This window comes from Oncorhynchus keta, chromosome 25, assembly GCF_023373465.1.
Source record: "Oncorhynchus keta strain PuntledgeMale-10-30-2019 chromosome 25, Oket_V2, whole genome shotgun sequence".
NCBI lineage: Eukaryota > Metazoa > Chordata > Actinopteri > Salmoniformes > Salmonidae > Oncorhynchus > Oncorhynchus keta.
Genome location: NC_068445.1, coordinates 24,073,341 through 24,215,996, shown reverse-complemented (window position 1 = coordinate 24,215,996; position 142,656 = coordinate 24,073,341). Strand labels below are relative to the sequence as shown.

The following is a 142,656-nucleotide window of genomic DNA, read 5'->3' as shown; positions in this document are numbered from 1 at the left end:
AATTGCATCAAACCATGTGTATGATCTATTTGATGTCATTCCTCTGATTCCGCTCCAGCCACAACCACGAGCTCGTCTTCCCCAATTAAGGTGCCACCAACCTCCTGTGATACACCCCTGCCCTACAAACACATCCCCTGCCCTACAAACACATCCCCTGCCCTACAAACACATCCCCTGCCCTACAAACACATCCACTGCCCTACAAACACATCCCCTGCCCTACAAACACATCCCCTGCCTTACAAACACATCCCCTGCCTTACAAACACATCCCCTGCCTTACAAACACATCCCCTGCCCTACAAACACATCCCCTGCCCTACAAACACATCCCCTGCCTTACAAACACATCCCCCTGCCTTACAAACACATCCCCTGCCTTACAAACACATCCCCTGCCTTACAAACACATCCCCTGCCTTACAAACACATCCCCCTGCCTTACAAACACATCCCCTGCCTTACAACACATCCCCTGCCTTACAAACACATCCCCTGCCCTACAAACACAGCCCCTGCCCTACAAACACATCCCCTGCCTTACAAACACATCCCCCCTACAAACACACAAACACATCCCCTGCCCTACAAACACATCCCCTGCCCTACAAACACATCCAAAAACACATCCCCTGCCCTACAAACACATCCCCTGCCCTACAAACACATCCCCTGCCTTACAAACACATCCCCTGCCCTACAAACACATCCCCTGCCCTAAAAAACACATCCCCTGCCCTACAAACACATCCCCTGCCTTACAAACACATCCCCTGCCTTACAAACACATCCCCTGCCTTACAAACACATCCCCTGCCTTACAAACACATCCCCTGCCTTACAAACACATCCCCTGCCTTACAAACACATCCCCTGCCTTACAAACACATCCCCCTGCCTTACAAACACATCCCCATGCCTTACAAACACATCCCCTGCCTTACAAACACATCCCCTGCCTTACAAACACATCCCTTGCCTTACAAACACATCCCCTGCCTTACAAACACATCCCCTGCCTTACAAACACATCCCCTGCCTTACAAACACATCCCCTGCCCTACAAACACATCCCCTGCCTTACAAACACATCCCCTGCCTTACAAACACATCCCCTGCCCTACAAACACATCCCCTGCCTTACAAACACATCCCCTGCCTTACAAACACATCCCCTGCCCTACAAACACATCCCCTGCCCTACAAACACATCCCCTGCCTTACAAACACATCCCCTGCCCTACAAACACATCCTCCCCTGCCCTACAAACACATCCCCTGCCCTACAAACACATCCCCTGCCCTACAAACACATCCCCTGCCTTACAAACACATCCCCTGCCCTACAAACACATCCCCTGCCCTACAAACACATCCCCTGTCCTACAAACACATACAAACACCCCTGCCTTACAAACACATCCCCTTACAAACACATACAAACACCCCTGCCTTACAAACACATCCCCTGCCCTACAAACACATACAAACACCCTGCCCTACAAACACATCCCCTGCCTTACAAACACATACAAACACATCCCCTGCCCTACAAACACATACAAACACATCCCCTGCCCTACAAACACATCCCCTGCCCTACAAACACATCCCCTGCCCTACAAACACATCCCCTGCCCTACAAACACATCCCCTACACTACAAACACATCCCCTGCCCTACAAACACATCCCCTGCCTTACAAACACATCCCCTGCCCTACAAACACATCCCCTGCCCTACAAACACATCCCCTGCCCTACAAACACATCCCCTGCCCTACAAACACATCCCCTGCCCTACAAACACATCCCCTGCCCTACAAACACATCCCCTGCCCTACAAACACATCCCCTGCCCTACAAATCTTCTGCCATATAAAGTCTTGCTTTGCAGAACAAAATGGATTGAGCTGAATGAGACCTCTTTATATCTCATTGTGACATTGTTGTCATGTCTCTCTCAGTCCAACAAGCCAGTGGGAAAGGTGCAGGTGCACATAGCCGACCTGTCAGAAATCCCACGATGCAACTGTAAACCCACAGACCAACACCCCTGCAGCCTGGACTCCCAATGTCTCAACCGCATGCTGCAGTATGAGTGTCACTCACAGGTGTGTGTGTGTGTGTGTGTGTGTGTGTGTGTGTGTGTGTGTGTGTGTGTGTGTGTGTGTGTGTGTGTGTGTGTGTGTGTGTGTGTGTGTGTTGGTGTTGGTGTGTGTGTGTTTGCGTGTGCAGCCCTATTCAACCCTGTTTTCCTGTCCTAGGTGTGTCCAGCAGGTGATAGCTGTGAGAACCAATGCTTCTCGAAGCGTCTGTACTCTGAGACAGAGGTCATTAAGACAGAGGGTTGCGGCTGGGGCCTCAAGACCAACCAGGCCCTCAGGAAGGTGAGTGAGGGCCACTGGGGTGGACGTAGTGTGGGACCTGGTTCTGTTTCTATCCCTAGACCCTAACCGTTTATGTGTCCTTTGAAATTGATTGGCATTAGCATCATTGTGAGGGTTCCACCTAGCCTGTCATATTTGATGTTTGAACCGATCCAAACCTTTCAGATCTGTGAACAGGCTGAGGGCTTAGGGACCGGGGCTAAAGACCAACATGGAACCGAGCCTGTGTATGTGTAGATCAGAGATGATTATTAATAACACCACAGGTGTGCTTTGTTGTAGGTATTGATGTGTATTGTGTTTTGTATGTGCTCTGTGCCTCTTCCGTAGGGAGATTTTGTGACAGAGTACGTGGGAGAGGTGATAGATTCAGAGGAGTGCCAGCAGCGAATCAAACGCGCTCATGAGAACCACGTGACCGACTTCTACATGCTCACTCTCACCAAGGTAATGACATTTTAGACTTTGTCCCAGTAGTCTGAAATGGGCTCCTTTAATTGACACCTTCACCTCATCACTGGTAATACATAGAATGTGTATGAATCTGTCTCTCTCGCTGTTCAGTAGTGTGCGTCTCTTGGCTGTGTGTGGGGGGGGTCTAACTGTGTGTGTGTGTGTGTGTGTGTGTGTGTGTGTGTGTGTGTGTGTGTGTGTGTGTGTGTGTGTGTGTGTGTGTGTGTGTGTGTGTGTGTGTGTGTGTGTGTGTGTGTGTGTGTGTGTGTGTGTGTGTGTGTGTGTGTGTGTGTGTGTGTGTGTGTGTGTGTGTGTGCTTCAGGACCGGGTGATAGATGCCGGGCCCAAAGGGAACTCCTCTCGCTTCATTAACCACAGCTGCAGCCCCAACTGTGAGACACAGAAATGGACTGTCAACGGAGACATACGCATAGGCCTCTTCACCCTGAGTGACATGGAGGCTGGTGAGGAGAGCAGCACACACACGTTCTGTATCTTTGTTGTTTGATCTCTCTGATCGATCTCCTGTCTCCTGCAGGCATTGAGCTGACGTTTAACTATAATCGTCTGTGTGTGTTCTGTAGGCACTGAGCTGACGTTTAACTATAATCGTCTGTGTGTGTTCTATAGGCACTGAGCTGACGTTTAACTATAATCGTCTGTGTGTGTTCTATAGGTATTGAGCTGACGTTTAACTATAATCGTCTGTGTGTGTTCTGTAGGCACTGAGCTGACGTTTAACTATAATCGTCTGTGTGTGTTCTGTAGGCACTGAGCTGACGTTTAACTATAATCGTCTGTGTGTGTTCTATAGGTATTGAGCTGACGTTTAACTATAATCGTCTGTGTGTGTTCTGTAGGCACTGAGCTGACGTTTAACTATAATCGTCTGTGTGTGTTCTATAGGTATTGAGCTGACGTTTAACTATAATCGTCTGTGTGTGTTCTGTAGGCACTGAGCTGACGTTTAACTATAATCGTCTGTGTGTGTTCTATAGGCATTGAGCTGACGTTTAACTATAATCGTCTGTGTGTGTTCTGTAGGCACTGAGCTGACGTTTAACTATAATCGTCTGTGTGTGTTCTGTAGGCACTGAGCTGACGTTTAACTATAATCGTCTGTGTGTGTTCTGTAGGCACTGAGCTGACGTTTAACTATAATCGTCTGTGTGTGTTCTATAGGCATTGAGCTGACGTTTAACTATAATCGTCTGTGTGTGTTCTATAGGTATTGAGCTGACGTTTAACTATAATCGTCTGTGTGTGTTCTGTAGGCACTGAGCTGACGTTTAACTATAATCGTCTGTGTGTGTTCTATAGGTATTGAGCTGACGTTTAACTATAATCGTCTGTGTGTGTTCTGTAGGCACTGAGCTGACGTTTAACTATAATCGTCTGTGTGTTCTGTAGGCATTGAGCTGACGTTTAACTATAATCGTCTGTGTGTTCTGTAGGCACTGAGCTGACGTTTAACTATAATCTGGACCTTATGGGTAACAGAAGGTCGTCGTGCCACTGTGGTGCTGAGAACTGCTCTGGCTTCCTGGGGGTGCGGCCTACGGTACGAGACGCACCCACATTCTCATTATGACTGCATCATGTAGGAATCAAGTAACATGTTACTGATGTCTCACCTCAGCAGATCCCTTCTGTCCATGGTTTGTCTGCCATGTTGTCGAAATCAAATAAAATCTTATTGGTCACATACACATGGTTAGCAGATGTTAATGCGAGTGTAGTGAAATGCTTGTGCTTCTAGTTCCGACAGTTCAGTAATATTTAACAAGTAATCTAACAAATTCACAACGACTACGTTATACACACAAATGTAAAGGGATGAATAAGAATGTACATATAAATAAATGGATGAGCGATGGCTGTGCGGCATAGGCAAGATGCAGTAGAGGGTATAGAGTACAGTATATACAGTGGGGCAAAAAAGTATTTAGTCAGCCACCAATTGTGCAAGTTCTCCCACTTAAAAAGATGAGCGAGGCCTGTAATTTTCATTATAGGTACACTTCAACTATGACAGACAAAATGAGAAAAAAAAATCCAGAAAATCACATTGTGGGATTTTTAATTAATTTATTTGCAAATTATGGTGGAAAATAAGTATTTGGTCACCTACAAACAAGCAAGATTTCTGGCTCTCACAGACCTAACTTCTTCTTTAAGAGGCTCCTCTGTCCTCCACTCATTACCTGTATTAATGGCACCTGTTTGAACTTGTTATCAGTATAAAAGACACCTGTCCACAATCTCAAACAGTCACACTCCAAACTCCACTATGGCCAAGACCAAAGAGCTGTCAAAGGACACCAGAAACAAAATTGTAGACCTGCACCAGGCTGGGAAGACTGAATCTGCAATAGGTAAGCAGCTTGGTTTGAAGAAATCAACTGTGGGAGCAATTATTAGGAAATGGAAGACATACAAGACCACTGATAATCTCCCTCGATCTGGGGCTCCATGCAAAATCTCACCCCGTGGGGTCAAAATGATCACAAGAACGGTGAGCAAAAATCCCAGAACCACACCGGGGGACCTAGTGAATGACCTGCAGAGAGCCAGGACCAAAGTAACAAAGCCTACCATCAGTAACACACTACGCCGCCAGGGACTCAAATCCTGCAGTGCCAGACGTGTCCCCCTGCTTAAGCCAGTACATGTCCAGGACCATCTAAATTTTGCTAGAGAGCATTTGGATGACCCAGAAGAAGATTGGGAGAATGTCATATTATTATTATTATTATATGGTCAGATGAAACCAAAATGTAACTTTTTGGTAAAAACTCAACTCGTTTTGTTTGGAGGACAAAGAATGCTGAGTTGCATCCAAAGAACACCATACCTACTGTGAAGCTTGGGGGTGGAAACATCATGCTTTGGGGCTGTTTTTCTGCAAAGGAACCAGGATGACTGATCCGTGTAATGGAAAGAATGAATGGGGCCATGTATCGTGAGATTTTGAGTGGAAACCTCCTTCCATCCGCAAGGGCATTGAAGATGAAACGTGGCTGGGTCTTTCAGCATGACAATGATCCCAAACACACCGCCCGGGCAACGAAGGAGTGGCTTTGTAAGAAGCATTTCAAGGTCCTGGAGTGGCCTAGCTAGTCTCCAGATCTCAACCCCATAGAAAATCTTTGGAGGGAGTTGAAAGTCCATGTTGCCCAGCAACAGCCCCAAAACATCAATGCTCTAGAGGAGATCTGCATGGAGGAATGGGCCAAAATACCAGCAACAGTGTGTGAAAACCTTGTGAAGACTTACAGAAAATGTTTGACCTCTGTCATTGCCAATAAAGGGTATATAACAAAGTAAATCAAATCAAATCACAAAGTATTGAGAAACTTTTGTTATTGACCAAATACTTATTTTCCACCATAATTTGCAAATAAATTCATTAAAAATCCTACAATGTGATTTTCTGGATTTTTTTCCCTCATTTTGTCTGTCATAGTTGAAGTGTACCTATGATGACAATTACAGGCCTCTCATCTTTTTAAGTGGGAGAACTTGCACAATTGGTGGCTGACTAAATACTTTTTTGCCCCACTGTACATATGAAGTGAGTAATGTAGGATGTAAACATTATTAAAGTGGCTATATTTAAAGTGACTAGTGATATATTTATTAAATCCGTTTTTTTAAAGTGGCCAGAGATTTGAGTCTGTCTGTATGTTGGCAGGAGCCTCTCAATGTTAGTGATGGCTGTTTAACAGTCTGATGGCCTTGAGATCGAAGCTGTGTTTCAGTCTCTTGGTCCCTGCTTTGATGCACCTGTACTGACCTCGCCTTCTGGATGATAGCTGGGTGAACAGGCAGTGGCTCGGGTGGTTGTTGTCCTTGATGATCCTTTTGGCCTTCCTGTGACATCGGGTGCTGTAGATAGTTTGCCCCCAGTGATGCATTGTGCAGACCGCACTACCCTCTGGAGAGCCTTGCTGTTGAGGGCGGTGCAGTTGCCATACCAGGCGGTGATACAGCCAGACAGGATGTTCTCGATTGTGCATCTGTAAAAGTTTGTCAGTGTTTTGGGTGACAAGCAACATTTTTTTAGCCTTCTGAGGTTGAAGAGGCGCTGTTGCGCCTTCTTCACCACACTGTCTGTGTGGGTGCACCATTTCAGATTGTCTGTGATGTGTGCGCCCAGGAACTTAAAACTTTCCACCTTCTCCACTACTGTGCCATCAATGTGGATAGGGTGGTACTCCCTCTGCTGTTTCCTGAAGTCCACGAACAAAACAAAGGAGATGATGACGTTGAGTGAGAAGTTATTTTCCTGACACCACACTCTGAGGGCCCTCACCTCCTCCCTGTAGGCCGTCTCGTCGTTGTTGGTAATCAAGCCTACCACTGTAGTGTCGTCTGCAAACTTGATGATTGAGTTGGAGGCGTGCATAGCCATGCAGTAGTGGGTGAACAGGGAGTACAGGAGAGGGCTCAGAACGTACCCTTGTGCGGCACCAGTGTTGAGGATCAGCGGGGTGGAGATGTTGTTTCCTACTTTCACCACCTGGGGGGCGGCCCGTCAGAAAGTCCAGGACCCAGTTGCATAGGGCGGGGTCGAGACCAGGGTCTCGAGCTTAATGATGAGTTTGGAGGGTACTATGGTGTTAAATGCTGAGCTGTAGTCCAGCATTTTTACATAGGTATTCCCCTTGTCTAGAAGGGATTGTGCCGTGTGGTGGCGATTGTGTCGTCTGTTGACCTATTGGGGCGGTAAGCAATTTGGAGTGGGTCTAGGGTATCAGGTAAAGTAGAGGTGATGTGGTCCTTGACTAGTCTCTCAAAGCTATTTATGATGACATAAGTGAGTGCTACGGGCGATAGTAATTTAGTTCAGTTACCTTAGCTTTCTTGGGAACAAGAACAATGGTAGTCATCTTGAGGACAGCAGACTGGGATAGGGAGCGATTGAATATGTCCATAAACACACCAGCCAGATGGTCTGCGCATGCTCTGAGAACGTGGCTAGGGATGCCGTCTGGGCCAACAGCCTTGCAAGGGACAACACGCTTAATTGTTTTACTCACGTTGGCCATGGAGAAGGAGAGCCCACGGGCTTTGGTAGCGGGCCGTGTCAGTGGCACTGTATTGTCTTCAAAGCGAGTAAAGAAGTTGTTTCATTTGTCTGGGAGCAAGACGTCGATGTCCGCGACGGGGCTGGTTTTCTTTTTGTAATTCGTGATTGACTGTCGACCCTGCCACATATGTCTCGTGTTTGAGCCGTCGCAATTCAACGGCTCAGACACAAGATGTATGTGGCAGGGTCTACATTCAATCACGGAGAACATCTAAAGTGTTATTCTGGTGATATAAAAGCTGGCCTAACAGGGCTGATAACTCCTCTCTCTCTCTCTCCGCTTTAACTAGGTACATTTTCAGAATGTCCCCGCTGAGCAGATTGTTAAACATCGTTGTTTTTCTGTCTGTCCATCAGAGTGCAGTGGTGGAGGAGAAGGCGAGGAACGCTAAACTGAAGCCCAAGAAGCGTAAGCTGCGACCGGAGGGAAAACACACACATGAGTACATCTGTTTCTGCTGTGGAGAGGGAGGAGAGCTGGTCATGTGTGACAAGAAGGACTGTCCTAAAGCTTACCACCTGCTGTGTCTCAACCTCACCAAACCTCCATATGGTACGCACTGTCTGTCTGTCTGTGTCTGTCTGTGTCTGTCTGTCTGTGTCTGTCTGTGTCTGTCTCTCTGTCTGTAAATCAGTAGTAACCTTTTCTCTGTGTATGTTTAGGCCGTTGGGAGTGCCCGTGGCATGACTGCAGTGTGTGTGGTGTCCCAGCCTCATCCCTCTGTGACTTCTGCCCTCGCTCCTTCTGCCGGGATCATGAGGGGGGGGCTCTCAGCCCCTCTACCCTAGAGGGCCGCCCCTGCTGCTCCAACCACAACCCTCTCAGTCCCCTGGGCCCCAACACCAACCCTGCACACACTCACACACACCCCCCTGGCACGGTCAGCGTCAAAGAGGAGCCACAGGACCCTGAGGAGGAGCACAGCCAGTAGGACTGAGAGTGAAGCTATCTCAAATAGCACCCTAATTCCTATATAGTGCACTAGAAATGTAGCACTATACCTTTATGGAATAGGGTGTGATTAGAGATGTGCCCTCAGGTGAGAGAGACCAGAATTGCAGCCACCAGTTACACTTGAGATTCTCATGGGCTGGTGTGAGCGGTGAGAGTTGTTCTATACCAGAGATCGGAGCAGAGCTCCTCTGTGTCTAAGGATAGTGGGAGTGGAGGAGAGGGCAAGGGGAGATGGAGAGGTGTGCCCATAGCCCTGCCTTTCTCTCCGGCCACTGACATCACCCCAAACACCCAGTGTTTCAGTTTCAACACTTCATGATTCTGTAATTTCTAGAGGCGTGGAAACTCTGTTAGTGTTCTTATGTTCTTGGTTAATCAGCACTTTGAATAACTCAGTGAGGGGGAAGAAGAGGGGGTGTAAACCTCCCTCCATCATGCTGCTTTTCTCTTTGTTTACTTCCTGTGAGCTGGGGTTGCTTGGCGCCCGTTGCCAGAGGCCAGGTGCCGTTTCACGCCCATAGAAGGCTTTGCTGTGTGTTGATGAGACAGCAGAGCCAGGCCCAACACTCCTCTGCAACCCTCAACACTCCAAACATGATCTATTATCTCTATCTAGCTCTCCTTTCACAACGAAAAGAAAAACAGATTTGTGCAATTTTCAGGACTACACACTACATTCCGACATTCCTTATACCGGTTTTTGATATACTTATGAGTATAGATGAATATAAATATATATATATATATATATGTATGTTTGTTAATGTTTACAGACAGATTATCTCACTTCATCTCTGTGAGTGGTGTATTATTGTTTGTTAGGTGTTTAGCAATGCGCAGATCTCCTTGTTAATATAGTCCTTCTAATAAGGTGAATTATAATGGCTTATAGTGTAATGGTATGACATCACATCATCATTACATGTAAGTTCCATTCGCAAGTTCCCCAGTCTCACTCTCTATTGTGTACATAATTGGCTCCTATTGTAAACCCCAGAATAAGAGGGGAGACATCAGTGTTATCCACAGACCCCTTCACTGTATATCTATGGAAACAGAAATAGAAAGGCCGTTTTGGAGAGGAAGTTGCATTTCATTAAAATTGAGAGGTTGAGCAGCTTACGTTTGGTAATGATTTCCTCCAAAGTGAGTATTGTACAGATATGGTCCCAGTCTGTTTGTACACAGTACTGCAGCCCACCTAGAGGGACTCTTATTTCCCATACACTGACCTGACAGATAGGTAGCTGTTCATTGGCCCTGTGTGCAGTAATGTAAGTGATGGTGTGTGTACTGTACTGTGCACTCAAATGTTTTGTTTTAAATTGTTCTGCTAAACCTTTTTAAAGCACTTTCACCATTTATTGCTACATACTTTAGGTACGTCATAACATACATGTATATAGTAGAACATATGACATTGTACATGCTTGAAATGGATACCTCTTTTCTGTAGTAATGTTGGAATTTTAAACTGTATTGTAATTTCTGCTAAAAGGTCCAACGACATGATCCAAATATCTTTGAGAGACTGAAAACGTTCTCTGACACAAGTTACTGCCGACAACACTTTCTATTCTTTGCCCTAGTAGAACGACTAACGCCCTCATCTTAATTCAAGGTGTTCAAGTACATTCAGTGGGTATTTATTTTCACTTTTTGTATGACTGTGTGCATCACCACAAATTGGTTTTGTATAAACATTAAGTTAAACTTCAGTACAATGAAAAGATCATATTCTACAAACATATACATGTATTATGTAAAGTGTTTTTAATCTCTCATCCTCCTATGACAGATTTTTATAATTATATCACACCCTTTTTATACTAGTTGATTTATGTATCAAAAACACCTATTGGAAAATCGCTCCCTCCCAAAGTATTAAGTAACATATACTATGAAGCAATAGGGAGCTTTACAATTGATGATTCTGTGTGTAGTTGTCTAATACATTTAACATGTTTTCTATTAGTGTAATGATTCCACAATGTTTAACAGCTGCTCATATGCCAGGCTGGCTGTGTTGTGACTCACTTTACTGATGTTGAAGCAGTTAAAAGCAAGTGAAAATTGTGATGTGAAGTAACCAAGCACTTCATTCAGCCTAAACTCGCATTATCATGATAAAATTACAAGATTAGTCTGCTAATCTTGTCTGAGCCTGTGCTTTTCTCTTCTCTGGTATGTTACCGACTGATTATGATTATGCCTGTAAAACGATAGCTCACCCATAAAGTTTGTCAAACATTTCTATACCTCTGTTGAGTGTCAAGCTGTCCACATTCAACGTCTGTCTTAACAAAATATAAATTAGATTGTGCCAATATCTTCTATTCATTTCGAATTGAAGCATGCTGTTTACTCCTAATGCATAAACCAGGTTAAACTCAACAGAATGGAATATGGACTCAGTTAGATTTAAGTAGAAGTATGGAAACGTCTATCAAATTAGATTTTAGGGTAAACTAACACTTTAATAGACATACTGCTCTCAAACCTGCCAAATTATCGTTTTTTTTCAGATAGGTACTGGTCCACACAGCTCAGTATGGGGTGCATCAATGCACTTTTCCATATTTTTTAACAAACTTTTAAAACTTGAAATATATTTCTTTCTTTACATTCTTTATTTTTGTATTTGTTCATGTTTTGTACTACAGTGCAATGTGTTCAAGAACTTCATGAGTGTTTTACTGATAACTGATTTGACATGGTAGATGATAGATATTCGGCCTTTTCATTCTGAGACTAATTTCAGATCCTGTACAGGAGTCACTAGTCTAACCTTCTCTAACCGTCACTAAGTGAACATGTCAACCAGACCATTGTACACTCACCCCAACACACACCAGCAATTTATGTAGAACTGTATCATTCATTTTCACCCAAGACTATTGAAGCACCCCTTCCATTCTGAAAGAAGTGCAAATCTGTTCGGAATCTGTTCTTTGATCTGTTGAGGATATCTTTTGTATGCATCTTTGAAGCTACTTCATGTTAAAAACAACCACATGTTAATGCTCTTTTATGTCATTGCATTGTCTTTTTATCCTCTTGGTATCGCACAGAGATTATCAAGGCCAAACCAAATAACCCTTATTTTTTGCACCTCCTTTTGAACTTACTCACTTTATGCCAGTTGAACTTGAACACCTGTACAATGCAGTATAGTCTGAGTGTGTGTTGCAGGTTGTCATTCTGTTTATCACCGACATTATCGATTTGACCCATGTTTATACATGATCATATAGTGGCCATACTTTAGGAAAGACAGTTGGTTCTCACTGAAAGGGATGTCAGACAGTAGGGTTACGAAGATTAAGATTATCAAAGTATTATCTTCCTACACAGACTTTGAAAGTGGCCCTCTCTGAGTCATATGTTTCTGTTCTACACCTTTCAGTTATTGTTTATTTTGTGCAATACTAGTTGTTATTTCTGTCATTACATGTGATTGACATGCTCTCCCAGATATTAGGAGGAACAGTGATTTCAGAGGAACTCATTTCACCACAGTCATGTAGTGAAAGTACTCTGGTGAATCTGCTGGGGTTGTACCCAAAGCCATATATTTTAGAGAGTTGGTCCAACTTTTAAAATATTTATTATTGTTCTAATTCTAGACATTCAGTTACATAGCATTGTTTATGGCTGCCATAGAATATTGTTGTGTCATGTAAAATGCATCATAATTCAGAAACCTCAGTGTCCCAACTCCTAAATATATGGCTCTGGTCGTACCCATCTCTCGATGTTGCTTCAATGACAAATTGGATGAACAAAAAGTGACCATATTATTTTACTGTTCAGCAGCCTGTGTTATATTGCATAATGTTAAGACTTGTACATAGATTGCATTGAACTTGCATAGGATCATGTTACTGTGGCGTGCTATTGCCTGTAAAATGTTGCTTCTAAATGTGTGTGACTGTGAGGATGACACTCTTTTTGTACATGACTGTCTTTTTATTTCAAACTATTGATTCTGTCTTTTCATTCTAAATGAGGTTGTGAGGTTGAGTTGGAGCTGAGGAGTTCAGACATGCCTGAAGTTTGACTTAAATAAAGCTGTACTGTGTCTCAGTGGAACTCATTTGTCTTCATGGGAAATAAAATATCATACTTTCAATTGCCAGATGAAAATCATTTGTAGTAATTGGATGTATGTATTTTTTGCTGTGATTTTCGGCCCTAGTAATCAAATGTGTTATTCTACCATTTGTCCACTAGAGGTTAACGTGACCGACAAGAAGCTTTCTCCCCCGGGCATCATCGCTAGGTCTTTGTAGGTCTCCAGTGACGAGGATGATGATGACAGGAAGGGAACGGTAGCTATCAGTGCGAACATTCATATGCAGAGAAAGACGTAAACACCGAGTTTAAAGGTTGATCCTGCTAATTTCGCTGGCAAAATTATAGATGTGAGATTTTCACCGGGTAATGCTCCCACACTTTTTCAGAAGTTCCAAAATTCAATCTAGAAACGGCTTCCTATTTTGCAAAACAAAGCCTCCTTCACCCATGCTGCCAAACATACCCTCGTAAAACTGACTATCCTACTGATCCTTGACTTCAACGATGTCATTTACAAAATAGCCTCCAACACTCTACTCAGAAAACTGGATGTAGTCTACCACAGTGCCATCTGTTTTGTTAGCAAAACCACATATACTATCCACCACTGTGACCTGTATGCTCTCGTTGGCTGGCCCTCACTACATATCCGTTGCGAAACCCACTGGCTCTAGGTCATCTATAAGTCTTTGCTAGGTAAAGCCCCGCCTTATCTCAGCTCACTGGTCACCATAGCAACACCCACCCGTAGCACGCGCTCCAGCAGGTATATTGCACTGGTCATCCATCCCCAAAGCCAACACTTCCTGTGGCCGCTTTTCCTTCCAGTTCTCTGCTGCCAATGACTGGAATGAATTGCAAAAATCGCTGAAGCTGGAGTCTTATATCTCCCTCTCTAACTTTAAGCATCAGCTGTCAGAGCAGCTTACCGATCACTGTCCCTGTACACAGCCAATGTGTAAATAGCACACATATTGTTATTTATCTTGTTGCTCTTTTGCACCCCAGTATCTCTACTTGCACATCATCATCTGCACATCTATCACTCCAGTGTTAATGCTAAATTGTAATTATTTCACTTCTATGACCTATTTATTGCCTACCTCCCTACATTTACACACACAGTACATACATTTTTCTATTTTTCCTTTCTACTGTTTCTCTACTGACTGTACATGTATTTATGTGTAACTGTGTTGTTGTTTTTGTCGCACTGCTTTGCTTTATCTTGGCCAGGTCGCAGTTGTTTTTTTTTTTTAAGTTATCAGTTCCCAGATGTGTAGAGACGTGAAATGTTGCTGGGCTTCTAGCAATAGAATAGAGGTGTAGCCAGCAATATCGGGGAAGGGCACTAAGTGTAAGACTACGAAATTGTGAATAAATTGGATGTTCAAGATATGCATTAGTTAACGTTAGCTAATTAAGTTGGTAATTTTAAACATCACCACGAGGATGCGTTATTCCATATGGAACAAGAAAGACTACTGTGACAACAGCTTCCGACCTTTATTTGTGAGATCCAGGCAGAGGAGATGTGGCTGTATAAGTTTCACAGAGTGGAGAACGACCAGGTCCCCCACCTCTCTCATGTTTGTTGAGTACTGGTGTATGCCGGGGGAGGCACCGAATTCAATGAAATCATGGAAAAAGAACGGAACAAGAAAGACTAGTGACTTGTCTCCTATTGCTCTCCTGTTGCTAAATGTAGCTGTTCTTGCGCCAATCAGCCCCTTTCATTTGGTCCACACTCAGCCATGTGTCACCAGTCAGACTAAATGCGTTATGAATTGTGTTATACATTTTTTATAACATTTTTGTTCTAAATTAATAATTTTGAAACCATTTTCTTTATTTTTCCCTTCCAATTTAGGAGGATGCCTTTGAATTTACCAAGTTATCTGTCTGGAAACTAACCTGAGAAACAAGATGAAGAGGGGTCTATTCAACTGCTGCTTCTGGTTGTCTTCCTATGAGTGTTGTATGGTTTCTAATATCATGTAATAACATTTATTAACATTGTTACATCTAAACATGTAATAACATTGACAAATGGGATCCAAATTGACTTGTTTGGTGCTATTTAAATGATTGAAATTATCTTGTGTGTGTGTGAGAGAGAGAGATCTCCCTCTGTGTGACAACAGCTTCCGACCTTTATTTGTGAGATCCAGGCAAAGGAGATGTGGCTGTATAAGTTTCACCGAGTGGAGAACGACCAGGTCCCCACCTCCCTCATGTTTGTGAGTACTGGTGTATGCCGGGGGAGGCACCGAATTCAATGAAATCATGGAACATTAAATGGAAATATTTGTTTGGTAACATTTTAATTGAATGGGATATTCATGAAGCAACATCTGTATGAAACTAGTCATGACATTTTCATGATTGTATACTCCCGTGTTACCATTTGTCCTGCCTTATTATATTCCTATGGTACTGATCATGTCCCTCGTATGAGTGTGTGGAATATTTTACACAATTTCTGGTGATCCTGCTGCTTATCTTCCTGATGAGAGCAGAGAGGGAGGCCTTGCTAGGTAAGGCCTGACTGTCAACTACACATGCTGTTTGGCATCAGAACAGATGCTGGGAGAGAAAGAGAGAGATACTGATCCAATTGTTTGCCTCTACTCCTCAGCGGTGACTCTGGCTCAGGTATTGAACAGAATTTTCACCAATGTCATCTAGCTGGCCGTGTGCCGGTGAGTACTAGTCTGGAGTGTTTCTACAGTGTATTGGGAAAGTATTCGGACCCCTTGACTTTTTCAACATTTTGTTACGTTACAGCCTTATTCTAAAATGGATTAAATCGTTGTTTAAAATTTTTTAAAAAAGTCTAGATTTAACTTTAGCCTGCAGCTTTGATATGTGCTGAGAGAGGGACAGTGTAACCATACTCCCAAGTGCTTGTAAACCCTCAGAGGTAGTAATCACACCTGTGGGGAGTGGGGAATTCTTCTTACCAAACCACATGAACTTTGTTTTAGAGGTGTTCAGAACAAGGTTAAGGGCATAGAAAGATGTTGGACACTAAGAAAGCTTTGTTGTAGAGCATTTAACACAAAATCCGGGGAGGGGTTAGCTGAGTATAAGACTATCACCTGCATATTAATGGATGAGAGAGCTTCCTACTGCCGGAGCTATGTTGTTGATGTAAATTCAGAAGAGTGAGGGGCCTAGGATCGAGCGTAGGGGTATTCCCCTGGTGACAGGCATTGGCTGAGACAGCAGATGTTCTGACTTTTTATACACAGCACTCTTTGAGAAAGGTACTTAGCAAACCAGGCCAAAGACCCCTCAGACACCAATACTCCATGGCCGGCCCACAAAAATGGAATGGTCTACCGTATCAAAAGCTTTGGCCAAGTCAATAAACATAGCAGCACAACATTGTTTAGAATCAAGGGCAATGGTGACATCATTGAGGACCTTTAAGGTTGCAGTGACACATCCATAACCTGAGCAGAAACCAGATTGCAAACCAGAGAGAATATTATAGACATCAAGAAAACCAGTCAGTTGATCATTGCTAAGTTTTTCCAACACTGTTGATAAACAGGGCAACATTGAAATAGGCCTATAACAGTTAGGATCAGCTTGATCTCCTCCTCTAAATAAAGGACACACTGTGGCTGCCTTCCAAGCAATGGGAACCTTTCCAGAGAGGAGAGACATTTTAAAAAGGTCAGAGATAGGCTTGGCGATGAAAGGGGCAGCAACCTTAAAGAATAAAGGGTCTAAACCATATGACCCAGATGTTTTTTTGGGGTCAAGTTTAAGGAGCTCCTTTAGCACCTCGGACTCAGTGACCGCCTTCAGGGAGATACCTTGTAGCAGGGCAGGGGAAAAGAGTGAGGAGCGTCAGGGCTAGTCTCCTTAGAAGTGGTGGGAGATGAGGAAACGTTGGACGGGCAAGGAGGCATGGCTGAGTCAAATAGGAATCCTGACTTAATGAAGTGGTGATTGAAGAGCTCAGCCATGTGCTCCTTGTCAGGAACAACCACATCAATATTAATCAACATGGGCAGCTGTGAGGAGGGTTTATTCTCCAGGTCTTTAACCGTTTTCCAGAACTTCTTGGGGTTAGACCCACAGAGAGAGAACTGCTCCTTAAAGTAACTAACTTTGGCCTTCCGGATAGCCTGAGTGCACTTATTTCTCATTTGCCTGAACAAGAGCCAATCAGCCTGAGTATGCACGTGCCAAGCCTTTCGCCAAATGCAATTATTTAAGTGGAGTAACTCTGCAAGACCACAGTCAAACCAGGGGCTGAACCTGTTTATAATAGTCATTTTCTATACGGGGCGTGTTTGTTAACAATACAATTGAAAATATAAAAAAGAAGGTCAGAGCGTCTTCCACAGAGGGGATCAAGCTGATTCTATACCATTTTACAGAGGCCAGTTCATGAAGGAAGGCTGACTTAAAGTTTTTTTTTAGCAAGCATCTGTGACAAATCAGAACAGGTCATTTCCCTGAGCAGCCATTATGAACACAAGCTGTTAAACAGTGATCACTAAGGTCATTACAGAAAACCCCAGACTAGATTATTTGTGAGGATAACGTCAAAGAAAGTAGCCTTTTCTGCGTGTTTGGAGTCATACCGTGTGGGATTTGTAATAATCTGAGAAAGATTTAGGAGTCCCGTTGCTTTTGGAATTGATCAGGTGGTTTAAGCATGTCCCAGTTTAGGTCACCTAGCAGGACAAATTCAGACTTAGTGTAAAGGGCCAGGAGAGAGCTTAGGGCATTTAGGGTACAGGCCGGTGCTGATGGAGGACGATAGCACCCAGCAGCAGTCAACAAAGAGCTATTTGAAAGTTTCATGCTTAAAACCTGTAAATCAAATTGTTTGGGGACAGACTTGGTGGAGACAACCAAGCACTGAAAGTGATCCATGGTAAAGATAGCCACTCCCCCACCTTTGGAAGATCTGTCTTGACGAAAAAGGTTATAACCAGGAAGGTTAACATCAGTATTCAAAATACTCTTCATTAACCACATCTCAGTAATGACAAACACATCTAGTTTGGAGCTGTGAACCCACACTTTCAATTGATCCATTTAAGCTAATAAGCTTCTAGTGTTAACGTGCAGAAAATCCAGGCTTTTACGAGAGCAGAAATCAGTGAAGCACATATCAGAACACAAATCAGAATTGGGGCTAGCAACAGTAGATGGGCCAGGGTGTACATGCACATTTCCAAATATCATCAGCAGTAATTCAATCAAGGCACGGCAGAGGACAGTGTTGATTTATGACATTTGAATGTGCATATAATGGCAACAAGATCATATTGAACAACAATTTCATCAGATAATCAAATACCATAACCCCACCACCACAGGGCACTCTGTTCACAACATCATTAGCAAACCGCTCACCCACACACTGCCTGCCCGGTACAGTTGAACCCGGGATTCATCTGTGAAGAGCGCACTTCTTCAACATTGTCTAACAAACCTGTTACCAGAGAATTGAATGTTCATCAATCTACCATAAGCCGTCTCCAAAGTTATTTCAGAGAATATGGCAGTACGTCCATATTCAAAGGTGAGCATTTGCCCACTGAAGTCAGTTACGATGTCAAACAGCAGTCAGGTCAAGACCCTGGGATGGGGCCACAGTGTCTCCTAACCCCTCCTGTCTCAGCCTCCAGTATTTATGCTGCAGTAGTTTGTGTCGGGGGGCTAGGGTCAGTTTGTTATATCTGGAGTACTTCCCCTGTCCTATTCGGTGTCCTGTGTGAATCTAAGTGTGCGTTCTCTAATTCTCTCCTTCTTTCTTTCTCTCTCTCGGAGGACCTGAGCCCTAGGACCATGCCCCAGGACTACCTGACATGATGACTCCTTGCTGTCCCCAGTCCACCTGGCCATGCTGCTGCTCCAGTTTCAACTGTTCTGCCTTACTATTATTCGACCATGCTGGTCATTTATGAACATTTGAACATCTTGGCCATGTTCTGTTATAATCTCCACCCGGCACAGCCAGAAGAGGACTGGCCACCCCACATAGCCTGGTTCCTCTCTAGGTTTCTTCCTAGGTTTTGGCCTTTCTAGGGAGTTTTTCCTAGCCGCCGTGCTTCTACACCTGCATTGCTTGCTGTTTGGGGTTTTAGGCTGGGTTTCTGTACAGCACTTTGAGATATCAGCTGATGTACGAAGGGCTATATAGATAAAATTTGATTTGATTTGAGTATGACGAGCATTCAGTTGAGCTTTCCTGAAACAGTTTCTGACAGTTTGGGCAGAAATTCTTCGATTGCGCAACCCCACAGTTTCATCAGCGGTCCTGTTAGAGCCGATTTGGACATATTTGTATAAAAGACCGAACATATGGAGCTCCATGTATATTTGTGTAAATATATTAAATATTAATGTAAATGATGAAATATTAGGTACGTACCTTTATGATTTATATTTACCCGATTGAGATATATTAATTTGTTGTTAGTGTAACTCGGCCATTTGGCCCCCCCTCTTGCCTGTTCATTGTATTGTGGTAAGTGTGTTAGGCTAAAGGCAGGAAGTTGGGCCTTCGGGAGAGAGAGTCCTTGCAAGATGCGGGAGCGGTATAGTTTTTGGACCATACAGACCATAATATGTATTTTCCATATCAAGTATTTTGTGCTTTAAGTTGATTGGAGACTCATTTATTTGTTAAATATAAGAAGAATAAACATTTTTGTTGCACCATATCCCTGGATGTCATGGAATGTTTGGCCGTTTGGAAACCTTGAGTGTGGACTGTATGCGTACCAAACAACCCCGCTTCAGGCTTGGGCAGTGGCTATATGGTAAAGCCACTACAATCAAGTCAAAAAACTCCGTGAAGGATTACTATCGGAAGGAAATCTCCGGTTCGGACACACGCTGGATATTGTTCTATTGGTAATTGCATTCGGATCGTAAGGACAGCTCGCTTGGAAGGATTTGAACTCCTAGAATTCGCCAGCCGTGAGTAACTACTGCGAATGAATGAGCTGCCCTGTTCAATGCGATCGTTTGATCATGCATATTATGGAAGCGCAAATGTGCTTTTAATTGGAATGTTTGATAAACTTGGGAATGGAATTCAAAACACAGCGTTTTTAACAATTAAGAAGTTTAAGTTTGGGAAACACTGAGATCCTACGCACAATGTAGCCTAATCTTATGTCTAATATTTGGCCTAACGTGGAAATGCAATGCATCAACGCAACGAATGCAATCTACGGATCTAAAGATACTGCGTGTTTAAACTTCATTAAAGGGACAACTTATAATGGGATGAAATGTTTAAAACGCATCTAAAATGCCGAACTTGCACATGTTCAATTAAAAATGGGTCAATATGCTGAAATTGAGGACTGTGTTTTAAAGCATTAAAGGAGGTCTAAAGGGGCATTACGTTTAACAATCAAAAACCAACAACTGTGTCATTGTAAATTGAGTGAACTAAAAGTGAATGATGGAGGATGAAATCCCAAATAAGACTCCACTGGAGAGGGCAGAGGAGCATCTAAATTCACTCTATGCAGCCCGGAGAGGCAAACTTGGAGTGTGTACACGCAAAATGAATGAAATAAAAGCCCTTCTTGTTGATGGAGGAAACATTGAAATTGTGGATGAGGGTTTTGAAGCATTTCATGCTGTTCTCAATGACTTTAAGAACGCTCATAATTCTGTGCTAGAGCTGGTCACTGAGGAGGAACACGAACAGGAGAGCATTAACTATTATCAACCAAGAATGAGAACTTATGAACATTTCCTGAAAGAGGTGGAAATATGGAAAAAAGCTGAAATTGAGCCACAAACGCTCATTGAACCACACGACAGCATTTCCAATGTGTCAAAAACATCAAGTAAAACGAAGTCTTCTAAAACTGCTTCCTCAGTGTCCTCTGCACGCCTAAAAGCTGAGGCAGAACGAGCAGCTCTACTAGCTCGCCAAGCATCATTACGGGACAAGCATGTATTGGAACTGGAGAAAGCTCAACTGGAACAACAGAAAGCTCAACTGAATGTTAGGATGGAAAAAATGGCACTGGAAACGGACATAGCAGCATATAATGCCAAACTGAAGGTTCTGGAGAGTGTTGAGTCAACTTCTCAATCCCATTCTGTGGCAGCCCATTTTCTAAGCCAAGAAGATGGAATGAACTCTTATTTTGAGAATCAGGAACCCGAGGTCTATAAGGAACCTGAACCATCACCTGTTGCATTTGCTGCATTAGGTGCAGTTCCAAAGACCCCACTACAAAGAGTTTTACAACAACCGACCACAAAGCCATCAAAACCTATTCAGAAAAGTCATAAACCACACCCTTCAGCAGCCAACATCAAGGTCTAGCAATCAACACAGAATCAACACTGCGGGTATCAGCCATAATACCAGCCATGATAACCTCACTACTGTCATGCAAAGGCAGAATGAAATTGCTGACCTCCTTGTACTACAGCACAAACAGGCCACACTCCCTGTTAGGGAGATACCTATGTTTGACGGTGATCCTCTAAACTTTAGGCCATTTATGCGTGCATTTGAGCATGGAATAGAAGATAAGACAAGCAGTCACCAGGATAGGCTCTATTACCTGGAACAGTACACCTCTGGTCAGCCCAATGATCTGGTCCGTAGTTGTCTGCATATGGAAGCCAGAAGAGGCTATGCAGAGGCTAAGATGTTGTTAAAGGAACACTTTGGCAATGAAATCAAAGTCACCACTGCTTACATGGAAAAAGCTTGGAACTGGATAAACATCAAACCGGATGATGGAAAGGGACTGGGTGGCTATGCACTATCTTAGAGGATGCTGTAACGCTATGCAAGACCTACAGAACATGGAAGAGCTTAATCTTCCCTCCAACATAAAGTTGATCATTTCAAAAATTCCCTACAAACTAAGGGGAAAATGGAGGTCTACGGCATGTGATATTTTAGAGAGAAGCCACCTGAGGGCCCAGTTCAGTGACCTTGTGACATTCATGGAAAAACAGGCCAAAATACTGCTGACCAACAAAAGGTTTTTTAAAACCAAAACAGAAGCTGACTTTAAACAGCAGTTCAAGTCCAAGAGTAGGGGAAGCAGCTTTGCCACTGCTGTAGATGTACTGGCAGATTGTGACTCGGAAAAACCCCTAAAAGAACAAACATTCAAAGTCAAGAAACCAGGTGCCTACCCTTCTGATGCACCCAGTATCTCATGTGTATTTTGCGCTGGTGAGCATTTCCTGGTCGACTGCCAACAGGTGAAGGCACAGCCACACGAAGCCAAGGTTGAGTTTCTGAGATCAAAAGGCCTTTGTTTTGGCTGTTTGATGAGAGGACACTTAAGCAAAGAATGTAAAAGAAGGATGACCTGTCAGAAATGTCAAAGAAAGCACCCCACTATCCTGCACATTGAAGGAAGAGAGAGATTTAGATCTCTGAAGGCAGATACGAGGGGTGTAGCAGTAAAGTGGGAGGAGACTGTCAGCAGTGCTCTTGTTTCACTGGAAGCTGGTGAAGATAACGGGGCCGGTACAGATTGTGCACTTGCGATTGTGCCAGTTCAAGTAAAGATGGCAAATGGAAGCAAGTCTATGTTAACCTATGCATTTCTCGATTCTGGTAGCTCAGCAACATTTTGTACGGAGAGACTCATGAGGCAGTTGCAAGCTAAAGGCAGTGAGACTGAAATTCTGCTACGCACAATGGGGCAGGAGAGTCCTACCAAGAGCTTTGAGATATCTGGATTAGAGATTGGCAATGTGGAAGGTGACACATTTCTTGCATTACCAAAGGTCTACACCCAAAATAAGATCCCAGTGACAAGAGAACATTCCCACTCAGAAAGATCTCAAAAGGTGGCCATACCTGAAAGAAGTTCAGTTGAAGGAAATTGACGCCGACGTCGAACTCCTGATTGGCTTAAATGCTCCAAAGGCAATGGAACCCTGGAAAATCATAAATAGTCAAGGCAACGGACCGTATGCAGTGAAAACCCTCTTTGGATGGGTGATGAACGGTCCTCTTAACAATTGTACCATGGCAGAAGAATCTGGGCATCCTACGGTGATGGCCAATCGTATCTCAATTGCCGACCTGGGGGTTCTTCTTGTAAATCAGTACAACCATGACTTCCCTGAGAGAAGGTATGAAGAGAAAAGTGAGATGTCAGCTGAGGATCGTAGGTTTATGGAGATTGTATCAAGCTCCATAACCCTGAAAGACCATCACTACTACTTACCGTTGCCCTTTCGCAAAACAGATGTAGTCCTGCCAAACAATCGTGACATGGCAAAGCAGCGGGCTCTAAATATTATCAGGAAATTCAAGAAGGACAAAGGTTACGCTGCAGAGTACAAAGGCTTCATGGAAGAGATGATAACAAAAGGTTACGCCGAGAAGGTACCACAAGAACAGCTCCTCAGAGAGAAAGGCAAGGTATGGTACATACCACACCATGGCGTTCACCATAAGCGCAAAGGAAGGATACGAGTAGTGTTTGACTGTTCATCATCCTATAAAGGTACATCTCTTAACAGTGAACTCCTTCAAGGCCCTGACCTGGCAAACACGCTTATAGGAGTCTTGCTAAGATTTCGGCAAGAGGACATTGCCATGATGGCAGACATCGAAGGAATGTTCCATCAAGTACGTGTCCATGAAGATTACTTAGACTTCCTGCGATTCCTATGGTGGCCGGATGGTGATACAAACAAAAGATTGGAGGAGTACAGAATGACAGTACATCTTTTCGGTGCTATATCCTCTCCAAGTTGTGCAAACTTTGCACTGCGAAAGACGGCAGAAGATAACTGTGAGAGGTACGATGAAGTGGTAATTCAAACAGTCAAGTCCAACTATGTTGATGACTGCCTCAAGTCAGTGGCCACAGAAGAACAAGCCATAGCTCTCATGAAAAACCTCAGGGATGTGTGCTCTCAGGGTGGGTTCAAATTGACCAAGTGGGTCAGCAACAGCCGCACTGTGCTGGCTTCTATCCCTGATGAACACTCTATTTCATGGCAGAGATGGCTCTCAGAGCTGGACCAGCTCTCCAGATTCCAGATAGACAGGTGTATGATGCCTGAGAACTTTGGTCAAGTCAAGACGGCACAGCTGCATCACTTCGGTGATGCAAGTGAACAAGGTTATGGCACGGCAAGTTACCTTAGGTTCACAAACGGTATGGAAAAGGTTCACATTGCATTCATACTAGGGAAATCAAGGGTGACTCCACTCAAGCAGATGACAATCCCCAGACTGGAACTTGCTGCAGCAACATTGGCAGTGCGAGTGGACAGGATGTTAAAGTTGGAGCTCCAGATTGAACTTGAGGAGTCAACTTTTTGGACGGACAGCCAGTCTGTGCTAAAATACATCCGCAATGATACCAAGAGATTCCATACCTTTGTGGCTAATAGGGTTGCTATGATCCGTGACCTATCGAAAGCAAAACAGTGGAGGTATTTGAACTCAAAACAAAACCCAGCCGATGATGCCTCAAGAGGATTACATGTTGAAATGTTCCTGAACTCAAAGAGATGGCGCAAAGGACCAGAATTCCTGGAGAAACCAGAAACTCAATGGCCGAAAGTCCCCGAGGAGCTTGGCTCCATCCCTCCGGATGATCCAGAGGTGAGAAAAGACGTAATCATAAACCATACAAGTGTGGAAGAAAAGAGTCCAACCAGCAAACTGATTGAGTACTATTCAACATGGAACAGCTTGAAGAAAGCAGTTGCCTGGATGCTGAAACTGAAGAAACGTCTTCTACAGTTAAGCCAGAAAAGGAAAATTCTCTCTCAAACTGATCCAAGATCAGATCAGAGTCTGACAAACTCACTGAAGGAACAAATTGACAAGTTCAAGATGCGGGAGCGGTATAGTTTTTGGACCATACAGACATACAGGTCATAATATGTATTTTCCATATCAAGTATTTTGTGCTTTAAGTTGATTGGAGACTCATTTATTTGTTAAATATAAGAAGAATAAACATTTTTGTTGCACCATATCCCTGGATGTCATGGAATGTTTGGCCGTTTGGAAACCTTGAGTGTGGACTGTATGCGTACCAAACAACCCCGCTTCAGGCTTGGGCAGTGGCTATGGTAAAGACGAAAGGAAGCCACTACAGGTCCGTTTGGCTGGTCTCAGACGATCCCGCAGGTGAAGAAGCCAGATGTGGAGGTTCATGGTTACATGTCGTATCCAGTTGTAAGGCCGGTTGGACGTACTGCCATATTCTCTGAAAAAACTTGAGACGGCTTATGGTAGATAGATGAACATTCAATTCTCTGGCAACAGGTTTGTTAGACAATCCTGCAGTCAGCATGCCAATTGCACGCTCCCTCAACTTGAACTCAATCTGTTATTGTTCCCAGCACAAGGTGCACCTGTGTAATGATCATGCTGTTTAATCAGCTTCTTGATATGCCACACCCGTCAGGTGGATGGATTATCTTGGAAAAATAAGAAATGTTCACTAACAGGGACTTCAATTTGTGCACAACATTTGAGAGAAATAATATTTTTGTGCTTATGAAACATTTCTGGGATCTTTTATTTCAGCTCATGAAACATGGGACAAACACCTTTTGTATTTTTGTTCAGTATAGATGATAAAGTAGGTAGCTGAAAATATTGGTTGGAAACATATTTTCAGGCTCCCGAGTGACATAATGGTCTAAGGCACTGCATCACATTGCTAGAGGCGTCACTACACATCCTGGTTCGATTCCAGGGTGTATCACAACCGGCCGTGATTGGGAGTCCCATAGGACGGAGCAACAATTGGCCCAGCGTCGTCCAGTTTAGGGTTTGGCAGTCATTGTAAATAAGAATTTGTTCTGAACCGACTTGACTAGTTAAAGATTAAATAAATCAAATAGGATATCCTGAGCATGTGATAGTTGGCTTACCGTCTCTAGCTTGGACAGTGCAAGAGTTATAGTTAGTGGGTATTATGAAAATAGTTGTAATTTAAAGTTTAGAAAATGTTCATGTTGTTTTAAGGTTTGTAGCTGAAATAGTTAAAAAGCAGAAGCTATTTAAAATGTCTACCACTGTGTTCTTATGTTTGGCATTGAATCCATGTAGTTGTATGCCAATTTACGTAAATATGAGTTTATAAAAAGGTGTTAGAGCAGGGGTCTTAAACCGTTTCCTGCCCAGGAACCCACACCCAGTCGACCCAGGGACCCACACCCAGTCGACCCAGGGACCCACACCCAGTCGACCCAGGGACCCACACCCAGTCGACCCAGGAACCCACACCCAGTCGACCCAGGAACCCACACCCAGTCGACCCAGGAACCCACACCCAGTCGACCCAGGAACCCACACCCAGTCGACTCAGGAACCCACACCCAGTCGACCCAGGAACCCACACCCAGTCGACCCAGGAACCCACACCCAGTCGACCCAGGAACCCACACCCAGTCGACCCAGGAACCCACACCCAGTCGACTCAGGGACCCTAATCAGATGTTAGAAATAGTTTCCCAGGTGAATAACAAGGAGAAGTAATCAACATTTTAAAATTAATACATTCGGTAGATCGTTTGTCACCTCCCCGCATTACAATTACAAGAGGAAGTGTAAACTACAACAGCCTATTAGATTGAAATGCCCTTTTGGACACATTTTGCTAATAGCAGCTGTTTGAACAAAGGTTAGCCAGGTGTTGGCAAAAATGTTTTAAAAAGATGCACTATGCAGAAATCGCTCTGCCATTTCCTGGATGCTAAAATTGTAATAGTTTGCGACTAAACAAGCAAGTATAGTGTAGAGAATCATTGTACCATCTAAACCACTATGCGATGTATTTTCCATAACCAAAAATATTGTATTTTTAGTTGTTTGAAGCTTGTGTACAAAACAGAAAGCAAAATACGCAAAAATTAAACTTAAGGTAAGTTTAGAAATAGAGCACATAGAACAGATATACAGCTTCCTGACCTACTTTAATTAGTGAGATCTATAAAACAACATGATCCACGTCCCTACCTTTTTTGTAAGGTATCTGTGACCACATGAATTTGGTCAGGTCACCCAAAATGTTACATATTGCAGCATAAAGTCAAGGAAGCTTAACAGCAGTCAGCAGCACGACATATTGGGGAAGTGTACAAAAACAAAACGTGGCATCCATCCATCAGTGGCCTCCATCAATCTTAAATGGAAGAAGTTTGGAACCACTAAAACTCTTCCTAGAGCTGGCCACCCAGTCTAACTGAGCAATCGAGGGAGAAGGGCCTTGGTCAGAGAGGTGACCAGGAATCCGATGGTCACTCTGACAGAGCTCCTCTGTGGAGATGGGAGAACCTTCCAGAATGACAGCCATCTCTGCAGCACTCTACCAATCAGGTCTTTATGGTAGAGTAGCCAGACAGAAGCCACTCCTCAGTAAAAGGCATATGACAGCCTGCTTGGAGTTTGCCAAAAGGCACCTAAAGGACTCAGACCATGAGAGAAGATTCTCTGGTCTGGTGACACCAAGATTGAACTCTTTGCCCTGAATGCCAAGCATCACGCCTGGAGGAAACATGGCAACATCCCTACGGTGAAGCATGGTGGTGGCAGCATCATGCTGTGGGGATGATTTTCAGCGGCAGGGACTGGGAGACTAGTCAGGATCGAGGGAAAGATGAAAGGAGCAAAGTACAGAGATCTGTAAATCTGCTCCAGAGCACTCAGGACTTCAGACTGAGGCAAAAGTTCACCTTCCAACAGGACAATGACCCTAAGCACACAGCAAAGACAACACAGGAGTGGCTTCGGGACAAGTCTCTGAATGTCCTTGTATGGCTTAGCCAGAGCCTGAACTTGAACTCAATCCAACATCTCTGGAGAGACCTGAAAATAGCTGTTCAGCAACACTCCCCATCCAACCTGACAGAGCTTGAGAGGATCTGCAGAGAAGAATGAGAGAACCCCACCCGCCCAAATACAGGTGTGCCAAGCTTGTAGCATCATACCCAAGACTCAAGGCGCTTCAACAAAGTACTGAGTTTAGGGTCTGAATACTTATGTAATGTGATATTTCCCAAAAAATGTTTTCTAAAAACCTGTTTAAGCTTTGTCATTATGGGGTGTTGTGTGCAGATTGAGAAATAAAACAATTGAATTCATTTTAGAATAAGGCTGTAACGTAACAAAATATGGAAAAGTCAAGGGGTCTAAATACTTTCTGGAAGCACTGTATCCATATTAGAACATTTTAAGTTAGGATAGCCTGAAAGTTTTAAAGTTGGTTTTGTTGCCTAATTGGCCAAAGAGCAGGACCATTTTGAATAGCTTCCACTATTTTTAATGGTTCTTATTTAAACATGTTCATTTAAATGGTTATAGTTTAAAAGTACATTCAATCCATATTGCGGAAGTTACAGCATGATTGCAATTTAAGCAATTTTACCACATTAGCAGAGACGGAAATTACATTTAATTCAATCGCGCAATCTGTAACGCTTCAGTGACAGACTGAATAGAGCCCTAAATAGTATCAAAAACCCTTTTGACAAGCAATCTAAGTAGGGTCAGTCTGAACATCTCAACTTTGGTTTGGAGTTGATAGCCTTAAAACGGTGAAAGAGACTTTGTTTATGGCCCTTTTTTTGCCATTGAAATACATTGGAGATCATTTTACATATTGTTATAGTATAAATGCTATCCAAAATATTTTCAAGCAATCAAAGTTTGGGAGTTCTGTACCTCAGTTAGTTTCGTACTCAATCGTTTAAGAAGTAGAGCGCGGGAAATAAATATGATAGTCTGAAATCTTCAGGAAACACACTAATAAACTCACTTCAATTAAAAAAGAAAAAAAAAGCCTTCGTATTTATTTTGGGTGTCAACTGCATGGTAAGATTAAGGCTTCATCTTCAAAAAGATTTTGGGATTTTCATTCTGTCCAACATTGATCAAATCTCATTCTAATCATCAGTTTCAGACTAGCACAAATAAGCAGTCTTAAAAATGTATCAAAGCACAACCAGAGGGACACATGGTCCAAGTGAAAGATTGGCCCTTCCCCTGAACAGTTCTGTACAGAACAGCCAAAAGGTCCTGTGTGTTGTGTGGCTGGCTGAGGTATGGATAACTGGCTCCCTGGTATGGGTAATGGGGTTGTGTTGATGGCACTGTGTTGGTATGGCTGGTTTGGCAGGCTGCAAAGCTGGTATCAGTGTCCTCTGTGTCAGATGGGAGGCCAGCTCTTGGCCACGTCTTGGTGCTTAGCTTCAGGGATCCATTGGCAGTACGCAGTCAAGAGGACTGGAAGGAGAAAATTACGAGAAGAGAGAACATCATGATAAACTATTTGACACGTTTGACAGTCTCTCATTGAAATTACACAAATACGTACATTTGTCGTGGTTCTTCCAGGATGAGAGCAGTACGTCTCTGCAGTCCACTCTCTCTGACACTAAAGCTCCCAGCAGAGCCTCAGTCCTGGGCTGGAGTCTGACAGAGGAAAAACAACATTAAGCATCAACACAGACAGACCATCCTATGTGGTGTAGTGAAAGGAACACTTGGCTTACTTTGCCCAGGTCTTCATCATGATGGAAGGGTTTGAGAGAAGATAACTGCTGTGCTGTTTCAATTTAGGGCAGACCTGAAACACACGACACACAAATAAAAGTGAGTGCAGTCAACCTCTGTTTTACTCCATCTAACCAGGTTTGTCCCATAGAGATCTGTACGGCCTGACGTGACACTATAGAGTACACTTTAGTACCTGTCCTTCCAGAAGAAACTTGGCAAACAGTTTGTATCGTTCCAGGCCATCTGGGTAATCCATCTCTATAGCAGGAAGCTGCCAGCCACATCGGACTGGAGAATACAGGGAATAGAGTGTTAGGCTCAATCTCAATCAGTGTTTCTGTGATTCTTCACATCCTCTCTCCTCTCCTACTGTATTAGAGAAGGTCCAAGGTCCCTCCCCTCAGACCTTCCTCTCCAATACGTTGAGGAGATGAGGGGATTCAGGGAATTGAGGAAAGATGAATTGAGACATAGCCAGAGAGATCAGAGACGTTAAAGCCCATACAGACCAGGGAGATACTGTATTACTGAACGTGACAAGGACAGGCATGGTGTAGAGCAGACTCACAAAAGGTGCTGGTACAGTGACATTTGACCCTGCCTGTAGAGGCACAGAGCCATGGCGACGGGGTCTCCAGAGGAGATCCAAAATGGCAGTACTGGGTGAGGAGCTGGGGAACCCACTCTGGTTCTACCGCTGACACACCTGAGAGACAAATCTCCCAAGTTAACAGCTGTTGGCATAACGAATATCGATGACATTAAACTGTACTATGATCAGTGGAAGTGTTTCACCTACCTCTCATGTACATCTTGGTGGTCTCCAAGACCTCCTGATAGACCACAAACTGAGGTAGCGTTTTAAACAGGGCTGAGGAGGGGTGGATGTAGACGGGCTCATCCAGGAGTGGGGTCTGAAAACAGTTAACACAACACTATCAACAAGCAGGATCAGAAATGGGACTTAGAAACAAAGATAAAAACAAAACTTTCCTCACCAATCAGTATTATAGGTGAACTCACCTTGTATCCATTCCTCCATTTTGGGTCTAGAAGTTCCTCTTGCTGTACCCGTCTGGCGAGGTGGTCCCCCAGTCCCGCCAGCACTATCTGACGTAAACACACCACCTGGCTCTCAGTAGGTGGAGCCATCTTACAGTCCACAAACACACCCACCTCTGGACACACTGAGTTCACTATTGAAGGAGAGGACAGAGTTTTTACTTAAGAATTGCACTGTTGGTTAGGGCCTGTAAGTAAGCATTTCACTTGAAGGTCTACACCTGTTGTATTCGGCGCACGTGACAAATAAACGTTGATTTATTTTTGTGTGTACCTGCATTGGTGAGCTGTCCTCTAAGTCGTCTGATCTCCAGCATGGCTTTATACCGCAGTCCATTCTCCTCACAGAATTTAAGAGTGCAGCCAGCAAACTCACACGCACCCACAGCACCTGAGGTAAACCCATCATACTTTAACAGACATGTAGTACACTACCAGTCAAACGTTTTAGAACACCTACTCATTCAACGGTTACTCTTTTTCTCTACAATGTAGAATAGTGAAGACATCAAAACTATGAAAAAAAATACATATGGAATCATGTAACCAAAAATAAAAATAAATAAATAAAAGTGTTAAACATATCAAAATATATTTTAGATTTGAGATTCTTCAAATAGCCACCCTTTGCCTTTGACAGCTTTGCACACTCTTGGCATTCTCAACCAGCTTCACCTGGAATGCTTTTCCAACAGTCTTGAAGGAGTTTCTACATATAGTGAGCACTTGTCGGCTGCTTTTCCTTCACTCTGCGGTCCAACTCATCACAAACCATCTCAATTGGGTAGAGGTCGGGGATTGTGGAGGCCAGGTCATCTGATGCAGCACTCTGTTTCTTGGTAAAATAGCCCTTACACAGCCTGGAGGTGTTGGGTCAATGTCCTGTTGAAAAGAAAATGATAGTCCCACTACGCCCAAACCAGATGAGATGGAGTATCACTGCAGAATGCTGTGGTATCCATGCTGGTTAAGTGTGCCTTGAAACGCTAAATAAATCACAGACAGTGTCACCATCAAAGCACACCACACCATAACACCTCCTCCATACTTTGCGGTGGGAAATACACATGCAGAGATGACCCGTTCACACACCGCGTCTCACAAAGACACAGCAGTTGGAACCAAAAATATCACATTTGGACTCCAGACCAAAAGGACTAATTTCCACCAGTCTGATGTCCATTGCTCGTGTTTCTTGTCCCAAGCAAGTCTCTTCTTCTTATTGGTGTCCTTTACTAGTGGTTTCTTTGCAGCAATTCACCCATAAAGGCTGGATTCTCCTCTGAACAGTTGATGTTGAGATGTGTCTGTTACTTAACTCTGAAGCATTTATTTAGGTTGCAATTTCTGAGGCTGGTAACTCTAATGAACTTATCCTCTACAGCAGAAGTAACTCTGGCTCTTCCATTTCTGTGGCGGTCCTCATGAGAGCCAGTTTCATCATGGCGTTTGATGGTTTTTGCGACTGCACTTGAAACGTTCAAAGTTCTTGAAATGTTCGGTTTTGACTGACTTTTATGTCTTAAAGTAATGATGGACTGTCATTTCTCTTTGCTTATTTGAGCTGTTCTTGCCATAATATGGACTTGATATTTTACCAAATAGGACTCTCTTCTGTATACCACCCATACCTTGTCACAACACAACTGATTGGCTCAAAGGCATTAAGAAAAAAATTCCACTAATTAACTTTTAACAAGGCACACCTGCTAATTGAATGCATTCCAGGTGAGAACCTCATGAAGCTGGCCGAGAGAATGCCAAAAGTGTGTAAAGTTCAAGGCAAAGGGTGGCTATTTGAAGAATCTCAAATCTAAAATATATTTTGATTTGTTTAACACTTTTTTTGGTTACTACATGATTCCATATGTTATTTCATAGTTTTGATGTCTTCACTTTTATTCAACAATGTAGAAAATAGTGAAAATAAAGAAAAACCCTTGAATGAGTAGGTGTTCTAAAACTTTTGACCGGTAGTGTACAGAACACACACACAAAGAAAACCACCACCACACCCTCATACGCTCACACTCCAGCCTTACCCAGCAGGACCATGAGGTCCCCCAGCAGTAGAGAGGCTCCCTGCCCAGCCCACAGCCTCCTCATCTGGGCCAGCCGGGCTCGACGCTGGGCCAGCTTGGAGCTCTCATCCTCACTACCAGCAGGTCTGGACCAATAGAGACGGTGGAGAGAGAATGTAGAGACGCAAACACATTAGGATCTTGTTTAAATATGCATTTCACAATAAGTAACAAAACCAAAACACTGTTTGATCAGAAACATGCTATTCTAATGTCTATGTATTTTAGAATAATCCCATAAACACACATGTCCTCTACTCTCTCTCTGCCCCTCACCTGTCCAGATCCTCAAAGATCTCCCGGACCGTCATGGCGGCCACCACAGCGATGACGTAAGGCAGACAGTCCTGCTGCTTCCCTAGCGCCAGCATCTTAGCGTAGCGTGGTGACACAGGGAACGACGCCATTGCCCTGCCCAAGGGGGTGATGGGACAGCTCAGACGCGCTCGCTCCATCTCCTTAACCCTAAAGCAGATAGACATGGATTTATCGTGGGTGGGTTTGCTGCAAGAGGGGATAGTGAGGTGGAGGATCTGAAGAGGGGACCTCAGATATACCTGCTGAGAAGTGAGTTTTTGAGCAGTGAGGTAGGTTGAGTGAAGGGTGAGAGAGCGAGTCAGGTTTAACCGCTTACCGTCCGGTGCGTGGCGGCTCCTCTAGTGCTCCCAGTGAAACCAGTAACTGTTCTGCTGCCACCAGCGCCTCAGCTGAGGGAGTTGTGGGGAATGGGAAGTTGACCACCTGAACACACAGGAAAAATCCATCAGCCAAATAGGTAGTGTCTGACTAATTTCACAGGAAGACTTTCTCCCTCTTTACAGCATCAATCAATGTGTTATTTCTCTGACCTTGTCTATGTTAAGGTCCTTCATCTGTAGTACCAGGTCCTCAACTGGCCTGCGGGTGATCTCTGCCTCTGAGAACAGAATGAAGTCTCCAAACACCGCTGATGAGTACAGCCTAGTACACACAGTCATAGCACATTCAATTTTATCCCCGTTAGAAATGACTGAGGTTAAAAATGGGGTGTGAAAGCATTTACTTTAACAATTAAACACCCCTTTCCAGTTCTGACCTATAGCAGTGTCCAGGTTCGGTACGGCCTGACCGGCCTGCCCTCTGATTGGCTGAGGCCTGTGAGGTCCAGGAGACCTTGAAGGAGGAGACCCCCGTGACGCGGTCGTAGAAGCGCTTCTTGACCCGACCGCAGTCGACCACATACTTTATCCCCGGGATGGTTAGAGAGGTCTCTGCTACGTTGGTAGCCACGACACACAGACGTGCACCATGAGGAGGGGGCCGGAACACCTGGACACAGGATTAGAAACACACAGACGTGCACCATGAGGAGGGGGCCGGAACACCTGGACACAGGATTAGAAACACACAGACGTGCACCATGAGGAGGGGGCCGGAACACCTGGACACAGGATTAGAAACACACAGACGTGCACCATGAGGAGGGGGCCGGAACACCTGGACACAGGATTAGAAACACACAGACACAGTTGAAGTCTGAAGTTTACATACACTTAGGTTGGAGTTATTAAAACTCGTTTTTCAACCACTCCACAAATGTCTTGTTAACAAACTATAGTTCTGGCAAGTCGGTTAGGACATCTACTTTGTACATGACACAAGTACGTTTTCCAACAATTGTTTACAGATCATTTCACTGTATCACAATTCCAGTGGGTCAGAAGTTTACATACGCTAAGTTGACTGTGCCTTTAAACAGCTGGGAAAATTCCAGAAAATTATGTCATGGCTTTAGAAGCGTCTGATAGGCTAATTGACATCATTTGATTCAGTTGGAGGTGTATCTGTGAATGTATTTCAAGGCCTACCTTCATACTCAGTGCTTCTTTGCTTGACATCATGGGAAAATCAAAAGAAATAAGCCAAGACCTCAGAAAAAACATTGTAGACCTCCACAAGTCTGGTTCATCCTTAGGAGCAATTTCCAAACGCCTGGAGGTACCACGTTCATCTATACATACAATAGTACGGAAGTATAAACACCATAGGGCCACGCAGCCGTCACACCGCTCAGGAAGGAGACGCGTTCTGTATCCTAGAGAACGTACGTTGGTGCGAAAAGTGCAAATCAATCCCAGAACAACAGCAAAGGACCTTGTGAAGATGCTGGAGAAAACAGGTAGAAAAGTATCTGTAGCCACAGTAAAACGAGTCCTAAATCGACATAACCTGAAAGGCCGCTCAGCAAGGAAGAAGCCACTGCCCCAAAACCGCCATAAAACAGCCAGACTACAGTCTGCAACTGCACATGGGGACAAAGGTCGTATTTTTGGGAGAAATGGCCTCTGGTCTGATGAAACAAAAATAGAACTGTTTGGCCATAATAACCGTAATGTATGGCAGGGAAAAGGGGAGGCTTGCAAGCCAAAGAACACCATCCCAACCGTGAAGCACGTGGCAGCATCATGTTGTGGGGGTGCTTTGCTGCAGGTGAGACTGGTGCACTTCACAAAATAGGTGGCATCATGAGGTAGAACATTTATGTGGATATATTGAAACAACATCTCAAGACATCAGTCAGGAAGTTAAAGCTTGGTCGCAAATGGGTCTTCCAAATGGACAATGACCCCAAGCATTCTTCCAAAGTTGTGGCAAACCTGACTCAGTTACACCAGCTCTGTCAGAGGGCCACCATTGTTCCTGTTCCCAAGAAAGCTAAGGTAACTGAGCTAAACGACTACCGCCCCGTAGCACTCACTTCCGTCATCATGAAGCGCTTTGAGAGACTAGTCAAGGACCATATCACCTCCACCCTACCTGACACCCTAGACCCACTCCAATTTGCTTACCGCCCAAATAGGTCCACAGACGATGCAATCTCAAACACACTGCCCTAACCCACCTGGACAAGAGGAATAGCTATGTGAGAATGCTGTTCATCGACTACAGCTCGGCATTTAACACCATAGTGCCCTCCAAGCTCGAGACCCTGGGTATCGACCCCGCCCTGTGCAACTGGGTACTGGACTTCCTGACGGGCCGCCCCCAGGTGGTGAGGGTAGGCAACAAAATCTCCACCCCACTGATCCTCAACACTGGGGCCCCACAAGGGTGCGTTCTGAGCCCTCTCCTGTACTCCCTGTTCACCCACAACTGCGTGGCCACGCACGCCTCCAACTCAATCATCAAGTTAGCGGACGACACAACAGTGGTGGGCTTGATTACCAACCACGACGAGACGGCCTACAGGGAGGTGGTGAGGGCCCTCGGAGTGTGGTGTCAGGAAAATAACCTCACACTCAACATCAACAAAACTAAGGAGATGATTGTGGACTTCAGGAAACAGCAGAGGGAACACCCACCCATCCACATCGATGGAACAGTAGTGGAGAGGGTAGTAAGTTAAGTTCCTCGGCGTACACATCACAGACAAACTGAATTGGTCCACCCACACAGACAGCATCGTGAAGAAGGCGCAGTAGCGCCTCTTCAACCCCAGGAGGATGAAGAAATTCGGCTTGCCACCAAAAGCACTCACAAACTTCTACAGATGCACAATCGAGAGCATCCTGTCGGGCTGTATCACCGCCTGGTACGGCAACTGCTCCGCCCACAACGGTAAGGCTCTCCAGAGGGTAGTGAGGTCTGCACAACGCATCACCGGGGGCAAACTACCTGCCCTCCAGGACACCTACACTCGATGTCACAGGAAGGCCATAAAGATCATCAAGGACAGCAACCACCCGAGCCACTGCCTGTTCACCCCGCTATCATCCAGAAGGCGAGGTCAGTACAGGTGCATCAAAGCCGGGACCGAGAGACTGAAAAACAGCTTCTATCTCAAGGCCATCAGACTGTTAAACAGCCACCACTAAAATTGAGTGGCTGCTGCCAACACACGGACTCAACTCCAGCCACTTTAATAATGGTAATTGTAAAATATATCACTAGCCACTTTAAACAATGCTACCTAATATCTTTACATACCCTACATTATTCATCTCATATGTATACGTATATACTGTACTCTATATAATCTACTGCATCTTTATGTAATACATGTATCACTAGCCACTTTAACTATGCCACGTTGTTTACATACTCATCTCATATGTATATACTGCACTCAATACCATCTACTGTATCTTGCCTATGCCGCTCTGTACCATCACTCATTCATACATCTTTATTTACATATTCTTTATCCCCTTTCACTTGTGTCTATAAGGTAGTAGTTTTGGAATTGTTAGCTAGATTACTTGTTGGTTATTACTGCATTGTCGGAACTAGAAGCACAAGCATTTCGCTAAACTCGCACTAACATCTGCTAACCATGTGTATGTGACAAATAAAATTTGATTTGATGAACGGGCCAAAATGCACCCAACTTATTGTGGGAAGCTTGTAGAAGGCTACCCTAAATGTTTGACCCAAGTTAAACATTTTAAAGGCAATGCTACCAAATACTAATTGAGTGCATGTAAACTTCTAACCCACTGGGAATGTGATGAAATAAGAGCTGAAAAACACTTATTATTCTGACATTTCACATTCTTAAAATAAAGTGGTGATCCTAACTGACCTAAAACAAGAAATGTTAACTAGGATTAAATGTCAGGAATTGTGAAAAACTGAGTTTAAATGTATCTGGCTAAGGTGTATGAACTTCCGACTTCAACTGTACATGCACAATAAGCATGCACACAAGGACAAGCTAACACAGAGACACAGATCAAATATCCATGCATTAATGCAACGATATGACTTAATCTACTGTAGATTTCTTGTGCCAAGTGGCCCGTCTTACCTTGGCCTGCTGCTCTGGAGCCAGGAGAGAGTAGAGGGGGAGGACATAAAGAGGGAGGGACGGGTCCGCCTTCTCCTCTACAGACACGGAAAGAGAACATATGAATCAAGGATACACACCTGAGAGCTGTAGGGCAACACATACACCTAGCTGTCCTTTTCTCTTACCTGTGTCTGCAGCGTCGTCTCCTAGTTCCAGGTCTGACCCCTCATCATCTATCCCCGCCAGACGGTCCTCATCCCCCTCATCCACCGGCAACGCTGAGTAGTTATCCAGGTCAATACGGGGCAGGGACTACTCACACACAGAAACCACACACAAATAGCATTAAAACATTCACTCACACACTTCTCAACACAGTGACAGAATAACTAAGTAGTACATACCACAGTTCTCTTATGTTTGGCTTTCTTTAACTTCTTCATCTCATCTGAGGAGTCTGTTGCTGCCTCCTCTCCCTCACCTTATCAGAACACACAGTCATACATTTTACAGTGTAAAGACTGTATAAAAAAATATATAATAATAACAATAAATATTTTTTAAACATACCAGTAGCTGTATTGCCCCTCCTGAAAGGGAAGGCCCTCCGCAGTCTCCTGCAGACAGAGTGGACCTCAGCCTGTCCCGTCAGGAACACCAGGATACCCCCAGGGGGCAGCATGCGGTGGATCTTACAGGTCTTGTGGAACACCTCTCCAGTGTAGTCCTCCAGAGGAGTCCGTTTGTTAAAGTGGACGCTTACAGGGAACTGACGGGCCTCTACCTTAATGACGGGAGGAGGAGTAGGAAACAGCTTCCTGTTTTCTGTGAAGTCCTCCACACGCAGAGTAGCTGACATCACTATCAGCTTCATGGGGAGGCCTTTCTGTATGACACACAGGAAACAACAGGGTAGGGGAAAATAAGGGCAACAACAAGTTAGGTAGAGAAGTCTGCTAATAAATCATTATTAAACACATTTGATTGAGTAAATAGTTTATAAATCTTTACATAACAGTTGTGCATATATTAAGTAACAGGCCCAAGGTGTCAGGAACCCCCAGTCACTTATTAAAAAAAGATCAACAACAACAACAAATTAACCCCATCTGTCTGACCTTGTTTCTGAGTGGTACGATGCGTGACAGCAGGCCAATCAGGATGTCTGTGTACACACTCCTCTCATGGGCCTCATCTATGATGATCACACTGTACCTCTGGAGCAGGAAGTCCTACAGCAGAGAGCAACAAACTGAGATTGCATTTCAAATATCACCCCATTCCCTATACAGTAGCGCACTACAGGCTCTGGTCAAAAGTAGTGCGACAAAGGGACTAGGGTGCCATTTTGGGTGACTGAGGCAAATAGACTGAGAATGGAGTCATACAATAAACATGGGAAAAATTGGGGGCAGATAGGTAGGGATGGGGAAGGATGGAACAAGTGATGGGAAGGATAGATAATAAGCAGAGGGGGTGGGAGGATTACCTTCTGAATCTCCTTCAGCAGGACTCCGTCTGTCATGAACTTGATCTTGGTGTCACTGGTCACATTCCCCTCATAACGGATCTGGTATGACACCAGCCTAACAACAGACAACCAAACACACAGAGAGCCTCAGACAACTGGAAACGAAATCCAAACACTAACCATTGTGTGTGTGTGTGTGTGTGTGTGTACCGTGTAGACAGGTTCATCTCTTTGGCCACTCTGTGGGACATACTGACAGCTGCCACTCTCCTAGGCTCTGTCACACCAATGATTCCAGTGCCACTGGAGAGAAACAGGAGGGAGAGGGGTAAACAGAGATATGATGGTATTAGTGGAGTGAAAACAGGCTTCAAATAAACATACAACAAGATAAGTGGTGAATAAGAGAGTGAAGCAGAGAAAAAGAAGAGCAGGGTATGTGTGTTACCTGGCATATCCAGCCTCGTACAAGAACTGGGGTACCTGGGTGGTTTTACCACTTCCCGTCTCTCCACACAGAACCACAAAACTGTTCTCTCTCACCGCCTCCATGATTACTTGCTCCTCAGCCAGCACTGGCAGCCTCAGACGGGAATCCTACACACATTGCAGGACAAACACACATGCGCACACACAGCAGGAGAAATAAAGACAAATGCACACGGCTTGAAAAAAAAGAGAGAATGTGCATGAGAAACAAACACACACCACAAGAAACACACACCTGTATCTCTGGCAGTCTGTCCACGGAGATGAAGATTGCTGGCTCGGATGGTTTTTTACTGGAGGCCCGTGCAGGGCCTGACTCCTCACTCGTCTCCTTTTTCTCTTCTTTCTTCTCCATCTCTTCCACCTCTTTCTCCTGACAGGAGGAGGCTGGCTCTTTAGATTCTGAGACATTAGTGGCCTCCACCCTTCTATTCCCCATCCTGCCGTCATCCATCTCTTCATCAGATGAGTCCAAATCACTACTCTCCTCTTCTGCCTTCTCTTCCTCTCGTGCTCTTCGTTTCCTCTTCCTGTTGGCTCCACTCAGGCTGCTGATCCTGGGCCCCGAGGCTCCATCATCTACCTCATCAGGAGTCCTGAGAAAGTCACCACAGAGGATCACACAAGCCTTCAGTTGACCAGGACACTAATCACTCCAACTGAATATCATTGTTCATCAGTCAACCTGAGCTTATGGAAAGCATAACTAAACCAAATGCTGCTACAATGGTGTGACAGTCTGCCACTGCCTTACTGTTTGGTCTGGTACTGCTTGTCTCCTGTGCCCAATTTGGAGGTGGTGTAGAGCAGCTTCAGTTCAGAGTCAGGCAGCTGCACTTCGGCCAGTTTGGCCAGGATGTCTACTCTCTGGAAGTCGAAGGAGGAAGATGATGAATAGTGTAGTTTCATGTTTTTGTGCAGAACTATTTCAAATGACACACTTCATAATTATACTTGACTGAAACTGGCCCAGTCTGACTCAGAGAAGGCAGATTGAGAATGTTACCTTGGCTTTCTTCTCTTTGACCTCCAGGACTTTTTGTAGATGTTTCCTCTGTTTCTTGGTAAGGGGCTGTTTCTTAGTAAGGGACTTCTCAATACCCCTCTTCTTCTTGGGTTTGGTGGCTGGGAGGACCAGGGCATTGCTCTCGTCCACCCCCTTTAGGTTGCCCCCATCTGTGGGACAGGGAACAGAGTATCATGCGTACACAAGAATCACACCCATTACAACACCAGCCTCACGAACAGTGGTCGTACATTTTAGTAGCAGACGCTCTTATCCAGAGCGACTTAACAGTAGAGTGCAAAAAATGTTCATACTTAGTTACCATGTATCTCTCCCCTTCACCACCCTCATGTGTACCTACATATTTTGAGAGCCGTCGGGCCACAGGCGCTTAAGTGTTCTACCTTTGAGTTCCACTACAACAGTCTTCCCCTCCTCCTTGGCCTCTGGAGGTGGATGTGTCTCGTTCTGCTCCCGTCCCTTCCAGTTGTGCCTCTTCCTCAGTCGCCCCATCTTACGGCACGTAACAGACAGGAGCTCTGTGGATCGCACAAGGAGAGCATCGCATTGACAGGGAGGTGAGTGCTACAAGTTCCCATTTAAATATATCGGTACGAATGCGTTGTTAAGCGGTTTTGAAAACAAATGTAGCCACTGGTAGAAAGAGCCTAAACAGCTACGGTAGCTAACGTTACTGATGCTAGCAAAAGTATTCTTGTGAAACGCTAACGTTAACTCCATTGGCTAGCTAATACAAAACACAAACAACAGCACTCACCGTAGAAATGATGGTAATGTATGGCGCATAAACGTTAAAGACAAAATGCCGTCCAGCTCGCTGTTGAAACTTTTCCGGGATCTCACGTGTATACAACATTAAGCCTGGGTCCGTCACACATTACGTTCCGATACTGATACATGATCGGTATGAAAGTTCCGCCCTCTTTTTCAGAACGCTATGGTTATGTATTTATCGATTACAATATCTTTCAACGTTCCTGTGAATAACGCATTTTTATTCGATGAAACAGACGTACAATAGTTAATATGACACATGTGTATGATGATATGCTAAACTGTTCTGTGTGGAAGTGTATGGAATAGCCTAGGTCTAAAGTAGCCTAGGCAGACGATAGCGGGCGCCAGATCTGCACTGTCGTCTAGGGTTGTTGTGCAGTACCAACTCGCCGTGGACCGGGTCCTACACAAAGCATCCTCCATTCATGCTGAAAAAGCATAATTTTACTCTTTTCACTAGCTTTAATGGCGAGCCGTCGAATAAAAAAACTGTAGCTGGTTGAGATTAATGCCAAACGTGAAGAAAGCTGCCATTAAGGCAAAGGGTGGCTACCTTGAAGAATATCAAATATAAAATACATTTTTATTTGTTTAACACTTTTTTTTGCTTACTACATGATTCCAAATGGGTTATTTCATAGTTTTCATGTTTTCGCTATTATTCTACAATGTATAAAATAGTACAAATAAAGAATAACCCTTGAGTAGAAGGTGTGTCTAAACTTTTGACTGGTAATGTACATCCCAAACCTTTAAAAATACACCCATTTAAGAAATGATAACACAATACAGTATTATTGTAAGTTAAATGTTATCTCTATCTGCAATGTATTCAAAGCCTGATGTATTATTTTAACAGCTTTATTGAGTGATGCAAGCAATAAAACATATTGAAAGAATCCCCAGAATATAAATGCACAACCACTTGTATTTGCCCATGTTTCTTGTCCTGTGAGTCCCCTTTCAAGCTCACCAGCTTGACCCCTTTACAGTTCTCTCTCTACTCTGCCTTTTGCTGTTTCCTCTCCCTCTTCTCCCTCCTTGCCTACTTGGTCCCTCCCACCCCTCTTCAGATGCTGCTGGCCTTCAGGGGCTCATACTCACTATTACTCATAAGCCCCTGCCCCCCCAGCGAAGCTCTCCTCTGTGGTCCTTCGTGCCTCATGGGACAGCCTTTCAAACCTCCTCAGGAACACGACCATGGCACCCAGCAGCCCCACCTGCACCGCCACAAACACAAACAGAAAGACCTGGGAGGCCAGTGCCAGGTCACAGTACCAGTAGTGACAGGACTCCAAAACCTCCTCCTCAGCCAGGTAGACCACCAGCCTTCCCCGCAGGCCGGGAGGGGAACTGCAGGTGACGTTGCTGTGTCCCACATAGTCGACAGGCTGTTTGAGCAGCCAGGAACGCAGGTAGAGCACACCGCAATCACACGCCCAGGGGTTGCCATGGAGAGAGACAGAGCGGAGGGAGGAAAGGGAGTCCAGCAGGCCGTTGGGGAGCGTGGTCAGCTGGTTGTCGTGGAGACGGAGCTCGATGCTGGCAGGAGGGAAGTGGGAGGGTAAAGAGGAGGTGGTGAGGGTGCGGCTGCTGCAGTCTACCTGACCACCATGACAGGTGCAGGACAAGGGACAGCCTGATGACCCTTCAACCCTCCCTGGGGTCATTAAGAGGAGGAGCAGACCCAGGAGTTGGGTCACACATGGCAGGAACCCCCTCATCATCAATGCCAACTCTGGAGAGGGAGGGAGGGTGAAAGGATGGAGAGAGAGAGAGAGAGGTGGGGAGACATATGTCATACTGGAAGGGGGGAGGAGAAACAATACCAACTCATGTCTGTCGATGTCTCTGCCATGTGAGGGATGCAGATATAAGTTTAGTGTGAGTGTGAAATTAGTCATTAAAATAGAATATGTATCATTCCAAGCAAGGGAGAGATCAACCCAAAAGGCCTTTTCACACTGCATTATTCTTAGCATCAGGCTAGACTGGCCCTGTGCGGGGTCATTCCTACACTTTGGTACCTTTTTCTGTCCACAGGAATTATCACTTCTTATTTAGTGTTAAATGTGGATTCCAAAATGGTTTAAATATAAGGTCAGATGTCCTTTACCTCAAGAACACAAAAATATGGATCTTAAAAACTTTTTTTCAATGGATGTAGGTTTTTGCCATGTTCCTGGGTGTTATTCATCAACTTCCACGAGAAATATAAGCCTTAACTAATAACATATTTACAATCTTACTTCATTATTTTATAGTCCAAGTTAAATTCTCTCTGATAATTTAAAAAAAAATAGTTATTGTATTTATTATTATTTTATTTAAGATATTTTTATGTGTGACTGATATCCCTTTTGTTCGTTGTTCACTCACAGAGCTATGGCTAATTTGGGCTTCAAGTGCCCAGCCTGTTAGGTTCCACTCTGTTGGGTTTATGCACCTAACAAGTTTGGAAAATGCACCACCCAAAAAATATTTGCCTTTTTTCCTGGAGTTATGAGGTCCAAAAGGCACCACATTGTAGAAATGACCTAGCTAGCTTAGCCAGTGTTCACACAAACATTTGTTAACCTGGGTTAAGCGTTAGCCCTGGGCTAAGGATTCCGCTGGTGTAAAGTACTTAAGTAAAAATACTTTATAGTACCACGTATGTTGTTTTTGGAGGTATCTGTACTTTACTTTACTATTTATATTTTTGACTACTTTTACTTTAACTTCAATACATTCCCTAAGAGAAATGTACTTTTTACGCCATACAGTGTACATTTCCCCTGATATCCAAAAGTGCTCCTTACATTTTGAATGCTTAACAGGACAGGAAAATGGTCCAATTCACACACTTATCAAGAGAACATCCCTGGTCATCCCTACTGCCACTGATCTGGCGGACTCAATAAACACAAATGCTTTGTTAGTAAATTATGTCTTGAGTGTTGGAGTGTGCCCCTGGCTATCTGGAAGTGCATAGTGCCAACTTTAAAGTTTGGTGGAGGAGGAATAATGGTCTGGGGCTGTTTTTCATGGTTCGGGCTAGGCCCTTTAGTTCCAGTGAAGGCAAATATTAATGCTACACAATAAAATTACATTCTAGACGATTCTGTGCTCCCAACTTTGTGGCAACAGTTTGGGGAAGGCCCTTTCCTGTTTCAGCATGACAATGCCCTTGTGCACAAAGCGAGGTCCATACAGAAATGGTTTGTCGAGATCAGTGTGGAAGAACTAGACTGACCTGCACAGAGCCCTGACCTCAACCCCATTGAACACCTTAGGGATGAAACCCTACTAATACACCACGACTGGTATACTGAAGTAACCGCACAAGGAGGCTATAACAGACTTCCTCCGTCGCAATGTTCCTCTAAGGCCCTTCTGCTAGCCCCGGCCTGCTAGCTCTCTGAATCGCCTTGTCTCCAGCTAGCCTAATCTACTCACTGGACCCCTATGATCACTTGGCTACGCATGCCTCTCCCTAATGTCAATATGCCTTGTCCATTGCTGTTCTGGTTAGTGATTATTGTCTTATTTCACTGTAGAGGCTCTAGCCCTGCTCAATATGCCTTAGCCAACCACTTTGTTCCACCTCCAACACATACGGTGACATCACCTGGTTTAAATGTGTCTAGAGACAATATCTCTCTCATCATCACTCAATGCCTAGGTTTACCTCCAATGTATTTACATCCTACCATACCTTTGTCTGTACATTATGCCTTGAATCTATTCTATCGCGCCCAGAAACCTGCTCCTTTTACTCCCCGTTCCGAACGTACTAGACAACCAGTTCTTATAGCCTTTAGCCGTACCCTTATCCTACTCCTCCTCTGTTCCTCTGGTGATGTAGAGGTTAATCCAGGACCTGCAGTGCCTTGCTCCACTCATATTCCCCAGGTGCTCTCATTTGTTGACTTCTGTAACCGTAAAAGCCTTGGTTTCATGAATGTTAACATTAGAAGCCTCCTCCCTAAGTTTGTTTTAGCCGTGTCGGAATCCTGGCTTAGGAAGACCACCAAAAACTCTGAAATGTTTATCCCTAACTATAACATTTTCCGACAAGATAGAACTGCCAAAGGTGGCAGAGTTGCAATCTACTGCAGATATAGCCTGCAGAGTTCTGTCTTACATTCCAGGTCTGTACCCAAACAATTCAAGCTTCTACTTTAAAAAATCCACCTTTCCAGAAACAAGTATCTTACCGTTGCCGCTTGCTATAGACCACCCTCTGCCCCCAGCTGTGCCCTGGACTTCATATGTGAATTTATTGCCCCCCATCTATCTTCAGAGCTCGTGCTGCTAGCAGACCTAAACTGGGACATGCTTAACACCCCGGCCATCCTACAATCTAAGCTTGATGCCGTCAATCTCACACAAATTGTCAATGAACCTACCAGGTAGAACCCCAAATCCGTAAACACGGGCACCCTCATAGATATCATCCTAACCAACTTGCCCTCCAAATACACCTCTGCTGTTTTTAACCAAGATCTCAGTGATCACTGCCTCATTGCCTGCATCCATAATGGGTCTGCGGTCAAACGACCACCCCTCATCACTGTCAAACGCTCCCAAAAACACTTCAGTGAGCAGGCCTTTCTAATCGAACTGGCCCGGGTATCCAGGAAGGATATTGACCTCATCCCGTCAGTAGAGGATGCCTGGTTATTCTTTAAAAGTGCCTTCCTCACCATCTTAAATAAGCAGGCCCCATCCAGGAACAGATATATCCCTTGGTTCACTCCAGACCTGACTGCCATTGACCAGCACAAAAACATTCTGTGGCGTACTGCATTCGCATCGAATACCCCCCGTGATATGCAACTTTTCAGGGAAGTTAGGAACCAATATACACAGGCAGTGAGGCAGTGAGGAAAACTCAAAACAGTTCTGGGACACTATAAAGTCCATGGAGAATGAGAGCATCTCCTCCCAGCTGCCCACTGCACTGAGACTAGAAAACACTGTCACCACCGATAAATCCAATTGACAATTTCAATCAGAATTTGTCTATGACTGGCCATGCTTTCCACCTGGCTACCCCTACCCCGGTCAACTGCCCTGCACCCCCCACAGCAACTTGCCCAAGCCTCCCCATTTCTCCTTCACCCAAATCCAGATAGCTGATGTTCTGGACCCCTACAACTCAGCCGGGCTAGACAATCTGGACCCTCTCTTTCTAAAATGATCTGCCGAAATTGTTGCAACCCCTATTACTAGCCTGTTCAACCTCTCTTTCATATTGTCTGAGATTCCCAAAGATTAGAAAGCTGCCTCGATCATACCCCTCTTCAAAGGGGGAGACACTCTAGACCCAAATTGCTACAGACCTATATCTATGCTACCCTGCCTTTATAAGGTCTACGAAAGCCAAGTTAACAAACAGATTACTCACCATTTCGAATCTCATCGTACCTTCTCCACTATGCAATCTGGTTTCAAAGCTGGTCATGGGTGCACTTCAGCCACGCTCAAGGTCCTAAACGATATCATAACCGCCATTGATAAGATATATTACTGTGCAGCCGTGTTCATCGACCTGGCCAAGGCTTTCGACTCTGTCAATCACCACATTCTTATCGGCAGACTCAACAGTCTTGGTTTCTCAAATGACTGCCTCGCCTGGTTCACCTCCTACTTCTCTGATAGAGTTCAGTGTGTCAAATCGGATGGCCTGTTGTCCGGACCTCTGGCAATCCCTATGGGGGTGCCACAGGGTTCAATTCTCGGGCCGACTCGCTTCTCTGTATACAACAATGATGTCGCTCTTGTTGCTGGTGATTCTCTGATCCACCTCTACGCAGACGACACCATTTTGTATACTTCTGGCCTTTCTTTGGACACTGTGTTAACTAACCTCCAGACGAGCTTCAATGCCGTACAACACTCCTTCCGTGGCCTCCAACTGCTCTTAAATGCAAGTAAAACGAAATGCATGCTCTTCAACCGATCGCTGCCTGCACCTATCCGCCTGTCCAGCATCACTACTCTGGACGGTTATGACTTAGAATATGTGGACAACTACCAATACCTAGGTGTCTGGTTAGACTGTAAACTCTCCTTCCAGACTTACATTAAGCATCTCCAATCCAAAATTAAGTATAGAATCGGCATCCTATTTCGCAACAAAGCATCCTTCACTCATGCTGCCAAACATACCCTTGTAAAACCGAACATCCTTCCGATCCTCAACTTCGGCGATGTCATTTACAAAATAGCCTCCAACACTCTACTCAACAAGTTGGATGCAGTCTATCACAGTGCCATCCATTTTGTCACCAAAGCCCCATATACTACCCACCACTGCGACCTGTATGCTCTTGTGGGCTGGCCCTCGCTTCATACTCGTTGCCAAACCCACTGGCTCCAGGTCATCTACAAGTCTTTGCTAGGTAAAGCCCCGCCTTATCTCACCTCATTTGCACACACTGTATATAGACTTTCTCTACTGTATTATTGACTGTATGTTTGTTTATTCCATGTGTAACTCTGTGTTGTTTAATGTGTCGAACTGCTGTGCTTTATCTTGGTCAGTTGTAAATGAGAACTTGTTCTCAACTAGCCCACCTGGTTAAATAAAGATAAAATAAATAATAATATAAATTGGAATGCAAGCCAGGCCTAGTTGCCCAACATTAGTTCCGACCTCACTAATGCTCGTGGCTGAATGTAAGCAAGTTCCCGCAGCAATGTTCCAACATCTAGTGGAAAGCCTTCCCAAAAGAGTGGAGGCTGTTATAGAAGCAACGGGGGACCAACTCCATATTAATGCAGATAATTTTGGAATGAGATGTTCGATGAGCAGGTGTCCACATACTTTTGGTCATGGAGTGTATATGAGGATTTGAAAATGATATCTAACCTTTGATCTTAATAACAATTCAGTTATACTCCATAGTAGTTGTTTTCTAAAGAGGAAACATAGTTGTCAGACATTTTTATAACTACCACTGGAATTGATCTTTGATGGGTTTTTCTGACATTTTAGACCATTCTCCAATCAAATCAAATTTGATTGTTTGCATACACATATTTATCATGCTTGTGATATCATACACAGAGAAAGCCTAATGAAACAGTTATGTTACAGTCATAGTGAAAGGTGTTATGGTCTTGTTATGGTCAGGAGAGGGTGCCTTACCTTCCCTGTTGTGTGTGGTCGTAGCAGGAGTGTGTGGTCGTAGCTGTTGCATGTGTTCATAGCAGGAGTGGTTTGCAACTCATCACTCAGAGGCATGAGAGTGTATAAAAGTCCAAGCTGGCCTGCACTGATAAAGCACCCTGACACTCACATATGGTTGACACACACTACTGATTGGACACAGGAAGAACATATTTATTTAATGTCAGCAGCATTTTACTCCTTATCGCTGCCATAGAGGCTCCTGTCAGGGAAGCCATATTTAAGCTTCAGGGGGGTGTATAGATACAGTTAATACTAACACTACTGGCCCCTATTGATACATCTCTACAAACTATCCACAGATCAACAGTATTTTACCATACTGTATGTGACAGACCACAGTACACTAGCATAGCAGCTAAGCTTCCTACTTCTCTGGGTGCAACCCAGGATAAACGTTCCCCACAACGGCTCGTTGGTTCACCGTCTACAGTAACTATACTATAGCTGCAGCAAAGCCCTCATCATTCAGCTCCAAACAGTCAGTTGGGTTAGTGATGGATCTGACTGTGGGCCAGAGGGGAAGTGAGGTCCAAGGAGATACGTTGTGACTCAGCACTTTATTCAGCTACTGTAGCCCGACTTCCCCCACACAGGCCTGCCTGCATGGGGCCTACAGGATGTCTCAGGAGCTGTGTCTCAAATGGTACCCTATTCCCTATTTAGTGTCCTTACTGCCCTAAGGCTCTGGTCAAAAGTAACGCAATATATTATAAGGGATAGGGCGTCATTTGAGAACCAGTCAAGACCTTCCTTGTAGAAATATTAGTGTCAGTAAGATCGTACTTGAAACAATAGTGTATTTATATAATTTTTTTCAGATAAAGACATAATGAAGAAACACTGATATGAATCAAGACTGTTTATTCGTCCTCATAACCTGGTCAGTAGTTCCACCACGTCCTCTGAGCGCGAGCACTATAAAAAGCCACAATCACCACCCTGTATGACACAGCCAGAGGGCAGCATAAACTTCACACACACACACACACACACACACACACACACACACACACACACACACACACACACACACACACACACACACACACACACACACACACACACACACACACACACACACACACACATATATACAGTAGCTCCTCTTAAAATTTGGCCTCTTTTTACCATCCCATAGTGGTACTGTGGCATAGGTCATAATGCATTTCAGAACAAACACATTGCATCATATGAGAGAGTGGAAATCCAGCTGTAAGCAGATTTGAGTAACTTCGGCATGCTTGCACATGCACCCCTTACTGTTCTGTCCCTACCCTTTCATTTGCTATGTACTGTATGTCAGAGGGGCTCAATTCACTGTAAGGTAAGCAACTGGCGCTAGAGACATTTTCAATCTAATTCACAAGCACCAAAACATGAGAAAGGTCTTCTCAACAAGTTGAAGTAGAGACCAGCAGTAAAAAGTTAATACGTTACATTTATGTTCAGATTCTTAGGTAGCCTATTGTTCATTAGTCTGTAGCTAGAACATACAAGAAATGCCACTGAGAAAGGGGAAGCGGATTCTCACAGTTTCAAAGCAGAACAAGGTTCTCGTAATAGAGGGTGATACATATGGAAACACACACACACACACACACACACACACACACACACACACACACACACACACACACACACACACCATCAACAAGGATTCAAACTTTAACATCAGTAATATCGCTGTTTTACAAAACATTTTGTAATGCGTCTTCATCACCTGACCAAAAGTATTCACCATATTTATAAATTGGATACATTTAACAGGTCATTTATATTACATGTTTATGTTATGTCATATGTTACTAGGACCGTCAATAATATTAAATGGGGTTCAAATGGACTCAAGATACAGTAAAAACACCACATTTCTCATTGCAGGACAAACCAAATATGCAAGCACCAAAAAACAAATGACCAATGAACATGCAGCTACTGTTTTCCCCCAACACAGTGCTGATTATATCCAGGGGTGAAAGTAAGCAGGTCCTGTACGGAGTACAGTGGGGGTACACTGTACCGGTAAAGCATGAGCCTGTCACAATAATTAAAACCTAGTGATTCCAACTGTAGGCTTATATACTATTACTTATCATTACCGCATGAAGAATGAGCGAACAGACAAAAACGATTGGGTTACGCTCGAAAATGCAGCGTGGTTCGACAATAACACATACATTTTGCCATGGCAGAGATAAGTGGCCGAGACGGGCGTGGACAGCAGAGGACGCATCAATTCAGGTTACAAGACTTTTGTAGGCCTAGTGAATGACCATGACAGAATGTCATTCACTAAACGTTTTGGTGTTTTGCAACTGATGTCTCTTAGCATTTATCAAATGGCAGGTGCACAGTGCACGGATGCGGGAATTATTTTAGAGTCGAATAATGGAAGCCTATAGTAGCCTTTTGGAGTAATTGTTTCACAATCAGATGAAAACATGATGACTGGTTGTGTTTATGATACATTAATAGGTAGGCCAATATATTTTAAAGTTAACAGTAATCTTTACTATTAGGTCACAGAGATCCTATTAAATTAATAGGGATTCTATAACTAATTATATTATTAGGCCCATAACAAAATGGCGTGCACGTGCACTCATAGGAGGTCCTCATTAAATATACTTTCACCCCTGATTACATTATAGTTGGTATGTAAGTAACATGTCTGAAGTTGTGGTTGTAGTTCAGTTGCCAGCAGATGGGGCTGTAGCTCACTGGTCCTTCCCATCATGGATCTGTTGCTGCATCTTATTTAGCATCTCTTGCATCCTCGCCAACTGCAGAGAGAGAGAAAGAAGGGGGGTGGGGTAGAGAGAAAGAGAGAGAGAGAAAGAAGGGGGGGTGGGGTAGAGAGAAAGACAGAGAGAGAGAGAGAGAAAGAAGGGGGTGGGGTAGAGAGAAAGACAGAGAGAGAGAGAGAAAGAAGGGGGGTGGGGTAGAGAGAAAGACAGAGAGAGAGAGAGAAAGAAGGGGGTGGGGTAGAGAGAAAGACAGAGAAAGAGAGAGAGAGAGAAAGAAGGGGTGTGGGGTAGAGAGAAAGACAGAGAGAGAGAGAAAGAAGGGGGGTGGGGTAGAGAGAAAGACACAGAGAGAGAGAGAGAAAGAAGGGGGTGGGGTAGAGAGAAAGACAGAGAAAGAGAGAGAGAGAGAAAGAAGGGGTGTGGGGTAGAGATAAAGACAGAGAGAGAGAGAGAGAAAGAAGGGGGGTGCGGTAGAGAGAAAGACAGAGAGAGAGAGAGAGAAAGAAGGGGGTGGGGTAGAGAGAAAGACAGAGAAAGAGAGAGAGAGAGAAAGAAGGGGTGTGGGGTAGAGAGAAAGACAGAGAGAGAGAGAGAAAGAAGGGGGGTGGGGTAGAGAGAAAGACAGAGAGAGAGAGAAAGAAGGAGGGTGGGGTAGAGAGAAAGACAGAGAGAGAGAGAGAGAGAAAGAAGGGGTGTGGGGTAGAGAGAAAGAGAGAGAGAGAGAGAGAGAAAGAAGGGGGGTGGGGTAGAGAGAAAGACAGAGAGAGAGAGAGAAAGAAGGGGGGTGGGGTAGAGAGAAAGACAGAGAAAGAGAGAGAGAGAAAGAAGGGGTGTGGGGTAGAAAGACAGAGAGAGAGAGAGAGAGAGAGAGAGAGAAAGAAGGGGGGGGGGTAGAGAGAAAGACAGAGAAAGAGAGAGAGAGAGAAAGAAGGGGTGTGGGGTGGAGAGAAAGACAGAGAAAGAGAGAGAGAGAGAAAGAAGGGGGTGGGGTAGAGAGAAAGACACAGAGAGAGAGAGAGAAAGAAGGGGGTGGGGTAGAGAGAAAGACAGAGAGAGAGAGAGAAAGAAGGGGTGTGGGGAGAGAAAGAGAGAAAGAAGGGGTGTGGGGTAGAGATAAAGACAGAGAGAGAGAGAGAGAGAAAGAGGGGGGGTGGGGTGGAGAGAAAGACAGAGAAAGAGAGAGAGAGAGAAAGAAGGGGGGTGGGGTGGAGAGAAAGACAGAGAAAGAGAGAGAGAGAGAAAGAAGGGGGTGGGGTAGAGAGAAAGACACAGAGAGAGAGATAGAAAGAAGGGGGGTGGGGTAGAGAGAAAGACAGAGAAAGAGAGAGAGAAAGAAGGGGGGTGGGGTAGAGAGAAAGACACAGAGAGAGAGAGAGAGAGAGAAAGAAGGGGGGTGGGGTAGAGAGAAAGACACAGAGAAAGAGAGAAAGAAGGGGGGTAGGGTAGAGAGAAAGACACAGAGAAAGAGAGAAAGAAGGGGGGTAGGGTAGAGAGAAAGACACAGAGAAAGAGAGAGTCCTTTCTAGGATAAGCACCAATTGATACTGTCATTGGTCTGCAGATGAGAGGTTGTGTTGCTACTTGTGGTCAATGCGTCTGGTGTTTGCGCTGTTTTTAACCCATTAGGTGCTCACCTCATGTCAAGCATTTAGCACTATTACGATCCCTGGGGTCGGTCACATAGTGCCTTGGATCCGATGGGGGAATGGTGTGAACCAGGAGTCTTTCTAGGATCTCTCTATAAACGGGAGACTATCCTGTATAGGTGATGTTACCCATGATGACATAGCAGTTTACCTCTTCATCTTTCATCTTGATGAGTCTGTCTGTCTCCACATCTGGGGTGGATAGGGGCAGGATGGGGATCGGGCTTTCCATGCGGTTGTCCTGCGTCAGTTTACTGAGGGGAAAAACATAAGGAACATGAATACAGACAGATATAAACTATAAACCAAGCACCTCATACTTTCGGCACTCTGTCTGACCTCTACAACAGGGTTTCCCAAACTCCTTCCTGAGGCCCCCTCTGGGTGCACATTCTGGCTTTGCCCTAGCTTTGATTATTTAAAGCTACTGTGTAATACTAGGGCAAAAAACAAAATGTGCACCCGGGGGCGAGTTTGGGAAACCCTGCTCTACAGTATACACACAGACGCACATACCTGGTCATGTCCTGTATACACTGGGCTCTGTAGTTCTCATAGTGCACATCACATGTCACATCTTTGAGGTCATGCATGTGAGAGCGAATCAACATGTTCCTCAGCTTCACAAAGTCACAGTGAGACTGGTTCTCCACTGAAACACAAACACAAACAGACAGAAAGACTGGGTCATTTTACACTGACATGATTTGCTTAGATAAAAAAATCCTCTCTGTTGTATCCACCAGCAGTGATGCACTGTATCCTATTAGGAACAGGGCGTTTTCTGAGCAAGAAAACTGAGCCTAATCATAATGCATTGGTTGAGACATACAGGTAGATAGAGGTTGTTTTTCATCGTTTGAGTTTCAGTCATTTTTCTTTCAAAAATGTTAATAATATGTGAGGAATGTTCACCATGCAACTTAAAGAGTCAAAGCCCTGAGTAATATTGATCTGTGTCCTCCATTGTTGTCACCCACCTTCCACAATACCCCATGGATAGAGTCTCCCTCTCACTCTCTGGCCCCTGGCCTCAACCACTGTGTTACTGCCAATCACTGCTAACGGACAGCACTCCTACACACACACATGTGCGCACACACACACAGGTTAGAATTTGGCATGATAGATTGACATGTTAGAAGGTATGGTTGAGTTTAGAGTTCTTGTTCAGCTCAGAACTCTATTCTTAATGTTCGGTCTCCAGTTGTGTGTCTCACCTTCAGTTCTTTGTCCAGTTGTTTGAACTCCTCGTCCTCATCAGAGTCACACTCTGGAAACTGGTACACCTTAATGCCAAACCTCTCAATTTCCTCACGGACCTACATGCACACACACACACGAACACACGCGTGCAAACACGTGGCACCACACATTGTGCTGGGTGAGCAACTTCCTAAGGTTCGTGCATCCAATCTTCCAATCATAATGTGACACCTGCTTCAGCAGTTTTAGTCTATCTGCTGTGTTGAACTCACCCTGTCTTTGAGTTTCTTGATCTCATTGGGAGTGAGACAGTCAGCCTTGGCAATGAGAGGAACCACGTTCACCTTCTCATGGAGAGCCTTCATAAACTCAACATCTACTGGACGCAGTCTGCAAGGGAGAGGAGATACCCCGCCTGGTCAGAGTATGTGGGTGTGTACCTGCATGCACGTGTGAGTTTTCATGGAGACTAAGTGCATTCTGACTGAGGTAGACAGTAATAACAGTGTTTGCTGGTTGAGTTGTATTGGTGCTGTTTACATAGTATCCTCCTGTCATCACACTCAGGATGTGTTATTACTATCTATACCTGTCATTACACTATCACATTCCTATGTATGTATGTGTGTGTGTGAGTGTGTGCGTGTGTGTGTTTGTGTTACCCGTGTCCGAACGGAGGAATAAAGTAGAGGCAGCAGTGGACTCTGTTGTCCTGTATATTCTTCCTGTTCAGTCCACTCTCATCTCTGAAGTACTGCTCAAACTGCTGGTCGATGTAGTCTGTGATCGGCTTCCAGCTATATATATATATATATATATATATATATATATATATATATATATATATATACACACACACACACACACACACGCACACGCACACACACGCGCCACAATCAGTCAAGGCTTACAGGAATATCAAAATAGAGTTGCACACTATATACAAGTTCCCAGTAATTCATAACCCTGAAGTAGGCAATGTGATGCTGAAACGTTGGTGGTTTTTATATTGTGACTCTCTTTATTTATTTTTCATAGCCTACAGTTTATTTTCAATTAGTCAGCATCTCTACTAACATTTTTGGGAGTGCCAGCTCATGTTTACAGGAGCGACATACAGTGGGGCAAAAAAGTATTTAGTCAGCCACCAATTGTGCAAGTTCTCCCACTTAAAAAGATGAGAGAGGCCTGTAATTTTCATCATAGGTACACTTCAACTATGATGGACAAAATGAGAGAAAAAAAATCCAGAAAATCACATTGTAGGATTTTTAATGAATTTCTTTGCAAATTATGGTGGAAAATAATAATTTGGTCAATAACAAAAGTTTATCTCAATACTTTGTTATATACCCTTTGTTGGCAATGACAGAGGTCAAATGTTTTCTGTTAGTCTTCACAAGGTTTTCACACACTGTTGCTGGTATTTTGGCACCATTCCTCCATGTAGATCTTCTCTGGAGCAGTGATGATTTGGGGCTGTTGCTGGGCAACAGACTTTCAACTCCCTCAAAGATTTTCTATGGGGTTGAGATCTGGAGACTGGCTAGGCCACTCCAGGACCTTGAAATGCTTCTTACGAAGCCACTCCTTTGTTGCCCGGGTGGTGTGTTTGGGATCATTGTCATGCTGAAAGACCCAGCCACGTTTTATCTTCAATGCCCTTGTTGATGGAAGGAGGTTTTCACTCAAAATCTCACGATACATGGCCCCATTCATTCTTTCCTTTACACGGATCAGTCGTCCTGGTCCCTTTGCAGAAAAACATCCCCAAAGCATGATGTTTCCACCCCCATGCTTCACAGTAGGTATGGTGTTCTTTGGATGCAACTCGGCATTCTTTGTCCTCCAAACACGACGAGTTGAGTTTTTACCAAAAAGTTATATTTTGGTTTCATCTGACCATATGACATTCTCCCAATCTTCTTCTGGATCATTTAAATGCTCTCTAGCAAACTTCAGATGGGCCTGGACATGTACTGGCTTAAGCAGGGGGACACGTCTGGCACTGCAGGATTTGAGTCCCTGGTGGCGTAGTGTGTTACTGATAGTAGACTTTGTTACTTTGGTCCCAGCTCTCTGCAGGTCATTCACTTGGCCCCCCTGTGTGGTTCTGGGATTTTTGCTCACCGTTCTTGTGATCATTTTGACCCCACGGGGTGAGATCTTGCGTGGAGCCCCAGATCGAGGGAGATTATCAGTGGTCTTGTATGTCTTCCATTTCCTAATAATTGCTCCCACAGTTGATTTCTTCAAACCAAGCTGCTTACCTATTGCAGATTCAGTCTTCCCAGCCTGGTACAGGTCTACAATTTTGTTTCTGGTGTCCTTTGACAGCTCTTTGGTCTTGGCCATAGTGGAGTTTGGAGTGTGACTGTTTGAGGTTGTGGACAGGTGTCTTTTATACTGATAACAAGTTCAAACAGGTGCCATTAATACAGGTAACGAGTGGAGGACAGAGGAGCCTCTTAAAGAAGAAGTTACAGATCTTGCTTATTTGTAGGTGACCAAATACTTATTTTCCACCATAATTTGCAAATAAATTCATAGAAAATCCTACAATGTGATTTTCTGGATTTTTTTCCTAATTTTGTCTGTCATAGTTGAAGTGTACCTATGATGAAAATTACAGGCCTCTCATCTTTTTAAGTGGGAGAACTTGCACAGTTGGTGGCTGACTAAATACTTTTTTGCCCCACTGTACAAGATTAATTTCCACTATCATTCCTATTTTAGGTCAATCTTCTATTCCAGTGTTTCCCAACTCCAGTCCTAGAGTTCCCCAACAGCACACATTTTTGTTGTAGTCCCAGACAAGCACACCTGATTCAACTTGTCAACTAATCATCAAGCCCTTAATGAGTTGAATCAGGTGAGTTTGTCTGGAACTACAATAAAAATCTGTTCTGTTTGGGGAGCTCAAGACTGGAGTCGGGAAACACTGTTCTCACCTGTAAAGAAGCCTCAAAGAGATTTAGCTCACCATTCATTGTTGTTGACAGCGTCTCCAAACCCTGGCGTGTCTACAATGGTCAACTTGAGCTTCACTCCCTTCTCCTCAATGTCCACTGTATGCTTAATGATTTCCACTGTCTGGTTGATACGCTCTGAGAGAGGGAGGGATGGATAGAGAAAGGGAAGTGAACCTCTAATGAGATGGCATTTTAAAATTGCTCGAGTTTACATTTTAATGTGTGTGTGTGTTACTCACCCTCAGCGTTGAGTAGTTTCCTGTCCTTGTACAGGTCTGTGAGGAACAGGCTGTTGACAAGAGTAGATTTACCCATACCAGACTCCCCTGTAACATGATATACATATTACATACACTGAACAAAAATATAAGAGCAACAATTTCAAAGATTTTACTGTGTTACAGTTCATATAAGTAAATAAATCAATTGAAATAAATGCATTAGGCCCTAATCTATGGATTTCACGTGACTGGGAATACAGATATGCATCTGTTGGTCACAGATACCTTAAAGAAAAAGGTAGGGGCGTGGATCAGAAAACCAGTCAGTATCTGGTGTAACCACCTTTTGCCTCTTGCAACGTGACAAATCTCCTTCACATAGAGTTGATTGTGGCCTGTGAAATGTTGTCCCACTCCTCTTTAATGTGCAAAGTTGCTGGATATTGTCAGGAAATGGAACACGCTGTCGTACATCCAGAGCATCCCGAACAGGCTCAACGAGTGACATGTCTAGTGAGTATGCAGGCCATGGAAGAACTGGGACATTTTACGCTTTCAGGAATTGTGTACAGATCCTTTCGACATGGAGCCGTGCATTATCATGCTGAAACATGAGGTGATGGCGGTGGATGAATGGTACAACAATGGGCCTCAGGATCTCGTCACTGTATCTCAGCATTCAAATTGCCATCAATAAAATGCAATTGTGTTTATTGTCCGTAGCTTATGCTGCCCATACCATAACCCTGCTGCCACCATGGGGCACTCTGTTTACAACATCTGCCCGGCTGCACAGTTGAAATCTGAATGAATTTGTGAAGAGCACACTCCTCCAGCATGCCAGTGGCCATCGAAGGTGAGCATTTGCCCACTGAAGTCGGTTACGACGCCAAACTGCAGTCAGGTCAAGACCCTGGTGAGGACAACTAGCAGGCAGATGAGCTTCCCTGAGACTGTTTCTGACAGTTTGTGCACAGTTTCATCAGCTGTCCAAGTGGCTGGTCTCAGACGATCCCACAGGTGAAGACAACGGATGTGGAGGTTGTTACGTGGTCTTCGGTTGTGAGCCCGGTTGGACGTACTGACAAATTCTCTAAGATGACTTTGGAGGCGGCTTATGGTAAAGAAATGAGCATTTCATTATCTGGCAACAGCTCTTGTGGACATTCCTGCAGTCAGCATGCCAATTGAACGCCTCCACAAAACTTGAGACATCTTTGGAATTGTGTTGTTTGACAAAACTGCACATTTTAGAGTGGCCTTTTAATGTCCCCAGCACAAGGTGCACCTGTTTAATGGTCATGCTGTTTAATCAGCTTCTTGATATGCCAAACGTGTCAGGTGGATGGATTATCTTGGCAAAGGAGAAATGCTCACTAAAAGTGATGTAAGAAAACAAATTTGTGCACAAAATGTGAGAGAAATAAGCTCTTTGTGCACATGAAAACATTTCTGGGATCTTTTATTTCAGCTCATGAAACATGGGACCAACACTTTAGATGTTATACTGAACAAAAATATAAACGCAACATGTTTCTAAACAACCACCAACACACCCAGACACACACGGCCATCAACACTAACACTGAGTCAACATTCATGAAAACACATTAAGTACTTAATATCACTGGGTTGTTTTACTTTTACTACAGTAAATGCTACAAACAATACTTTCACTGACCGGCGACCATGAGAGTGAAGTCAAAACCCTTTTTCACTGACTTCCTGTGCACCTGGTTAGGGAGGGTGGCAAAGCCCACATACTGCTTCTCCTGATAGATAGATAGATAGATAGATAGATAGATAGATAGATAGATAGATAGACAGATAGATAGATAGATAGATAGATAGACAGACAGACAGACAGACAGACAGACAGACAGACAGACAGACAGACAGACAGACAGACAGACAGACAGACAGACAGACAGACAGACAGAGACAGAGACAGACAGAGACAGACAGACAGACAGACAGACAGACAGACAGAGACAGAGAGACAGAGAGAGAGAGAGAGACTCAGTCACACACGCACAATAGGTAAATGAACATACAGTACTGAAGACCCCATACACCCACCCCCCCCCCCCCCCACACACACACACACACTAACAGCCTTACTTACCAGTCTACCAAGGCCAGAGTCTGACAGCCAACGGGGTGACAAAGGCTGTATTGACCAGACATAAATGGCCTATTTAAAACCCCAAACAAACACAAACATGCCAAAGAAATACTCAGTCAGGGTCTATAACAAGTTGTCATAATTTGTCATGTGCATTCTCGACAGCTCCTGGGGCAAGGCTTACATACACAAAGACGCATACACACGGTCACAGCATACATAGACATGGAAGAGAGCTTGTGCTGAAGTCACACACACAGAGAATTGGGAAATCTATATCAATGAGTAATCATACAAACATCTGACTTACTTCTAGGGTGTGTGTGGGAACAAATATGCCACAGTCAGAACAAACAAACTACCCATACATCTGTCATGAACGCATCAAGACATAACTTAAGAAAACAGTATGTTCTATATTCCATACTAATATGACATGTTAGAGAGAGAAAGATGGTGTGTCTATGAGAGTTTACTGACCTGTGTGTGTGTGTGTGTGTGTGTGTGTGTGTGTGTGTGTGTGTGTGTGTTAAATGTCAATTTCTCTTTGACATTGACCCCCTCTCCCTTCTCTTTCCTCTCCTTTACTTTCTCTCTCCCCTCATTCCCTATCCTCTCTCGCCTGTCACGTTCCAGTTCTTTACCTTCCGCCTCGCCGTTCTGACTCGAGGGCACAGCAAGCGTTCCACTAGTTTCTCCTGCAGCATGATAGCATCCATAACAAGCCAGCACGACACCAACAGGGAAAAGGTTTTCCAAAGGACAAAAACAGAGCAACCTCCTCACAACGCTTCTCTTATGCACCCCGCTACTCCCTACCTCTCCGTCAGTCCACTCTCTTCTCAATACACACACCACTTTCCTGTTCTCCCTCACTATGTCTTTGTTCCTCCTACTCTCCTCCTCTCTCTCTCTTTCTTTCTCCTCTTTCTCTCCTCTGTCCCACAGCGCTCTACTGCTCCCTGTTCAGACAGGTAGGTGGGGAATTCTGAGAGGGAGAAAGGGAGAGAGCGAGAGCTAGGGGGGTAGACAAGAGGAAATAAAATGGTAGGACAGAGTGAGAGAGGTAGTAAGAAGTAGCAATTTAGTGGAGGAAGAGAGGGACGGAGGGGGAAACTGAAGGAATAAAATACACTCATTCATTCACCACATAGTCCCTCCCCCTTTTCCACCATTAGAAAAATAAAGCATTCACTGCTACAGTAATGACCTACAGTATAGCAGCCCAGAGCAGAAAGTGCACAAAAGAGAGAAGCAGACAGACAAGAGAGGGCTAAATAATCTAGCCCATATCTGACCCTAATAGTGATACATTGTCAAAGAACAACACAGTGTCCTATAGCAGAGACACAAACTCTCTTTCAAGTGTGGACTTGTAAAAGACAGTAAGTAACCTGTCACACAGAGCTGAGTGAAGCTTAAAGGACCTCTTAACCCAGCCCTGGGATGACGATAGCGAGAGATGTGTGACTCAATGGCTATATGAAGAGACGAGCCGACGTCTAGACTGGACATCAGCCATACAACAAAAGGCCCCTGCTGTGGAAATTACACTAAAAGTATCAAAGGACACATTCTCTCATTAAGTTAAATCAAAGTTTATTGGTCACATAAACAGTTTAGCGGGTGTTATAGTGGTGCAACAAAATGCTTGTTACCTGCTCCTAAGAATGTAGTCAAATGTCAATTAAAAGAACGGGGGGACGAATCCTGGATGTTCAACCCAAATAGCACTGTAGCTGTATCAAAATGCAATCTATACATATGTACACCGGGGGAATTTACACAAGATAAGCTCATGTAGATTCAATAAAGTGTGAGCTACAGTATGTCGTGAATCCAGTATATAAATAAATATGCTGTAACGAGTGTCGTAGGAAGGATGAGACCAAGGCGCAGCGTTCTTTGAGTTTCACATAATTTATTAACGAAATGAAACTTTAGAAAAGACAAAACAATAAAGAATACAACGACCGAACAGCTCCGTTGTGCAAACTACCTGCACCCAAACAAAGAACAAGATCCCACACAGGAGGAGGGAAAGGGCTGCCTAAGTATGATCCCCAATCAGAGACAACGATAGACAGCTGCCTCTGATTGGGAACCACACGCGGCCAGAAACAAAGAAATAAAGAACATAGAATTCCCATCCAAATCACACCCTGACCAAACCAAAATAGAGACATAAAAAGACTCTAAGGTCAGGGTGTGACATATGCAGTTTGTATAAACAGTATAACTAAAATACAATGTACATTAGTAGAAATATTTTAATAAACTATGTCGGGGATACAGTATTCACCCGGGTGCTGAATGCAGCCCGACAGAATGCTCTCAATGGTGCATCTGTAGAAGTTTGTGAGGGCCTTAGGGGCTATGCCGAATTTCTTCTGCCACCTGAGGTTGTAGAGGCGCTGTTGCGCCTTCACCACAATGTCGGTGTGGCGAGACCATTTCAAGTCCTCAGTGATGTGCACGTTGAGGAACTTGAAGATTTTGACCTTATCCACTGCGGCCCGTCGATGAGGATGGGGGCGTGCTCCCTCTTCTGTCTCTTGGAGTTCACGATCTGCCCCTTTGTTTGGTTGACGTTGAGGGAGAGGTTATTTTCCTGGCCTCACTCCACCAGGGCTCTAACCTCCACTCTGTAGGCTGTCTCACCATTGTTGTTAATCAGGCCTACCACTGTTGTGTCATCAGTAAGCTTGATGATTGAGTTGGGAGTCGTGCGTGGCCACGCAGTCATGGGTGAACAGGGAGTACAGAAGGGGGCTGAGCACACACCCCTGGGGAGCCCCCGTGTTGAGTATCAGCATGGCGGAGGTGTTGTTGCCGACCCTCAGGAAATCTAGGATCCACTTGCATAGAGAGGAGTAAAGACAGAAGGCCCTGAGCTTAATGACGAGCTTGAAGGGCAGTATGGTGTTAAAAGCTGAGTTGTAGTCTATGAACAGCATTCTGACATAGGTGTTCCACTTGTCCAAGTGGGATAGGGTGGTGTGTAGTGCAATGGTGATTGCGTTGTTCATAGATCTGTTGGCGCAGTATGCAAATTGTAGTGGTTAAGGGTGTCGGGTATGGTGGAGGTAATACAATCCCCGACTATCCTTTCAAAGCACTTCATGATGACAGAAGTGAGTGCTACGAGGCAATAGTTATTTATTTGGTTAACTTGGCTTGCTTGGGTACAGGAAGAATGGTGGCCATCTTTAAGCAAGTCTGGGATAGTGAGAGGTTGAAAATGTCTGTAAACACTCCAGCCGGCTGGTCTGCGGATGCTCTGGGGACGCAGCTTGGAATGCCATCCGGGCCAGCAGTCTTACGACGGTTTACACGCTTGAAGGTCCTACTCACTTCGGCTACACAGATTGGCAGCCCGCAGTCCTCGTGAGCAGCGGGGGCACACGTCGTCGTCTCTGTGTTTAGCATGTCTGGGAGTGAGGCATCAGTGACCGTGACGTGGCTAGTTTTACTTTTAGAATCCGTATTGTCTTAAGTCCCTGCCACATGCGTCTCGTGTCTGAGGCGTTGAATTGCGACTCTGTACCTGTACTGTCTTTTTGCCTCTTTAATTTTCTTGCGGTGGTCATGGGTGGTCTGCTCATATTTCCAAACACTCTACCGTGGTTAAATGCGGTGGTTTGCGCTAATAGCTAAACGCTATTTGCGTTTTTGGTTTGGGTATGTTTTAATCATCACTGTAGGAACAACATCCTCGATCCACTTCCTGATGAACCCAGATAGAAAGTAATTCAATTTGTCTAATTTATTCCCAGAGGTGGCCCGGAACATATCCCAGTCCACGTGATCAAGACAGTCCTGCAGCATGGATTCCGATTGGTCAGACCAGCTTTGTACAGACCTTAACACAGGTGCTTCCTGTTTTAACTTCTGCCTATAGGCGGGGAGGATCAGAATGGACATGTGGTCTGATTTGTCAAAGGAGGGGTTTGTATCCATCTCGGAATGGAGAATAACAAGGATCCAATGTATATTTCCTGTGAGTGAGGCAATAGATGTTCGAAATTCGGGAGAAGTTTCCTGGCTACAAGAAATGAGGCCTCGAGATATGTTGTTTCCAATTTGTTAAAAGTCCTGTGTAATTCCTTGCGGTGTTGGCTTGTTGGGGGATGTAGACAGCCGTGAGACCAACATGCACTCCACACACTGTGAAACAGGACAGGGCGTGGTGGACAATTGTTGCCAGATGTGGGCCCATGGAGTGTGAGTGTGTGTGTGTGTGTCTGGGTTCAGTGGTGATATCTCAGCTAAGCTACCACTGGAGGACAGACATGGGGTTCAAGACAAATGGAGCTAAGAAAGCTATGGTACCCCAGACAGAGTGGGCAACATCAATCTCCAAGGCATTCCTAATCGATTACCAAACATTTCTTTAAAAAACAACAACGATACAGCCTTGCATTCCTCTTTTTGATTTGTTTCACGCTGTATGTGGTAGGTGCACTTGACTCAGCAGTCCTAGTGCTGTATGTGGTAGGTGCACTTGACTCAGCAGTCCTAGTGCTGTATGTGGTAGGTGCACTTGACTCAGCAGTCCTAGTGCTGTATGTGGTAGGTGCACTTGACTCAGCAGTCCTAGCGCTGTATGTGGTAGGTGCACTTGACTCAGCAGTCCTAGTGCTGTATGTGGTAGGTGCACTTGACTCAGCAGTCCTAGCGCTGTATGTGGTAGGTGCACTTGACTCAGCAGTCCTAGTGCTGTATGTGGTAGGTGCACTTGACTCAGCAGTCCTAGTGCTGTATGTGGTAGGTGCACTTGATTCAGCAGTCCTAGTGCTGTATGTGGTAGGTGCACTTGACTCAGCAGTCCTAGCGCTGTATGTGGTAGGTGCACTTGACTCAGCAGTCCTAGCGCTGTATGTGGTAGGTGCACTTGACTCAGCAGTCCTAGCGCTGTATGTGGTAGGTGCACTTGACTCAGCAGTCCTAGCGCTGTATGTGGTAGGTGCACTTGACTCAGCAGTCCTAGCGCTGTATGTGGTAGGTGCACTTGACTCAGCAGTCCTAGCGCTGTATGTGGTAGGTGCACTTGACTCAGCAGTCCTAGTGCTGTATGTGGTAGGTGCACTTGACTCAGCAGTCCTAGCGCTGTATGTAGTAGGTGCACTTGACTCAGCAGTCCTAGTGCTGTATGTGGTAGGTGCACTTGACTCAGCAGTCCTAGCGCTGTATGTGGTAGGTGCACTTGACTCAGCAGTCCTAGCGCTGTATGTAGTAGGTGCACTTGACTCAGCAGTCCTAGTGCTGTATGTGGTAGGTGCACTTGACTCAGCAGTCCTAGCGCTGTATGTGGTAGGTGCACTTGACTCAGCAGTCCTAGCGCTGTATGTAGTAGGTGCACTTGACTCAGCAGTCCTAGCGCTGTATGTAGTAGGTGCACTTGACTCAGCAGTCCTAGTGCTGTATGTGGTAGGTGCACTTGACTCAGCAGTCCTAGTGCTGTATGTGGTAGGTGCACTTGACTCAGCAGTCCTAGCGCTGTATGTGGTAGGTGCACTTGACTCAGCAGTCCTAGCGCTGTATGTGGTAGGTGCACTTGACTCAGCAGTCCTAGCGCTGTATGTGGTAGGTGCACTTGACTCAGCAGTCCTAGCGCTGTATGTGGTAGGTGCACTTGACTCAGCAGTCCTAGCGCTGTATGTGGTAGGTGCACTTGACTCAGCAGTCCTAGTGCTGTATGTGGTAGGTGCACTTGACTCAGCAGTCCTAGCGCTGTATGTGGTAGGTGCACTTGACTCAGCAGTCCTAGTGCTGTATGTGGTAGGTGCACTTGACTCAGCAGTCCTAGCGCTGTATGTGGTAGGTGCACTTGACTCAGCAGTCCTAGCGCTGTATGTGGTAGGTGCACTTGACTCAGCAGTCCTAGTGCTGTATGTGGTAGGTGCACTTGACTCAGCAGTCCTAGCGCTGTATGTAGTAGGTGCACTTGACTCAGCAGTCCTAGTGCTGTATGTGGTAGGTGCACTTGACTCAGCAGTCCTAGCGCTGTATGTGGTAGGTGCACTTGACTCAGCAGTCCTAGCGCTGTATGTGGTAGGTGCACTTGACTCAGCAGTCCTAGTGCTGTTGGTGGTAGGTGCACTTGACTCAGCAGTCCTAGTGCTGTATGTGGTAGGTGCACTTGACTCAGCAGTCCTAGCGCTGTTTGTGGTAGGTGCACTTGACTCAGCAGTCCTAGTGCTGTATGTGGTAGGTGCACTTGACTCAGCAGTCCTAGTGCTGTTGGTGGTAGGTGCACTTGACTCAGCAGTCCTAGCGCTGTATGTGGTAGGTGCACTTGACTCAGCAGTCCTAGCGCTGTATGTGGTAGGTGCACTTGACTCAGCAGTCCTAGCGCTGTATGTGGTAGGTGCACTTGACTCAGCAGTCCTAGTGCTGTTGGTGGTAGGTGCACTTGACTCAGCAGTCCTAGCGCTGTATGTGGTAGGTGCACTTGACTCAGCAGTCCTAGTGCTGTATGTGGTAGGTGCACTTGACTCAGCAGTCCTAGCGCTGTATGTGGTAGGTGCACTTGACTCAGCAGTCCTAGCGCTGTATGTGGTAGGTGCACTTGACTCAGCAGTCCTAGCGCTGTATGTGGTAGGTGCACTTGACTCAGCAGTCCTAGCGCTGTATGTGGTAGGTGCACTTGACTCAGCAGTCCTAGTGCTGTTGGTGGTAGGTGCACTTGACTCAGCAGTCCTAGCTCTGGGAAGGCAAAGTGTTCCCATTTTGAACCATTTCATGTGCCTGAAGGTAAAACCCTGCCTACCCGGCAGGCCCAGAGAGCAAATCAAGTGTACATATAGGTCTTCCGTTGGCCAATCAGATAGCTCAGATCACCATGTCTGCAGTTTCCTCGAGCCATAGACTGTAAAAAGAAGCCTTGAACACATAGCAAAGTTGATACTGTGAGATTTCAAAACTTTTAAAACCATGACTAGAGAGAGACTCAATGAAAACAGCAAAGAGCTCCTGTTTTTAAGAGTAAGTTCATGTTTAAGTTGGTATTCAGCAGTCAACACTTTTATAAGCCATAAAATGCACATTCTTCCTACTTCCATTCACGCTACAACCAACACTGCTGCTGCAATGAATGAATATAGCAAAATGTTCCGATAAGCTTGCGTTGTTACAGTGCCTCCGGAAAGTATTCAGACCCCTTGATTTTTTCCACATTTTGTTACAACCTTATTCTAAAAAATAAATGTTTAAATCCTCAGCTATCTACACACGATTGCCCATAATGATAAAACGAAAACAGTCACTGTTTTTTGTTTCTTTTGCAAATGTATTAAAAATAATAAACAGAAATACCTTATTTACATAAGTATTCAGACCCTTTGCTATGAGACTCAGGTGCATCCTGTTTCCATAAATAATTGTTGAGATGATTCTACAACTTGATTGGAGTCCACCTGTGGTAAATTGAATTGATTGGACATGATTTGGAAAGGCACACACCTGTCTATATAAGGTAAAAACAAGCCATGAGGTCGAAGGAATTGTCCGTAGAGCTCACAGACAGGATTGTGTCGAGGCACAGATCTGGGGAAGGGTACCAAAACATTTCTACAGGATTGAAGGTCCCCAAGAACACAGTGGCCTCCATTATTTTTAAATGGAAGAAGTTTGTAACCACTATGGCTCTTCCTAGAGCTGGCCGCCCGGCCAAGCTGAGCAATCGGAGGAGAAGGGCCTTGGTCAGGATGGTGACCAAGAACCCGATGGTCACTGTGACAGAGCCCTAGAGTTCCTATGTGGAGATGGGAGACACTTCCAGAAGGACAACCACCTCTGCAGCACTCCACCAATCAGGCCTTTACGGCAGAGTGGCCAGACGGAAGCCAGTCCTCAGTAAAAGGCACATGACAGCCCACTTGGAGTTTGCCAAAAGGCATCTAAAGACTCAGACCATGAGAAACAAGATTCTCTGGTCTGATGAAATCAAGATTGTACTCTTTAGCCTGAATGCTAAGGGTCATGTCTGGAGAAAACCTGGCACCATCCCTATGGTGAAGCATGGTGGTGGAAACATCATGCTTTCGGGACATTTGTCAGCTGCAGGGACTGGGAGACTAGTCAGGATCGAGGCAAAGATGAACGGAGCAAAGTACAGAGAAGATCCTTGATGAAAACCTGATCGAGAGCGCTTCGGACCTCAGACTGGGGTTTGTCATTATGGGGTATTGTGTATAGATTGATGAGGGGAAAAAACGATTTAATCCATTTTAGAATAAGGCTGTAATGTAACAAAATGTGGAAAAAGTCAAGGGGCCTGAATAGTTTCCAAATGCACAGTATTATTAGCAGCTTGTGTCTTTTTAATATCAGAGAATATTTCATTTTTTTCTGGTCATAGGAGTAACAGGCAGAAATAATGCATTGTAACTTGAGTTTTGCCGTCAGCTGGAAGACTGTCCCCTTTTCTCAGCGGGGGGACTGGAGGGACGGTGAGTTGGGTGATAGACAGCCTCACCACTGCTCCCTCCCCTCAGACTGACCATCAGATGGAAGACTGTCCCCTTTTCTCAGCGGGGGGACTGGAGGGATGGTGAGTTGGGTGATAGACAGCAGCCTCACCACTGCTCCCTCCCCTCAGACTGACCATCAGATGGAAGACTGTCCCCTTTTCTCAGCGGAGGGACTGGAGGGACGGTGAGTTGGGTGATAGACAGCCTCACCACTGCTCCCTCCCCTCAGACTGACCATCAGATGGAAGACTGTCCCCTTTTCTCAGCGGAGGGACTGGAGGGACGGTGAGTTGGGTGATAGACAGCCTCACCACTGCTCCCTCCCCTCAGACTGACCATCAGATGGAAGACTGTCCCCTTTTCTCAGCGGAGGGACTGGAGGGACGGTGAGTTGGGTGATAGACAGCCTCACCACTGCTCCCTCCCCTCAGACTGACCATCAGATGGAAGACTGTCCCCTTTTCTCAGCGGAGGGACTGGAGGGACGGTGAGTTGGGTGATAGACAGCCTCACCACTGCTCCCTCCCCTCAGACTGACCATCAGATGGAAGACTGTCCCCTTTTCTCAGCGGGGGGACTGGAGGGACGGTGAGTTGGGTGATAGACAGCCTCACCACTGCTCCCTCCCCTCAGACTGACCATCAGATGAAGGCCATCAGTCCAGTAAAAAAATAAGATAATTATTATGCTCACTCCGCTGTGCCTCAAGTAATACAATACATGATGTATTACCAGCATGATCATATACCTACATTTTTAAAATATCATTTAAAAATGGTATGAAATGAACCACATTGACAGGGAAATTCAAGCACAGCCAATATGCAGTGATAATGTATTGGGCCTATAGCCTACTGCACAAACCTCATTGCTACAGAACTGTTTTTAATTGGTTAATGTTGCATGTTTTTAAAAAATCTGAGCGGTAGATCTCAGCTTGCATTTTGACTCAGAAAGTGATCTTGAATCAGAAAAGGTGACCACTGATCTATGGTATGTTATTTTAACTACTAATCAAACCCTTGAATAGCTGTATCAGATGTATTAGTGCTGGGTTGGAACAAAAGCCTGAAAAGCTGTGGCTCCCTAGGACCTCTCTTCATGGGATTGCTCCGAAGCTGTAATACCAATCTACATCACACGAGGGAGACAGATCAAAACAGAACAAGTAACATGATGAAGGCAGTTATCAACAGAAATGTATTGTGCTTTGTAGCTAAGCTACCATTTAAAGTAAGATATAAGATATAAGAACACACATCAGATACCAGCATTTGAAAGAACTTGACTGTCTCTCAGGAGTGAATGAAAAAAGAGACAACATGAGCAGCAGATTTGTCAGGGTGTGTGACTGAACGGAAGCTACTGCTGCTCTGGTGTGTGTATGTGTTGGGGGGGGGGGGTGAGAAGATGAAGTAGGAGCGCAGGGGTCAAAGGCAGAGGGTAGGGATGTGATGGGGTCCACAGTTCAACTATTTTTTTTATCTTAAGTTGTGTTTATTAATATTGCCCTTGTGTGAGTCTGTACTCATAAATATGCCATTTAGCAGACGCTTTTATCCAAAGCGACTTACAGTCATGTGTGCATACATTCTACGTATGGGTGGTCCCGGGAATCGAACCCACTACCCTGGCGTTACAAGCGCCATGCTCTACCAACTGAGCTACAGAAGGAGGGACGGTGACCACCTCATGTTCCTTATGTGTTTACTTCTCAGTAAACTGACACAAGACAACAGCGGGGGGGGCAGGACCGAGTTTGGGAAACTCTGGTGTTAGGGACTGAGGATCCAGATAGCAGGGGCAGGGCGAGAGAGAGTTTTTTGTGTGTGTGTGTGTCTGTGGGGGAGATGGGGTTGGTGTCCTCTGAATAGAACAGATGTCCTAGAGTGACATCACAATAGCCCTCTTCAGGCCCCTCCCTCTCTCTCACTGGCCAGCTGTCCCGCTGGCCTCTGGTAGGACACAGCACAGGGAGTTCTCTCTCACCTTCACACACACGCACGGCCTGATGCACATGCATACACATGTAAACATACACACATGGATACAGCCGACATCATCAGCTGGATAAAGTGAAAAAGTACATCTTGTGAACAGTGTTTAGGAGGCCACTGTGAAAGCCACTTATCAGGGACACAGTCAGGCAGAGATACTCATGTACATTCGGGCTCCCGAGTGGCGAAGCGGTCTAAGGCACTGCATCTCAGTGCTAGAGGCGTCACTACAGACACCCTGGCTCAATTCCAGGCTGTATCACAACCGGCCGTGATTGGGAGTCCCATAGGGCGGTGTACAATTGGCCCAGTGTTGTCCGGGTTTGGCCAGTGTAGGCCGTCATTGTAAATAAGAATTTGTTCTTATCTGACTTGCCTAGTTAAATAATTAATTTGCAATTAATAGCAAAGTCCCTCTTTGCCATGCAAATGAACTGAATCCCCCCAAAACATTTCCACTGCATTTCAGCACTGCCACAAAAGGACCAGCTGACAACATGTCAGTGATTCTCTCATTAAAACAGGTGTGAGTGTTGACGAGGACAAGGCTGGAGATCACTCTGTCATGCTGATTGAGTTCAAATAACAGACTGGAAGCTTCAAAAGTAGGGAGGTGCTTGGAATCATTGTTCTTCCTCTGTCAACCATGGTTACCTGCAAGGAAACACGTGCCGCCATCATTGCTTTGCACAAAATGGGCATCACAGGCAAGGATATTGCTGCCAGTAAGATTGCACCTAAATCAACCATTTATCGGATCATCAAGAACTTCAAGGAGAGCGGTTCAATTGTTGTGAAGAAGGCTTCAGGGCGCCCAAGAAAGTCCAGCAAGCGCCAGGACCGTCTCCTAAAGTTGATTCAGCTGCGGTATCGGGGCACCACCAGTACAGAGCTTGCTCAGGAATGGCAGCAGGCAGGTGTGAGTGCATCTGCACGCACAGTGAGGCGAAGACTTTTGGAGGATGGCCTGGTGTCAAGAAGGGCAGCAAAGAAGCCACTTCTCTCCAGGAAAAACATAAAGGACAGACTGATATTCTGCTAAAGGTACAGGGATTGGACTGCTGAGGACTGGGGTAAAGTCATTTTCTCTGATGAATCCCCTTTCTGATTGTTTGGGGCATCCGGAAAAAAAGCTTGTCCGGAGAAGACAAGATAAGCGCTACCATCAGTCCTGTGTCATGCCAACAGTAAAGCATCCTTAGACAATTCATGTGTGGGGTTGCTTCTCAGCCAAGGGAGTGGGCTCACTCACAATTTTGCCTAAGAACACAGCCATTAATAAAGAATGGTACCAACACATCCTCCGAGAGCAACTTCTCCCAACCATCCAGGAACAGTTTGGTGACGAACAATGCCTTTTCCAGCATGATGGAGCACCTTGAAATAAGGCAAAAGTGATAACTAAGTGGCTCGGGGAACAAAACATCGATATTTTGGGTCCATGGCCAGGAAACTCCCCAGACCTGGATTCCATTGAGAACTTGTGGTCAACCCTCAAGAGGCGGGTGGACAAACAAAAACTCACAAATTCTGACAAACTCCAATCATTGATTATGCAAGAATGGGCTGCCATCAGTCAGGATGTGGCCCAGAAGTTAATTGACAGCATGCCAGGGCGGATTGCAGAGGTCTTGAAAAAGAAGGGTCAACATTGCAAATTTTGACTCTTTGCATCAATTTCATGTAAGTGCAAAGTGTCACATCTGGAGTAAATCTGGTACCATCACTACGGTGAAGCATGGTGGTGGCAGCATCATGCTGTGGGGATGTTTTTCAGTGGCAGGGACTGGGAGACTAGTCAAGATCGAGGGAAGATGAACGGAGCAAAGAACAGAGAGATCTGTGATGAAAACTTGCTCCAGAGCGGTCAGGACCTCAGACTGGGGCGAAGGTTCACCTTCCAACAGGAAAACAACCCTAAGTACACAGCCAATACAGCACAGGAGTGGCTTCGAGACAAGTCTCTGAATGTCCTTGAGTGGCCCAATCAGACCTGACAGAATCTGCAGAGGAGAATCAGAGAAACTTCCCAAATACAAGTGTTCCAAGCTTGTAGCGTCATACCCAAGAAGCCTCGAGGGTGTAATCGCTGCCAAAGGTTCTTCAACAAAGTAGTAAGTAAAGGGTCTGAATACTTATGTAATTGTGATATTTCTGTTTTTTAATTTGGTATAGTATTTTGAAAAAGCCTGTTTTTGCTTTGTCATTTGGGTATTGTGTGTAGATTTGAGGGAAAAAAACTTTTAATCAATTTCAAAATGAGGCAGTAATGTAACAAAATGTGGAAAAAGTCAAGGGGTCTGAATCATTTCCGAAGGCACTGTATACTTTTTTTGTTAAAAACAATACTACTCGCCCCTTAGCAATTTTAGGAAGTTGGCTTTAGCTGGCCCAGATAGGTTCCCAATCTCATAAATCTAATCAAATCTAATTTTATTTGTCACATGCAACTTTACACATGCATTTTATTTGCTGAATACAACAAGCCCTTAACCAACAGTGCAGTTCAAGAAGAAGAACATATTTACCAAGTAGACTCAAATAAAAAGTAATAATAAAAGTAACACAATAAGAATAACAATAACGAGGCTATATACAGGGGCACACAAACAGTGTACAAAAGGTGTACAAAAGGGGGCGGGTCATTGTAAATTGTCCGGTGGCGATTTTATGAATTGTTCAGCAGTCTTATAGCTTGTGGGTAGAAGCTGTTGAGGAGCCTTTTGGTCCTAGACTTGGCGCTCCGGTACCGCTTTCTGTGCGGGAGCAGAGAAAACAGTCTATAACTTGGGTGACTGGAGTCTCTGACAATTTTATGGGCTTTCCTCTGACACCGCCTATTATATAGGTCCTGGATGGGAGGAAGCTTGGCCCCAGTGATGTATTGGGCCGTTCGCACTACCCTCTGTAGCGCCTTACAGTCAGATGCCGAGCAGTTGCCATACCAGGCGGTCAGTTGCCATACAACCGGTCAGGATGCTCTCGATGGTGCAACTGTAGAACCTTTTGAGGATCCCGGGCACCCATGCCAAATCTTTTCAGTCTCCTGAGGGGGAAAAGATTTTGTTGTGCCCTCTTCACGACTGTCTTGGTATGTTTGGACCATGATAGTTCCTTGGTGATGTGGACACCAAGGAACTTGAAACTGTCGACCCGCTCCACTACAGCCACGTCGATGTTAATGGGGGCCTGTTCGGTCCGACTTTTCCTGTAGTCCACGGTCAGCTCCTTTGTCTTGCTCACATTGAGGGAGAGGTTGTTGTCCTGGCACCACACTGCCAGTTCTCTGACCTCCTCCTTATAGGCCGTCTCATCGTTGTCGGTGATCAGGCCTACCACTGTTGTGTCGTCAGCAAACTTAATGATGGTGTTGAAGTCGTGTTTGGTCACGCAGTCGTGGGTGAACAGGGAATACAGGAGGGAATACAGGAGGGAATACAGGAGTACACACCCCTGAGGGGCCGCCGTGTTGAGGATCAGTGTGGCAGGTGTATTGTTGCCTACTCTTACCAACAGGGGGAAGCCCGTCAGGAAGTCCAGGATCCAGTTCCAGATGGAGGTGTTTACTCCCAGGGTACTTAGCTTAGTGATGAGCTTTGTGGCACTATGGTGTTGAACGCTGAGCTGTAGTCAATGAACAGCATTCTCACATAGGTGTTCCTTTTGTCCAGGTGTGAAAGGGCAGTGTGGTGTGCGATTGAGTTTGCGTCATCTGTGGATCTGTTGGGGTGGTATGCGAATTGGAGTGGGTCTAGTGTGTCCGGGAGGATGCTGTTGATGTAACTAGCTACCGTGAAGTAATTTCACAATGCTACATAATGTGAAAGGCTGAAGATTAAACATCTGAAGCCAAGCCCAGTGCTGCTGGTGACAGTGACACACACACAGATCTAAACCCTTCACAACCCACACCTCCAGCTGACCAAATACTGGACAGGAGGAGAGCTGGACCTACGGCAGGTGCAAAAAATACATACAAACTTCATCAGAGACACTTTCCCTTTCCAGCTGACAGCAACTAGAGGTCCAGTGACTTCCTTCCCTTTAGAACCTGCATGTCTGCTGGATACAGAGGCAATGAGCCAGAGATCAGTCATTCACACAGATGCATTGGTCTTCTTGTTTACTGTTGTAGCCTTTCAGAAAGGTCTTTTCAAAAGGCCACAGCAGTAAACTACACGCATATTAAATACACAAAGACAGACACTCATACCACACACACACACACACACAAAGTAAGGCAGATAGACACAACCATGCACACAAACTGTAAAGCAGCTCCAGAGCCAGGAGATGTGGAGATGATACATTCTGTGATGTAGATATAAAGAGAGGTGACCTTTCCTGATGACATCTCAGTCCTGTCCAACCTTGCCTTTACACACAATTAAGTCTAAATGCAGCAACAAATGGTGGCTGTGTGTTGGGCCAAATATGCGTACAGAGAAAGGGAAGGAGAAAAAGAAGGGGAAAGGGGGAAAGATAGAGAAGGGAGGTAGATGGAAGACAGGGATAGATCGAGAAAAGAGTAGGAGAAAGAGAGGGTGAAGGGAAAAGAGAGGGAAAGATGGTGGAACTTGACAGAGAGAAAGAGGATGAGAATGAGAGAGGGTGAGATGGAAAGGCTCTTTGGACCCCCATCCCCCATCCCTGTGGTGTTTGCTCTCCTTGGAGACGTGAGCCTCTAAGTGCTAGGCTCTTTACCATGCTAATCTAACAGCACGTAATTGGCCTGGCAACAATAGTCCTTCTAAAGGACACTTGGCTAGCGTAGCCTAGCATTCACGTCTAACCATTCAGCAACAATAGGCTCTTCCACAGCCTAGCTACAAATTCCCTATAAGTGGCTTGAATAGATCTGTAAAGATTAGTAAATATTGTAGAAGTAGTTCATAACCTATCAGGGCACAAGGTGGAACTGTTAGCCACCTTAACGTCTATATCAATCCAATCCTTTCAGAGCTACATGAATTGCCATGTTGCGGGTAGGGTCAGGGGTTTGGAAATGGGGAAAAAGAGGGACACTTGACTAGCGTATCCTAACACTAGCATTAAGCGTCTACCCATTCAGCAGCAAGGGGTTGGTCACCAGGGAGTCCCCCGGGTTACAATACAGTGATAAGTAAAGAGCTGTTGCGTCAAAGGAGCTGGGAACAAGACATTCCTACTTCCGAGTGGAAGAAAACACACACTGTTGGCCATTATTGTGGTTTAACTGGGTGTGCCATTATGTAATACTGTAATGACGACACCTCCTGTGAGTCAAGGGGCATTTTGAATATTTAATTATAACCGTGAAAACATCAATGCGGAATACGAAGTGGAGATAAAGTAGGCACATTATTATGCCATTTATTACATTATTATCAGATATTCTTTGATAATGTGTTTTTTCAATGATGCAGCGTATGTGATATGGTTTATGGGTTCAATTTGCAGCGCCAGATACAGAGCCTTCAGGAAGTATTTATGCCCCTTGATTTATTCCACATTTTGTTGTGTTACAGCCTGAATTCAATTCATTCTCATCCATTAACACACAATACCCCATAATAACAAAGTGAAAACTTAAGTTCTAATTTTAACTAGGCCACTCAGGAACATTTAGTGTCTGTTGGAAAGCAGACTGAACCAGGTTTTCCTCTAAGATTTTGCCTGTGCCTATAGCTGTATTCCATTTAATTTTATTTAAAAACTCCCTAGTCCTTGCCGATGACAAGCATACCCATAACATGATGCAGCCACTACCAAGCTTAAAAATATGAAGAGTGGTACTCAATGATGTGTTTTGTTGGATTTGCCCGAAACATAACGCTTTGTATTCAGGACATAAAGTTAATTTCTTTGCCACCTATTTTGCAGTATTACTTAAGTGCCTTGTTGCAAACAGTATGCATATTTTGGAATAGTTTTTATTCTGTACAGGCTTCCTTCTTTTCACTCTGCCATTTAGGTTAGTCTTTTAAAGTAACTACAATGTTGTTGATCTATCCTCAGTTTTCTCATAACACAACCATTAAAATCAGTAACTGTTTTAAAACCACCATTGGCCTCATAGTGAAATCCCTGAGTAAGGAAGGACGCCTGTATCGTTGTAGTGACTGTATTGATACAATATCCAAAGCCTAATTAATAACTTCACCATGCTCAAAGGGATCTTCCAATCGGTGTCCCCTCTGATCTTTGTGGGTGATTCTGTGCTTGAAATTCACTACTCGATTGAGGGACCTTACAGATAATTCTATGTGTGGAGTACAGAGATGGGGTAGTTATTCAAAAATCATGTTAACCACTATTATTGAACACGGAATGAATTTGTTAAGTATATTTTCTACCGCTAAACTTATTTAGGCTTGCCATAACGAAGGGGTTGAATAATTATTTGTATTTGTTAATAATTATTCAAAATTGTACTTTGACATTATGGGGTATTGTGTGTAGGTAGATCAGTTACACAAAATCCCAACTTAATAAATATCTTATTCCGGCTGTAACACAAAATGTGGAAAAAGTCAAGTGGTGTGAATACTTTCTGAAGGCACTGGATGTAAAAAGTTATACTTTTTAATGTTAAATGATTTTGTATTTCATGTATCATACCATTCTCAGCGAATCTTTTAAAATTCCTCAAGGAGGAATTCCTTCATTTGAAAAGATTCCTCACATCTTTTAACATTCCAGAAGGGAGCTTTTCTCCCCACATTAGGCGAAAGGAGTCCTCTAATTCTCCTTACAATTTTCATTGGATTTTAGTTCCCAAGTCTCTGATTCCTCCTCTCAAACATCATATAATCTCTAACTTATCAAGGTCACCCAAACTCTTCCTTCTTAAAAAGGGGTTTGGAATCCTATCTGGGTCAGGCATGGGTTATTTGCAAAAGCTTTTTAAACGCCTACGCAAAGGCTGAGACATGACTAGCTGTACAGGGAGAGAGGGAAACCTAGGGATAGAGATAAAATATAAACTTTCTATTCACGTGTGTTGTTTGTGAACTCTCTCTCTCACACACACACACACACAAACGCACACAAACACACTGCATGTTTGGCATTGCATGTTTGCAGCATGACATAATGACATCAGGTGCCAGAGAAAAATACTAATTTCAGTTCAGATAAAGAACAAAGACAAACACTCAGAACATGTGAGAGAGATAGTTGAACCAGACAATTTTCTGTAAACAACCATACAAACTGGATGCAGATACATAAAAATGGTATGCACCATGTACAGAGTGCTGGTATGAACATGGTATTGAAACTAGGTAGGGTTGGTGCTTGTTACATGAAGAGTGGGCAACATTTCCCCTCTGTGCTAAAGAGATGATCCTACACTCTTACCAATACCGATCAAGACCCCCAAGGGGTTCCGCTGTTTAAATGCCTGCCCCCTGCATGTCCCCTATCCCACCCGGCAAGTCTATCCAAGCCTAGCAGCTGTTCTTCACGAGGGAGGATAGGGAGGGGTTCCATCTGTGACTACAACCAGCAGCACTCAAGGCTGTGTGGGGGGGGCTGGTCCAAGGCTGGGATGTGAGACAGATGCATATCTCCATTTGAAAAACATCTGTTCAGCCCAGCTAAGTCAAAATCAATATTTATCATATTAACACTCACTGATGCATGACTCATTGTTTTAAACCACATGTAACCATTTCTCATAGGGATTTCTATGACAACCATGGATGGCAGTTGGATGGCCTGGGCTGGTAGAATTCAAACTATTCCTTTTTCCTACACTGTCTTTTCAATCAGAACCTCTGTTGTGTGTGTGTTCATACGCTATATATACACAAAATAATATGTAAACCCCTTTAAATGAGTGGATTTGGATATTTCAGCCACACCCGTTGCTGCCAGGTGTATAAAATAGAGCATGCCGCCATGCAATCTCCATAGACAAACATTGGCAGAAGAATGGCCTTACTGAAGAGCTTAGTGACTTTCCACGTAGAAGTCAGTTCGTCAAATATCTGCCCTGCTAGTGCTGCTCCGGACAACTCTAAGTGCTGTTATTGTGACGTGGAAATGTTTAGGAGCAACAACGGCTCAGCCATGAAGTGGTAGGCCACACAAGCTCACAGAACTGGGCGACCGAGTGCTGAAGCCAGAAGCGCGTAAAAATCGCCTGTCCTCGGTTGTAACACTCACTACCGAGTTTCAAACTGCCTCTGGAAGCAATGTTAGCACAATAACTGTTCGTCGGGAGCTTCATGAAATGGGCTTCCATGACCGAGCAGCCGCACACAAGCCTAAGATCATCATGCGCAATACCAAGCATCGGCTGGAGTGGTGTAAAGCTCGCCACCATTGGACTCTGGAGCAGTGGAAATGCGTTCTCTGGAGTGATGAATCAGGCTTCCCCATCTGGTAGTCCGGCGGATGAATCTACCTGTGCGAATGCATAGTGCCAACTGTAAAGTTTGGTGGAGGAGGTATAATGGTCTGGGACTGTTTTTCATGGTTCGGGCTAGGCCCCTTAGTTTCAGTGAAGGGAAATCTTAACGCTACAGCATACAATGACATTCTAGACGATTCTGTGCTTCCAAGTTTTTGACAACAGTTTGGGGGAAGGCCCTTTCCTGTTTCAGCATGACAATGGCCCCATGCACAAAGCGAGGTCCATACAGAAATGGTTTGTCAAGATCGGGGTGGAAGAACTTCACTGGCCTGTACAGAGCCCTGACCTCAACCTCATCAAACACCTTTGAGATTAATTGGAAAACCGACTGCAAGCCAAGTCTATAATTGCCCAACACCAGTGCCCGACCTCACTAATGCTCGTGGCTGAATGGAAGCAGGTCCCCTCAGTAATGTTCCAACATCTAGTGGAAAGCCTTTCCAGAAGAGTGGAAGCTGTTATAGAAGCAGGAAGGACCAAATTCTTATTAATGCCCATGATTTTGGAATTAGATGTTTAACGAGCAGATGTCCACATACTTTTGGTCATGTAGTGTACAGTAGCTGGCCAGACTAACTTATCAATTAAAAAAAAATGTTAGCTGATATGGGCTGATTGAGTCTCTGTCAGTGACTGATATTACAAGAGAAGACCTGCTAATGTACTACCAAATTTCAAAATTGCACCTTGTGTATTCTACTATTCTAACCCTCAACAGTAAGTTGAGACCCCAACTGTTGGTTATGCCCAGGGCCCACTCTGCATGCGAGTATACTAGTGCCAAGGAGAACTATAATAAAAACATGTGGTGTAGATTCCACACAATAGTGATTTGTGATAACTGAGTGTCATTGAACTTCAGCCTACACACAGCAATCACCTTTAGGAATGTGTGGGTAGGTTTCTCTCCCAGCATCCGAGAGTGATGAGAATGGAGGGAAGAGAGAGGAGGGTAAAAGGAGATGATGGGCTTGATTTGAATGTGACACACCTCTGCATCGCCCCTGCTCTCTCTCAAGAGTGTGCAAAGCTGTCATCAAGGCAAAGGTGGGCTACTTTGAAGAATCTCAAATATAAAATATATTTTGATTTGTTTAACACTTTTTTGCTTACTACATGATTCCATGTGTTGTTTCATAGTTTTGATGTCTTCACTTTTATTCTACAATGTAGAAAATAGTTGAAATAAAGAAAAACCCTTGAATGAGTAGGCATGTCCAAACCTTTGACTGGTACTGTATATGTATTATATTTCTCTTTCTGTCTCTTTTGCTCTCTCTCTCACAAACAAACAAACAAACAAACAAACACGCACACACACACACAGAGACAAAGTCCCACTTCCTACCCAGGGAAACTCCCTCCCTAAGCACCAGATCAAGTCAGGCAGTGTGTGGGAGCACTGTAGCAACAGATATGCTGCTTGAATATCACCAATTCATAGTACGATAGGATCTCAGCAAATATAAAAACAGGGAAAAGTCCTCACTGGGGGAAAGAATATAGAATGTCTTCAGACACAGGACGTTTGTCCATTCATTAGGGGACATGCAAACACGCTGAGTATTTCCAAATCAACACTGTAGTAACTGTACTGTAGTAATCAAGGCTAAGTGTCTTCGAGCAATCATTCCCCAAAAGTTAATTCCACAATGCTGCCCATGTGATTTTACAGGCTTACTGAACATCTTTCTTCAGCAAACCCAGCTTACAGCTCAAACAATAAGAATTATGGTGCCTTGATTCCTACAGTATGTGAACACCACAAAATCAGCAAGGACCAGTGGACCTATGTGGGCCATAATCTCTGCATGACCGTGACACTATACTGTCAAAGGCCTGGATATAATAGCCTTACAAAAGTTCAGCCATTAGCTTTGATTGAGGTCAAAATTGAAAAAAAACATATAAAACCGTGCTATCAAATCGAATCAAATGTTATTCATCACGTACACAGTTTACAGCAGGTATAAAAGGTGCAGTGTAATGCTTGTGTGCTAGATCCCTCAACATTTCAGTACAATAATCAGTATCAAATCAAATTGTATTGGTCACATACACATGTGTTTTGCGAAATGCTTGTGTTCCTAGCTCCAACAGTGCAGTAGTATCTAACAATACACAAATCTAAAGGTAAAAGAATGGAATAAAGTAATATATAAATATTAGGTTGAGCAATGTTGGAGTGGCATTGACTAAATACAGTAGAATAGAATACAGTATATACATATGAGGTGTAAAGCAGTATGTAAACATTATTAAAGTGACTAGTGTGGCATTATTAAAGTGGCCAGTGATTCCATGTCTATGTATATAGGGCAGCAGCCTCTAAGGTGCAGGGTTGAGTAGCCGGGTGGTAGCCAGTAGCTGATGGCCTTGAGATTGAAAAACAGCTTCTGTCTCTCAGTTCCAGCTTTGATGGACCTGTACTGACCTCGCCTTCTGGATGATAGGGGAGTGAACAGGCCGTGGCTCGGGTGGTTGTTGTCCTTGATCTTTTTGGCCTCCCTGTGACATTGAGTGCTGTTGGTGTCCTGGAAGGCAGGCAGTGTGCCCCCGATGATGTGTTGGGTAGACTGTACCACCCTCTGGAGAGCCCTGCGGTTGCGGGCGGTGCAATTGCCGTACTAGGCGGTGATACATCCCCACAGGATGCTCTCAATTGTGCATCTGTAAAAGTTTGAGGGTCTTAAGAGCCAAATTTCTTCAGCCTCCTGAGGTTGAAGGGGCGCTGTTGCGCCTTTTTCACCACACTGTCTGTGTGGGTGGACCATTTCAGAATGTCAGTGATGTGTACAACGAGAAACTTGAAGCTTTTCACCTTCTCCACTGCGGTCCTGTCGATGTCGATAAGGGCGTGCTCCCTCCACTGTTTCCTGAAGTCCACGATCAGCTCCTTTGTTTTTTAACTTATTTTCCTGGCCCCACTCTGCCAGGGCCCTCACCTCCTCCCTGTAGGCTGTCTAATCATTGTTGGTAATCAGGCCTAGTACTGTTGTGTCGTCTGCAAACTTGATGATTGAGTTGGAGGCATGTGTGGCCACGCAGTCATGGGTGAACAGGGAGTGCAGGAGGGGGATGAGCACGTACCCTTGTGGGGCCCCTGTGTTGAGGATCAGCGAAGTGTAGGTGTTGTTTCCTACCTTCACCACCTGGCGGCAGCCAGTCAGGAAGTCCAGGACCCAGTTGCACAGGGCGGGCTTCAGACCCAGGGCCCCGAGCTTAATGATGAGCTTGGAGGGTACTATAGTGTTGATGGCTGAGCTATAGTCACTGAACAGCATTCTGATGTAGGTATTCCTCTTGTCCAGATGGGATAGGGCAGTGTGCAGTGCGATGGCGATTGCATCGCCTGTGGATCTATTGGGGCGGTAAGCAAATTGAAGTGGGTCTAGGTTGGCAGGTAAGGTAGAGGTGATATTATTCTTAACTAGCCTTTCAAAACAGTGCTACGGGGCTATAGTCATTTAGTTCAGTTACCTTTGCTTTCTTAGGTACAAGAATAATGGTGGACATCTTGAAGCAAGTGAGAACAGCAGACTGGGATAGGGAGAGATTGAATATGCCCATAAAAACTCCAGCTAGCTGGTCTGCGCATGCTCTGAGGAAGCGGCTAGGGATGCCTTCTGGGCCGGTAGCCTTGCGAGGGTTTACACGCTTAAAATGTCTTACTCATGTCGGTCATGAAGAACGGAAGCCCACAGTCCTTCGGAGCAGGCTGTGTCGGTGGCACTGTGTTATCCTCAAAGCGGGCGAAGAAGGTGTTTAGCTCATCTGAGAACAAGATGTCGGTGTCTGGTTTTCCCTTTGTAATCCGTGATTGTCTGTAGATCCTGCCACATACATCTTGTGTCTGAGCCGTTGAATTGCGACTCCACTTTGTCTCTGTACTGACGTTTCACCTGTTTGATTGGATTGCAGAGGGAATAACTACACTGTTTGTATTCGGCCATATTCCCAGTCACCTTGCCATGGTTAAATTGGGGTGGTTCGCACTTTCAGTTTTGCACAAATGCTGCCATCTATCCACGGTTTCTGGTTTGGGTAGGTTATAATTGTCACCGTGGGAACAACATCCCCTATACACTTCCAGATGAACTCAGTCACCGTGTCCGTGTAAGCGTCAATGTTACTCTAGGCTACCCGGAACATATCCCAGGCTGTGTGATAAAAAAAACATCTTGAAGCATGGATTCCGATTGGTCAGACCAGCTTTAAATAGACCTTAGCACGGGTACTTCCTGTTTGAGTTTCTGCCTATAGGAAGGCAGGAGCAGGGAGGGACTTGTAGGCATCTCTAAAATTATTATTATTACTCTAATTATTATTATTCAACCATGCTGGTCATTTATGAACATTTGAACATCTTGGCCACGTTCTGTTATAATCTCCACCCGGCACAGCCAGAAGAGGACTGGCCACCCCACATATGCTCTCTCTAATTCTCTCTTTCTTTCTCTCTCTCGGAGGACCTGAGCCCTAGGACCGTGCCCCAGGACTACCTGACATGATGGCTCCTTGCTGTCCCCAGTCCACCTGACTGTGCTGCTGCTCCAGTTTCAACTGTTCTGCCTTATTATTATTCGACCATGCTGGTCATTTATGAACATTTGAACATCTTGGTCATGTTCTGTTATAATCTCTACCCGGCACAGCCAGAAGAGGACTGGCCACCCCACATAGCCCGGTTCCTCTCTAGGTTTCTTCCTAGGTTTTGGCCTTTCTAGGGAGTTTTTCCTAGCCACCGTGTTTTTACACCTGCATTGTTTGCTGTTTGGGGTTTTAGGCTGGGTTTCTGTACAGCACTTTGAGATATCAGCTGATGTACAAAGGGCTATATAAATAAATTTGATTTGATTTGATTTAAAAGGCGAGTAGCAGCGATCTAGTGTTTTCCCTAAGCGAGTACTACAGTCAATGTGTTGATAGAACTTCGGTAGCGTTTTCGGGGGGCAAATTACGGGGGCAACCCCAAACCCCTGAATGAGAGATGAGCCCCCTAAATGCAACAAAAGTGAAACTTTTGTTTTCAGATGAAAACATGACTGGTTGTGTTCATTTCACATTTAAAGAGGATTAAAATAATAATAATTCAATTCCATGTCTTTACTATAAGGCCCATAAAAATAGAGACCCCTGAATTTCAGGATAATATTCGCCCTCTATTCGAAGGAGGATAGTTTAGCTAGCCACCAAGCTCCACCTAAATGATGCATGGTCACACACAGGGTTAACGCAAGGTAATAATCTATGGCATCTCTGAAAGGGAGCTCGTTTGACCAATTCAGAGGGAAAGCAATTAGAGGATAATGAGCTGTGATGTACTGAGGATGCAAACAGAGATTGATCTAAAGACAGCGATGTGCTAATTAACAGCCGGTCACTTCGCTGACTATACCAATAGGGTCTCTAATAGCATTTAGGAAGCGGGTCACTGTCACACCCACAGCCAAGTGCGCGACTGGAAGCCTGGATGAATGGAAGGATGCCCAAGGATGAGGTGAGCCCTCGGGTACCACAAGCTGCGTACGCATCCTGTGTCTGACTGGTTGCGTAAATATGATATGCCGAAGGGAGGGCAGGGGAGGGACTTGTAGGCATCTCTAAAAGGCGAGTAGCAGCGATCTAGTGTTTTCCCTAAGCGAGTACTACAGTCAATGTGTTGATAGAATTTCGGAAGCATTTTCCTGAAATTTGCTTTGTTAAAATCCCCAGCATCATTAACTACGGCCTCAGGATAGGTGGTTTCCAGTTTGCATAAAGTCCAGTGTAGTTCCTTGAGGGACCGTCATGGTATCGGCTTGAGGGGGAATATATACGGCTTTGACTATAACCGAAGAGAATTCTCTTGGGAGGTAATACGGTCGGCATTTGATTGAGGTATTCTAGGTTGGGTGAACAAAAGGACTTGAGTTTCTGTATGTGATCACAATCACACCATGAGTAGTTATTCATGAAACATACTCCCCCGCCTTTCTTCTTTCCGGAGAGTTCTTTGTTCCCATCTGCGCGATGAACTGATAACCCAGCTGGCTGTATGGATGGGGACAGTATATCGCAAGAGAGCCATGATTCCATGAAACAGCCTATGTTACAGTCCCTGATGTCTCTCTGGAAGGAGATCCTTGCCCTGAGCTCGTCTACTTTATTGTTCAGAGACTGAACATTAGCGAGTAATATACTCAGAAGTGGTGGATGGTGTGCCCGACTCCTGAATCAGACTAGAAGTCCACTCAGAATATCTCTTCTCCGCTGGCTGCGACTCGGAACAGCCTCTGGGATAAGTTCAATTACCCTTAGGGGTACGAACAAAGGATCCAATTGGGGAAAGACGTATTGCTGGTCGTAATGCTGGTGAGTTACTACCGCTCTGATATCCAAAAGTTCATTTTGGCTGTATGTAATAAGACAAAAAACACTCTGGGCTAATAATGTAAGAAATAACACACACAAAAACAATTACTGCAAAGTTGCTTAGGAGCCAGAAGCAGAGCTGTCATGTATGTCGGTGCCATGTTATCAATAATAAAATTCAAGTCAAATAAAAAATAACAAGTAATTGAAAAGTACTATGCATAGTAAAACCTAATATATACACAACAGGGTATCAGAGTAGATAATGAAAGTGCCAAGTCAAGTATGGCTTTATTTAGAAATATAATGTGGGTAGTGTCTTGGTCGAGCAGTTGAATAAATAGCAAATGCTAGAGCAGCAGTGTGTGTGTATGTGAGTCTGTGTGCGTATTTGTGGTTGGTTATGTGTGTGTGTGCGCTTGTGTGTAAGGGTTGGATGTGTGGAGAGTCTATTAATTACAATTGATGCATGCTGCCTACTCGCAAATGTAGCTACACAAGGCTAATAACCTACTAACCGAACAGCATCCAAAGCTTCTGTCATCATGTGATCACCCTCAGAGCAGAGAGAGAGAGGAGATATGTACACATGAGAAGTAGTCTGCTGCTGGTCTCCCAAGGAGCAGAGTGCAAATTACAGGGGGGCAACCTCCAACCCCCCGAATGAGAGATGAGCCCCCCTAAATGCAACAAAGGTGAAACTTTTGTTTTCAGATGAAAACATGACTGGTTGTGTTCATTTCACATTTAAAGAGGATTTAAAAATATATAATTCAATTCCACGTCTTTACTATAAGGCCCATTAAAAAATAGAGACCCCTGAATTTCAGGATAATATTCGCCCTCTGCGAAGGAGGATAGTTTAGCCAGCCACCAAGCTCCACCTAAATGATGCATGGTCACACACAGGGTTAACGCAAGGTAATAATCTATGGCATCTATGAAAGGGAGCTCGTCTGACCAATTCTGAAGGAAAGCAATGAGAGGATAGATAGATTATTACCTTGCAAACAGAGATTGTTCTAAAGATGTGCTAATTAACAGCCGGGCACTTCGCTGACTATACCAATAGGGTCTCTAATAGCATTTAGGAAGCGGGTCACTGTCACGCCCACAGCCAAGTGCGCGACTGGAAGCCTGGATGAATGGATGGATGCCCAAGGATGAGGAGAGCCCTCGGGTACCACAAGCTGCGTACGCATCCTGTGTCTGACTGTTTGCGTAAATATGATATGTAATCCTTCTGACTGTGTGATGCTCACTATACCCTGTAATGCGGTGGCATGACAACAATAGTAATCTTCAATGCATCGGAATGATGATTCCGCTGACGTTTACTTGGCCTACATAGGCTGTAGGATAAATATATATCAAGGCTATGCGGCCATTCGAAGCGAATTGAAGAAAAAAAGTAAGCTACCATGCTTGGTATGAATGATTCTTTGAATCGCCTAACATGGCCTTGGTTAATACCAAAAGCGCGGAGCACAGATAAACATTTTCTATTTTAAAAATCCTTTAGGAATAAACGTGTTCCTTACCTCAGTGGTCTCATCTGTTTGGTCATTGTGGTGGATGGGTAAATGAAACGCAGGTGGAGGGATACAGAACGACGCCCAATTTAGAAAGAGGGGGAGAGAAATCCATAGAGAAAGACAATCATTGTAATGGACCGCGTTATAATTGCCTTTATGCATAATCATCCCTATTATCATCATGCTTACCCGATTTGACCGGGATCCGGCTCTTGTATCTGATATTGGTCGTCATCTTCACGGCTCTCCTCCCCTCGGTGTCGCTTCCAAAACTGACGTACTGTTTGGTAAAAGCACGCGCCCGGTCCTTCTCCGCGATACTACAGCAGCCAGACAGGTTGTGTGAGAGCCCCGCCCTCCTATGTGGTACCCAATGGTGGATGGAGACCCAGCTAACAACACACGTTCCCACAACTTTAGAGAAACTTCCCTTAACAGTTACATTTTATAATTACCTCACCTTTCATATGAATATTCCAGTGATTTACAAGGACTGTTTCGATGAGACCATTCCCTTAATGTCAAGCAGAACTTACTCAGAATGTGGTTAACATTTTCTCCGAATATTCAAAACTAATGTTCTAGACACGTTTCATGACAATATTGCACAAACATTCCTGTGTCCAGTTATCTAAGGGTTAGGAGAATATTCCATCAACGTCCCACCAAACATACACAGAACATGTTTGCCATGTTCAGAGAATATAAGATAATGTTCTAGACAAGTTTCATTAAAATGCTGAAAGAAAATTGTCTATCATTCATCAGGACGGTCCCAAAGAAACGTTCTCCCAACAAAAACAAAACGTTATATTACACATCACCCCTTGTTACTATGGCCTAGCCCATCAAGGCTCTGATTGGTGAATGACTAATCCATTCACAGTTGAAGGCATTCAGATCTTCCTGCTACCTGCACCATGTTTGTATCAGTCAAAACATCTCAGTTAATCTGACTATTCTCTCATCGTTGATTTGATCTACATATTTCAGCAATTTTAGGGTTTCTGTATAGTTGTCTAAATATTGGTGGGGAATATGACCCTGTTTTCATTTTACTCCTGAACTACTATGATCAATAAAAGTTTTTCTTGAGTGTACTTTTAACTGAGCAGAAATTTACTTCAAAGTGCATTCACCCTATTGTTTACACCTATGCAGTTGTTTCAGATCTACACAAGTGCCTCGGGAGAAGTGGTTAGGGTTTGCTTCTGGAAAGGGCCTAACTATTCAGGCCCAATATAAACCATCGCCAAGGACATCCCTTATTGGGACAGTGGTTAAGGTTATTTGATCAGAAATACAGTGTAGACATTGTTAATGTTGTAAATGACTATTGTTGCTGGAAACTGCTTTTTTTTTAAATGGAATATCTACATTGGCGTAGAGGCCCATTATCAGCAACCATCACTCCTCTGTTCCAATGGCACGTTGTGTTAGCTAATCCAAGTTTATCATTTTAAATGACTATTGTAGCTGGACACAGCAGATGTTTAATGGAATATCTACATTGGAGTACAGAGACCAATTATCAGCAACCATCACTACTGTGTTCCAATGACACGTTGTGTTAGCTAATCCAAGTTTGTCATTTTAAAAGGCTAATTGATCGTTAGAAAACCCTTTTGCAATTATGGTAGCACAGCTGAAAACTGTTGCCCTGATTAAAGAAGCAATAAAACTGGCCTTTAGAGTAGTTGAGTATCTGAAGCATTAGCGGATTGATTATAGGCTCAGAATGTCCAGAAACAAACATGAAGAGGCAACTCCGGGATGCTGGCCTTCTAGGCAGAGTTGCAAAGAAAAATACATATGCTCAGACTGGCCAATAAAAAAAATATTAAGATGGGAAAAAGAACACAGCCACTGGACAGAGGAACTCTGCCTAGAAGGCCAGCATCCCGGAGTCACCTCTTCACTGTTGACGTTGAGACTGGTGTTTTGCGGGTACTATTTAATGAAGCTGCCAGTTGAAGACCTACGAGGCGTCTGTTTCTCAAACTAGACACTCTAATGTACTTGTCCTCTTGCTCAGATGTGCACCGGGGCCTCCCACTCCTCTTTCTATTCTGGTTAGAGCCACTTTGCACTGTTCTGTGAAGGGAGTAGTACACAGCGTTAATTAGATCTTCAGTTTCTTGGCAATTTATCAAATCAAATCAAATGTATTCATATAGCCCTTCGTACATCAGCTGATATCTCAAAGTGATGGACAGAAACCCAGACTAAAATCCCAAACAGCAAGCAATGCAGGTGTAGAACTACGGTGGCTAGGAAAAACTCTCTAGAAAGGCCAAAACCTAGGAAGAAACCTAGAGAGTAACCAGGCTATGTGGGGTGGCCAGTCCTCTTCTGGCTGTGCCGGGTGGAGATTACAACAGAACATGGCCAAGATGTTCAAATGTTCATAAATGACCAGCATGGTCAAATAATACTGGAGGCTGAGACAGGAGGGGTCAGGGGACACTTATCGCATGAAATAGCCTCCATTTCTCAGAACAAGAATAGACTGACGAGTTTCAGAAGAAAGGTCTTCGTTTCTGGCCATTTTGAGCCTGTAGTCAAACCCACAAATGCTGGTGCTCCACATACTCAACTAGTCTAAAGAAGGCCAGTTTTATTTTTTAATTTATTTTTTTAACCTTTATTTAACCAGGCAAGTCAGTTACAACACATTCTTATTTTCAATGATGGCCTGAACAGTGGGTTAACTGCCTGTTCAGGGGCAGAACGACAGATTTGTACCTTGTCAGCTCGGGGGTTTGAACTCGCAACCTTCCGGTTACTAGTCCAACGCTCTAACCACTAGGCTACCCTTGCCTATTTAATCAGCACAACAGTTTTCAGCTATGCTAACATAATTGCAAAAAGGGTTTTCTAATGATCAATTAGCCTTTTAAAATGACAAAAAAAATAAAAATAAAAAATCCATAAAAAATCCGCTGTGTCCAGCTACAATAGTCATTTACAACATTAACAATGTCTACACTGTATTTCTGATCAATGATGTTATTTTAATGGACCAAAAATGTGTTTTTCTTTCAAAAACAAGGACATTTCTAAGATATCAATAAAGTGTAAACAGATCTGGATGGTTAAATCATTATACCGGCCTCTAAAATCATTGACAGGTAGGACCACTGACTTATGCCACCAGTAATTGTTTAAAAATAAATACATGTTCTTTTGAGAGGCTATCTGTTAAATAATTTCCATGCGGGGAGGAATGTTCTTGCAAAGTTCCAATGAAACATGATTAGAAAATTAATGTTGGACATAAAAACCACATTCTGGGTAAGTTATGTTTGACATTTAGGGAATGTTCTCCTAACTCTAATGCCAAGACGTGCTTAACAGGTTCTCAGGAGGTTTTTGCTAACATACATAGAATGTTCCCCTAACTAACAGAAAACATGACACTCAAACATGGAGAACATCACAAAAACATTCTCTCTTCCTAGAATTGTTAGCTGGGGAGAAGTTGCCTATGATTTTACTGTTGATGTCAATAATATTGTATGCAGCTTGCATAATAAATAATCCTGTTCAAACATATCACTACTATGTTTTAAACATTGGTTGTTCAACATACACTTTGTGCACATATGTGTAAGAGAATAACACAGGCTTACTATCCATGCATCCTTGTCATATCAGCTTGTTACCATCTAGCAACATTGCTACACCAACCTCTACAGCAGCTTCTTCTCTCGTGTTTTCCCTTTGATCGATGTCTAGAAGGCTTGGCAACTGAAACCTCAGTCTCCATTCAATCCCACCACCTTTGTTTTTCTACATGACCTCTCATCATACTTATGGCCTGAAAAAAGCACTCCCACTACAAGTCTGCTTCTACAGAAACTTTATTTCACTAAATACAGTGCAAAAGTTGAGAAACTACTAAAAAAAGGTCTCAAGCATAGTTTGGTTAATGGCTCAAAGCTTCAAAACAGACAAACCTGCTGACCAGCTTAGCAGAAAGAGCCAGGTTAGAGACGATGCCAAAGCAACTGACGATAGCACTCCTAAACACAAACAACACATTTCTGAACACAGAGAGAGGTGTTCACTGTATAAGACAGTCAGTAGTCTAGAAAGTGGGATGGCACAGCCACAGACAGACATGGGTAGTGTCCCAAATGGTACACTATTCCCTATATAGTGCACTACTTTTGACCGGGGGTCTGGTTAGGCTCTGGTCAAAAGTAGTGCACCATATAAGAATTGGGTTCCATTTGGGACATGCACATGGTGAATCAGAATATCGTTAGGAATTCAGTTTAATACTGTACGTTCCATGGAGCTGGCCAATAGGAGAAGAGTAATGTGCATACAGTAAATCATTGAAAAACCCCTTTAGGAAAATCCCAAACAAAAACACAACCAAAGAAAAAACCCACATATCAATGCTATAACTGCTCATGATGTAATGGAAGTAAAGACAAACGTTGCTGAAAGGTTTTGAAGTGCACGTCTTAGGAGAAAAGGCATATTAACCAAATTAAGACATGACATGGTTGTGCATAGTTTGAAAACACTTGAGCCCAAGACAAACGGTCTCCATCCAATACAACAGAGACACAAAGTTTTGTAAATATTTCAAAATATAGACCAAATGTGATAAGGTTCAAAAATCAACATTTTTAATATGTGGGATATTTCCAAACAAGTCTATCTATATTACTTTTATAGTTATGTCCAAGTATTGTGCTTATAGAACAGACTACATTGCCACCTGAGGGACACTTATTACTACACCTGGACTGATATGTCCTCCGCTGAGTCCAAATGTGAAGACAGAGGTTGCAAATGGCACAAAAACACCCAGCTCTCAACAAACCTTCCCTTAATATACTCAACACATTCCCTTAACATTCTGTAAACACTGAAGTCTGATTGTTGTCTAACAATGAGATGTATTAGTACCATTATCAATGGAAGATCTGCATTGTACATGAGACAGAATTAGTAGTACTGATGAAAACAAATGATCATTAGTCACTTATTGGGAGAACATGCAATCATTGTCTTTACAGTATGTCTTATTATATATCATAACCCATAACCTTTATTATGTCATGTTATAACACTCCTGACAAACATACCTCATGTCATAACGTCAGTAACGCTTTCCAAAACAACACTCAGACTAGCAGATCAGTGGATCTCAGTACCACGGTGAACTAGGGGCCATATTGAAGACTTCCAAATTAAAATGAGGTTGAGGACCTTTAATTGGTTGATTGGTTAATTGATTGTTTGACTGACACACTGAGGGATAGGCGGTGATGAGTGCGCCCAGCAGTACAACCATGGAGTTTCAGACGCACAGAGGGTTTGATGGGTGAGGGGCTCCTCTCTTCTCCCTCTCCCTCCCCGAACCTTCTCTTTTCACTCATCTCCCTTCATCTTCATCTGTGCCTGCATCTGGGTAATCATCTCCTGCATACGCCTCAGCTACAGAGAGAAGAGAAGGAAAGAGAGGGAAATAGGGAAAGGGATAGTTGAGTAAAATTAATACCAGAGAGAGAATACATCCGCCTAGCTTTCTGAGAGCCTCTATGCAAAACCACCTTTTTTTCCAATAGAACCCATCTCCATCTAGTGGTCGTGGATATAACTTCAAGTGGATCATTTGACTTCACACCCACTCAAATTGACTTATACTAATTCTCCCACTTAAGCATGTGACTGAATAAAAAATACGCATTGATATTTAAATTTACACTAAAGCAGGTTAGTGCTCTTTAGAGCTCTGCATGTTGCAGACTGAAGGAATGCAAACAAACGTAACACTCAGCTAAGCTGATCTGGTATCCCAAGCTGCTTGCTACAAGAATGCAAGCCTGTATTGTGTGATTCTGTCTAATAGGTCACATCCACAGTTAGTGACCAGTGTTAAAAACGACACCAAACCTCTGCAAGACAGCCCAGGTTCGATAGACTCTGGTCTCCACTACTCAACTTTATCTCAAACTGGACAGAGTGAATGGAGTGCTTAAGGAAATGTGTGTTTCATATGATATGTTAGATGCTGTAAAACTCATTTTGTGCTCATTGTCTTGGCTAAAGCTGGAAATATCCAACATGATTTCTGATCGTGCCGCTCCAAAAGTATCATTTGTTTATTTTCCAGTTATTTTATTCTATTACTTTTGTCTGACATTAATGTGGATTGTATTTTATTTGTTGACTGAATAACAAGAGCACTTTAAATAAAATAATAATTCACTAAGACATACAAGTACAAACACTTCATGGGTCTTCAGAATTCACCAAACAATGTTCTTATATGGGTTCTCAGATCTTCAAAATGTTTTACAGCTGCACTGTCGAGAGCATCCTGACCAGTTGCATCACTGCCTGGTATGGCAACTGCTCGGCCTCCGACCACAAGGCACTATAGAGGGTAGTGCGTACGGCCCAGTACATCACTGGGGCCAAACTTCCTGCCATCCAGGACCTCTATACTAGGCGGTGTCAGAGGAAGGCGCCAAGTCTAGGTCCAAGAGGCTTCTAAACAGCTTCTAGCCCCAAACCATAAGACTCCTGAACATCTAATCAAATGGCTACCCAGACTATTTGCGTTGCCTCTTGTCACCTATTCTATGCTGCTGCTACTCTCTGTTATTACCTATGTATAGTCACTTTAATAACTCTACCTACATGTACATATTACCTCAATACCGGTGCCCCCACACATTGACTCTGTACCGGTACCCCCTGTATAAAGCCTCCCTATTGTTATTCTTATCTCTTACTTTTTTAGGTGTTTTCTTAAAACTGCATTGTTGTTTATGAGCTTGTAAGTAAGCATTTCAATGTCAAGTCTACACCTATTGTATTCGGCGCATGTGACAAATACAATTTGATTTCTAAATTTATTTCTGGTTGACTGAAAACTTTTGACCCTCTTCATAACATCAGTCAAGGAACAGAAACCTTCAAAACATATGGTGTACGAAACCAATCTGACCTCCCATAAGGACACAGCCATAGAATTAGGAATTAGAATAGTAATTTAATAGGATCTTTATGGACACAGCCCCCACCAGCAGCCAAGCCAGTATAAACCCTGTATACAATACTCTTTACATCACCTGACTCATTCCCACCATTTAACTGGGACAGGAAGTCAGATATGTCATATCCTGTACAGCCATGCATGTTTAATAACAGCTTTAATTGCACTCCACCATCTCTATACTTCGCAATGGCAAAACAAACAGCCCAATCAGAGGGAATTCGGAAGCATCGGGTCATTTGTTATTCTCTGACAGATCACTGGCTGCATGGTTTAGTATGGACAAAAGGGTAGATGCAAACATCCTTGTCTCTCACGTTAACCCTGTATTAGCTACTCACCTCAGCCTCCTTCTGCAGGAGAATCTGGTCTTTGTCAACCACATCCTCTTCCACAGCTCTGTAGGGGAATAATACGGAACATAACTGTAATAGCCTCAGCATCAGCCTCTGTGTATATATATATAGTGGTCCTTCTGTAGCTCAGTTGGTAGAGCATGGCGCTTGTAACGCCAGGGTAGTGGGTTCGATTCCCGGGACCACCCATACGTAGAATGTATGCACACATGACTGTAAGTCGCTTTGGATAAAAGCGTCTGCTAAATGGCATATATTATTATTATTATTATTATATATATAAATAACACTGCAGACTGACCTGCCAGCTCTCTTCAGTCTCTCTGAGCGAAAGTTCTCGTAGTGCAGGTCCTGCGTGACCTCCTGGAGGTCCTGCATGTGGGTGCTGAAAACACACACAACCATCACACGTCAGTATCACTATACGGCTAGTACGAACCCCCATAACACCCACTAGATTAGACTGCACCACTAGAGGAAGCAACAGATGGGCAGACTTGAAGTTCTCTATTCACCCACTAGATGGCAATATAGTAATACATAAAGGAAAAGCAGGGATAAGAGCATGCATAGATTCCTATTACTTTACATGTAGTATTAAAGGCTACCTGTTCATACATTTGATTAATTGTTTTTTTTAACAAAAGTTGCATTGCATTGTCATGGTGACTCACACAAGCATGGTGCGTAGTTTGAGGAAGTCGTTGTGCTCTGGGTTCTCCACCTCCACGACCCCCCAGGGGTAGAGACGACCTCTGATTTTCTTCCCTTTCACCTCAATCAGCTGGTTCGAACCAATCACAGCAAACGGAATGCTCGCCTGAGGTGGAGGAGTAAAGCGAGGGAGAGATGGATAGAAGGGTGAGGAAGATAAAGAGACAGAGAGGAGTGTGAAAACAAAGGGATATAGAGATAGAGGGATCAAGGAAGGAAATATTGACCAGATGGTTCAGGTTGGACATAACGCTGACCTACAGTATATCACAAAAGTGAGTACACCCCAAAAGTGAGTACACCCTGAAACTGTGCTGCAGCTCAGTTTCAGGGTCTTGGCAATCTTCTTATAGCCCAGGCCATCTTTATGTAGAGCAACAATTATTTTTTTCAGATCCTCAGAGAGTTCTTTGCCATGAGGTACTATGTTGAACTTCCAGTGACCAGTCAGTATGAGGAGTGTGAGCGCGATGACACCAAATTTAACACACCTGCTACCCATTCACACCTGAGACCTTGTAACACTAAGCGAGTCACATGACACCGGGGAAGGAAAATGGCTAATTGGGCCCAATTTGGACATTTTCACTTAGGGGTGTACTCACTTTTGTTGCCAGCTGTTTAGACATTAATGGCTGTGTGTTGAGTTATTTTGAGGGGACAGCAAATTTACACTGTTATACAAGCTGTACACTCACTACTTTACATTGTAGCAAAGTGTCATTTCTTCAGTGTTGTCACATGAAAATATATACTGAAATATTTACAAAAATGTGAGGGGTGTACTCACTTTTGTGATATACTGTATTATAATCAACACGTTTGATATTCTGATCATCCTAAAACTCATGCCCTGTGGTTTTAAGAGAGAAACTACATAACAAGAGTGGTTCTATTTGTTACTTCCTGTCCCTTCTGGTAGTGGCGTTTCTCCTGGAGTCCTTTCTCTTAGTTGGTGTTAGTATTTCTGTGGCTACGTCATCCCAAATGACACCCTATTACCTACATGACCAGATGGCAAAAATAGTACACTACATAGGGAATATGGTGCCATTTGCCTGTGTGTGTCGTACCTTCAGTACTCGTGTCTGCTCCTTGAACTCCTCATCCTCATCTGAGTCAGCGTCTGGTAGCTGGTAGATCCTGATGCCATGCTCTGCAATCTCATCCAGGATCTAACACAGAAACATACACACAGGGTCAAAAACCCACCGTGACCTTTTGACCTTTCAAACTTTCTCAGGCCAATCCTCCTTCTCTTCCCTAAGGAGGCAGATGAAGTTACCCCTAGGCACTGAGCTAAGGTCAGTTTCACAATCAGTGCCTAAGGGCAACCTGTACCAGCCAGAGCCGCCCCCAACCAAGCAGGAATCCCTCTCATCTGAACTAGGCAGTTGGTAATTTTCGATGTCACTGCTGTCTGTCAGGCCCCTCTTCCCTCTGTTCTCGCTCTCCTGTGTCACTGTTTCAGACATGGCCCAGCCTCCACGACAGGAGTAAGATTCTGGACACACCATTTCCTTCTCCCTCTTAATACTTCTAGTTCTTGCCCCGGTCCTCAAAACTATCTGGAGGATAAAACATCCCACTCGCCCCGGTCCTCAACACTATCTGGAGAATAAAACATCCCACTTGCCCCGGTCCTCAACACTATCTGGAGAATAAAACATCCCACTTGCCCCGGTCCTCAACACTATCTGGAGAATAAAACATCCCACTCGCCCCGGTCCTCAACACTATCTGGAGAATAAAACATCCCACTCGCCCCGGTCCTCAACACTATCTGGAGAATAAAACATCCCACTCGCCCCGGTCCTCAACACTATCTGGAGAATAAAACATCCCACTCGCCCCGGTCCTCAACACTATCTGGAGAATAAAACATCCCACTCGCCCCGGTCCTCAACACTATCTGGAGAATAAAACATCCCACTCGCCCGGTCCTCAACACTATCTGGAGAATAAAACATCCCACTCGCCCGGTCCTCAACACTATCTGGAGAATAAAACATCCCACTCGCCCCGGTCCTCAACACTATCTGGAGAATAAAACATCCCACTCGCCCCGGTCCTCAACACTATCTGGAGGATAAAACATCCCACTCGCCCCGGTCCTCAACACTATCTGGAGAATAAAACATCCCACTCGCCCCGGTCCTCAACACTATCTGGAGAATAAAACATCCCACTCGCCCCGGTCCTCAACACTATCTGGAGGATAAAACATCCCACTCGCCCCGGTCCTCAACACTATCTGGAGAATAAAACATCCCACTCGCCCCGGTCCTAGTTCACTTCCCTACACCTCTTCAGGGCGACACCAGGAGAGGGCTTTTGACTACACTATAGTCAGTCCACTACTGCACTGCTGAGAGCCAGAGAATACTTGGTGTGTTTTTTGCAGCCTCACAGGCCCAGGGACTTTAATTAACTACCCCTAGGGTGGAGACGGGGGAGAGAGAGGGTGTGTTTTGTGCAGCCTCACAGGCCCAGGGACTTTCATTTACTACCCCTAGGGTGGAGACCGGGGAGAGCGAGGGTGTGTTTTGTGAGAGATGTCTAACAGTCATAAGGAAAGTTCTCCCCCTCCTTTGTTCAGCCTCCAGCAGTGAAGTAACGGCCTTTCTTCACCAGTATCTAGAGGACAGGTGGAAATATTTATTTTATACATCAAAGGTGTATTTTTCTCTGTTTTCTCAAGAGCAAAATTCAATTAACAATGCATGAGTGTTGCATAACTGAGCCCAAAAATGTCAAGTGTTGTTTCCCTGACATTTTTGGGACTTTCATGTAATCTATAAAGTACAGTAGAGAGGGAAACAGGAACCCAGGATGTGAGAGCAGCCTTTTCCTACAGAGCAGGCCACTGTTCCAGCTCCTGTTATGGTTGTGGGTTGTTTTCTCAGAGCAGAGTGTGTGTTATAGGGTGTGTGTGGGGAGAGGAGGGTATTGTTAAGGACAACTGAAAACAAACAGACCTACTGGACCCAGAGGACAGCTGGACACAGAACAAGACCCGTTCCCCATCACACACGACCTGTGGATTCTTCCCACACAGAACAGAAACATCAGTATTGTGGGGTAGGAGTTCGGGAAACGTGCCACCGAGGGGAAAATAAACAGATATCACACAATGGCAGGGAAAAAAGTAACAAACAACAAAACTGGTTACGTCAATCCAGTTTAAAATGCTGAAAAACATGTGAACTATATTTCTGAATGTATCAGAGGTGGGAGGGATACAGAAGGAGCCTCCTGCAAAGCCACAGCGACCAACAATACACTCAACAACCAACTGCCATAACAAAAGGTTTCATGTGAATCATCCAGTGATATCAGTGGGAGATTTATAGGAAAGTTGATAGGGAGTTGCATCTCAACTGAGGAATTGAACTAAAAACCAATCTCTCAACTGGTGTTTGGACCTGTTCCCCAACCTGCTAAGCCTAATAACTATTTGCCTGGATTTACCTAACATCTATTTACAGCAGCCTGACTTAACCAACCACACCTGTAATCACTAGCTTCAGGGGTGATGTGTCCAAACCACTGCCTGGTCTAAATACGTCTAAATGACAAATAGAACACACAATGTTAGGCAAGTCAATTATATTTGTTATCCTATTTATTTAGATATCTTTACTATACTCATTCATCACACTTTAAAGTAACTGAAAATAAGTACATTTCATAGGCTTGCATTTAAAGTGGATTTTAGCAGTCATCTAACAATACAAGTAATCCTGACAGAGATATTGGGCTTTTGTACAGGATACCAGGCCTCTTAGTTGCAACATCCGGCGCTGCTGTAACAGAGTATTGAGATGCTCCTACACAATCCTCTCTCCTTACTGTCTAACTAGAAGGCTGATTACAGTCCTGTGTTGTAATTGGCAGAGAGAAGGTAGATATGGGGGCCATTTTGGTTTTTATGACCCACCAGCTCTAGGTCTAACTCTCTCTCTCTGCCTGCCTCCGTCCGTCCGTCTCTCGCTCTCTCTCTGTCTCTCTCTCTGGCTCTCTGTCTCTCTCTCTGCTCTCTCTCTGGCTCTCTCTCTGTCTCTCTGTCTCTCTGTCTCTGTCTCTCTGTCTCTGCCTGCCTGCCTGCCTCCGTCCGTCTCTCTCGCTCTCTCTCTGCCTGCCTCCGTCCGTCCGTCTCTCGCTCTCTCTGCCTGCCTCTCGTCCTCTCTGCTCTGCCCTCCGTCCGTCCGTCCTCGTCTGCCTGCCTCTCTCTCTCTCTCCCTCTGCCTGCCTCCGTCCGTCCGTCTCTCCTCTCTCTCTCCCTCTGCCTGCCTCCGTCCGTCCGCCTCTCTCGCTCTCTCTCTGCCTGCTCTCTCTCTCTCTCTCTCTCTCTCTCGTCTCTCTCTCTCTGCCTGCCTCCGTCTATCTCTCTCTCTCTCTCTGCCTGCCTGCCTATCTGTCTCTCTCTCTGCCTCCGTCTCTCTCTCTCTGCCTGCCTCCGTCTCTCTCTCTCTCTCTGCCTCCGTCTATCTCTCTCTGCCTCTGCCTCTCTGCCTGCCTCCGTCTATCTCTCTCTCTCTCTCTCTGCCTGCCTCCGTCTATCTCTCTCTCTCTCTGCCTGCCTCAGTATATCTCTCTCTCTCTCTCTGCCTCCGTCTATCTCTCTCTCTGCCTGCCTCCGTCTATCTCTCTCTCTGCCTCCGTCTATCTCTCTGCCTGCCTCCGTCTATCTCTCTGCCTGCCTGCCTCCGTCTATCTCTCTGCCTGCCTCCGTCTCTCTCTCTCTCTCTCTGCCTGCCTCCGTCTATCTCTCTCTCTCTCTGCTCTGCCTCCGTCTATCTCTATCTCTCTCTCTCTCTCTCTCTGCCTGCCTCCGTCTCTCTCTCTCTCTCTGCCTGCCTCGTCTCTCTCTCTCTCTCTGCCTGCTGCTCTCTCTCTCTCTCTCTGCCTCTCTCTCTCTGCCTGCCTGTCTCTCTCTCTGCCTGCCTCGTCTCTCGCTCTCCTGCCTGCCTCCGTCTATCTCCTGCTCCTGCCTGCCTCTCGCTCTCTCTCTGCCTGCCTCCTCCTGCCTCCGTCTCTCTCTCTCTCTCTGCCTGCCTCCTCCGTCTCCGTCTGCCTCTCCTCTCTCTCTCTCCCTCTGCCTGCTCCGCCTCCTGCCTCCGTCGTCTCTCTCTCTGCCTCCCTGCCTGCCTCCGTCCGTCCGTCTCTCGCTCTCTCTCTCTCTCTGCCCTGTCTATCTCCTCTCTGCCTGCCTCCGTCTCTCTGCTCTCTCTCTGCCTGCCTCCGTCCGTCTCTCGCTCTCTGCCTGCCTGCCTCTCTCTCTCTCTCTCTCTCTCTCTCTGCCTCTCTCTCTCTCTCTCTGCCTGCCTCCGTCTATCTCTCTCTCTCTCTGCCTGCCTCCGTCTATCTCTCTCTCTCTCTGCCTGCCCGTCTATCTCTCTCTCTCTGCCTCCGTCTATCTCTCTGCCTGCCTCCGTCTCTCTCTGCCTGCCTCCGTCTATCTCTCTCTCTCTGCCTGCCTCCGTCTATCTCTCTGCCTGCCTCCGTCTATCTCTCTCTCTCTCTGCCTGCCTCCGTCTATCTCTCTCTCTCTCTGCCTGCCTCCGTCTATCTCTCTCTCTCTCTGCCTGCCTCCGTCTCTCTCTGCCTCTCTCTGCCTGCCTCCGTCTCTCTCTCTCTCTCTGCCTGCCTCAGTCTCTCTCTCTCTCTCTGCCTGCCTCCGTCTATCTCCGTCTCTGCCTGCCTCTATCTCTCTCTCTGCCTCCGTCTATCTCTCTCCTACCTCCGCATCTCGTCTCTCTGCTCGCTGCCTGCCTGCCTGCGTCCGTCTCTCGCTCGCTGCCTGCCTGCCTCCGTCCGTCTCTCGCTCCTCTCTCTCCCTCTGCCTGCCTCCTCGTCTCTCGTCTCTCTCTCTGCCTCTGCCTGCCTCCGCTCTCTCTGCCTCCGTCTCTCTCCTCTCCCTCTGCCTGCCTCTGCCTGTCCGTCTCTCCTCTCTCTCTGCCTGCCTCTGTCCATCTCTCGCTCTCTGCCTCCGTCCGTCTCTCTGCCGTCTCTCTCTGCCTGCCTGCCTGCGTCTCTGCCTCTCTCTCTCTCTGCCTGCCTCCGTCTCTCTCTCTCTCTGCCTCTCTCTCTCTCTCTGCCTGCCTCCGCCTCTATCTCTCTCTCTCTCTGCCTGCCTCCTGCCTGCCTATCTCTCTCTCTCTCTGCCTGCCTCCGCTCCCTCTCTCTGCCTCTATCGTCTCTCTCTCTCTCTGCCTGCCTCAGTCTGTCTCTCTCTCTCTCTCTCTGCCTGCCTCCGTCTCTCTCTCTCTCTCTCTGCCTGCCTCCGTCTCTCTCTCTCTCTCTCTGCCTGCCTCCGTCCGTCTCTCTCTCTCTGCCTGCCTCCTCCATCTCTGCTCTCCTCTGCCTGCCTGCCTCTCCTCTCTCGCTCTGCCTGCCTGCCTCGTCTCTCTCTCTGCCTGCCTGCCCTGCCTCCGCCTCTATCTCTCTCTCTCTCTCTCTGCCTGCCTCCGTCTATCTCTCTCTCTCTGCCTGCCTGCCTGCCTCTATCCTCTCTCGCTCTCTCTGCCTGCCTCCGTCTCTCTCTCTCTCTGCCTGCCTGCCTCCGTCTATCTCTCTCTCTCTGCCTGCCTCTCCGTCTCTCGCTCTCTCTCTGCCTGCCGTCTCTCGTCTATCTCTCTCTCGTCCGTCTCTGCCTGCCTGCCTCTATCGTCTCTCGTTCTCTCTCTCTCTCTGCCTGCCTGCCCTCCGTCTCTCTCTCTGCCTCTGCCTGCCTGCCTCCGTCTGTCTCTCTCTCTCTCTGCCTGCCTGCCTCCGTCTGTCTCTCTCTCTCTCTCTCTCTGCCTGCCTCCGTCTATCTCTCTCTCTGCCTGCCTCGTCGTCTATCTCTCTCTGCCTGCCTCCGTCTCTCTCTCTCTCTCTGCCTGCCTGCTCTCTCTGCCTGCCTCTCTCTCTCTCTGCTCTGCCTGCCTCCGTCTCTCTCTCTCTCTGCCTGCCTGCCTGCCTGCCTCCGTCTCTCTCTCTCTCTGCCTGCCTCAGTCTCTCTCTCTCTCTGCCTGCCTGCCTGCCTGCCTCCGTCTCTCTGCTCGTCTCTCTCTCTGCCTGCCTGCATCTCGTCTCTGCCTGCTCCGCTGTTCTCTGCCTGCCTCCGTCCGTCTCTCGTTCTCTCTGCCTGCCTGCCTCCGTCTCGCTCTCTCGCCTCCTGCCTCGTCTCTCTCTCTCTCTGCCTGCCTGCCTGTCCGTCTCTCGCTCTCTCTGCTCCCCTCTCTCTCTCTGCCTGCCTCCGTCCGTCTCTCTGCCTGCCTCTCTCTCTCTCTCTGCCTGCCTTCCGTCCGTCTCTCTCGCTCTCTGCCTGCCTCCGTCTCTCTCTCTGCCTCTCTCTCTGCCTGCCTCCGTCTATCTCTCTCTCTCTCTGCCTGCCTCCGTCTCTCTGCCTGCCTCTCTCTCTCTGCCTGCCTCAGTCTCTCTCTCTGCCTGCCTGCCTGCCTGCCTCGTGCCTGCCTGCCTCAGTCTCTCTCTCTGCCTGCCTCAGTCTCTCTCCTGCCTGCAGTCTCTCTCTCTCTCTCTCTGCCTCTCTCGCTCGCTCTCTGCCTGCCTGCCTCCGTCCGTCTCTCCTCTCCTGCTCTCTGCTCTGCCTGCCTCCGTCTCTCTCTCCCTCTCTCTCTCTCTGCCTGCCTCCTCTCCGTCTCTCGCTCTCTCTCTCTCTCTGCCTGCCTCTCTCTCCTCTCTCTCGCTCCTCTCTCTCTCTCTCTCTCTGCCTGCCTCCTCTATCTCTCTCTCTCTCTCTCTCTCTCTCTCTCTCTCTCTCTCTCGCTCTCCCTCTGCCTGCCTCCTGCCTCCAGTATATCTCTCGCTCTCCTCTCGCTCTGCCTGCCTCTCTGTCTGTCTCTCGCTCTCTGCCTGCCTCCGTCTGTCTCTCTCTCTCTCTGCCTGCCTTCGTCCGTCTCTCGCTCCCTCTCTCTCTCTCTGCCTGCCTCCGTCCGTGTCTCTCTCCCTCTCGCTCTGCCTGCCTCCATCCATCTCTTGCTCTCCCTCTCGCTCTGCCTGCCTCCGTCCGTCTCTCGCTCGCTTCCTGCCTGCCTGCCTGCCTCCGTCCGTCTCTCGCTCGCTCGCTGCCTGCCTGCCTGCCTCCGTCCGTCTCTCGCTCTCTGCCTGCCTGCCTGCGTCCGTCTCTCGCTCGCTGCCTGCCTGCCTCCATCCGTCTCTCTCGGCCTGCCTCCGTGTCTCTCGGCCTGCCTCCGTCTCTCTCGGCCTGCCTCCGTCTCTCGCTCTCTGCCTGCCTGCCTCCATCCGTCTCTCTCGGCCTGCCTCCGTCTCTCTCTGCCTGCCTCCCTCTCTCTCTGCCTGCCTCCGTCTATCTCTCTCTCTCTCTGCCTGCCTCCGTCTCTCGCTCTCTGCCTGCCTGCCTCCGTCTCTCGCTCTCTGCCTGCCTGCCTGCCTCCGTCCGTCTCTCGCTCTCTGCCTGCCTGCCTGCCTCCGTCCGTCTCTCGCTCTCTGCCTGCCTGCCTGCCTCCGTCCGTCTCTCTCTCTCTCTCTGCCTGCCTGCCTCCGTCCGTCTCTCGCTCTCTGCCTGCCTGCCTCCGCCTCCGTCTCTCGCTCTCTGCCTGCCTGCCTCCGTCCGTCTCTCGCTCTCTGCCTGCCTGCCTCCGTCCGTCTCTCTCTCTCTGCCTGCCTGCCTCCGTCCGTCTCTCGCTCTCTGCCTGCCTGCCTCAGTCTCTCTGCTCTCTGCCTTCCTGCCTCCTGCCTCCGTCTATCTCTCTCTCTCTCTCTGCCTGCCTGCCTGCCTGCCTCCGTCTGTCTCTCTCTGCTCTGCCTGCCTGCCTCCGTCCGTCTCTGGCTCTCTGCCTGCCTGCCTGCCTCCGTCCGTCTCTCTCTCTCTGCCTGCCTGCCTGCCTCCTCCGTCTCCGTCTCTCTCTCTCTCTCTGCCTGCCTCCGCTCTCTCTCTCTCTCTGCCTGCCTCCGTCTCTCTCTCTCTCTGCCTGCCTCCGTCTCTCTCTCTCTGCCTGCCTCCGTCTCTCTCTCTCTCTGCCTGCCTCCGTCTCTCTCTCTCTGCCTGCCTCCGTGTCTCTCTCTCTCTCTGCCTGCCTCCGTCTCTCTCTCTCTCTCTGCCTGCCTCCGTCTCTCTCTCTCTCTGCCTGCCTCCGTCTCTCTCTCTCTGCCTGCCTCTCGCTCTCTGTCAGTCTCTCTCTCTGCCTGCCTCCGTCCATCTCTCGTTCTCTGCCTGCCTCCGTCCATCTCTCGCTTCTCTGCCTACCTGCCTCCGTCCTCTCTCTCGCTCTCTCTTCTCCCTCTGCCTGCTCTGCCTGCCTCTGTCTGCCTCTCTCGCTCTCTGCCTGCCTCCGTCCTCTCTCTCTCTGCCTGCCTCCGTCTCTCTCTCTCTGCCTGCCTCCGCCTGCCTCTCTCTCTCTCTCTGCCTGCCTCCCGTCTCTCTTGCTCTCTGCCTGCCTCCTGCCTCCCTCTCTCTCGCTGCCTGCCTCCTCCGCTCTCTGCCTGCCTGCCTCCGTCCGTCTCTCTCTCTGCCTGCCTGCCTCCTCGTCCGTCTCTCTCTCTGCTGCCTGCTCTCGTTCTCTCGCTCTCTCTGCTCCCTCTGCCTGCCTGCCTCCTCCTCCGTCTCTCTCGCCTGCCTGCCTGCCGTCCGTCTCTCGCTGCCTCTGCCTCCGTCCGTCTCTCGCTCTCTGCCTCTGCCTGCCTCCGTCTCTCTCTCCCTCTGCCTGCCTCCGTCTCTCTCGCTCTCTGCCTGCCTCAGTCTGTCTCTCTCTCTCTGCCTGCCTCAGTCTCTCTCTCTGCCTGCCTCAGTCTCTCTCTCTGCCTGCCTCAGTCTCTCTCTCTCTCTGCCTGCCTGCCTGCCTCAGTCTCTCTCTCTGCCTGCCTCAGTCTCTCTCTCTGCCTGCCTCAGTCTCTCTCTCTGCCTGCCTCAGTCTCTCTCTGCCTGCCTCTGCCTGCCTCTCTCTCTCTCTCTGCCTGCCTCCGTCTCTCTCTCTGTCTCTCCGTGCCTCTCGCTCTCTGCCTGCCTGACTCCGTCCGTCTCTCTCTCTCTCTGCCTGCCTCCATCTCTCTCTCTCTGCCTGCCTCCTGCCTGCCTCCGTCTCTCTCTCTCTCTGCCTGCCTCCGTCTCTCTCTCTCTCTGCCTGCCTCGTCCTCTCTCTCTCTGCCTGCCTCCGTCCCCCCTCTCTCTCTCTACCTGCCTGCCTCAGTCGTCTCTCTCTCTCTCTGCCTGCCTGCTTGCCTCCGCTCTCTGCCTGCCTCCGTCTCTCTCTCCTCTGCCTGCCTCCGTCTCTCTCTCCCTCTGCCTGCCTGCCTGCCTCTCTCCCTCTGCCTGCCTCCGCCTCTCTCTCTCTGCCTGCCTCAGTCTCTCTCTCTGCCTGTCTTTCTCTCTCCTCTGCCTGCCTGCCTCCGCCTCTCTCTCTCTCTGCCTGCCTCCGTCTCTCTCTCCCTCTGCCTGCCCCCTCTCTCTCTCCCTCTGCTCTCTGCCTGCTCTGCCTGCCTCTCTCTCTCTCTGCCTGCCTCCGCCTCTCTCCCTGCCTGCCTGCCTCCGCCTGCCTCTCTCCTCTGCCTGCCTCCGTCCTCTCTCTGCCTGCCTGCCTGCTCTCTGCCTGCCTCTCTCTCCTCTGCCTGCCTCCGCCTCTCTCCCTCTGCCTGCCTCCGTCCTCTCTCCCTCTGCCTGCCTCCGCCTCTCTCCCTCTGCCTGCCTGCCTGCCTCAGTCTCTCTCTCCCTCTGCCTGCCTCCCGTCTGCCTCTCTCCCTCTGCCTGCCTCCGTCCTCTCTCTCTGCCTGCCTCTGCCTCTCTCTCCCTCTGCCTGCCTCGCCTCTCTCCTCTGCCTTCCGCCTCTCTCCTCTGCCTGCCTCCGCCTCTCTCCCTCTGCCTGCCTCCGTCTCTCTCCCTCTGCCTGCCTCCCCTCAGTCTCTCCTCTGCTCTGCCTGCCTCAGTCTCCTCTCTCCCTCTGCCTGCCTCAGTCTCACTCCCTCTGCCTGCCTCAGTCTCGCTCTCTGCCTGCCTCCGCCTCTCTCGCTCTGCCTGCCTCCGCCTCTCTCCTCTGCCTGCCTCCGCCTCTCGCTCTGCCTGCCTGCTCTCCCCTGCCTGCCCGTCTTCTCTCTGCCTGCCTCGCTCTCTGCCTGCCTCCGTCCGTCTCTCTCTCCTTCCGTCTCTCTCTGCCTGCCTCCGTCTCTCTCCTCTCTGCCTGCCTCAGTCTCCTCTCTGCCTGCCTCTCTCCTGCCTCCTGCCTGCCTCGCTCTCTCCTCTCTCTGCCTGCCTCCGTCTCTCTCCGCTCTCTGCCTCCCGTCCGTTTCTCTCCGCTCGCTCTCTGCCTGCCTCCGCCTCTCTCCTGCTCTGCCTGCCTCCGCTCCCTCCCTCTCCTCTCTCTCTCTCGTCTGCCTCTCCCTCTCTCTCTCTCTCTCTCTCTCTCTCTCTCTCTCTCTCTCTCTCTCTCTCTCCTGCTCTCTCTCTCTCTCTCTCTCTCTCTCTCTCTCTCTCTCTCTCTCTCTCTCTCTCTCTCTCTCTCTCTCTCTCTGCCTCTCTCTGCCTGCCTGCCTGCCTCCGTCCGTCTCTCTCTCTGCATCAGTCTCTCTCTCTCTCTCTCGGACGGAGGCAGGCAGTCCATCTCTCTGCCTCTCTCTCTCTCTCTCTCCTCCCTCCGTCTCTCTGCCTGCCTCCCCCTCTCTCTCTGCGTACCTCCCCTCTCTCTCCGTGCCTCCCCCTCTCTCTCTGCGTGCCTCCCCCTCTCTCTCTCTGCCTGCCTCCCCCTCTCTCTCTGCCTGCCTCCCCCTCTCTCTCTCTGCCTGCCTCCCCCTCTCTCTCTCTGCCTGCCCCGCCTCTCTCCCTCTGCCTGCCTCCCTCCCTCTCTCTGCCTCCCTCTCTCTGCCTCCCTCTCTCTGCCTGCCTCTCTCTGCCTGCCTCCCCCCTCTCTCTCTGCCTGCCTCCCCCCTCTCTCTCTGCCTGCCTCCCCCTCTCTCTCTGCCTGCCTCCCTCTCTCCCTCTGCCTCCCTCTCTCTCTCTCTGCCTCCCTCTCTCTCTCTGCCTCCCTCTCTCTCTCTGCCTCCCTCTCTCTCTCTGCCTCCCTCTCTCTGCCTCCCTCTCTCTGCCTCCCTCTCTCTGCCTCCCTCTCTCTGCCTCCCTCTCCGTTGCTGTGTTTGAGTTGGCAGGCCAGGTCTCTGGTAACAATGGCACACAGGGTTCTGCCTCAGTATTAATTAGAAAAGGAAGTGAGAGCTTCTGATTTAAAGACTTAGTTTGTTTTGATATGTGATCTAATATAACTGTGTGTAAGTGGAGCCGTGATGAGGAGGAGGAAGAAACATTCCCCTTGGGAGAAATAAATTATAAGGATGGGGAGGGACATTCTTACTGTATGGGGTATTATGGAGACAGTGAATATGATAAGTTTAAACACTTTTGTCCCAAATGGCACCCTATTCCCTACATAGTGCACTACATTTTGACCAGGGCCATAGGATATGGAGATATATATATATAGGACGTTTTATCTACATAGGGAAAAAGGAAACATTGAGTCACTTAGACCTCCAACACACACTAACAGATGCAGTAACCCTGGTTACAGACACCATGGAATAACAAACACAATACAAATCATATTTCCATATGGTTCTCATAAACATGACCTCAAAGGAAACCCAATATAAAAACACCCACAGGAGTATGACTATCATAGCCACAAACCAATAGAAAAACAGTCAAACACACACCTGGGTTAAGCCCCGCTCCACCACAGTAGTTAGCTACAGTGGCCACAGACCAGAATGGTGTTTGTAGATAGCAGCCTCTACATTATGAGAACAACAGTCCCAATCTTTGTGGCTGTGTCCCAAATATCAACCTATTCCCTTTATAGAGGGCCCAGGTCAAACGTAGTGCAGTATAAAGGGAATAGGGTGCCATTTGGGACACATCCTGTGTAACATCAGCCACAGCCCTGTCTGTCCACCTGGCCCTAGTCTTGGCCTGACTCAGCAGCCTGTTCAGGTCTGCCATCATGGGCTGTTTGTGCCAACTAAACAACTATTCCACCAGGGAACAATGCTTGGAAGTGAAACTATGCACCTAAGGAAAGTCTTATGAAATCAACAAATCAGAGTGAAAAACGAATGGCATCATTAAACTCTTATCGACCCAGGGTGAGGAGGGCAAGGCAGCAGTGGCCCAGAATGCTAAGTAAGCTTTATGTAACATTACAGACCACAGCCTCTGTAGCCAATAAAGCTATCCAATACAAAATGAATAACAACCAAAAATGTAATATTTGACCACTGACTGAGCTCGCACATGCTCCTACTGACTGGGCTCACACACATAACACAACCAATGAGGGAATCAGTGGGGGAAAACGCTGACTGCGCATTAGATCCCTCCCTTGAGACTTGCCCTCCTGCTGCCCCTAGGGAGTCAGAGGGGGTGACGGAGCCCCAACAATACTCACTCTGAGGGAGGCAAGCTGAGAGGGTCTCCTCTCTCTCTCAGCAGGAGAATGTGTGTGGAGAGAGACTGGGCCCAGAGGGCTCTGGTCAAAAGTAGTACACAATATAGGGAATAGGGTGCAATTTTGGAGACAACCTCATACAGACATCCTGACGACTGCACCATGATCTAGCTGCCCGTACAGTAGCATGGAGGTGTACAGGTACGCAGGCTAACAGAGACCCTCACAGCACTGCATGGGAAAACAGAGTAGCTTTCTTCTTTCGTCCAGATCAGAAATGAAAAGGGTGAAGCAAAGAGTGACTCATTCTGAAAGAGCATTTAAACAAAGACATCAAGTTGACATTCCAGACCTATTCACTGGACCACAAGAGCAGAGGTCCTTCCTGTAATTGCTGTACCAGACTGGACCGGTCCTGCTCGGTCTGCCCAGCCTGTGAGCATGGGAATGGAGGGGTGTTGGGGAAGACAGTCACTAAGGTAACTAGTGGGGCTTAATGCGTCATTTAAAAAAGGCAACGGAATGACAGCAAACCCCCCTCGACTGGGAGCATTCGTACAGTAGAGCTAAGGCCCAACCGATCCACAGACCACCCACCTCAAACTCTGATCACAGAGTGTGAAGGAAAGTTCAGTACAGTACTAATTAAGCCATGTAATAATATATAAGCTGGTATCACAAAGGAACATGTCAGCTTAAGAGTTTTGAAAGGGGCTCAGGCTACCTCAGGCTACCCCAGGCTGGTTCTGGTTGTCACAGTGCAGTTTCACAGTAGGTTGAACATAAATGTAGTAAGAAACTAATATATCTATTAACCCCGTAGGTCTAAGCCCTTAGATCGCAATATCTAGTAAGTGAACATATGGAATTGCTTTAAGATGGTCATGAAATGTATCATTTAGCCATTTGATTTAGAATTTTAGGCCCCCTGTAGGTATACTTTTTAAAAATAAACAAATTATTTGATGAAACATTGAATTTGGTCGTTACTGGTAAATCCCATATAAACTTATTGAATAACACTCATTAATGGCAAAAACAGAAAGTCTAAAAATGAATCATAAAGAGACAAAGTTTTGAAGTGTCTTCTATATCTGAAAGATATAAGATGTTTGGTCAGGTTATTTGTTGAACATTTCACTCCTATGCAGTTCTTGCAGTTTTTACAGCCAGGTGCTGAGCTACCTTCAGACCACTCCCATGAAGATTGAGTGCATTGAGATTGGTGACATATTAGTCTACAGCTCCAACGGTTCGGTCTGGACAGTCGGTTTTGTAAGAAGACCTCTTTGAAAGGAGGACATCCGCGACAGAGAGCTCAGACGACGGCCGTAAAGTTTGTGGATGTCGTAGAGCTGAATGTGAGTGTGTCCCCTTTGGTGACATATTTGTTTGTAGCTCACATGGTTTGGGTTTTACAGACGATTTAGTGCTGATTTTCTTGTCCGGATCCTCTCATGCGTACAATCACAAGCCCTGTGTTATGGAACAATAACACAGAAACTTTATATCACCGGAAAGAAGGGATTGAGATGTAGCCACTACAAGATGGTAAGTCTCTAGCATAAACACATGGATAGATATTCAATATTAAAAATGACTTCACCATCTTGACTTCAAGATCTTCTGACTTCTAGGGGCTAATATCTTTACTTATATTATTTGTCTAACTAACAAGTAGATTCTATGTCTTTCTTTTGATGGGGTGTCAGGCAAAACAATTATTCAGGGGGGACTAAGATGTTCCAAAAGCAAGGAAACCTGCTGTTTCCTCACTGTAAAAGGCACGTTCCAAATCCACTCCTGAGAAGGTAATTGTGTGTTAGTCATTCTCTCCACGGAGGGAAATGTGTATTTATTATTTTTACTCCTGCAGAAGTGCGGGCATGCCCTGGCACAATGACTGCCACAGGACAGACAAATAAATACCACAGAATTGTTGGAGTAACAGGCAGGGAAAGGACTGGACAACGACCACACGGACACACACACAGGAGAGACCTCAGTAAGGATGAGGTCATTATCAGTGTTTGACCTTTACCCATACAAACACTCACTGGTCTTTAGGAGTTAAGACCCATCAGAGGATAAAAGAAACAATGCAGGATTTGGGGAGGGAATACAAGCGCTATACTAAGCTACTAGTACCCCTGTGGGGCTGTAGCGCTGGTTCACATAGCAGGAGCAAGGCTGAGAGGACTGAGGTATAGCCCTATACTAAGCTACTAGTACCCCTGTGGGGCTGTAGCGTTGGTTCACATAGCAGGAGCAGGGCTGAGAGGACTGAGGTATAGCCCTATACTAAGCTACCCCTGTGGGGCTGTAGCGCTGGTTCACATAGCAGGAGCAGGGCTGAGAGGACTGAGGTATAGCCCTATACTAAGCTACTAGTACCCCTGTGGGGCTGTACCCCTGTGGCTGGTTCACATAGCAGGAGCAGGGCTGAGAGGACTGAGGTATAGCCCTATACTAAGCTACTAGTACCCCTGTGGGGCTGTAGCGCTGGTTCACATAGCAGGAGCAGGGCTGAGAGGACTGAGGTATAGCCCTATACTAAGCTACTAGTACCCCTGTGGGGCTGTAGCGCTGGTTCACATAGCAGGAGCAGGGCTGAGAGGACTGAGGTATAGCCCTATACTAAGCTACTAGTACCCCTGTGGGGCTGTAGCGCTGGTTCACATAGCAGGAGCAGGGCTGAGAGGACTGAGGTATAGCCCTATACTAAGCTACTAGTACCCCTGTGGGGCTGTAGCGCTGGTTCACATAGCAGGAGCAGGGCTGAGAGGACTGAGGTATAGCCCTATACTAAGCTACTAGTACCCCTGTGGGGCTGTAGCGCTGGTTCACATAGCAGGAGCAGGGCTGAGAGGACTGAGGTATAGCCCTATACTAAGCTACTAGTACCCCTGTGGGGCTGTAGCGCTGGTTCACATAGCAGGAGCAGGGCTGAGAGGACTGAGGTATAGCCCTATACTAAGCTACTAGTACCCCTGTGGGGCTGTAGCGCTGGTTCACATAGCAGGAGCAGGGCTGAGAGGACTGAGGTATAGCCCTATACTAAGCTACGAGTAGCCCTGTGGGGCTGTAGCGCTGGTTCACATAGCAGGAGCAGGGCTGAGAGGACTGAGGTATAGCCCTATACTAAGCTACTAGTACCCCTGTGGGGCTGTAGCGCTGGTTCACATAGCAGGAACAGGGCTGAGAGGACTGAGGTATAGCCCTATACTAAGCTACTAGTACCCCTGTGGGGCTGTAGCGCTGGTTCACATAGCAGGAGCAGGGCTGAGAGGACTGAGGTATAGCCCTATACCAAGCTACTAGTACCCCTGTGGGGGGCTGGTTCACATAGCAGGAGCAGGGCTGAGAGGACTGAGGTATAGCCCTATACTAAGCTACTAGTACCCCTGTGGGCTGTAGCACTGGTTCACATAGCAGGAGCAAGGCTGAGAGGACTGAGGTATAGCCCTATACTAAGCTACTAGTACCCCTGTGGGGCTGTAGCGCTGGTTCACATAGCAGGAGCAGGGCTGAGAGGACTGAGGTATAGCCCTATACTAAGCTACTAGTACCCCTGTGGGGCTGTAGCGCTGGTTCACATAGCAGGAGCAAGGCTGAGAGGACTGAGGTATAGCCCTATACTAAGCTACTAGTACCCCTGTGGGGCTGTAGCGTTGGTTCACATAGCAGGAGCAGGGCTGAGAGGACTGAGGTATAGCCCTATACTAAGCTACCCCTGTGGGGCTGTAGCGCTGGTTCACATAGCAGGAGCAAGGCTGAGAGGACTGAGGTATAGCCCTATACTAAGCTACTAGTACCCCTGTGGGGCTGTAGCTCTGGTTCACATAGCAGGAGCAAGGCTGAGAGGACTGAGGTATAGCCCTATACTAAGCTACTAGTACCCCTGTGGGGCTGTAGCTCTGGTTCACATAGCAGGAGCAAGGCTGAGAGGACTGAGGTATAGCCCTATACTAAGCTACTAGTACCCCTGTGGGGCTGTAGCGCTGGTTCACATAGCAGGAGCAAGGCTGAGAGGACTGAGGTATAGCCCTATACTAAGCTATTAGTACCCCTGTAGGGCTGTAGCACTGGTTCACATAGCAGGAGCAGGGCTGAGAGGACTGAGGTATAGCCCTATACTAAGCTACTAGTACCCCTGTGGGGCTGTAGCTCTGGTTCACATAGCAGCAGCAAGGCTGAGAGGACTGAGGTATAGCCCTATACTAAGCTACTAGTACCCCTGTGGGGCTGTAGCGCTGGTTCACATAGCAGGAGCAGGGCTGAGAGGACTGAGGTATAGCCCTATACTAAGGTACTAGTACCCCTGTGGGGCTGTAGCGCTGGTTCACATAGCAGGAGCAGGGCTGAGAGGACTGAGTTATAGCCCTATACTAAGCTACTAGTACCCCTGTGGGGCTGTAGCGCTGGTTCACATAGCAGGAGCAAGGCTGAGAGGACTGAGGTATAGCCCTATACTAAGCTACGAGTACCCCTGTGGGGCTGTAGCGCTGGTTCACATAGCAGGAGCAAGGCTGAGAGGACTGAGGTATAGCCCTATACTAAGCTACGAGTACCCCTGTGGGGCTGTAGCGCTGGTTCACATAGCAGCAGCAGGGCTGAGAGGACTGAGGTATAGCCCCATACTAAGCTACTAGTACCCCTGTGGGGCTGTAGCGCTGGTTCACATAGCAGGAGCAAGGCTGAGAGGACTAAGGTATAGCCCTATACTAAGCTACGAGTACCCCTGTGGGGCTGTAGCGCTGGTTCACATAGCAGGAGCAAGGCTGAGAGGACTGAGGTATAGCCCTATACTAAGGGCTACTGAGGAGTACCCCTGTGGGGCTGTAGAGCTGGTTCACATAGCAGGAGCAAGGCTGAGAGGACTGAGGTATAGGTATAGCTACGAGTACCCCCTGTAGCGCTGGTTACATAGCAGGAGCAAGCTGAGAGGACTGAGTAGCCCCTGCAGGGCTGTAGCGCTGGTTCACATAGCAGCAGCAGGGCTGAGAGGACTGAGGATGCCTGGGAGAGTCGACAGGAGTGAGACAATGACGGGAAAGCTGTGACAGCATCACGGGCGGCGGCCTGGGTGATATATGGCAGCCGCACGGCCAAATTGCCTTCCGCGAGAACAGGAGAGGGGGGAGAGAGAAAGGGAGGGCCGAACAATTGGTTGCCCCCCCCCCCCCGGCTTGAAAATGACTCCTCCTGAGCTCTCCAGCCATCTCTGACCTCTGCCTCCCTTCAAACTACAGTGGCCATAGTAGCTTCCCTTATATGGCAAATCAACTACCACTGATTTGCAGGGATTTTGTTATCTGATATTTTTTCAGTAGCATTGTCCCAGCCAAGATCCAGTCTAAACCAGCTCCTGTGTATAGTCTGATCAAATAGAGAAGCAGTAGTGAGGTGGTTTATGAGTAAAGCCCCACACAGGATATGACTGCAGGGTCCCAGACACAGAGGATAAACTCTCCAATATATCCTGTTCAGGACTACTTATGAGTTACAGACCACTGTGACCTTAGCCAGGGAAACTGGCACTACAAAAAAAAAAAAGAGGAAAGGAGAGAGTGCAGGAAGAACAAAGGAACATAGTAAGAGGAGGGGAGAGAAGGAGAGAACAAAATAAAAGGATGGAGACAGAGAGCAAGAGAGGTTTGTTCAGAGGTTGATAAGCTTATATTGAGCAGGGTGGCAGGCTGCGTCTTGTCGGTGGTATAGACTTGACACATTGCAGGAAACGTATATTGTTCTATACAAGCTGTTTCCCCTAATAATACGGAGGGAGCAGGGCTGGGGCTGAGGGCAGGGGAACACAAATATATGAAAGGACAAACAATGTAAAAACGGTGAGAAAGTGGCGATCGGAAAACAAAATAAACTAATAAATATCAGGGGGAAAACACAAGAGTCATTAATCATTCTACAGCCGAGGTCTTTTTGTGGCAGATTCTTGGCTACTGCCTCTGACTTCAATAGAAGGACTGGTACTCAATGAAGTTCCCTAGTCCGTCTAACAGGGGAGAGGTGTTCTACTACCCTAGTCCATCTAACAGAGGAGAGGTGTTCTACTACCCTAGTCCATCTAACAGGGGAGAGGTGTTCTACTACCCTAGTCCATCTAACAGGGGAGAGGTGTTCTACTACCCTAGTCCGTCTAACAGAGGAGAGGTGTTCTACTACCCTAGTCCGTCTAACAGGGGAGAGGTGTTCTACTACCCTAGTCCGTCTAACAGAGGAGAGGTGTTCTACTACCCTAGTCCGTCTAACAGGGGAGAGGTGTTCTCCTACCCAAGTCCGTCTAACAGGGGAGAGGTGTTCTACTACCCAAGTCCGTCTAACAGGGGAGGGGTGTTCTACTACCCTAGTCCATCTAACAGGGGAGAGGTGTTCTACTACCCTAGTCCATCTAACAGGGGAGAGGTAATCTACTACCCTAGTCCATCTAACAGGGGAGAGGTAATCTACTACCCTAGTCCATCTAACAGGGGAGAGGTGCTCTACTACCCTAGTCCGTCTAACAGGGGAGAGGTGTTCTACTACCCAAGTCAGTCTAACAGGGGAGGGGTATTCTACTACCCTAGTCCATCTAACAGGGGAGGGGTAATCTGCTACCCTAGTCCGTCTAACAGGGGAGGGGTAATCTGCTACCCTAGTCAGTCTAACAGGGGAGAGGTGTTCTACTACCCTAGTCCGTCTAACAGGGGAGAGGTGTTCTACTACCCTAGTCCGTCTAACAGGGAGAGGTGTTCTACTACCCAAGTCCGTCTAACAGGGGAGAGGTGTTCTACTACCCTAGTCCGTCTAACAGGGGAGAGGTGTTCTACTACCCTAGTCCATCTAACAGGGGAGAGGTAATCTACTACCCTAGTCCATCTAACAGGGGATGGGTATTGTACTACCCTAGTCTAATATGTGAGGGGTATTGTACTACCCTAGTCTAATAGGTGAGGGGTATTGTACTACCCTGGTATAGCAATCTATTAAACTGGCAAACAAACATAGCGCAAAGGACAACAAGTAAACCCAAGATGAGCAAATCACAGTCAGACATTTTTTCCCCCTTTAAAAGTCAATTAAATTGATGCTTAGCGAAGGGTAATTGGAAATGCAAAAAAAATACAGCTTGGTTCCACGGTTAAATAAGGACCTGTGATAGTGAGTGCCCCCCTCCACTTCCTGCCTATAATGACTTATCCAGGAACTCACTACCATTAGCCTGATACAGACTGCCATCCCTGTTTAATCTGAGTGTGCTGGTAGGCCCATGTGGGAATTCATAAATGTTGTTTGTGGAGGAGCAGCTGAGGTTTGTGTGAAACTGGATGTGAGTTTGTGATGTATTACAGTGCACATCTGTGTGTAGGCTATCTATTCAGTTTACCCTAATTACTTGTTAACTGACAGTTGTTAAGGGAACGCTAAGTGGACCATGGGAACCAATTGGACAAACAGACAGTTTTAAACAGTTGAGCAGGAAAGGGTGTGAGACGTTATCAAAGCATATCGTCTCTCCCTCTCTCACCCCAGCCCCTGTGGCTGTCAGAACACTCACCCTATAGGATAGGGTAAAAGCTATACTGAACAAAAATATAAACACAACACGTAACAATTTCAAAGATTTTGCTGAGTTACAGTTCATAAAAGGAAAAAAGTAAATTGAGAAATTCATCCGGCCCTAATCAATGGATTTCACATGGTGGGTTCCAACAAAGCAGCTGTACAGTGACTGAGTCTGCCATCCTCCACGGGAGCCCAGCTAGGAGAGCCGTTCCAGCCCTGAGTGCCAGGCAAGCCCCACTCCGGCCCCATACAGGCCGGGGCAGAGGCCCCCCCACTGGGGGAAAGGACCAATGTCTCGGAGGTCTGAAAGAAGTGCTGGTGGGGGGTCTGGGACTGAACATACACTACTAGCTGGGATTGGACTGTCATTACGGTGGTTAGATAGGGGAAATACAGTACAGAGTAGTTACTGTACAGCTCAGGCAAAACAAAGGGGCAGAAGTTGGACAATAAGATATTCACTGTTGATTATATTGGGTGGATGTCACCAAATTATTATATAAGATGTACGCACACACACAAGGATTCAGCCCTGTCCGGATCTGGTTGCCATCTCTCCCACTACAGAGGGAAAGGCACTGTTTGATCCCAGACAGAAATTTAAACAAACAGACTCAAAAGGAGCAGAAACCAAAACATCTAATCATCAGGCAACAGCACAATTGTTGGGTGGGCTGGGTGGGTGGAGAAGAGGGGGATGAGGGAGTGATATCACAGAAGCAGGAAATCCTATTTACACAACCTTATTTTCCTCTGCCTGGTGAGATATCATCTTAAAACACCTCTCCCGGTGTGTGTGGTGTGTGTTTTACAGGGTCTAATGCATGCGAGATGAAAGGGAGCCCAAAGTGTAACCTGTCTACGATAACACAAAGGGACGAACAAGGGTGTGTGTGTGTGCATATTATGTCAGACCAGACATCAGAAAACTGAGAGCGTGCAGGCAGGCAGACACCTGGGTCTGCGCCAATAGGAAGCATCTGGGAGGGGATACTGACCAAGATGTGTGCTTTCTCGCTCTCCCTCTTCTCTCTCATTCCCTGTCGCTCCCTTTCTTTTCTCTCTCTTGGCTCCATATTTTCTCTTTCTGCACTTCTAAATAATCCTGCTATTGTCTAGCAGCAATCAAGCTGCATCATCACAAATGTACACACACGCACACAAACAGGCCAAATGTGCGTATTCACATACAATCACAATGTCCGACTTGGAGAGCTGCCTCTGATTATTATTCTATCATCTACGTTGTAATGAATGCTCCATATGGCTCAGGACACAAACAAGAACAGCTAGTGAGGCTGATGCAGCTCACAACATCCTGGCAACAACCTCATCTCACATTCCACCGGTTCCATCATGATATTAGTGAAGGGCCATGCTATGTTTTTACACCTGTGTTTAAAAATGGATTTAAACCTAAGGGAATGAGGGAAAACTATTGAATATGTGGCATACTTATGCATGTGTGCCCAACTCACCCTCCTTTTAAGGCGGTCTCTCTCTTTCAGTGTGAGTGTGTCAGCCTTAGCGATGACAGGGACGATGTTGACCTTGCTGTGAATGGCCTTCATAAACTCCACATCCAGAGGCTTCAGACTGGACAGATTCAGAGACAGGTAGAAATTTAATACAGATAAATAATAGATAGAAAGAAATAAGTGATTATGTTACCACTACCCAGTCTAAATAGTGGTGTGAGGTAGAAGTGTGTGTGTTACCCATGTCCAAAAGGAGAGATGAAGTAGAAGTGTGTGTGTTACCCGTGTCCAAAAGGAGAGATGAAGTAGAAGTGTGTGTGTTACCCGTGTCCAAAAGGAGAGATGAGGTAGAAGTGTGTGTGTTACCCGTGTCCAAAAGGAGAGATGAGGTAGAAGTGTGTGTGTTACCCGTGTCCAAAAGGAGAGATGAGGTAGAAGTGTGTGTGTTACCCGTGTCCAAAAGGAGAGATGAGGTAGAAGTGTGTGTGTTACCCGTGTCCAAAAGGAGAGATGAGGTAGAAGTGTGTGTGTTACCCGTGTCCAAAAGGAGAGATGAGGTAGAAGTGTGTGTGTTACCCGTGTCCAAAAGGAGAGATGAGGTAGAAGTGTGTGTGTTACCCGTGTCCAAAAGGAGAGATGAAGTAGAAGTGTGTGTGTTACCCGTGTCCAAAAGGAGAGATGAGGTAGAAGTGTGTGTGTTACCCGTGTCCAAAAGGAGAGATGAAGTAGAAGTGTGTGTTACCCGTGTCCAAAAGATGAGAGATGAGGTAGAAGTGTGTGTTACCCGTGTCCAAAAGGAGAGATGAGGTAGAAGTGTGTGTGTTACCCGTGTCCAAAAGGAGAGATGAGGTAGAAGTGTGTGTGTTACCCGTGTCCAAAAGGAGAGATGAGGTAGAAGTGTGTGTGTTACCCGTGTCCAAAAGGAGAGATGAGGTAGAAGTGTGTGTGTTACCAGTGTCCAAAAGGAGAGATGAGGTAGAAGTGTGTGTGTTACCCGTGTCCAAAATGAGAGATGAGGTAGAAGTGTGTGTGTTACCCGTGTCCAAAAGGAGAGATGAGGTAGAAGTGTGTGTGTTACCCGTGTCCAAAAGGAGAGATGAGGTAGAAGTGTGTGTGTTACCCGTGTCCAAAAGGAGAGATGAGGTAGAAGTGTGTGTGTTACCCGTGTCCAAAAGGAGAGATGAAGTAGAAGTGTGTGTGTTACCCGTGTCCAAAAGGAGAGATGAAGTAGAAGTGTGTGTGTTACCCGTGTCCAAAAGGAGAGATGAAGTAGAAGTGTGTGTGTTACCCGTGTCCAAAAGGAGAGATGAGGTAGAAGTGTGTGTGTTACCCGTGTCCAAAATGAGAGATGAAGTAGAAGTGTGTGTGTTACCAGTGTCCAAAAGGAGAGATGAGGTAGAAGTGTGTGTGTTACCCGTGTCCAAAATGAGAGATGAAGTAGAAGTGTGTGTGTTACCCGTGTCCAAAAGGAGAGATGAGGTAGAAGTGTGTGTGTTACCAGTGTCCAAAAGGAGAGATGAGGTAGAAGTGTGTGTGTTACCCGTGTCCAAAATGAGAGATGAGGTAGAAGTGTGTGTGTTACCCGTGTCCAAAAGGAGAGATGAGGTAGAAGTGTGTGTGTTACCCGTGTCCAAAAGGAGAGATGAAGTAGAAGTGTGTGTGTTACCCGTGTCCAAAAGGAGAGATGAAGTAGAAGTGTGTGTGTTACCCGTGTCCAAAAGGAGAGATGAGGTAGAAGTGTGTGTGTTACCCGTGTCCAAAAGGAGAGATGAGGTAGAAGTGTGTGTGTTACCCGTGTCCAAAAGGAGAGATGAAGTAGAAGTGTGTGTGTTACCCGTGTCCAAAAGGAGAGATGAGGTAGAAGTGTGTGTGTTACCCGTGTCCAAAAGGAGAGATGAGGTAGAAGTGTGTGTGTTACCCGTGTCCAAAAGGAGAGATGAGGTAGAAGTGTGTGTGTTACCCGTGTCCAAAAGGAGAGATGAAGTAGAAGTGTGTGTGTTACCCGTGTCCAAAAGGAGAGATGAGGTAGAAGTGTGTGTGTTACCCGTGTCCAAAAGGAGAGATGAGGTAGAAGTGTGTGTGTTACCCGTGTCCAAAAGGAGAGATGAAGTAGAAGTGTGTGTGTTACCCGTGTCCAAAAGGAGAGATGAGGTAGAAGTGTGTGTGTTACCCGTGTCCAAAAGGAGAGATGAAGTAGAAGTGTGTGTGTTACCCGTGTCCAAAAGGAGAGATGAAGTAGAAGTGTGTGTGTTACCCGTGTCCAAAAGGAGAGATGAAGTAGAAGTGTGTGTGTTACCCGTGTCCAAAAGGAGAGATGAAGTAGAAGCAGCAGTGGACTCTGTTGTCTACGATGTGTCTGCGGTTCAGGCCACTCTCATCATGAAGGTAACGCTCAAACTGGTTATCAATGTACTGGATGATGGTCTTAAAGCTGAGGACACACACACACACACAACACACACAGGATACAAACACACATCAAACACAAACCAACCAGAGACATTGTGTGAACTTGAAGACCACCTCCAGAAATAGATGGTGGGTCTTTGTAGCCTTGGCAGTATATACACTGTCTATACTTACGAAGTGGGTGCAACTCAAAAGTCTAAGCTTTTTCTCCTCACCTTTCATACTTCATTTACACTGATATTAAAACCAGGGATAACAGATAGCAACATGGAGGAAAGGAGACCAGAAAGAGATGCAGCCTATCTCTGCCATCTGACCTGCTTTCTCTGATTACTTCCTGCAGGGCCACTAGGCGTGGTCACATGGTATTTAGCAACAGCTTCCCCCCCAAACAGGAGTAACATCAACAAAGTCTACTTCCCAAATGGCACCCTATTCCCTGTATAGTGCACTACTCTGGTCAAAAGTAGTGCACTATATAGGGAATAGGGTGCAGATTACCTCTGACCTATATTCACGTCACCCAGTTGGACCCAGGCAGTGTTGTGGTTCATTCTGTACCGACTCCAGACAACTCAAGCCACTACAGTGAATAAATGCCTTGCCAATTCAACTGAGAGGAATTGAAATTCAATTGAAATGATCCCAACTCTGGATCTTAGCATATCCTGATTACCTGCTACTGTTGCCCCTTTATTGTCACTAACGCCACTGAGCTGCTAACCTGCTCTATTGCACTCAACCCTTAGACCACTGCCAGTGGTATCAACCCTGGTTTCTACTTCTATCTTCTTCATCTTTAACTCGGCATTGTTAGCAAAGGACCCGGAAGTAAGCATTTCTCTGTTAGTCTACACCTGTTGTTTACTAAGCATGTGACCATTTTTCTATGTCGACTCTTCCACAGGCATTTCAGGACAATCAACAGGAAATGGAGCTGAGAGGTGGAGGGAGAGAGGGAGGGAAAGAGCCCACACAGCAGCTGAGGGGGCAAGGGAACAGGAATAATCACTGTACCTGCCATCATCAACTATTGTACACACTCATACACACAGACATAGCTACACTCACTCATTCATTTTCTGCCATTGAAATCCTTGGGACACTCACTACAGAGTTCCAAACTGCCTCTGGAAGCAACGTCAGCACAGGCCTAAGATCACCATGCAAAATGCCAAGTGTCGGTCAAAAGTAGTGCACTATATAGGGAATAGGGTGCCATTTGGGATGCAGATTACCTCTGACTTATATTCACCTAGTGCTAGAGGCGTCATTACAGACCCTGGTTCGATTCCAGGCTGTAACACAACCAGCTGTGATTGGTAGTCCCATAGGGCAGCGCACAATTGGCCCAGGGTCGTTAGGGTTTGGCCAGGGTAGGCTGCCATTGTAAATAATAAGTTGTTCTTAACTGACTTGCCTAGTTAAATAAAATAAAAATAAAAATCACATCCCCCAGTTGGACCCAGGCATTGTTGGGGTTCATTCCATATCAACTCCAGACGAATCAAGCCACTACAGTGAAAAAAATGCCTTGTCCAATTCAACTGAGAAGAATTTAAATTAAATTGAAATGGAATGATGCCCATATCTTTTTATAATATAATCTTTGAGAACTAACAACCACCAAAATAAAAAGCTAGACAGTCAGGGTGAATTTAAAATTAGAACTATTCAGTTGTATTGATTTAGTTATTACGTTTGAGCAAAATAACCAAATGTATGGAAATTAGCGTTAAAACGTTCCCATTTCCATGGAAGAATATGGAATCGCCGGAAATTAGCTTTAAAACTGCAACATTTTCCATCAGGTCCATGGCAAATGTGTAGAATTGCAGGAAATTAGCTGTATTACTACAAAAATGTTTCTCAGATCCATTTGTAGAATTGCAGAAAATTGGCAAAAAAGATTTCTCTACACCGCCAAGACGGGGGTGCTCTTAAAGGCCCATTGCAGAAGTTCTCTCTCAATATCAAATCATTTCTGGGTAACAATAAAGCACCTTACTTTGATTGTTTTCAACAGTCAAAGAAACAAAAATTGTTTCTTAGGAAGAGCAATTTCTCAAGCAAGGATTTTGCTGACTGTCTGGGAACAGTCTGAGTAGGGAGGAGAAAACTTTCTACCAATAACAGCTAGTTTTCAGTTATCTTTTACTCTCTTTCTTATTGGTCTATTAACTAATTTACCACCTGGTGATGTCACCAGGCAGGCCAAAACTCCATCCAGCTCTAATTTCAGGCAGTCTTTTCAAACAGCTCTTATAGTAAAATTGTATTATCATCATTTTTACAATTTCACAGTATTCTTCCAACCTCAGTGTAGAAAGGTATATAAAACATAGGGAAATCACGTTTTTGACTGCACTGGGCCTTTAAATTCAGCATTGTCACACCCACCACCTAAGCGCCTTTTTGATCGAGAAAAAACCCTGCACACAAACAGACAAAGGGGAGGAGGCTAAGGAAATGGTGAAAGGGTGAATGAAAGATTGGGGAGGTGAGGTAGGAAAGAGAGGGTGGGGGAGGGAGGTGAGAGGGAATTTGAGAGAGGGAGTAAAAGAGGATGGGAGTACAGGAGGGAAAACTAGTGGAGGGGGACTCAGAACAGGAAACAGAACAAAATATGAGAAAACTCCTCTGTTTCTCTGTGAGATAGATCTGTGTGTATGTCTCACCAGCCATACACACCCACCTAGACACCCCGCCGCACCCACCCACACCCACCAGTCCTGGCTGTTGATGGCATCTCCGTATCCGGGGGTGTCGACCACAGTAAGGCGGAGCTTCACGCCCCTCTCCTCAATTTCCACCGTACTGGCTTCTATCTGCACCGTCCGCTCAATCTTCTCTACAGAGGGAGAGATTACATATATAATATTTTGTTTAACACACTAGGTTAAGCTGAGAGATGTCCCGGGGGACACGGCCTAATGATAAGTACACTACCGTTCAAAAGTTTGGTGTCACTTCAGAAATGTCCTTGTTTTCCATGAAAACATACATGAAATTATTTGCAAAATGAATAGGAAATATAGTTAAAGACGTTGACAAGATTATAAATAATGATTTTTAAATTGAAATAATAATTGTGTCCTTCAAACTTTGCTTTCGTCAAAGAATCCTCCATTTGCATCAATTACAGCCTTGCAGACATTTGGCGTTCTAGTTGTCAATTTGTTGAGGTAATCTGAAGAGATTTCACCCCATGCTTCACCCCAAAATAGAGTGATAGCCTTCCTTCTTCAAGATCCATTTTACCCTGTACAAATCTCCCACTTTACCGTCACCAAAGAACCCCCAGACCATCACATTGCCTCCACCATGCTTGACGGATAGCGTCAAGCACTCCTCCAGCATCTTTTCATTTTTTCTGCTAATCACAAATGTTCTTCTTTGTGATCCGAACACCTCAAACTTAGATTTGTCTGTCCATAACACTTTTTTCCTATCTTCCTCTGTCCAGTGTCGATGTTCTTTTGCCCATCTTAATCTTTTCTTTTTATTGGCCAGTCTGAGATATGGCTTTTTCTTTGCAACTCTGCCTAGAAGACCAGCATCCCGGAGTCACCTCTTCCCTGATGACGTTGAGACTGGTGTTTTGCGGGTACTATTTAATGAAGCTGCCAGTTGAGGACTTGTGAGGTGTCTGTTTCTCAAACTAGACACTAATGTACTTGTCCTCTTGCTCAGTTGTGCACTGGGGCCCCCCTCTCCTCTTTCTATTCTGGTTAGAGCCAGTTTGCACTGCTCTATGAAGGGAGTAGTACAGAGCGCTGTACGAGATCTTCAGTTTCTTTGCTATTTCTCGCATGGAATAGCCTCCATTTCTCAGAACAAGAATAGATTGATGAGTTTCAGAAGAAAGGTCTTTGTTTCTGGCCATTTTGAGCCTGTAATCAAACTCACTAATTCTGATGCTTCAGATACTCAACTAGTCTAAAGGCCAGTTTTATTGCCTCTAATCAGGACAACAGTTTTCAACTGTGCTAACATAATTGGAAAAGGGTTTTCTAATGATCAACTAGCCTTTTAAAATGATAAACTTGGATTAGCTAACACAACGTGCCATTGGAACACACAAGTGATGGTTGCTGATTATGGGCCTCTGTACGCCTATACTAGATATTCCATTAAATGTTTTAAATCAGCTGTTTCCAGCTACAATAGTCATTTACAACATTAACAATGTGTACACTGTTTTTCTGATCAATTTGAGGTTATTTTAAATTGACTTTTTTTTTTATTGCTTTTCTTTCAAAAACAAGGATATTTCTAAGTGACCCCAAACTAGTTTCATTACTTTTCACATCAAAGCTTCTGTTCCTTGTGACTCTAAAGCCTAAGCCAAGCCTCTGGACAAAATATCCAAGTTGAAAACAAACTCAGGCAGACCCTAACCCCTTCTGCAGATCTTAAGGCACTGGACAGTTGTAAGCACCCTTGTGGAAAAAACACATGAATGTAAAGTGATCCAAAAACAAGTTTTCATGTGCTCACATATGACCTATGTGACAAAAAAAACAAAAAAACACATGATTTGAAAACTTTTTTTTGTAAGATCAATACTGCAAAAGCCAACACCACATTGCTTACACCTATGCAATATGAACTACAAACACAAAAGTGGTAGGAGCTGGAGGTTGTTTTCCAGACTGGCAAAGACCTTTGAAAGACTAATACAAACGATCACTCTTAACATTCCACTCCAAGCAATACTATACTGGAGACAGCAGAACAGACATTTCTCCATTATTAGTGAGTGAGTGTGAGAGAGTGTGTGTGTGTACCTGCGGCCCCAGGGATGTATCGCTCTGGGTAGAGGTCTGTCAAAAACAGGCTGTTGATCAGCGTAGACTTGCCCAAACCAGACTCTCCTGCAGAAATAGGGACCGGGCGTGATCATTCTAAGATCTATACATCTAAAAGGTTGTGTCCCAAATGGCAAATGGCACCCTACATGGTGCACTACTTTTGACCAGAGCCATTTGGGAAACAGCCCTCAACTACACAACAGCATTTTGGCACAAAATAACTACTGTGTAGATGAGTTTCTCTTGAATTGACAATGTTGGTGAATAGGCCATACTCACCAACGACCATGAGGGTGAACTCAAATCCCTTCTTCACTGACTTCCTGTGCACCTGGTTGGGCAGGTTGGCAAAACCCACATATCCTGCCGCCTCGGGGAACTGACAAACACATGGTTATAATGGTAATGCACTATACCTCAATAGGATTTGCATTGGAAGGGTCTTGAATTGTTTCTCTTCCCTTCCCCTCTCTCTCTGTGCGGATAATGTTTATTGTCCATCCTGATGCCTAGTCACTTTATCCCTACCTGTATGTACAAATCTACCTCAATTACCTTGTAGCCCTGCACATCAACTCGGTACTGGTACCTATGTGAATATAGCCAAGTTATCATTACACATTGTGTATTTAGTCCTTGTGTTATAATTATTTTTCTCTCTGCATTGTTGGGAAAGTCCCATAAGTAAGCATTTCACTGTTAGTTTACACATGTTTTTTATGAAGCATGAGACAATATATCGCTCTCCTCCCTGACATTCTTAATCTCCAGCCTTTAGTAGATGTGTGTGAGAGATGGCTGGTGTAAATTCAGATTAAATGGAGGAGATAATCCCAAAAGCAATAAAGCTGCCGATGAAACAGCTGTGTTTATACAGGATGTCCTCTCTGAGTGCCTGGGTTAGGGCGTGTGCATACTACAGAAGTAGGGGTACACTCACCTTCCCTTTCTCTGCAGACTGAGACATGGTCACTGCTGCTGGTCGCCTGAACCTGCAACCAGAAACATAAATATCATATAAGTCACTCAACACTAACATTAGCCTGGGTGCAAGTCTGTTTATGCTTTAGTAAACTTGTTTTTGTTGTTGGCAAGGTAACAATGTAGCGTTGTTTAAGCGGAAGCAGACTGGCACCCAGGCTCTCTCGCCATCTCTGCTTGAGACAACAACTGTATAAATCACTCACCACCAGGCCTACACTCAACTCTTACTACAGTACTACCTTTAACATGTAGTAGCCACTCTCACCGACATTCTGAATAATGACAACATCCACACTAGGACACTCTAAGCTCTAGTCCCTCATGGAAATCCCCATTAACTGTATCACAGTCAACTGATTGAGCAGAAACAGGGCGGACAACAAGTTGGTTCCCAGACCTCCACTAAGAACCAGGTATGTTTAGTTAGGCTCCCGCTGCTTTACTCTATGGCACTACTCGGATGAAAGAGAAATGATCCTGAATGATAAATGATCACATAATTGCCACCAACCTGTGCCCTGCGCTGTGTAAAAACATCCCTCCATTTGATCATAACACACTAGGCACTGACTGACAGGTTGTGTGTGAGAAAGCAAAAGGGGGAGAGATGGCAAAGCACAGCCAGACTACTGAACCCTGTTATGTAACTTTATTTGAAAAACACAAGAAAAGAAATGTAACCCGTATTTTTGAGGAGTGTGTGCCATATGACACTTTAATATTGTCTTGAATCCATTAAAGAGTGATGAAGATTTATCTATTGTAGTTTTGTGTTCGAAACGACCTAAAGCGAGACCAATTCAAGACCAAGACCGGAGCAAGACCGAGACCATAAAAATGTGAGTCCAATTCAAGACCATGTATTTCTGCATTCATATTTTAGAACATATGGATTCTTTAGACATTCAAATAGTGAAAAAATGCATGCTGAGGGAAATAAAGACACTAAAATGTATTACTAACCCAAACACAGTGGGGAACAATGGGCCTTCTATGCCTTCAGAGACGGGCTAGGAATTTATAAAAGAATAAAAATAATAAGAATAATTATATTACTCTTTTCAATTATGTTCTGATTTAATTGCTTCAGTTTGTTAGAAATGAAAGGGTTAACACTGAAGAGAAAAAATATATCCAATCAGGATCTTTCTTTGCTGGTCTCTGGAGAAATAATTCTAGTTTGCTAAGTTAGCCATTGGATAGGCCATCAGAAAGGCATCTGCCATTCAACTGTATTAAGGGCAGAATTTGAGTGACAGTGGAATGAACCAATCACATTGGCTTAATGGGTGGGACTGTTTTTACAAAAACTTTTGGAAACGTCTGCCTTCTTGAAGGCCAACAGGTCACTGTGCAATAACGAGCAGTAGTTTTCCCACGGTCTAGCTAGCTAGCTTTTCTTGTCGGCTAGTTTGCAGCGGCTGCAGCAGGTGTTATCTAAGAGGATGTTTTATTTTATTTTTTTCACATTTATTTAACCAGGTAGGCTAGTTGAGAACAAGTTCTCATTTGCAACTGCGACCTGGCCAAGATAAAGCAAAGCAGTTCGATACATACTACAACACAGAGTTACACATGGAATAAACAACACAGAGTCACAAGGAATAAACAAACATACAATGAATAATACAGTAGAAAAATCTATATACAGCATGTGCAAATGAGGTAGGATAAGAGAGTTAGGGCAATAAATAAGCCATGGTGGCAAATTAATTACAATATAGCAATTAAACACTGGAATGGTAGGATGTGCAGAAGATGAATGTGCAAGTTGAGATACTGGGGTGCAAAGGAGCAAGATAAATAAATAAATAAATAAATACAGTATGGGGATGAGGTAGGTAGATTGGTGAGCTGCTCTGAAAGCTGGTGCTTACGTTATTGTCAATTTGTTAGCTTCTCCCTTTTCAATAATAACTTTCAACAAGAAGTTCATTTTTAAATGATTATCATCTGGTGAGTGGAACTGTGTTTAATATTGCACTGTGCTTGCTGTTAGCCACCTCTTTGAAAATAAAACATTGTTGCATTTGAAACATCGTTGCATTTGAAGTGGAACTGACAGCATTTTAGCAAAATGAAATCGTATTACAATCTGTTCATATACACCCCCAGGAAGAACCTGACACACATATATATATATAGATATATACAGTGGGGAGAACAAGTATTTGATAACCTGCAAAATCGGCAGTGTTTCCTACTTACAAAGCATGTAGAGGTCTGTAATTTTTATCATAGGTACACTTCAACTGTGAGAGACGAAATCGAAAACAATAACCCATAAAATCACATTGTATGATTTTTAAGTGATTAATTAGCATTTTATTGCATGACAGAAGTATTTGATCACCTACCAACCAGTAAGAATTCCGGCTCTCACAGACCTGTTAGTTTCTCTTTAAGAAGCCCTCCTGTTCTCCACTCATTACCTGTATAAAAGACACCTGTCCACACACTTAATCAAACAGACTCCAACCTCTCCACAATGGCTAAGACCAGAGAGCTGTGTAAGGACATAAGGGGTAAAATTGTAGACCTGCACAAGGCTGGGATGGGATACAGGACAATAGGCAAGCAGCTTGGTGAGAAGGCAACAACTGTTGGCGCAATTACTAGAAAATGAAAGAAGTTCAAGATGACGGTCAATCACCCTCGGTCTGGGGCTCCATGCAAGATCTCACCTCGTGGGGCATCAATGATTATGAGGAAGGTGAGGGATCAGCCCAGAACTGCACGGCAGGACCTGGCCAATGACCTGAAGAGAGCTGGGACCACAGTCTCAAAGAAAACCATTAGTAACACACTACGCCGTCATGGATTAAAATCCTGCAGCGCACGCAAGGTCCCCCTGCTCAAGCCAGCGCATGTCTAGGCCCGTCTGAAGTTTGTCAATGACCATCTGGATGATCCAGAGGAGGAATGGGAGAAGGTCATGTGGTCTGATGAGACAAAAATAAACACACAGCCAGGGCAACTAAGGAGTGGCTCCATAAGAAGCATCTCAAGGTCCTGGAGTGGCCTAGCCAGTCTCCAGACCTGAACCCAATATAAAATCTTTGGAGGCAGCTGAAAGTCCGTATTGCCCAGCGACAGCCCCGAAACCTAAAGGATCTGGAGAAGGTCTGTATGGAGGAGTGGGCCAAACCTGGTCCAGAACTACAGAAAACTTATGATCTCTGTAATTGCAAACAAAGGTTTCTGTACCAAATATTAAGTTCTGCTTTTCTGATGTATCAAATACTTGTCATGCAATAAAATGCAAATGAATTACTTAAAAATCATACAATGTGATTTTTCTGGATTTTTGTTTTAGATTCCGTCTCTCACAGTTGAAGTTTACCTATGATAAATTACAGACCTCTACATGCTTTAAGTATTAAAACCTGCAAAATTGGCAGCGTATCAAATACTTGTTCTCCCCAATGTGTGTGTGTGTGTGTGTGTGTGTGTATACACACACACACACACACACACACACACACACACACATCCAGTCAGAGCTACAATAGGCCTTTATACAAACAAGCCATTTGCCACATGGGCCTGCAATCATTCACTTTTAACCTTACTGTGTGTTTGCAACAGTGCAACTTTAGATCTTTAGAACACATTTATTTGCCAAAATTCAAAACAAAACACCTGACTGTATTTCTGTAAATATGTAAACACCACGGGAGTCCTCTTACATTTGGGAACTTTACAGTCCTATTTATCAAACAACCATGAAAAAGTAGGCGCTCTCTAGTTGTACATTTCGATTGGGAAATGCTTAATGCTTGTGTTTTTGTATTCTTATGATTGGGACCTACTGGCTTATGTCAGAGTTTATGGACTGCTTATCCTTTAACATCATGCTGTGTATGACTGCTGTCTTTCCATCGGCCCTATGCAGTGGAGAAGGGGTACCTGGAGAAGTGCGTATACTGTAATTTTGCCAAAAAGTTCCCAAACTCCCCATCCAGCAAAGGAAAGGAACTCTGTGTGAAAAATCCTGTGTTTCCCTATGTTTTTTTAAAGTGAGTTTCCCTATAGATATTTCAGATTTTCACTCAAAATCGTGATGGTCTAAGTCCACAACAACAGTGAAACCATATGAAATCTGATTGGATGGGCTTGTCAGGCCCAGGCCCATCCATGTCTATGCCCCTGATGCAAACAGCGCATGATGACAACTGCACATCAAATGGTCTACTAGCCAACACTTGGGACTAAACTTTTTAAATACCTGGTTTGCATACCCATTGTTGCGTTACTTAGCATTTACTGGTAGATATAAATGTCTTTCCTACCCTACTAGCTACCAATGTTATTCTTCTCTGAGCTGCTCCAAGCCAAAACCAGTTGAGAGCTGCACACTCTTGCGGCTTGCAGATGATATTCCGCTGAACTAAGACATCTGTGCGGCGCAAATGTGAATATATTTCACATGCTTTGCGATTGTGTAGGCTACTTTGTGCATGATCTCTCTATTGTACTACATGATTGATAAGCCGTATACCTCCACTAAACTACTTTGATACACAACAGAAGGGATTAAGAAGTGAGTATACACAATGCCCACTGAAAACAAAAGTGGGTATACGGTTTATACCTGGGTATACCCTCCACTACACCAATGGCTCTTTGTGTTTTACAAAAAGTGCATTCTCCTACATGAGTGCGCTGGTATTACAGTTGCTGTCCTTTCAGAATCACAAACTTGTCACACACTGAAGGCCTATAGGTTCACCACTGCGCAAACATGTATATAATAGATAAAGGCCGTTAAGATAATGTTTCAAGAAAGGAGTGTATATATTTGGCCCGTCAAAGTGGTTTTATCCGCTGATTGAATGGAAGCTGATAAGAGTTTTTTACTCTGCTGGTCTGGTGAAGAAATTATGAGTGCTCACTGTCAAGACCAAGTACAAATGTATCTGAAACCGAGACACTCAATATGTGGCCTCGAGACGGGAGTACTACAACACTGATCTATTGTGTATGGTGGCAGGACCTCATATGTCTGCAGCAGGCGGCATGGCCAGATATCCCTCTCTGTTTCATCAAGCTCTCAGGAGAACAATGGCTGTTTATCACTCAGGTTCCTGAGGCCTTTCATACAGATCACCCCTCCGCCTGGGTAAGAGACAGAACAAGAGCCCACCCGCGGCCCCACTGGCCCACAATCACACACACTATCAGGGGTCGAAGCACAGAGGTGGTTAGGGTCAGTCAGTGGCATGCCTGACGGACGGGGCCCGCAAGTCAACAGCTTGCGATATGGATCTTAGCAGGACATAGCGGGCAGCACGGGGTGAGACGGCCTGCATCCGAGGGATAGCCTACATTTATTTCACAGCATTATTATTATTCATCTATTATCTACGGCTATGTTCTGTGGCCTTCATACCATACAAGTTACAATGCATTTATTGAATATGCAAAAGCAATACAGTATGTCTGTATTTTAAAAAAAAAAATTTTTTACCCGCAACCAAATGAGTTTGCCCTACACACACACACAGTCTTGTACAACTAACTTTGTGGGGACAGTCCCATTCAAAATCCTATTTTCCCTAACCCTAGCTCCTAACCCCCCTAGAAATAGCATGTGGAGACTAACAAAATGTCCCCAGTTGGTCAAATTTTTGTTTGACCAAATGCGGTCCTCACAAGTATAGTTAAACACGTCCACTCACTCACACACACACACACACACACACACACACACACGTGTTATTCCTGGACTGTCTCTGTGGGAACCAGCAGTAGATTAATTAAGCTGTTCCATTATCGCTGTGGTATTTAACACAAAGGCAACACTACGGGAGATACAGGCAGGAGGCAGGCGGCAATAATACTCACTTAATAATACCCATTTAAGGGAGACCTGAGGGAGATTAAACTGTTTGGCAAAGAAGGAAAAATGCCACCTTAGTTAAGCCAAAATCCTGGCATGTGAGGTTTACACTTGATTTATTAGCTGGAGGGGCTGTGGTGGCAGTGAATCTATACACCTTACCTCTTAGTCACACAGTAGCGTAAAACAACACATTTAAGCCAGACGTAATTATTGAGACCTATGAAAATCTATAGAAATGAGTTATTATTTTGAATTCTATTTTTGCTTAATTTGGTCTCTTGGTTAAGAACCTCTTCCTGAAATGTCCACTCTGATTAGAGCTATTCTATGACTGGGCAGCGAACTAATAAACTGAACGTAGCCTCATAAAAAGAAAGTTGGCAGACTCACATGTACACACATACACAGCAGGGGGTTTGAGGCTTGACTGTAATAAGTGGTCCTTTGGGGGTCACGAGGTGATGTGGGCAACAATAATAAAGCTGTTATACTCTGTTTCAGGAGCACTCTACAAGCAATGAAAAGAAAAAGCACAACAATGGGCGGAATGAGAAAGCCTTTCAAGCCAACGGAAACCAGCAGGGCTGTTCATAACACAGACAGAGTACAGAGCACAGGATGGCCCTTTTATTATGATGCGGACAGAAGCGGAAATAGTCAAGCAACAGAAGGGTTTGATGGCAAAGCAAAAATGTTATCATAACATTGTTTCACTATGCACAAAGGCCTAGCTACTGTATGACCAACATGGGATCACAGGGTTAAATGGCAGAGCAATATAAATAGAATGTCACATTTTTCTATTTATGTTGTGAAATCATAAAACTAAAATCAAACTTTGTCACATGCGCCAAATACAACAAGTGTAGGCCTTACCATGAAATTCTTACTACACCACTCCTACAATGCATAAACATCTCAGTACTGACCCAACTACCATAATGTATGGGTAGTTAAGTTTAGCATCTGTGTCCATTACCAAAGCACCAAAGGTCCTTAGAAGGACTGAAAGAAAACAGAAAGAAAACATAGCATATTTTCAAGACATCCTTCTACGAGGTTAGAACTAGACTGTTCTATGGGTGGACACAAATCCTCTTCCATGCCACTGTCCATTTGCCAGTATTGAGGATTACAACATATCCTGTACAGTACAATTACTGAGAGCACCACTCTGGATCTCCACTTGGACATGTCAGTCTGATTCATGTTGTTTTTCCGTTCACACCACACTACAAAACAAAAGGAAACGTCCCTCCTTGATGAGTGGTGTCAGAGGCTCCCTCTCAGCTCTGTCCTTATGAGATAAGACTAGAGAAAGACGGCTCACACTGAGGTTAATCAAATGGCCGATGGGTATCAGGGTGTCATTTGGGACCTATGAGCTCTGGTCAAAAGTAGTGCACTACAAGAGGGAATATGGTGCTATTTGGGAGGCAGTCTGCATTTTTCAGGAGTAAGAGGAACTTGCCACTTGACACTGATAAAACACCAGTTTTATGTTTCCTCGATAATGGATAAGGTCAGAATTTAGAGAGTATGCTGATCCATGATCTGTGCTCATGGGCAACCTCTACCTAAACTACCACCATCTTTGAGTTCAATATAAAGGGTCTCCTATCACGACCTAAACATTCACAATAAAGGCTTCCCTTTTATAATCTCCATCCACTCAAACAGAGGGAAATGAAATGTTCATAGACTCCCTGAGCCAAAAGATATGAGCCAAGATGGATGATAGCTGTTCAATGGTGGCCCTCCGCCATCTCTTAGCTCAGAGACACACACAATGAGAATACTTATTATTGTTTCCTACTGTTATTGTGGAGTTGTCTAAACATAAAATGTATTTTATCAGGACGTGCTAAACTGTCAGAGGTCAATGATACATCTGATGTTTAACAGTTATGTCAGGTTCTAGGAATTGAAATGAACTCAGTACAACAACACATGTTTTGGTCACAGACTACATCCATACAGTAGCCTACATACATACACCACATTATCAAGCAAGCATCTAATTCCAAAATCATGGGAATTAATATGGAGTTGGTCCCTATTTTGCTGCTATAACAACACTCTTCTGGGAAGGCTTTCCACTAGATGTTGAAACATTGCTGCGGGGACTTACTTCCATTCAGCCACAAGAGCATTAGTGAGGTTGGCACTGATGTTGGGCGTGTAGGCCTGGCTTGCAGTCGGTGTTCCAATTCATCCCAAACATGTTCCATAGGGTTGAGGTCAAGGCCCTGTGCAGGACAGTGAAGTTCTTTCACACCGATCTCGACAAACCATTTCTGTATGGACCTCGCTTTGTGCACAGGGGCATTGTCATCTTGAAACAGGGAAGGGCCTTCCCCAAACTGTTGCCACAAAGTTGGAAGCACAGAATCATCTAGAATGTCTTTGCTGTAGCATTAAGATTTCCCTTCACTGGAACTAAAGGGCTAACCCCAGGCTATTATTCCTCCTTCACCAAACTTTACAATTGGCACTATGCATTGGGGCAGGTAGCATTCTCCTGGCATCCGCCAGTGAAGAGTGATTCATCATTCCAGAGAATGCGTTTCCACTGCTCTACAGTCCAATGGTGGCGAGCTTTACACTACTCCAGCCGACGCTTGGCATTGCGCATGTTGAGCTTTAGGCTTGTGTGCGTGCGGCTGCTCGGCCATGGAAACCCATTTCATGAAGCTCCCAACGAACAGTTATTGTGCTGACGTTGCTTCCAGGGGCAGTTTGGAAGTCAGTCGTGAGTGTTGCAACCGAGGACAGGCCATTTTTACACACTTGGCGCTTCAGCAGTCCTGCTCCATGAGCTTGTGAGGCTTACCACTTTGCAGCTGAGCAATTGTTGCTCCTCTTTTCATTAAAGAGCTAAAAAAGTGTAAACTGTACTTATTTTCCTTCATAGTTTGTTTGCCTAAGCATGACCATCATCCATATACCACATTTTTTTTTACCAAACTTTGCTTTTTTGTGTGAACAATTGGACCTTACCTCTGGGGATAGTTACCCCTCATACATACATACATACATACATACATACATACATACATACATACATACATACATACATACATACATACATAATGCAGTGTCAAAGTCAATATTGTCACAAGTGAAATGTGTGGTTCATTATTTTTTTATAAAGATTTTGTATTTTTCAACAACAACAAAAAGTTACTTATTTGAATTATAAATTAGGATGTTTAATGTAGCGGAAATGTTTTGTCCTTTTGTTGTCTGCTAGTTTTGACGTCCACACCCAGTTTGGGAAAGATTGACATATTCCAAACACGACACTCTATGAAGAATTTACGGCGAATATGTTAGGCATAATTGCATATACTTTACATGGAAACAGTGTACCTTATTGTAAATAGGAAACAGGCCTATCAATTCAACTTCCGAAGCACTATGAAACTCTTTGTTTTATGTCAAACTTTAGCATGGAAAGTGAGTGGTGTCATGTTGCCAAGTTTCAACTATCTGATCTCGCTAAAAGCTCATCCCTTTTCTCTCTTTCTCTCACTCATCTGGTAGACAAGCATTCATATACGACCGTTTGAGACCTTACCTGTGTGTAATTTATGAAATGTAAATAAACAGACGTATTTCCCCCCTCTTCTTTCTATCCCAGGCCAGGGAAGGGACTCCGGAAACAGCTCCAATGTCCCGCCCTCATCCCATGACGCCCGTTTGTATTTTTTCACGGGTGGGAGGTAGTGCAACTGGGTTCATTTCGGCTCAAACCAGGGTGGAATCACAATATGCAAAGGTAATTCAAGATCCAAGATGGCAGCCATACTTCTCAGTTTCTGTATGAGGCAGATATCGTTCTTGATGATGTCACGCTTTGGTTGTTACACGTTATTATATGGGAGTTCGTGGGAGGATACATTATTTCGCAAACATTATTGTGTAGGAAGTAGCACTGTGATTCCACGCTTGTCAACAGTAACATTGTAACAATCATTGTCTATGCTAATGTGGCCTACGGAAAGTATCCTAAATTTAAAACTTTAAATTGAAGTCGATGCAAACTTGGAAAACAAAACAGTCAATGAGAGCGTGCATCGTTTTAAACATTTTTTTTCCAATTAAATATATTTCAAGAAATGTTCTAACATATAGACTTAGTCTAGATTTGAAACAGGCGGTAGCTAGTCTAGCGGTTAGGGGCGTTGGGCCAATAAGCTGAAGGTCGCTGTTTCGAATCAGAATCACCTTTATTGGCCAAGTAGGCTACATTTACACATAGACGACTCAGAATGTTACTTGGTGGTATGGTGCTGCTAGTGATAGACAACATTTAGAGATAGAATACAGGCAACTGAGTTTAAACAAAGTTTACATACATTTGGTGAAAAATACTTAACCCTCATTGCTCATGTAAATCGCTCTGGATAATAGCGTCTGCTAAATGACGTAAATGAAAATGTGTATATGCTTAATTATGCCCTGAACCCACCAGAAGCAAAAACAACATTTGTAATGTAACTAACATTACACCTACTTATGGTCCAGTGAGTCCAGTTTTAGCCTTCAATCAGCATACTGTCACAGCATTAGGCAATTCTAATTGCTCTGGTTGGGGCCATTACATAGGCTACATTTGTAATGCAACTAACATTACACCTGCTTATGGTCCAGTGAGTCCAGTCTGTAGCCTGTAAACAGCATACTGTCGACAGCAGTAGGCAATCTTAACTGCTATGTCTAGGGCCCTTACATAGGCTATGTGGTGTTTTTGTTTTTTATTAGGCTATTATTACAATGTTCCAATATTAAAACATTTAAAATCAATAACATCGAATGCCATACTAAATTATGCAGTTCTGTCTAGAACCAGTCATATACAGGGTCTGGCTATGGGTATAACCAATTAATTGTATGTTCTTAAATTCGACTAAATTGGAAATAAGAGCCCAGCAATTATGTTTGCTTCAAAGTCATATAATTTAGTTATTGTGAAGGCTATTCCAGTAATGAGCAACTTGGTTAGAATATGTTTTATTACAGCCTAGGGTCTTACAAGTCCTCTGCGTTTGTTCCCAACCCTATATTCAACCGACTAACTGTTCTCACACGCACGCACGCACAAAATGCGGTCTCCTGGCTTTGTTCATTCTCATCCAACATCCCTGCCTCCTCATTGGTGCTGAGAGGATGCGGTGACTTCTGATTGGGTGAAAGTTTTTCCTCTGGCTTTAGCACTTGTGGAGTCACCCCCACCCCACTCAAAACATATAATTGGTCCAGCCGCTCTATGAGTCCAGTTGTTTTTACAGTCAGTAACATACTGAGTAAAACGACAGCCTGTTGTAGACTATTTGTAGCAAGAGTGATGTAAGGAGTCTCAAACAAATCGACGTTGTCTGAATCTGTCTGAAGCTCAGATATTCCAAAGCGCAGCATCCACATAAAGACGCGTTGTTCACGCACAGAGGAGGACACAAATTATAACAAATATCCATTAAAAAATAGCGAAGATGGTGTCCGCTGGACTGGAGATCCTTGGGCTGGGGCTGTGCGTCATTGGCTCGCTCCTGGTGATGGTGGTGTGCGGGCTGCCCATGTGGAAGGTAACGGCGTTCATCGAGGCCAACATTGTGGTGGCTCAGACCATCTGGGATGGGCTCTGGATGTCTTGTGTGGTGCAGAGCACCGGCCAGATGCAGTGCAAGGTGCACGACTCTGTCCTTGCGCTCGGCCACGACCTGCAGGCGGCGCGAGCCCTCACCGTCATCTCGTGTGTGTTTGGCGTGCTGGGGCTGATGGTGGTGATCGCCGGGGCGCAGTGCACCAACTGCATTAGCGCCGAGAACGTCAAAACCCGGGTGGTAAACGCCGGAGGGGTCATCTACATCACCAGTGGGTTGTTTGTGTTAGTTCCTCTCTGCTGGATGGCCAACAACATCATCTCTGACTTCTACAACCCACAGGTGCCCGCGTCCAAAAAGAGGGAGATCGGGGCCGCGCTCTACATCGGTTGGGCGGCCACGGCGCTCCTGCTGATCGGGGGCGCGCTACTCTGCTGCTCTTGTCCTTCTGACGGGAATTCGGGCTATTCGGCCAAATATTCCCCGACCAAACGGGCCACACCGAACGGGACCGGAGACTATGACAAAAGGAATTACGTGTAGCCCTGCTTCCCACCCTCGGGATGGGGTAGCTATGCTGTGCGTAAATGTGCTGTGATCTTTTGAAAAACTATTTTTTTAAACGTATTTTTTGCACCTGCAGTTTACTCTGAACTTTGAAATCAATTAAAGCATCATTTTGTTACACTGACTATAAACTAAACACAATATTGGATAACATATTCGTTCATCATTTTTGCAAACAGCAGAAAATAAACTTTTTGGAGACTATGCATATACGTCTGGATATAAAGTGATAGCCAATGACAAAAATGAGCGTCTTTGTTTTAGGTACCTGTATTTTTAAATGTCCTAGTCTATATTTTCTATGATCGCTCATAATCCCTTGCATTTTGAAATGTTTACCATTATGAAGATTATACGACTGAATATATCCACTGTTTTGTTTTACTTCAGTGTAGGCTTCGGTTACTGTGATTTCGGAGGGATAGCACTCCAAACCACCTAAAAGGTTTTTGGACAGTGGATTTTTTGCTTCATGGCACTGTGGGACGAGCTAAAAAAAATACATGTAGGCTAGGCCTATTTTTATGGAAACACAACTCAGGCGTCCTTATATGTATGTGTCTATAATAGTGGAATATAATCTATTTTACAAAAATTAGGACCATAGATTTAGATGCCAAATATAGGATGTCCAGATGAAACTTTTAAAAGTTTGCAAATGTGAGTTTTATATCTGTATGTAGAAGCTGTGCTGGATGTGTTTCTTGTCATGGATTTGTATGAATACATTGCTGTTTTACTAACTGGTTTTGTTAATGTTTGACGTAAAGATCCATTATATATTTCATGCAATATCCTTTCCAATGTTAAACTGAGATTAAACTGATGTCGTCTTAAATGTATTTGTTCTACCGTGTTTTATTTAAACACATCGAAATGTAGTTTAATTAATATAATAAATAGGGCATCAGAACATGTAGTTTGCAAATCTTCAATATTATTTATGTCTGGGCCTGACGCCTGCGTGATGCGTTGAGTTCCCCCGCAGGAGAAAGTATTTTGGTGAACTATAGAAATCTAGATGACAATACCCATTCAGCAAGAGTGGGGCTCTGCTGTTAAACACACAATACGCCCCGACCCATCCCCCTTTCAGACAGCTCTTTCTCAATTCACCGCGCTGTTTAAAAGGCGTGCAAATTCGGATGTCTTTCCACCACTATCGCACTTTCCCGCCAATGGAGGGGTTTGATTTTGTAGGCCTGTCTATGTGATTGTGATTGTGGGTTGTAAAATTGGCTGATTTTATGTTGGCAAAACAACTTTTTTTGTGAGATGAAAAAAAGTTCTGACATTTTCTCTAAAAATATATTCCCAACTTTCGGCATCTTGGAGTTCAAATAAAGTGATTTCCTGTAATTATTGTTTTAAAATACTAGGCCTACATTATGCAAATCCTAAAATTCAGGTTTAACTTAATTAACAAAAACATCTGGCATGTAAGCTATTGGTATTCTCAGAGCTGATTATGAATGCCCCGTGTTCAAAGCTTTGGCTGGATTTTCAAAGCTTACTTATAGTTTAGCTGGCCACATAAGAGTCTTAGTGGGTCATATGCCCACTTATAACTAGAACATGTAAAGGTCATTCACCAGCTCAACTGAATCGAGGTAGATATGAGTTGGGCTGATTATATTTTGGTAAAAAAAGACAACGACATTATTAGTAGAGAGAAATTATGTCCAACAACTGCATGTAGGCAATGCAATTGACATTTTAGCCAAAAGTGGCCAAGAACCACTTGATAGAACTCCATTGTGAATAAACATCTTAGTGTGCACTTGCAGATGACCTTCCCAAACTTTCACTGTAACTTTTCGCTGAGGACAACCTAGGCATCGCATCACTCCCATAACCCCCTCTATAGGCATTCAGACTGATGTGTATCTGGTGTTTCTGCACAAAGAAGTAGTATGGTCTGTCGGGAATGGGCTGGGCTGTTATTTTGGGACTGTCTGGGGTGTAGAGTTGGGGGTGCACCTCTAAAATGACCCCCATTCCAGAGAGAAAAGAGGCAAACAGGACCAGCAACGTCACTCAATGGGCCCTTGCCATGGTAACGGTTTAGGACCTGCTGTTACCTAGCGACGGGGTCTATAATGTGGTGGTATGGATGAGCCTCATAAAGGCCCGGCCTGGGGACATTCCAAAGACCCACACCCAGCCAGACACAGACTCCCCGCCTGTAACCTAACGTAGCAGTCATAAAAGAAACGCCTGAAACTAGACCCCCTATATGCTGCTTCACGAGAGTAAAAAAAACTGTTGGGGGAGGTTCTCTTCTGCACTGTTCAACCAATCCGGTAAATGTGGAGGAGTTAAGATGGAGTGTCGCCTTGTTAATGTCCAGAAGCAGAAGTCGCGTCACAGGCTATTTTTCCATTTCCCCTGAAAACCGCATAGGCTAAGGACAGTGAGCATGGGTTTACGAAAAGACAGTAATTCAGCAATGACCACAGCAACAATAACTATGTGTTATTGCGTAAGCAGTGGTGTAGAGGTGCCTGGAGAATTGGGTATACAATCATTTTACTTATTTCTTTCCTAACTGCCCCCGGGGAAAAGAACAGGTGCCCTGTGTGAAAAAGTATATGATAAACAGTGAAATAGACTACGCTCTGAATAACCTAAAATTATCAATCGCCTTTTGGTATTTCACAGTTAGCCCAGCCCAAGCTGTACTGTGCAAGTAGGCTCATTGAAACTGGTAAATGAGGCTGTCAAGTGAGTCAGAATTTCACCGGTTTTAGATTTCAAGACTTCCGGGAAAGCTTGCGAAACAGACCAGGTCGGGGTTTAGGGTTTGAGAAGTCAATGAGAGAAGTGAAACATGATTCTTTATTTGTTAATTTTCACGAAATCTAATGGCCCAACCTAGATTCAAGACATTGTCTTAAGTAGTTGAATCTATTATTACTCAAACCTCGTGAAATTGACAAATTGACACGTTTTCATTTTCGTCAAAAACTATTTTATATCGAAGGAGTCCCATGCTCAATTCGCGTGAGACAACCGTAAAACCGGATTAAGTGTTTCTATTCAAGACCAACGTCGCCATGCCATCGTCTACAATGGTGCAAATAATAATTTTGACATGTAGGCTACTTTGTAACTAGTTAACATGTAAAATAGAACGTTTTTGGGAAAGCTTTTCCATCTATCAGAAGAAGGTTAGGCCTATCATTAGCGTCACTATATTTTCCCTTTTCCTTAATTGTTTGAAACCTGGGTGTTTTACTTAATATTATGGACGTCTTTCCTTGCTTTTTAACATTTATTTATTCAACTTTCCTTGCTTCAAAGTAGCCTATAGCCAAAATCACACCATAGAAAGGTGGAGGCAATTCGTTTTTATAGAGTTCCTCATGCCTTGTTGTATTGGTTTTCTTTCAACTTTATTTCATTGTCTAGCATCCAAGGGCATTATCCTAGTCATATTATCAACCCATGATAGTTGTTGTATCTTTAAATTACCCCTCTTTCTAAAATTCTAACGGATATTTCAATATCTGTCCATGAAACCCCTCACATGTGAACGGTATTTTCCCGCAAATTTAATTTTGGAACATTCATGCGTAGGCCTTCCAGCATGTGTACATTTTAAACTAAACATTCTGATCTGGTCCATCTGCACTATTAATTGATACAGTGTGTACCTCCACTACACTACTTTGAAACGTATCAGTGGGGAGTAGGAAGTGAGTATATGCAATGTCCACTAAAAAAATAAGTGGACATATGGCATATACCATCCACTACACCACTGAATGTAAGATCTCAGTGGTTCATTCTGTGTTTGAGCCATCATTTGTTAAAGAAAAAAAAACTATCCAAAATATTGACAATAAAAACTACAGATAAGAAATATTAAATTTTATTGAATTACTCATATTGCACTACTAATATCCTACTCAATCAAAAACACAATTCATTCTTATCATAAAGACAACATGTGCTCAATGTGATACAATATGCCAATATTAATCTCAGTAGAATCATTGGGAACACAGTGTTGACCGGTAAATTTGACCTAACTGGGAGAGATTGAGACACGAAAAGGAGGGAGTGGGCGCGGGAGTTGAAACTTCCCCTGATCAGTTTCGAATTATCGCCCTAATGGTTAAGGTTAGAAATTGGAGAGGGTAAGCTGATCCAAGATCTGTATTTAAGGGTTACATCAACCCAGTGCAGTGGTTGGCAATTGGGCTGAGTTATTGGGCTTGTTTGACTGGTAAGGCGAAAGCAACCGGCCGTATATGAAAGTCGAGAAGTGAAGTCGGGAGGTGCATCTGCGAGAGCCGAAAGTCAGACACTGATGTGGTTTTCCAACATCAAGTCTCAGTGCAACATGGCATTGTTGTCATTGTTTATTTTTTAAATGATTTATGTCGAAATAAACATGTCTCCAACCCCCATATCACACACCCACAAACTGAAATATATGTGTAAACTACATTGTACAATCAATTGGTGTGAGAGAGAGACTCAAATATCACGTTCATTAATTTGTACATTTCCACTGTAGCCTGCGGCTATTCAGACCCCTTGACTTTTTCATATTTCGTTACGTTACACTAACATATTTTAAAATGGATTTATAAAATCCTCAGTAATCTACACGCAATACCTAATGACGAAACGTAAACAGGCTTTTAGATTTTTGTGCGAATGAATAAAAAACAGAAATACCTTATTTACATAAGTATTCAGAAACTTTGCAATGAGACTCGAAATTGAGCTTAGGTGCATTCTGTCTCCATTGATCATCCTTGAGAAGTTTCTAAAACGGGATTGGAGTCCACCTGTGGTAGATTCAATTGATTGGACATGATTTGGAAAGACACACACTTGTCTATATAAGGTCCCACAGTTGACAGTGCATGTCAGAGCAAAAACCAGGCCAGGAGGTCAAAGGAATTGTCCTTTGAGCTCCGAGACAGGATTGTGTCAAGGCACAGATTTCTGCAACATTGAAGGTCCCCAAGAACACAGTGGCTCCATCGTTTTTAAATGGAAGAAGTTTGGAACCACCAAGACTCTTCCTAGAGCTGGCCATCCGGCCAAACTGAGCAATCGGCGGACAAGGGCCTTGGTCAGGGAGGTGACCAAGAACCCGATGGTCACTCTGACAGAGCTCCAGAGTTCCTCTGTGGAGATGGGAGAACCTTCCAGAAGGACAACCATCCCTGCAGCACTCCCCCAATCGTGCCTTTATGGTAGAGGTGCCAGTTGGATGCCACTCCTTAAAAGGCACATGACAGCCTGCTTGAAAGTTGCCAAAAGGCACTTAAAGACTCTCATACCTATGGCTGCAGGATGAAGTTGGTGAAGAGCAACTGCAGAAACTTGCAGTCGACTGCAGACCTTTGATCACGATTTTTGTAAAGTTCTGCAATCTACATTTTTATCCCCATAATGCAACAGACATTCGTAAATTTAATTTTTGTCCCCCCCCCCCAGTTTTATAATTGGAATGTACGACCATGCGGACGCCTCCGAGCTGTCTGGGTTTTATTCAATTGGATAAAAAATTGGATAAAAAAAGATGTATATATGTCCCCCCCAATTCTAAAACCAAAGTTGTGGCCCTGCAGTGAAACAAAGACAGGCAGGGACAGACGGGCAGGCAGGCAGGCAGGTGCAGAGAGAGGGGAAAGGGGAAGTGGGGAGGGGGAGGGGGGGGAGAAAGAGCACTGACATTCTGAATAAACAAATACTGTACTCGGTTTCATATCAAGCTTCTACACCCTATAACAGGATTCTGGTAGGAGCATACCGTTGAAGTCGAGTGTTTACATATACCTTAGCCAAATACATTTGTAAATGTAAATTAAATGTACATTTAAACTCAGTTTTTCACAATTCCTGACATTTAATCCTA

At 45.2% G+C, this 142,656-nt stretch overlaps 6 protein-coding genes and 2 long non-coding RNA genes across 37 annotated transcripts in view; 5 read left to right on the top strand and 3 right to left on the bottom strand.

Moving 5' to 3' along the window:
* The window catches only part of LOC118371621 (histone-lysine N-methyltransferase NSD3-like), a 27,828-nt gene extending 14,844 nt beyond the window's left edge, over positions 1-12,984 (top strand). Inside the window, 7 exon segments of the mRNA XM_052479942.1 lie at positions 1,970-2,116; positions 2,270-2,392; positions 2,723-2,839; positions 3,168-3,309; positions 4,300-4,406; positions 8,295-8,490; positions 8,601-12,984. Of these exon segments, the coding sequence (XP_052335902.1) occupies positions 1,970-2,116; positions 2,270-2,392; positions 2,723-2,839; positions 3,168-3,309; positions 4,300-4,406; positions 8,295-8,490; positions 8,601-8,869 (1,101 nt within the window). The 3' untranslated portion in view covers positions 8,870-12,984.
* Positions 12,985-28,750: 15,766 nt separating this feature from the next.
* dhx37 (DEAH (Asp-Glu-Ala-His) box polypeptide 37) lies at positions 28,751-42,462 on the bottom strand. 2 transcript variants are annotated; one of them, XM_035757151.2, is made up of 26 exons: positions 42,265-42,462; positions 40,767-40,901; positions 40,363-40,532; positions 40,111-40,223; positions 39,592-39,952; positions 39,316-39,464; positions 39,078-39,170; positions 38,886-38,982; positions 38,515-38,628; positions 37,967-38,282; positions 37,801-37,877; positions 37,582-37,708; positions 37,415-37,491; positions 33,704-33,936; positions 33,477-33,588; positions 33,263-33,369; positions 32,905-33,093; positions 32,590-32,714; positions 30,822-30,938; positions 30,509-30,681; positions 30,285-30,399; positions 30,054-30,191; positions 29,679-29,773; positions 29,482-29,555; positions 29,304-29,401; positions 28,751-29,212 (listed from the first exon to the last, which is right to left on the bottom strand). In XM_035757151.2, exons 1-26 carry the CDS (start codon positions 42,323-42,325, stop codon positions 29,136-29,138), a joined length of 3,543 nt encoding a protein of 1,180 aa, XP_035613044.1. In that variant the 5' UTR covers positions 42,326-42,462; the 3' UTR covers positions 28,751-29,135. The 2 variants fall into 2 exon arrangements, with proteins under 2 accessions (XP_035613044.1, XP_035613045.1); XM_035757152.2 differs by lacking the exon at positions 42,265-42,462 and adding an exon at positions 41,141-42,223.
* Positions 42,463-48,472: 6,010 nt separating this feature from the next.
* LOC118371620 (septin-5-like) lies at positions 48,473-86,341 on the bottom strand. Of its 2 annotated transcripts, XM_052478988.1 has the most exons (12): positions 86,211-86,341; positions 86,028-86,041; positions 58,817-58,907; positions 57,154-57,240; positions 56,926-57,049; positions 54,605-54,739; positions 54,215-54,332; positions 53,957-54,058; positions 53,717-53,813; positions 53,253-53,388; positions 52,888-52,990; positions 48,473-51,126 (listed from the first exon to the last, which is right to left on the bottom strand). In XM_052478988.1, exons 1-12 carry the CDS (start codon positions 86,254-86,256, stop codon positions 51,061-51,063), a joined length of 1,119 nt encoding a protein of 372 aa, XP_052334948.1. In that variant the 5' UTR covers positions 86,257-86,341; the 3' UTR covers positions 48,473-51,060. The 2 variants fall into 2 exon arrangements, with proteins under 2 accessions (XP_052334948.1, XP_052334947.1); XM_052478987.1 differs by lacking the exons at positions 86,028-86,041; positions 86,211-86,341 and adding an exon at positions 59,905-60,262.
* A 3,525-nt stretch (positions 86,342-89,866) lies between these two features.
* LOC118371618 (septin-2) lies at positions 89,867-134,325 on the bottom strand. 7 transcript variants are annotated; one of them, XM_035757148.2, is made up of 12 exons: positions 134,183-134,325; positions 124,714-124,765; positions 124,053-124,152; positions 123,750-123,836; positions 121,687-121,810; positions 118,847-118,981; positions 116,551-116,668; positions 95,189-95,290; positions 94,076-94,221; positions 93,703-93,786; positions 93,387-93,444; positions 89,867-91,478 (listed from the first exon to the last, which is right to left on the bottom strand). In XM_035757148.2, exons 2-12 carry the CDS (start codon positions 124,738-124,740, stop codon positions 91,413-91,415), a joined length of 1,047 nt encoding a protein of 348 aa, XP_035613041.1. In that variant the 5' UTR covers positions 124,741-124,765; positions 134,183-134,325; the 3' UTR covers positions 89,867-91,412. The 7 variants fall into 7 exon arrangements, with proteins under 7 accessions (XP_035613041.1, XP_052334942.1, XP_052334943.1 ...); XM_052478982.1 differs by lacking the exons at positions 118,847-118,981; positions 121,687-121,810; positions 123,750-123,836; ... (1 more) ...; positions 124,714-124,765; positions 134,183-134,325 and adding an exon at positions 118,805-118,828; XM_052478983.1 differs by lacking the exons at positions 118,847-118,981; positions 121,687-121,810; positions 123,750-123,836; ... (1 more) ...; positions 124,714-124,765; positions 134,183-134,325 and adding an exon at positions 118,763-118,786.
* On the top strand, positions 109,935-112,673 carry LOC127911705 (uncharacterized). The gene is made up of 6 exons (XR_008079007.1): positions 109,935-110,553; positions 110,722-110,805; positions 111,297-111,548; positions 111,717-111,800; positions 111,885-112,136; positions 112,524-112,673. It is a non-coding gene; the product is annotated as an uncharacterized LOC127911705 (long non-coding RNA).
* On the top strand, positions 112,884-116,032 carry LOC127911703 (uncharacterized). Of its 4 annotated transcripts, XR_008078987.1 has the most exons (3): positions 112,884-114,220; positions 114,256-114,327; positions 114,364-116,032. XR_008078987.1 is itself a non-coding variant. In XM_052478986.1 (2 exons), the coding sequence occupies exons 1-2, from the start codon at positions 113,504-113,506 to the stop codon at positions 114,451-114,453; spliced, it is 915 nt and encodes a 304-aa protein (XP_052334946.1). In that variant the 5' UTR covers positions 112,884-113,503; the 3' UTR covers positions 114,454-116,032. The 4 variants fall into 4 exon arrangements, 1 of the variants encoding a protein (XP_052334946.1); XR_008078986.1 differs by having other exon boundaries at positions 112,884-113,896; positions 114,292-116,032; XR_008078985.1 differs by having other exon boundaries at positions 114,292-116,032.
* On the top strand, positions 116,627-118,850 carry LOC127911704 (uncharacterized). 19 transcript variants are annotated; one of them, XR_008078994.1, is made up of 7 exons: positions 116,627-116,771; positions 117,234-117,275; positions 117,358-117,483; positions 117,568-117,693; positions 118,114-118,239; positions 118,324-118,491; positions 118,576-118,683. It is a non-coding gene; the product is annotated as an uncharacterized LOC127911704 (long non-coding RNA). The 19 variants fall into 19 exon arrangements; XR_008078991.1 differs by lacking the exon at positions 117,234-117,275 and adding an exon at positions 117,150-117,233; XR_008078990.1 differs by having other exon boundaries at positions 117,150-117,275.
* A 1,577-nt stretch (positions 134,326-135,902) lies between the features above and the next one.
* On the top strand, positions 135,903-137,617 carry LOC118371617 (claudin-4-like). Its single transcript, XM_035757147.2, has one exon. The coding sequence runs from the start codon at positions 136,098-136,100 to the stop codon at positions 136,749-136,751; it is 654 nt and encodes a 217-aa protein (XP_035613040.1). The 5' UTR covers positions 135,903-136,097; the 3' UTR covers positions 136,752-137,617.
* Positions 137,618-142,656: the final 5,039 nt, after the last annotated feature.

Bases quoted from the DNA above. Each gene is read 5' to 3' on its own strand.
- dhx37 (XM_035757151.2), bottom strand. From the start codon at position 42,325: ATGAGGCACGAAGGACCACAGAGGAGAGCTTCGCTGGGGGGGCAGGGG. The intron at 40,224-40,362 runs GTAACATTCTCA...TTCGACTTCCAG, and splicing joins TCAAAGAGAAGAAAGCCAAG to AGAGTAGACATCCTGGCCAA. The intron at 30,939-32,589 runs GTAAGGCTGGAG...GGTTTACCTCAG, and splicing joins GGACCTCATGGTCCTGCTGG to GTGCTGTGGGTGCGTGTGAG.
- LOC118371620 (XM_052478987.1), bottom strand. From the start codon at position 59,979: ATGGATGCTATCATGCTGCAGGAGAAACTAGTGGAACGCTTGCTGTGC. The intron at 58,908-59,904 runs GTAAAGAACTGG...TCTATCTATCAG, and splicing joins TCAGAACGGCGAGGCGGAAG to GAGAAGCAGTATGTGGGCTT. The intron at 53,814-53,956 runs GTGAGACACACA...GTGTGTGTGTAG, and splicing joins AACTGGACAAAGAACTGAAG to GAGTGCTGTCCGTTAGCAGT.
- LOC127911703 (XM_052478986.1), top strand. From the start codon at position 113,504: ATGAAGTTCCCTAGTCCGTCTAACAGGGGAGAGGTGTTCTACTACCCT. The intron at 114,221-114,255 runs GTGTTCTACTAC...TAACAGGGAGAG, and splicing joins GTCCGTCTAACAGGGGAGAG to GTGTTCTACTACCCAAGTCC.
- LOC118371618 (XM_035757148.2), bottom strand. From the start codon at position 124,740: ATGTCTCAGTCTGCAGAGAAAGGGAAG. The intron at 121,811-123,749 runs GTACACACACAC...CTCCCTCTGTAG, and splicing joins ATACATCCCTGGGGCCGCAG to AGAAGATTGAGCGGACGGTG. The intron at 93,787-94,075 runs GTGAGTCACCAT...GTGTGTTTTCAG, and splicing joins AAACTACGCACCATGCTTGT to CACCCACATGCAGGACCTCC.
- LOC118371617 (XM_035757147.2), top strand. From the start codon at position 136,098: ATGGTGTCCGCTGGACTGGAGATCCTTGGGCTGGGGCTGTGCGTCATT.